General features: G+C 41.4%; 5 protein-coding genes across 10 annotated transcripts in view; 3 read left to right on the forward strand and 2 right to left on the reverse strand.

The window, feature by feature from the left end:
• Positions 1-13,526: 13,526 nt before the first annotated feature.
• On the forward strand, positions 13,527-66,888 carry PRR5L (proline rich 5 like). 3 transcript variants are annotated; one of them, XM_050974660.1, is made up of 9 exons: positions 13,527-13,617; positions 25,913-26,273; positions 27,633-27,713; positions 31,101-31,149; positions 40,155-40,212; positions 43,153-43,244; positions 46,550-46,690; positions 48,353-48,479; positions 60,713-66,888. In XM_050974660.1, the coding sequence occupies exons 2-9, from the start codon at positions 26,104-26,106 to the stop codon at positions 60,787-60,789; spliced, it is 795 nt and encodes a 264-aa protein (XP_050830617.1). In that variant the 5' UTR covers positions 13,527-13,617; positions 25,913-26,103; the 3' UTR covers positions 60,790-66,888. The 3 variants fall into 3 exon arrangements, with proteins under 3 accessions (XP_050830617.1, XP_009100401.2, XP_018763337.2); XM_009102153.4 differs by lacking the exon at positions 60,713-66,888 and adding an exon at positions 52,053-55,220; XM_018907792.3 differs by lacking the exons at positions 13,527-13,617; positions 60,713-66,888 and adding exons at positions 13,677-13,809; positions 52,053-55,220.
• TRAF6 (TNF receptor associated factor 6) lies at positions 63,726-85,437 on the reverse strand. 2 transcript variants are annotated; one of them, XR_007777642.1, is made up of 8 exons: positions 85,301-85,437; positions 77,233-77,559; positions 72,801-72,951; positions 72,092-72,250; positions 71,072-71,143; positions 69,668-69,745; positions 67,117-68,172; positions 63,726-67,033 (listed from the first exon to the last, which is right to left on the reverse strand). XR_007777642.1 is itself a non-coding variant. In XM_009102151.4 (7 exons), exons 2-7 carry the CDS (start codon positions 77,526-77,528, stop codon positions 67,291-67,293), a joined length of 1,638 nt encoding a protein of 545 aa, XP_009100399.1. In that variant the 5' UTR covers positions 77,529-77,559; positions 85,301-85,437; the 3' UTR covers positions 63,726-67,290. The 2 variants fall into 2 exon arrangements, 1 of the variants encoding a protein (XP_009100399.1); XM_009102151.4 differs by having other exon boundaries at positions 63,726-68,172.
• Positions 85,438-92,459: 7,022 nt separating this feature from the next.
• Positions 92,460-95,582, forward strand: RAG1 (recombination activating 1). Its single transcript, XM_009102150.2, has one exon. It carries the CDS (start codon positions 92,460-92,462, stop codon positions 95,580-95,582), a length of 3,123 nt encoding a protein of 1,040 aa, XP_009100398.1.
• A 7,861-nt stretch (positions 95,583-103,443) lies between these two features.
• Positions 103,444-105,051, reverse strand: RAG2 (recombination activating 2). Its single transcript, XM_030240826.2, has one exon. It carries the CDS (start codon positions 105,049-105,051, stop codon positions 103,444-103,446), a length of 1,608 nt encoding a protein of 535 aa, XP_030096686.2.
• Positions 105,052-105,368: 317 nt separating this feature from the next.
• IFTAP (intraflagellar transport associated protein) overlaps positions 105,369-143,364 on the forward strand; it is a 38,953-nt gene continuing 957 nt past the window's right edge. Inside the window, exons 1-7 of one of the 3 annotated variants that reach the window (XM_050974664.1) lie at positions 105,392-105,502; positions 106,608-106,697; positions 116,496-116,651; positions 128,148-128,305; positions 129,811-129,882; positions 130,809-130,863; positions 137,049-137,176. In XM_050974664.1, coding sequence (XP_050830621.1) covers positions 116,543-116,651; positions 128,148-128,305; positions 129,811-129,882; positions 130,809-130,863; positions 137,049-137,176 — 522 coding nt within the window. In that variant the 5' untranslated portion in view covers positions 105,392-105,502; positions 106,608-106,697; positions 116,496-116,542. Of the gene's footprint in view, positions 105,503-106,607; positions 106,698-116,495; positions 116,652-128,147; positions 128,306-129,810; positions 129,883-130,808; positions 130,864-137,045; positions 137,177-143,364 lie in introns of all 3 variants that reach the window. The other 2 variants (XM_050974662.1, XM_050974663.1) reach the window with 2 other exon arrangements.

Raw genomic sequence — 143,364 nt, forward strand, 5'->3', positions numbered from 1 at the left:
AAACATCTTTAACCATTTTGTGTGCATTCATCATAACTCGCAGAGGGGGAAGCATGAGGGAGGGGCTGTTTGGAGTGAAAACAAACAAAAACTGCAGTTCTGCAGGTCATGCAGTCACACTGTGCTGTGCCCTGTAGCTCTGTGATGGGAGCAGCAGCTGTGACTCTGTGAGCACATGAGGTGCAAACCAGGCTTGGTGTGGCAGGAGGGAGCTGTCAGTGGTGTGACTCTCACGCTCAGCGTGTGAGCTTTGGCAGGTCTGGTTTGTCAGAGATGGCAACTGTGTATGCTTGCTTACTTCTGAAAGCAGAAAGTCCTGGTGTTTAAATCGTGCATGTCCTGTGGGCTGTTACTAATTTAATGAGGTTTTTTTCCTTAATTCAGAACCGTTTATGGCTGTGGTGTTTTATGTTTTTTTTCCTCTCAGTAAACTGCAGAATGGAGCTTGCAAAACCTCCAGCCTCTTAGGACATACTGTGTTTAGCCCTGCCATTCCAAGGTATGTAGTTTGATGAGCTAGCTGAGTGTTTTGCTAAGCTGAAAAGAGCACCTAAGCATTTGTGTGCTTGTTGTTCTGTTTCCTCCTGACTGATCCATCCTGCAAACAGCCCAACTTCATTCCTGGTCCCCACAATGACAGCATTGTACAGCACAACAGATCAGCATCAACTGATGTGTGATGCATGGTGCCTCATCGTACCAGAGACTGAATCAAAGGGCTACTGAAGAATGCCACAGCTTTAACAAAATGACGTAGCTGAACCTAGAATTTGTTTTGTTTTGATAGCTGTTGTTTAAACTAGGCTCCCCAGTATATTTTCTGTTAAAAACATCTTTTGACATGGCTATAAAATTACCTTAGTTGAAGGGTAAACCAAATGATCACGACTCTAACATCAGCCCTAGGAAGTAATTCCCTGGCTAATAGCTACTGATGCTGCCCTGTCACTGGGGTGCTTGGTTGTTTTTACCCAGGCTGTGCATCCCCACTCTGACAGGTTGTATCAGCAGATGAGCCACTGCCTGGGGAACCAGAGCTCAGGGAAGACAGCTGCAGGCATAGTTTTACTGGTCGAGTGTTTTCCTGTGACAACAACACATTTGCTGAGGATTTGTGTCAGCTCAGAATCTGTGCATACAACAGAGAGGCTGGACATTGGTAGCTGACTTTATAATTTCAGTGTGTCCACATACAGTACAAACCTGTGATTATAAAATGCATAAAATATATAAAATGTAAATACAGTGGTGTAAACGAGGTCTTAAAGGTTTCTTCACTCTCACCTGTAACTCTTTGTGCCAGTGCTACACAGGAGCACTGCTGTCTGAATCCTCGTTGCAGCATCTTGCCAGTGCACAGTGGTGTTATGCAACTTCATTATGCAGTGACACAAATACCATGGAGCTGAAGCACTACTTTCAAGAAAAATTTATTCCAGCAGTAAAAACAATGTTTAAATCAACACAAACACAGGGTTTTGGTAATAAGGCAGCTGTGGGTCACCAACTGTTCTGAATCAGCGTGTCTTGAAATGAAGCAGAATGAATTCTCATCCCTTAGGATACAAGCTTTCAGAGTTTAGAGAAGTGTGGATGCTTTACACCTCAGGAAATATGTCTAAAAGTAGGACCTTATATACCAGTCTGGAAACAGAACCATGTGCCAGCCTGTTGTGCCTTTTCTCTGCACTGTGGCTCTAGTATGCAGTGAAGTGACAAAAGCGTGGGACAGAGCACAGCCATTGCAGCAGTCCTGCCAGCAGTGCTTGTGATGTGGCTCCACTGGTGTTTTAGTTTGGATCAGGACTGTATTTTTGATGCAAATCTCCTGAACATCTTTATTGCCTGTGCTTCATTTGGCATCAGGGGCTGATTTTGAGTGCAGGGGTTAGGTTCTGTTCAGTGAAATTAAACTGAAAAATGCTCTCCAGAAGTGTACCCAACATGCTCAGACCTCATTAGGCATTCACTCCAGGGGATCCAAATGAAGGTGATTTGAATTGATAAAAACTGGAATATGCATAGTGTGCATGTCAGATCCTCAGCAGCAACTATTTGTGTAGAGCATATATTCTACTGGTTCTTGGTCTGCTTGACCTTACCATGCAGATGGAACTTGATCTGATTTTTAAGAGTGGTTGAGAGAACCTGGTGAAAATTAGGCTCCTAATTTTTAATTTCATTTTCCCCTTAAATGAAATTGACCATGTGAAATTCTTCCTCCTCCATACCCTATGATCATTAGTGAGTTAGTGCTTACATAATGTCACTGAAAGTGATTTGTCATTTCTGTAAATGTGCTGGTAATGGTGAGGAAAATTGCTAGTTTATTCTATAATATTCTCTAATATTTAACAACTTACACAAGTGGTAAATATTTCAATTGTTGCTGAAAATGGACTCCCTTCAACAGTGGAATGTTCCAGCTGAATCAGCACACAAAATTACAATGTAACTATAGGAAGTTGGGGGGTAAAAGGGGAAATTGCATAAAGAATCCCATGTCCTAGGTAAAAATCAGCATATTGCAACCTAAATTGTATTTGGACTAGCATTTACCTCTGCTTTTATTGTAAGAGTCAATGTGATTTTTAAGTAGTCAGGATACATTTTATTGGGAAACAGTCTGGAAATGCTCTAATTTCATAAGCTGAAGCAGAAGTCCTTGAGAAAACATGTTTTCTACAGTAGAACATAAAGAGTACTCACAGCACACTTGAGAATTTTCCTGAGCATTTCTAAAAGGAAAGGCATTTGAAATACTGTTTAATGTAAGGACTTAAATTGACAAGTAAATGTTAAACAGTGTTTGGAGAAAGCTGGATGTTAATTAGTTACAGCTGCATTTTCAGCAGTTCTTACTAGCACTTTTTCGTAAGCAGAAGCAAACAGGAAGCATAACTCTTTCAGTATCACCACTGATTCAGATTTGATTCAACTAGGAAAGAAAAGTCTATAGTAACAAAAATTTTAAAACCCTATTTCCTTCCTGGAACAGGAAATGTAAAAATAGGAATTGTCTACTTCCAAATCCTTCTAAAAGAGGTGAAAATGTGTCACTCATTCCATAAAAAAACACTTTACAGTGTTTTTGTAAAAGCAAGTACAGTGACCTAACCAGCTTCATCTATGAATATGCAACATATTAAAAGAACTGACGGAAAACACAAAAGCACACAGAAATCCTAGCTACCTTGGCTTTCAACATCACTATTACAAGCTCCTAACCAGTACCAATCAATTTAATCTCTGTGAACTATGAACCACTATTGATCCATAAAATGTAAGAGTCCAGACAATGGAATACTTGCTGATTTCTGACTGTTGGAAGAGAGCAATATCAATATTCCACTCAAAATCCCAGTCAAAATGGCTGTGATTATAACATGTAATTCAATTTTTGTAAAATCACATTTTAATAATTAGATGTTAGGTGCTTTATTTATTGAGCAAATTGACAAACACTATTAGTATGAAGAATGCTCCGGAGACTCCCACTTTCATTTTCTCTTTTTTTTCTTTCCCTCAAACACTATTTGGCTTGTTAATTACAAAAGGCTGAGAAACAGTTTTCTTACAATCCAGGTTTGGGCTTGGATATTAATCCTCAGCTAGAAACTTCCTGTCCCAATTCTTTCTTTGTCTCAGTCAGCTTAAAACCACAGTAAGCCTCAAATACTACAATTCCAACCCCAGTCATTTTGAAATGGGAGCCTCAGAGTCTAAAAATCTCCTTCTGCTGGACTCATGAGAGTCATTGTGTTTGAACAACCATTCCCATTTCTCAAGACAAGGAGGCAGGAGAGGAACTTTAATATTTCTGATGTCTGATACATGGGCAGCTACTTCACTAGAGAAGCAGTCATGTTTGGGGGCACTTGAACAGACAAACCTCTCTCAAAATGCTGAGGCCAACTCTCCTCCCATCTTAGAGCAGGGAGGTTACTTCCAGAGTATTTTCTTGGGAGCATCCAGCAGCCTGCACTCACCTCCTTCTGCAAATACAATTTACATGATTAGCTGGAACAGAGTCAACACCCCCAGACTAGGGCACAGGATACAGGAGGATTTTAGTATGAGCTGGGTTTCCTGGAGGGAAGTCCAGCTAAAGAGGAGTCTTGCATTCTCCTCAGTCTATTGTTCAGTCTGACTTGGACCCTGGTCTCTTCTGTTTACTCGCTCAGACAGCCCATGGCCCTGCATACCAGTCTGTGTGTGTACAGTAAACACTGGAAGCTCATTGTAGTGGTAATAAGGCATTGCAGCCACAAGAATCCAGATCTTCCTGGGTCAGCTGCTGACCTTGGTTCTCTCTGCCCTGTTGTCCCTGCTGGCAGGCTCGTGCAAGAAGGTAGGTGCAGGCAGAGTGTATCCTGTGCATATCCTGAGCACTGCTGCACACTGCAGCTTTCATCAGATGAGAAAAATACATGTATGTCAACAAAATGTCTTTTTCAAGGTTTATGGAGGTGACAGAAATTTTATTGCTTAGACTTCTGTATTTATAAGAGAGGAAAGCTTTTATTTGGTTAATTTTGCGACCACTGTATGTAGATAAGGGGACAATATGGAATCATATTAAGGCTGGTTGAAATTGACTTCATTGACTTTGCAGTTCAGGCTGTGGCTGTATATTTGGCTGTATATGTGGCTGTGGCAGCAACTTAACTCCTGTTAACACTGTTCTCTCTCTTTGCCTCCTATCAGGAACATATGCCATGGAGTTTTCTCCAACAAGACACCTGTCCTGCACGGACTTTGGAAAACACAGACATGAAAATAAATTCAAAGGTACCTGCAATTATAGAGGAAAAGTGATTGAAGTGCATGGAGCACCTCATGCTAGTTTCAGCTTAGCTAATACAGGTTAAAATACTGGTGGAGATGACTGAGAGAAGTCATTTTTCCATATGCTTTTCCTGTTCCTATGGTCCACCTAAGGCATCTGTGTTTGGCTACTGTCAGAGACAGAAATCTGAGCTAAAGGGACCCATTCTGGCCCTCAATGTGTTACATTGCCTGGGAACCAAATGCAAGCTGGCTGGGATCCCTGCTAGCCTACCTGAGCCAGATTTATGCAATCAGACACGCTTCCTATTTCCAGTTGCTTGTAACAATTGTATAATTGGACTAAGCAAATCTCTCTTAATGGTAGAACTACTAATTTTTAAACAGGTTGATAATTCATGGTGATAATGGGTCTGTCAGAAAACATGTAGGTGCCCTTGCTTTTGCAGCTCACTTCCAAATTTCCCTGCCTAGTCCTGAACATCCCCTCTCCCTGTGTTGGGTGCAGCCTAATGCAGAGTCCCTTAAAGAAGCACATGTCCCAGCTGCAGGAGAACACCACAGTCTGTCCCTGTCACTCTCTGCATTTGTACCTTGCTGGGCAGAGCTCCTGGCCCAGGAGGTGACACAGTGCCAGCCAGGCATTGCTTCACTGCACTGTCACCAGAGCTGCTCATCTCCACAGGCCAGGACTGTGCCTCTCCTTAGCCATGACCTAGCAGATGCACTTTCCCTTGCAAGGAAGGATGGGAGAGAGACTGCCTGCCCAGGGCATGGTGTGCATGAATCCAGTGAATAATAATCCAGAGTAAATGACTGTTTCCTTGGAATGTTTTTACCATTTTGATTTCATGTGTTTCAGCAAGGTACAAAAATAGTGGGGAAGGAAGGCAAGGGGGGAGGGAGAGAGGAAGTGAAGGAGAAGAGGCAAGCTGGTTTATTTGCTGAATTTTATTGGTTTCAAAGCCCAAGTGTTGTCCTTGTGTCTGTTCTAGTGAGTTGGCACCACAGACACACACAAAAATTTCATATTTCCTTTAAACGGCTGAAATTCCAGTCTGGCCTGGCAGAAGGGTAAATTCCACATAAAGAGCAGTCTCCATGGAGAGTTTTTGAAAATAAATCAAAAACCTGCGAGACTGAGAAAAATTCTGAAAACTGGTGATGTGTCAAACTGATTTACCCAGCTTCAAATTGGCACAGTTGGGACATGACTGCCCCCCACAAAAATGCAGAGCCTTAGACACAGATTCCACACCTGGTATTCAAAAACCTGTGTTAGCTCGCTGGAGAAGAGTGCCTGTACACATAGCCATGTGGCCACCATAAAGTGTTACTCATAAGCCATATGAACATGTGCATATGGGATTCTACAGTAAAATGCATTCATTCTGCCATCACAAGCTGAATTCCACAGGTGCACACACCCTTCTGGCTTGCAAAGATTCATCCTCTGCAGAAGGTTGATATACAGTCTGCATCTTCCTTTATGCAGTGCTTTTAGCATCTTGTATCCTTCCTCCTGCTTTATGGTGTGTTCTAGGACAAAGGCTTTATGTGATAACATTAGATAATTTGGGATCAGAGGCATCTGATAACAAGGAGGAATTATATGAAGCTGTCCTTATTTTTACCATCCACATACCTCCCACAAGCTGTGCATATTATAGGTGTTTGCATCTTGCTCTGTATATTGAAATGCAGTTCACATTTCAAATGCCTCTCTCTACTTGTTCTCCAAGCCTTCTCATCCTCCCGAGTTTAATGTATCCATCACTTCTATGCCAGAGGTCACTGACACTCCTCCGTGAGACAAGAGGTGGTAAGAAAGAGGCACATAGTTACTGAGTTGTGACTCACTCATTCTGTCAGGCCCTTTCTCTGTGCAGGTAAACACAGAATGGCCAAGGGTTTTCTTCTCCCCCAACACAACCTCCAGCCATCTTCCCCACAGCACAGCTCCATTCCTGGGCAGACAAAATAAGTTCCTTCAGCCAGTAAAGTCATCCTCCAACGTGCTCAGCACTTCTACATCTGGAAAAGATGACCTGGCAATTACACTGGAAGTCAAGGGCAGATGAGTAAATAAGCACCAAGCTGAAACCATGTATGTCTTGTCTGTGGCACCTGGCTGCATTCTATCATTCCTCCATTTATCAAGGACGGCAGGGTCACCTCAGGGAGGCGAGGAAAAGTTGTCAGCAGCTGTGCCAAATCAGCAACATAAGCCACAAAACAACAAGTAAGAATCTTGCTCCTAGAGGAAAAGGCATGTCTGCCCATCATCCCACCAACTGTGGGGGATGGATGAGGCTTCAAGTTTCTCCCACATTCTCTCTGAATATAAATATAGGCAGAGCTACTCTGATCCCTTTTGGTACAGCACATGATTTCCTCATGGCCCCTGACTAAACTGATTCTTGTGCCAGTCAGCTCAGGAGGTGAGCATGTCCTTCTGCTGTGTGCTCACAGATTTGTTTTCAGCTGGCTCTGAGAGCTATATCAAAGTGATGGTTCCAAACACATTTAGGAGTTTGAAGGAGGAAAGCCTGGTTTTTTCTCACTGAGAGAAGTCTACTCCCAGTGGTGACTTTCAGTGTGTTGGAGTGCTTCTGTTCTGCAGAGCATAGCATGGTCTGCAAATGAGGTGTAGAAAGTGAAAAAAAGACAGACTGAAAACCAAGGGATGAATCACACCAAGTCAAGAATGAGTAAAGGAAGACACCTAAGAAACCTCCTGTAATTAGAACAGTGTGATTTGGTATCTGTTCACTGCTGTTCACTCATTTCACCCTAAGAGCGATGCCAGCTTTCAAAGACAGTATTACCCAAAGCTGGTGCCAGCAGAGAGCTGAGGTATGAAATACCAAACCTCTCTGCAGCTGGTAACTGAGCTGTTGGCCAGCTTGCCAAACTTACCCAAATTACCCCCTGTGGTGAGCTCTTTACTGGCACAGCCTACAGATCCTAAATGGCCACGGAACTGGCTCACAGCAGGACAGCACACATGGCAGAGAAGCTTGCAGCTCTGCTCCCAGGCCTGTCCTCGCACTGAGAGAACACAGCGAGGCTCTCCCAGACCTTAGGCTGGTGCTGTGTGGACCTCACACAGCACTGGATCCAATTGTCTTTCTCAGATGCCACCAACAGCACAAAGTCAGGTCAAGCTCCCTGCGAGAGGTGAAGGCACTGTCATCTGTGTAACCCAGCTCATCTTCCTGGTCCAGTTTGCTGTGCAGTCACAGAGACAGTGATGGCACGAGGGAGGGGCAGTGCTGGCCAGAGCTAACAGCCAAAGCCAGTGTCAGATTGCTTTTCTCAGTGGCAATCACAGCTGACTTTGATGCAACTAAGATGTTAGAAACTGCAGTAGCACAAAGACAGGAGAGGAACTGTGGTGATAAGTAGAAAAGGACAGGCCAAGAGATGGAAGGAAAGTAAAAGGTATTGCTTGCAATGTAAGAAGTGAGTGCAATGACATTTGTAGCACTGTTCTGCATAAGTATGAATGAAGATTATATTTTTGAAAGCTGGGGGAAAAGATATCACAGTAATCTTGATATGAAGTGACTAAGGCCAGGCTGAGATATATTACTCTGTGGGTAAGAAAGGACATTATTTGATAGAAGACACCCAGAAAATATCTGGAAAATTTAGACATTGCCTGAAAATGAGAACCTAGAGAAAGAATAGCCTGACTTAAAAACAATGGCCAAATAAATGTGTGTGTGTGTATTTATAGTTAGTATAGTAAGCTCAAAAAGGAAGAGAAGGGATTGAAGTAGAGAAGGCAACCATTCACCAGTAACTTAACTGGTCTGTGTGTGTGAAATTATCTGAAGTCAAGATGAAGGAACAGTGACCAAAAGAAAAAAGCCCTCTCAGAGGAAGCCAGAGGATGATACACTGATGAAGGAATTAAGGAGGAAAAGGAAACTGTAAGAGGGAAAATGAGAGGCAAAAGGACTGCCATGTGTTTCAAAGATTGCTGACATGTCTGAGAAGATGGGAACTGCTCTGAGGATTACCTGAATCATGGTAGTTAGAAAATGGGACACACCGCTCTGATGTGGGAGGTATAGAAACCAGATTGGAGAGGATTTAGGTGGATGTGTAAGATTACAAGTAATGAATTTAAAGATTCAATTTACTGACCTCAGGGATGAAAGGCCAAGAGGGAGATGGAGCAGATGGAGATGCTGGAGAGACAAACGAAGTCAGGAATGGGATGGGAAGACTTATAGCAGGAGGATGGAAAGAACAGTTTGTTATGCTTGCTTGTGACCTTTGGAAATTTATATTATGGTTTCTAGCAGGGGTTGGTGTAAGGAATACTGGTTGCCACTGCTTTTGCCTGGCTCTGATTTGTGGTGCCACTGTAAAGCATCAAACACAAACATACTTCAGTTATTTTCTCTGTTTAGGTCTCTGCCCATGGCTGTTTTGTTTGTCTTCTCCTCGAGGTTTGCCACTGGCGTGACAAACAGTGCTCTACAGAGGAGGAAGCTTTAGAAACACAGAAATTAAAGATGGAAAATTCCTCTGTAAAAGATCAAGTAGCCCACTGTGCTTGGTAGGCCAAGGGATAAACACTGTGTTGTGCTTATTTAAAATACCGCAAGAAGTCTCCCACAGCAACTGCTCCACCAGGCAGTGGATCTTACAGCCAAGCCATTGTGACAGTACTCATCCTAATCTTCTTGCCTTGTTTCATCCTAGCTTCTCCCTCCTCACAATGAAAAGGCCCTCACTTCTGTAAACCAAAATAGCTGTTCTCCCACAACTGCGTTTATTTTTTTGCAGTGTTGTGTCCTACTCACCGTGCACAGCTGTATTTAGTTCTTTCAGCTCACGTGACACGGTCTCTAAATCAATCCTCATCACTTCTGCTTTTTAAAAAATAATTCCTTTATGTTTACTGATGTCTTTTTGATGACAAGATAGTCAGGACTGAATGCAGTATTCCAAAGGGTTTCCACAACACTACCAGTAACAGAGGCTTTTGTTACAGTTTCTGTTTATGAACTTTACTATCCCATTGTTTTCTTGTTTCTGTTTTTTTTCCCCTCCCATCATCTCAAATTATGGGCCTGTCTAATTTACTGTCTGCTTTCCTGCTATTTTAGGTCTCTCTCAGCATTACAGCTTCTGAGAATTTATCTTCTCAATGAGTATCTGTGAGTTGAATTTTTTTTTTTTTTTTGACAGATGTAGTAGTATCCCCTGTGGAACTACATTTTGTTTCCTGAATATCATTTGTGCCAGAGCTTTGACTTGTAAAATTAATAGAATAGCATACCCTCAACCCCACAGCTTAGAGGTGTTTCCTTCCCTTCCCCTTCCATCCCCAAGCTTGAAATCATGAACATTAAATAGCAACTAAAGAAGAAATATTTTTTTATTCTCTTTGCAAGAGTTGTTTAAGCTTCATGGCATCACTGATACATGAAATTTTCTCACTACAGTCCCAAGAGAAAGATGAATTGCTTTGTTAAATAATTTCCAGTGTCACTGAGGATTACCAGACATGTCCTCCCTATCTGAGGTGTGATAGGAGGTTGCTGCTCCCAGCTAATCCCCATTTGCCTGCCCCATACTGCTTGCAAGAACCTGCAGGGCAATTTCAAATGTAGCTATTGCCTAATCCTTTGTTGACAAAATCATCCACTTTAGTTGAAGCTGGTTGTTTTTTTGGGGTTTTTTTTGCTGCCTCCTTCTCCCCACCACACATTGGACAGATGGAGTAAGTACCTGCTATCCTTGCAGATGGGCAAGAGGTGCTTGTGGATAGGATAAGAATAAAATGTAGATTGGTGACTTCTTAGCCTGCTTTAGCTGCAACCCTCAGCTATTTGAAGTTAGTGCCAGAATTGGTAATGTTCTTCAGAAATGATGACTCTCCTCACTGCCCTCCTCACAGACTACACTGTGGGTCTGTTCCCAGGACTCGTTTCTGGGAAGCACAGGATGCTGAAGACCTGTTGGAGCACACAGCCAAAGTGAAGGCTACATTGTGGGTTCATCCCATCACCAAGTGCATTGTAAGCAAACCAATAAAAGGTCACATCTGTTAGTCACAACTCTTGTGGTTAGGCTCCTATTGAACAGCAGGCTGTGTGACAGCAGGGCATGGGTGTGCTCAGGCTCGCTGTAGAGCGTGCTGCAGAGAGGATGTGTGGTGTTAAGGCAGAGTGGCAAAAACAAAATTAGGGCTGTAGCTATTTTCCACATGGCTGTTCATTATAGAAATGTGTGTGGCAACATTGTTGATGCTGTCAGTTTGCCTGCTTTTCAGTTCTCTGAGACAATGCTGTAGGACAAGGCCATAGAAGAGCCTCTCACAGAAAGCACACAGCAGTGCATCTGCACCACACATTGTCTTTGGGGCAGAGAACAGACACCTGTGAATTAACACTTGTCTGGGTAAGGCAAAGAGTTTTCTTCGAAAACCATGTTCTTCTCTTTTTGCTCAAACCACTGCTAAAAAGGGGAATTCAAAGTAATTTTTCTCATCTGTCAACCTGAACACAAGTCTTTTCTCTTCAGATCCCTTTCACTGCTATCTTATTCCACTTGGGCAAGTTGTAGGGCAGGATTTACCTTACCTAACTTTGAAAGCTAGGGGTGTTTTGCTTGGACTCAGATAGCTAAAGTTAGGTAAAATGAATCCCACCTAAGTCTTTTATCTCTTTCTGCTGGGCTAATATTTCTAGCTGTCTTTTTTGTCTGTCCTTGCCATATATGAAAGTCTTCCCAGTACCTGTACTTCTGCATAACATAACTGTAGGCCCTCACTCTCAGAGACAAAGACTATTTTCTTTCCATAGAATCCTCATTTCTTCCTAATGAGGAAATTAAAGAGGACCTCCCCTTTCCTTCTGGTGTGGTGGCAGGGGTCTCTTCAGCTCTTTCCTTCCTCTTCTCCCACACGTGAGGGTCTAGCCATATATCAGGATGCTCACAGTAAATCTGTGCTGTGGCAGTGATGTCTCCCAGTGGTATTCCTGAAGCTAGAACCACATGGTACAACAACCTTTTCTTTCAAAAACCTCATGCAAGAATTTGTCTCACACCTGAAATGTCTTGTCAAATTTTGATTCATAAATATGAGTTAAAATTTGGGGAAAGATGCCAGCTTGTAGGATGGTGATTTGGTTTTTTTTTTTAAGAAAACCTGGGAATTTCTCTTAAATGGAACATGCCACCTGAACAAATATGGCAGGTCACCAGACTCTTCACCTGAAAATTCCTTAGGATTTTTGCTGAGCCATGGAGAACAGTTGAAGTACACTAAGTCACATCCTTGCTTTGCAGCCGATTTACCTGCAGTGAAGGTCATTTCCCAGCTATACTATGAGTCACAGATTGGGATCACCACTCAAACTCCACTTCAGTAATGCTATCTCTGAAAAATAAGTAACTGTTTGCCTGAAAAGCAGGTGCAGAATGAATGACAATATGCACTGCTAATTATTAGCAGATTAACCGATTTTATATTCTGAGTAGGTATCAACTCTCATCATACGACACATGAGTCTAGGACAGGAAATATGTTTTTGTATGTGTTCATAAGCTTGCAGTAAAGTCTTGTCTGCAATCTCTAGGTAACGATTTCGTGTTCATAATAGTAAACCCTAAGTAGTAGAAGCAATGGGCAGCAGGTAAATTTCACAGTACCTCAGTGAGTCTTTGTTTCAAAACATCTGGAGATAGAAAAAAGCTACTCGATAATACCTCTCCTACAAAAACATATGGCAGCTGTTCTTATCTAAGCTTACTATGGATATCGACACAACTGAAAAGTGTTAAAGGATCCCAGCATGAGCTAATGGATGTACATCCTGGTTTCAGAGTAGCATCAGCTTTTTCCATTCTGAGACCAGATACAACTCAGTTGCAAAGTTACGATTTGAATTCTCTAAACAAGGAGTGCATCAGGTTACCAAGCTTCACCAGTACAGTGCATAATTCACAAAATGCTCTTAAACAGTTCGAGAAAATGACACTATTTTACCAATTTGGTTTGTCTTCTTTAAGCACTTAAACATCCCAAGTGTTTTCAATTAATGAGTAGCTCTCCAAAAGTCAGCGTAACTATTTGACTTACATGTTCCATGCCACTGCTCCCTGATTGCAACTAATTGCGGCTTTTAATCTCTTTAAGGACCCCGAATTACACATGGTTTTTTTCAGCAGTTTCCTGTCTGATACCTGCTGTAGGCTGTGACAGCAGAACAGAGCAAACTGCACGGCGCTGCGGCTGCCAGAGGAACCTTGAACCACGAGATCAAAATAAAATAAACCCTAACTTTAAACGGCACATCCCTTCCCCCGTGCTACACGACCCGCTGGCTGGGTGCGCCCCGAGCCGGGCCAGCGAGAAGCAGGCGGAGGTCCAGCATCTCTCGGCCGAGCCGGCGGCACCCGGGGCCGGGAGCGCCCCGGGGGACCCGGGCCGGCCGCCCTTCCCCGGCAAGGGCCTCCCGAGCTCCTCCATCCTTTCCATTCCCTTTCTTTCGCTTAAGGTCAGAAGAATTTAAACTTCCTGACTGCGACGGGACGGGAGGGGTACCCCCAGGCGGAGCGGGCTGGGAGCCGGGGAAGGCAGGCGCAGCTGGCCCCGCTCCGCCCGGCCCGGCCCGGCCGGCTCTTGTCTCGGCGGGGAGGAGCCAGCCCGGGGCAGGCTGTAGCAGCAAGGGCTGGCCGGCCGCCAGAAAGTGTAAAATCCTGGCCGGTGGGTGGCAAATTTCGCCAGATCGCGGCGAGGAGACAGCGCGTCCGTGCGTCCGCCCGTCCGTGCGGGCGCGGGGAGCGGCAGCCCGGCCCGGGGTGAGTGCGAGCCGCGACCTCGGGCGCCGGCCCCGCTCTGCCGTGGGGGGCTCGGGCGGCCCGGGCCGGCGTCGATGCCGCAGGCGGCGCGAAGGGGATGTTTACCGGGGGGCGGCTGCGGAAGGGAGCGGGCTGGGCCGGCTCCCCGCGCTCCGCGGTGCCTCTGGAGCGCAGGGCAGGCGTGAGACCTGGGTAAGTTCTCCATTTAAAAATATTAAAAATAGACCCTCCGGCTCCATAGCGCTGCCGAGTGAGTCATTTCCAAACCAAATATCTTAGTCTAACCCTTCCCCCCAGGAGATGCAATAATTCTGAAACCGGGGCGGAGGGAAAGAGATTCTTCTCCCGTCTCTCTCTAAATAAATTGAATTAGCACGTAGAGGAGACAAAAGCCATAAGAGTAGCTGGTCACCTGTTAAACAAAGTGGAGCGTAGCTCCATCCCTTTCTCTCTTCCCTTGTACCTCTCCCGTGCTGTCGCCGTCTATCTTTCCCCAACGTGCCCTCGGAACCTCTCTGCCCTAGGAATATTTACAGTGCTTTCCAGTTTCGTGGGCATGATCTACTTTCCAGTTCCTTCCACTGCCAAACACATTCACTGCCACCGTCTTCTCCATGGGACATCAGCCGCAGCCACACATCATTCCAGCAGTCACCCCAGTCGATGCAGCTCCTGGCTGTCTGTGCTGAAAAGAGTAGTCCAAAGCACAGCTATTTTTTTCCGCCTTTTCCAGTCATATGATGATTTGTTCATGTAAGTGAGCTGTCTTGACTAGAGGGACGTTTCATTTGTCAAAAACAAGTGCTGAGCGTATTTATAGGCAGTGCTGCAGTGTTGTGGTGTGAAAGACTTCGGTTATGCAGAACTCGTCAGTACCTGGATCAGCATGCAGGACCTGTTTACATCTCGCATATAGAGCTCTCTGTGTGTGCATATTTCACGTATATACACACAAATCGTATTTCACGGTGAGGCAGCACGCACAAAACACAGGAACTGGTACACAGGTTGGGTATTTCTTTTTCTTAAACAGATGCCACGGTCCAGCTGTGCAGTAGCTCCTGACAATGTATCTCTAAGTGAGAAGAGACAAGACACTGTGGTCTACTAATGAACTGACTGTCCTGAAAATCCCCTAGCTGCAAGTAAAATCCTATCCTCTTACCTCTGTGAAGAACTTTGTTAGCAAAAATCTTGATAACAAGAAATGACCTATACTTGAAAATCTGTGCAGTAAATTATGTCAGCTGTTTTACAGCCATGACAGGGATGTTAGATTTGAGAATGTGATCCGTGGTAGCAACCCAAAACTTAATGGCCTGCCTAAGTAGGTAAGTGGAGAATTGTGATGTAAAAGCACTGGCATTCTTTTTTTGCTGCTTAGATTAAACTTCTCCTACTAAAGCTACATATACTTTTTACAGCCAACAGAGACCACTGTGATTGATGGACCTGTCAGATAGGGTGAAGAGTGCTAAGAAATTCCTGCAGAAGGCATGCAGCTTTTCTTTTAGCTGTAACATAGAAGAGATTCATGAGCTTAGGGGTGCTACCAAAGTACTGAACTTAAAAAATGCAAAGGTTATTCTCTTGTGTTCCAAAACACAAGAAAAAGTGGACTTCAAATCCCAGGTAAATGCAAATTTCAAGTAATCTAGGACGAGGCATGCTCTTGATGCACAATTCATTAGCATTCAGAATTGCATTCTTGCTGAGATACAACATCTGAGGGAGCAAAGTTCTTGGGCTTGGGTCAAAAAAACATGTGCATTTTGATGGAGCTAGGAAGAAACTTTTCCAGAGGTGGATTATTCTTGGTTGTTCATGATGGGGATGTCCTAAATCTCTGCCTGAAGTAGCTGTCATGTCAGATATGGTGAGTTGCACTGGGTTCTGCACAGATGGCACTGGCAAGCTGGCAGTGACAAGGGTGGGCAGGGAAGTACAAGTGCACTCAGGCCCTTATTGGGAGTCTTTTTTGGTATGTCAGCTTAATAGTAATATCTCTTTTTGGCAGTTTTAGAGCACAGTTAAGGTGACAGTTTCGCATTTGTCTTCCGCCTTCAAGATAAAATTCTTTGTAATAGCTTCATGCAGTGTGTTTATGGGTTGTCTGATATCACCTGAAACTCCGATAAGACTTTCAACGTTCGCTTTCAAAGTTCAGCTGGAACACAGGTAGTGTTGACTGAGTCCTTACTCCCTTTTGGAAGAATTTCAATTCCTTAAATTTCCAGCAACCAAAGACAGAATAGGTGAGATATTTAACCTTTTCTTTGATGTATTTTCTGTTCTTATGAAAAGAGTGGAGGAATGGGACTTGCATGTATCAGCAATGATTTAAAGTAGCACACACATAAGTACTAGAATTTAATCCTTCTTGTAACTCATATTCTGTGAGTTCAGTTTTCATGTGACTTTTTTAGGTGTATTTGTGGATTTTTTTTTTTTGCCAATAATGTATGGCCTTTTGTACTCATTGTTTCTGCTGATGTGAGTTCAAGCATAAATATACACTGACTAAATATGTGCTGGGTTCCAGGGCCTATTCAGTAGGGCATAACAACCTGTTTTTAGGTTGAGTTTAAGTGCAGCTCAGAAGATGGACTGAGGATTTTAGCAAAACCCCAGTTACACTACAGCTGGCTGAGGATGGGCTGTGATGTATAAGCAGCTACTTAGCTGCCACGTTTTGTAGCCCCAGGGTTAAAAATGTGGGACATAGGTTTTTAATAACAGCAACAGGAATGTGGAAACAAAAATCAAACAAAAAGGACTAAGAATGAAGTGTAAGAAAGCTCAAAGATAATAGATTGTCATTCTAGTTGCAGTAGAGATAGTTCTTAAGTAATTTTGGTTGCTGACTTCTTGTTTGATTTTGATAAAGTATATCTTGCATGCTTCTGATTAACAGTCCTAGAAAATTAAACAGGTCATTACATTTAGGCTGATAATAACCTTTTTGCTTCTGAAATTATATTTTTTGCTCACTCCACGCTTTTGCCTGGCATACAATCATAGAACCATAGACTATTTTGGATTAGAAGTATGGCCTTAAAGATAATCTAGTTCCAAGCCCCAGGCATGGGCAAGGACACCTTGCAGTACACCAGGTTGCTCAGAGCCCTATGCAACCTGGCCTTGAACAATTCCAGCTTCTCTAGGCAACCTGTTCAGTGTCTCATCACCCTCACAGTACAAAGTTTCTTCCTAATTTCTAATCTAAAGCTATTTTCTTCAAAGCCATTCCCCCTTCACCTATCACTGCCTGCCCTTGAACACAGCTCCCCTCCAGCTCTCTTGTAAGACCCCCTTTAACTTCTGGAAGGTGCTGTAGCTCTCCCTGGAGCTGTCTCTTCCCCATCCTGAACACCCCCAACTCTGCCACCCTGGTCCACTCCTCTGATCATCTTCATGGTCCTCCTCTGGACTCCTTCCAACAGGTCCATGTCCTAATTGTGTTGGGGGGCTCCAGAGCTGGATGCAGCACTCCAGGTGGAGTCTCAGGAGAACAGAGTGGAGGGGGAGAATCACCCCCAGTGACCTGCAGGCCACGCTGCTTTGGGTGCAGCCCAGGATATGGTTGTGTTTCTGGGCTGCAACTGCAATTGCTGGGTCATGTCAAGCTTCTCCTTCACCAGCAGCCCCAAATCCTTCTCCTCAGGGCTGCCCTCAGTCCATTCTTGGCCCAGCCTGTATTTGTGCTTTGACCCAGGTGCAGAGCTCTGCTCTTTGCCTTGTTCATCTTCATGTTCAGGCCCTCAAACCTGTTTAGGTGCCACTGGATGGCATCCCTTCCCTCCAGTGTGTTGATTGCGCCACACAGCTCGGTGTCATCAGTGACCTTGCTGAGGATGTGCCCAGTGCCACTGTCCTTGTCACTGACAAAGGTGTTAAATGCTGCCTATCCCAGAACTGACCACTGCTCTCCACTTGGATAAGGAGCCATTCACTGCAACTCCTTGAGTGTGACCACCTAAGAAATCATACTGTGGCTTGTCTGTTCCTCTCTTGTGAATTCCCTTAGGAATTTGTTTGTGAATTTCACCACATTTGACCAAGGTAGGAATGGTCTAAAAGGTCAAGTGGTCTAAATGGTCAAAGTTTCTCTGAGATTTGTGAAAATATTTTTAGAGCCCATGCTGAAGGAATGACTCTTTGTGGGTGTTATCACTTTCCACATGGGTGAAATTCAGAAGGGAGAGCAAAGCTAAGTTAGTTTCTGGGTTTGAAAACATATTTGTCACTTCAGTCCAAAGGCCTTTTCAACAGAAAGAGTTTGATAGCTTACTCCTACTTGTGTCATTCAAGTGATACATTCTTGGGCTGTTTTTCTCCAGTAGGGGTGCATTTACTAGGGCATCTGTTGAATGCAGGAATACTGCCAGTGGAAGGAAACAACTGTGTGTGTTTCATCTTCCTTGTTTCCATGTGTGTTCCCATTTGGCTGTATTTCTTGAAAATCACCTGCTAATCAAGTGAGTTTAAGACTGGTAGGAACAGCATGAGGGGGCCTGAGATCCTTGGAGGACTGCTTTGCTATGAGATCAGCTGTGGTTTTTGGAGTGTTAACAGCTTGAGTAAAGCCTTGCTATAGAATTGGAGACGAAGCAGGGGTGATTTTACATTTGCCATGTGTTGGTGGGTGAAACTCAAAAGACGGCTGGTGCCACGGTTTGGTGCCGCGGGTTACGATAGCACCGCAGTGATCCATTTTGGAAGGATGGCTGCTCCAGCTGTTACAGATGCAGCTTTATGGAATGCCTAAAATACCCTAAAGCTTTCAGTTTATCAGAAAATGGTGATAGATCTTATCTTTCCCCCTTCTTATCCATTCCTCCTCTCTGTTGGATTCTTTATTTATTGTACTAAAGAGGTAAGTGTATTTTTTAATTCTCAAACAACTCCAACAGTTTTATTTTTCTGAGCCTGTATGACATTTTTGCTTCCTGCCTTTCATAGCTAGGTTTTGGTGTGGTAATTGTTTATTAGGGAGATACAATTTATTCCAACCAGATTAAATCATCTGTTAGTGTGTCTAATTCAAATTTGTCTTTATCTTCATTCTGGTCAGCAAAGTGATTCTAATGAGCTCTTATTCTCATCCAGGCACATCAGAGTGTTTTGCAATCATATCATGCCTTTTAATAGCCATAAAATTTTTCTTCAATTTTTGAATGATGTGAGTTCTAGGAATTAAAAAAAATGTTTGAAATAACTCAGAGCATCTATGGTAGAAAATAAAACAACTTTGTTGTCTTAGATGCTACTCCTATGTATTTCTTTTTCTGTGTGTTCTTTACTATGAGCAGGTCTCTTGAGTTCACATTGAACTGGCTTGCTCTGTGTTACTATTGATTTCTTACATTTTTAAATGAGTAGTTGTACTCTCATGTATATAGATGTGAAGTAGCAGTTGTGCTTTGAACTGGCTGTAAACTCCAAGAGGACTGCAGGGGTCTCTCAGCTACAGAGTAGGTTCTCAGACCATGGTGGGATAAACACAAAGGTTTTTTCCCCTCCTCATATATTTACTCTCACTCTTAAGCAGAGTTTCACTTTGAGTTTCAGGTTTGATTTAACCTCAGAAACTCAGAGCACAACTGAGTGAATACCACTGAATTTCTTTATAAATGGTTTTGTTATCAAAGCCAAGTTAGATCTGTTAGTGAAGTTGTTTGAGATGTATGGTGAATAAAGGCATGGTGTGGGTCAAATTGGAAGAAGGAATATGCAAAAGGTGGGGATGGAAAAGAGGCATGTTGCTGTCTCTGTTGTGGAGATGGGTGTGTACTAGGAAGATAAGGAAGGTGAGATCTTGTTTTGGGTGGCCAGTGTTTTGTGGCAGTAAAATTGTTGATTATATGATTGCATACCAGAGTGTGAACTTTGTATCAAGAGGGCTGTTTTCCCCAGTTCTATTGATGTCACTTTGGTAACATATATAAGCTCAATAGTAAAAATCTATCCATTTTAATTACAGATACATGAGGCCAGTAGAACACCTCAGGACTATATAGGGGACATCAAGTTGCTGCCTTTGTGGTGGTGAAGCCAGGAAAAAAAAGAAACAAGACACCTTTTGGTATTCAATCTTAGCAAGGGAGAGGTAAGGAGAGGTAGATCAGATGAATCCTTTCCTCTCCAACCCTGTCGAATAATTTGAAAGGTTCATTAGAGCAGCTTAGAGGGATATTTTTGTTTGATGAATAGGATCCTGGCTTGCAAGGTTGAAGACCAGGCTAAGTCACTTCTCTGGCTTAGCAACTTTTATTTCCTCAGCCAGAAAATTGAGCTAATTATTTTTACTCTTATTAGCATGCCTCCAAGAGCTCTTGATGAAAGGAGTGATTTGCAGGACTGAGTGGCCCATCTGCCTGGGGCTGAGCCTCCCTAGGATCCCTCAGGGCTTTCTCATGGTGCAGGGAGGGGTGATGACTTTTGGGATTCAGAAACAAATGCCATTCATTTATGGGTGGAAGAAGCTGTCTTTTAAAGTGTGTGGCTTGAATCAATCCTATTGACAAGACTGAAAGACGTGGAGGCTGGTCTTATACTCTTCCACTTACATTCCTGAACTGGGAATGTTTCCTAGCATGGGCTGTGCTCCTGGTGCTGGCGTGAGCACACCTGGAGATAAAAGTTTCCTTATTTGAGGAGCTGCTCACAAGACAAAGTGTGTCAGCACTTTTCCATGCTGCTTCAGGACTTGATTCAAACCATGTTAAGATCAATATTTAATTCAATTCCTGTTGTTTTTATGGGCTGTAGATTAAGCACTAAACTTCATAGGTCAGATAGCCAAAGGTGTGAAGGCAAGAAAGGATGAGGGTGTAGGAAGGGTTATGCCTTGAAACTGGACCCTAGACTGCTTGTACAGTTTTGACCCTTTTGCTTTCAACAGCTGCTGAAGTGTCTGTATCTAAGGCACAGCTTCTGATCATTGCTGACCAGAAATAGCCTCTGTTAGTTATTGAGTGAATCTCAATTTTATCATCTTCTCTCCTGAAAAGTAAGAGAGATGATGATCAAACCTTGTTTGATTTTAAGAAACTGAGCAATTGGGAGCTATAAGAGGAACTGAATGTGCTGTTAATGTAGCATTGGCAAATACTGCCCATGTAAGAATATAAATGAACTTCATGCAGGTGCCATTTCTAATTATGATGAGCTACGGAGCTCCAAGCTACAGGTTGTGGGCTGCTTTTCCACTTCTCAGTGTGGCTGCATAGAAGGTAAATGAGGGATTTTTGTCAGAAGTGGTGTCTTCAGATCTTGTCAGTTGAAGTCTCATCAAGGGTTTTGCCAATCACATTCTTTGTTAGAGATTTATTGGGCTGGAAGAAGAAGCAGCTAACAAGAATCTGGTGAGTTCTCTGCATACTTTTTGTGTCTGAGGCAGGATGGGACTGCTCATTAGCCATTGTGGGCTTAGTACAGTGGGGCATTTTTCTAAAGATTATGCTTCTTCTACATTCAAAATGATTACAAAACACTCAGGGCATGTTGCAGTGTCCACTTTGTGTATTTTATGGTTGTAGGTCATCAATGTCACAACTACATGAAGCGTATAAAAGACAAATATAAGCAAGTGTATATTTTTCTTCATGAAGGGGTTATTTTTAACACTAAAAATAATTAAATGGCAAAACATCAGTTACATCAGGATAACCCATCAATCTCTATTGCTCTGTTTCATTCTCCACTATTTCTCTCTCTCCTGTTTTGAAGTTACTTTTGGACCTGTGGCTTTTTGGTGTGAATTTGTTGTGAAGTAGTCTTGGTGAAAGTTTTCTTCTAAGAAGCAAAAACAGTTGTAGATTTTTCTGCCATGCCACTTCTGTTAGCAGCTGTTGCTCTGAGTTTCACAGAGAAGACATCAGAGGAATTTTAAAAGGTCTGTTCTGTTAAATCTCAGTTACCATGGGTCTTTTGTTTGTTTGGCCCAAGATTATCATGTAGATTCATAATTTGGAGACCTTGGTGCCAAATTTTAATTTGGGTTCTTCTTTCTTTAGAAGAGAGAGATGTTGAAGTAGGGGTGGCTCCTGATCTTGCTTTTCCTCCAGACAGTCAGATGTATTATGGTCTGTTGGGAGGGAAAGGTCAATTCATGAAATCATTTTATAATGATTTCTCTGTTGCTTTTCATGGCTAACAGAAAACAAATAATAAAAGTTTCCTAGCTTATGACTGTAATGTTTTTATAAATGTCCATATCTATGTGTGTTGGAAAAGGATTTGTCTCGATGCTCAATTATTTTCTTTGAAGATTCATATTAATCCTAAAAGTGTTTACTCAGATGTGATGAATTACTAGTGGATGAAATTACATTGTTGTCAGATTGACTCATGGTCCTGCTGTGCTGCCTCAGCTGGGGACATTGACTTTCATCTTTGCAGAGTTAGCTCCCTTGGAGACCTGAGTTTTACACAGATGACATATCACATATCTGCCTTGTCTAGAGGCTTTTGGTAGCTGGACTTTGAGATGATAATCAAGGATAAGGAAAACAAAAGGTCTGGGGGGGTAGGATGTCTGGAAGGGAAGGAAGAGCAATACCTATCTCTCTGACTTAGTCATGACAAGTGTCTTGCCAAAAAAGGTGTGCAGGGTCCCTAAGCAAGATGAGGAGAGTGGGGAATGTTTTAGGATATATCAGCTGGCAAACAGTTTGAAATCCCCTGATGCCATGTAAAGCATTATCCCAGCAGCTGAACCACGTGGCAGTGAAAAATTATCTGGTGTGGCTGTATATCTTATGCAGTCACTGCACTTCAGTCTCTGACTTTTAATGTCTTTTATAATTGATGGAGAGAATGTTGCTTGGTGCCTGGAAGATGCTGCATCCTGGTGTCTCCCATCATTCTGTGCGAAAGGAGAAAAGTAATTTCTTCTCTGTAAAGCTTTTTCAAGTTCTGTGATTGCTAATAGGATTGTGATTAGAAGTAGAATTTTATTTTGTAGCCTTCTAAACCACTTTAATCCTTGCAAGAAGAAAATGCAGATGTGAAGGAGTTTATAGTGAAAGCCTCTAGAAGAACAGTGTGTTTCTGAGCATTTCTGCATAATTCTGTCAGAGTTTTCACAGCAAGATGAAAATTGTTCCTTGCTCAGCATTTTGCTAAATGTTGTTTGTTCCCAATAGCTCAAATAGCCTGAATACCATGAGGGCTTCTTACTAACCTATAACTAAGTTAATGCCTTTCTTGCCACAGGGGTAGTTTCTCCCAGTAAAAAGCCAAAAAATTGCACACTGCAGAATGCACACCACAGATATTGCCAAGAAACTGCTGCTGCAACCTCCCTGTGAAAATGAAGCATTACTTAGAAGGCTTCCTTGCTTTGGGGAAAGCCTTCAGTGGAAGCTAGTTGCTGTGAAAGGAAAATGTGGTGTGATGGAAGTGTTTGATTGGGTTGAGGTGCTCTGTTGTACCTTCAGGTGGGTGCGCAGGATCTGCAGAGTACGTGCTACAAAAGTCAGTTTTTTAGTAAATGCTCTGTTACTGTGAGCTTTATGGAGCTCTGAAAACAGTTTAAATGTGCTGTGGGCAGGGGAGAGAATGGTCCTTCTCACAGACTGGCATTTCCAGTTCTGGGAACATGAGGGTCAGTTTTGCTTGGATACCATTTAGGGTTAGCCTGCCTTCAGAGTAAGAGTCTGGTGTGCCTGCCATTTAATAGTTACTGGGTTTAGATAAGATAGGAGAGATTTGAGTCTTTGAGTCCTGAAGAAATAAGACTATGAATCAAATCCTAAAGCTGAAGATCTTGCTTTAAATTCCTAATGAGATTCTAAAGTGAGGTTGACTTGATGGTAACACACATTGCAGGCTGGGTTGGGGAAGGAAGAGGGGTGTCTTATCTGCTCTTCCCAGGCAAGAGCTTGTTTTTGTCTGACCTGGTGACTTTTAACAGAGATTAAGGAAAACAGCATGTATGTTGCAATGAGCTTAAGCACATTCCCTAGGTAAGCAGTGCTCAGGAAATTCATCGTGGGGCCCAGTGTGATGCCATGGTTCTGCTGTGTGGAATCAGTCTTGTAGAGACCTTCCTGATCATGCTGTTCCACTGTTTGCACAGAATGGGCCAAAGAATTTCCTACCCACACCTAAATTTATATATGTTAAGGCACAGAGGTTGTTATATTGTTTTACATTTCTGAATTTAAGCTTTCCCCTGGCCCCTTAATATAATTCAAATGAATATGAAGGCATCCTATGAAATGGTTTCATTGCTGGGGAGAAGGGTACTGCATGCCTTTGTGGCACCTGGGGTAGTGGTAAGAGGAGGCTTGTGGGTTAGCACATCTTAACCACTGCTTTCTAGCCCTGCTAAATGCCTGCTAGAAATAATGCTGATATTGCATTTTATACCTCTGAAAGTGAAAGGTGTCTCTGCCTGTGGCTGGGGGCTGGAACCAGATGGTCTCTAAGGTCTCTTCCAACCCAAATCATTTTGTGTTTCTATGTGTAAAGATTGTTAAGTGAGGAGTTTTACAGTGTGCTGGGAGAAGTGAGCTGTCACTCATTCAGCTCCTCATGCTGTCAGCTTTGGAACTTGCAGACAAACATTGGCACAAGCTCTTGTTTTGAAACAGAAGCAGCCTCTGTACTTGGGCTTTGCCTTGTGGCCACCCTTTGGTCTGCCATGGAAAGAACCTGCCTCAGCTCTCCAAGGTGCTGTAGCTTTTCCTCTGGTGATTTCTGATGTGGTTACAGTTGTCAATGGAGAAATTGCTGGCAGATTGAAAATGTGTGGGCAATGTCAAATGAACTGCTTTGCAAAATGCACAAAAGATCCTGCTGGTGTGGTTGTACCAGTTTACATTTAGTCTTAATGTCTAAAAGTTATGACTTTGTTTTTATTTTAATTGTAACAGAGCAGACAAAGAATCAACAGATTGCTGCCCTTTCAAGCAGCAACAGTTAAGGCTAAGCTTATGTCACAAAAGACTGTCTGGGCTCTGTAATTTCTGAAAACAGTCAGGAGTTGTCTAAAGTCAGGGAAGAGTTGCACTTGTAGCCATGTTCCACCTCCACAGAGATCTCTGCAAACTGTACTTAGCTTGTGAGGGTGTAACAACGGTATTTATTTCTTGAATAGCACCAAGAATGATAGAACTGTGTGTTTCATTGTCTAAAAAGTAGAGTGTTTTCTTCTTTCCTCGTTGGCAGGGCATGGCACAGCAAGGGCCTCGCAAAGGCTTCGTGGTGATGGATCAGAATCTGCCAAGGCTGGGCAGAACTGGGGTAACAAAGTGAGCTCAGCATAAAATGGGGCTGCCAGGTGGGAAGAAAGCTGTTTTCTGATATGTAAGAGATAATTATAGTTTGGGCAGTGGAGAGATTTTCCCAGGGCTGAACACCAGTCAAATTAGTGCAGACACATAACATTGTTTTTGTCTGACCATCTCTCTTTTCACCTCGTGCTGAAGATGTAGTAGAAAAGAGATTTTGCTTTACATCTTTCATGTTCAGTTCAGTTGCACAACTCTTTTGTTTGTTTCTTTTCCCCTCTGCTCTCCTGTGTCCCACATCTCATTCTCAAAACTGCCAGCTACATCTATTGCTTGTATTCATCTAAAGTGGGAGGATTTCAAAGTACAGAAGCTTTGCCAAAGTTTTTTTGTGGCTTTTATTCAAGCTTGCTTCTTCTATTTCTGTGGTTTACTTGGGGCTACACAGTCATCTACATGGAGATGGTGATCAGAGTGGAAAATACGGGCATTTCGTAATTGGCCCAGCAATTACTTCTTGTGCTGTAGAAAAACCAGAAACATAAAAGCCCTGCTCATGCTCAAAATATCTGCATGTTAGAACTCTTTTGAAGAAGCTCCTTATTATATTCTTTTTGTAGTGAACTGATAGCAAGTGGGTTTATTCCCTTGCACAACACTTCTCAAAAAAAAAAAGCACTGTCTTAGTCTATTCATCATTTTCCATCGTTCATCTTTTGTACCTCTCTAGTGGAATAGTTTTCTCTTTCTCCAGCTACTACTATTTCATACACAGGCTGAGTGGCTAACTGTATTTAAAGGTATTTGTAAGTGCCTCTGGCAGAAGACTTGAGCCATCTCTGTTCTTGCGTCTCTGCTAATTGAAGTCAAAGGAGAGACCATGCTTGCATTTCTGACTGGCTCTGTTGGGTCATTGTTTAAGGGGTGAGATGGGAAATAGGGCTGTTGAAGAACTCTGGAATTCCAGAGTCTTCCCAAAGCTGCTGTTAATGGCACGGGATATTTTCATCCCTCCCTTCTCTTCCTTACTCTTGTCTTTTCTCTTTGTGTTGCAGGACTGCTTCAGTTCCTTCGTCATGTAGGGCACATCCCAACCCGACAGGGTGGGGAATTGCTAGTCCAGGGCTGATTCCTCAGTTGGGATTGAGACCTTGGGCTTGAATTTTCACGGAGATAGCTGAGATTGACACTTGAACCTTGGAGAGAAGAGCCTTTCTGATGGTCCTGCCCCACTCCACCTGACCCTATGAAAGGAGGGTTCACCATAGCTCTGTCCTTGGCGCTCCAGTTCCACAAGATGGGCTCGTTCAGAAGGCCTCGACCTCGCTTCATGAGCTCCCCTGTGCTCAGTGATCTGCCTCGCTTCCAGGCAGCCCGGCAGGCCATGCAGCTCAGCTCCAACTCTGCCTGGAACAGGTGAGCAGGACCCACCTGGCTGAGCTCCTGCCCTGCAGCAGCTCCTCAGTCAGGGCCATGTGTATCTTACACTTGTGCTTCACACCATTAAAGACTAGGCTCATCTGTTTATGAGCATGCACGAATTTTTGGCATGTCCAGGCTTTGCTGGCATTGAAAGCATCTGTGGAATTAAAAAATCTATTAGTGCTCAGTTTGTTTTGGACAATGTTTTTCAGCCATACTGTCTTGAAAAGCAGAATTGCTTTTTGTTAACAGTTGCATCTTTTAAGTACCATTTAGGAAAACACATTCCTAGAACTGTAATAAATGCCACTTTATTAATTCACAATAGCATGTATTTGCATATTATTTATCACAGTCAAGTTCCTCTGACAATTACTGAGCTTGTAGCTTCAACCAGCATTTCCTATTGATAGCTAAATCCTGTCTGCTGTGCGTGTCATGCAGCAATTACAACTGGAAAAACAGTGTGAAAGGTGAAGAGTGAGATGTCCTGTGTCTTGATCTGCTGTAATGGTCTGCTGCTATCAGAAGTGGGGGTTCCCACCTTCCCCTCTGCCACATGGCACCAGCCCTGTGCTCTGCAGACTGTTCTTGCTTGCTGACCTAGCTCAGTTTACCAATGTCACACAAAAGTAGCTTGGCAAAACCATTGCAGTTTTGTGCCATGATAGTGAACTGAGGTCTGTGGAGCATGCAGATGCCATAACTGGCCCACAGAAGGGAATGCCTGCTTAGGGAATGATGTATGCCCTTGTTAGCTATGGCAAGCTTTAGACCTGCTAAACCTTCTTGTCTGCTGTCACTTTATGACTTCCTCTGTGCTGGTGAGAGAATTAGATGATACTCCAACAGCATCTTACAAGCATTAACAGGGCTCAAACTCAGATCTGACTGAGGTGATGCTGACTGCAGAACATCTTCCAGCACAGCCAGGGTCTTGCCAGATTCTGCAGCGAGCATAGTTCGTGGTAGGATCACTGGATAATGCAGCACCATGTGTTTGGCAGATATGACCAAAAAAGCTATGTCTCCTCATAGCAACTAGTCTGCAGCACCCAGCAAAGATCCCCCAAACAGTTGTGTTCAAGAGACACCTGGCACAAGCAGGACCCCCGTGACAACTTTCCCTTGCTTACCCTAGGCAGAACTTGAGGTTGGTTCTGCTCTGTCTCCCAGGGCAGATGTAGGTAATTAAGAGTAACAATTTCAAGGTGAGAAATAGTAGAACTATTTAAGGGCAATTATTTTCCCCTAGTTGTAATGTCTCTGCTTTTGGTGCCTTGCTTGTGTTGTGCTCTATGGTAAATCACAGTTTTCATGGATGATGTCCTGTCTCATTTCTTTTTTTGGCAGCGTACAAACAGCAGTGATAAATGTGTTCAAAGGGGGAGGCTTGCAGAACAATGAACTTTACACCCTCAATGAAAATATCAGGTATGTTGCTGAAATGCATGAAAATAGACTTTTGTTGCTGCTTGTTTGGTGTTTGCTGGGAACTGTTGCCTTCAGAACCACAGTTAAAAGATATTGGTGGGAGGAAAAGGGATGAAAGCACATTTAAGTATAGCTTTGGGGTTTCTGGCTAAGATACTTATTTCTTGCTACTGAGTGACATAAATGGCACAAAATATTTGGATAATTTTTCTCCAACTTGTGTAGCTTTGATAAGGACAGGTTGTGTATTGGCTTGGGTTGTAAGGCTTTTTGTTCCTTTATAGGAGCTATGCCTCTTTTGGATATGTTTTAAACAGAATAATATTGGCATCTCTGTTCTGAAACCAAACGTCTCAGAACTGTGGAGTCCTTAAAGCAAACCACAGCATTTTGTTTAAAAGCTTAATCTTCACATGATAATTACAGAGCAAAACCTGAAAATATGAACAGTAAAGATAAAAAAACCTAAAAGCCTGGCTAACATTTTTGTCACTGATGCTAGTGATGGTTAAAAGTATCATTTACTTTTAAAAGCAGGTTTCATGATTATCTGTGGTTTCATTCTGATTAGTTGGAAAGTTTGATTAGCAATAGATAGGACTGTGGAGTAGATAAAGAACTATTTATTCTTGCCTTGGTTCCAAGTGCTGCTGGGAGGAGTATTGTCAGGGCTAAGGGATGTAGGTTCCTTCTTCTCTATTTACCAGTGCATCCATTAATTCTTCAAGAGTGCTGTCACACGTGTCTCTCCTTCTTCTTTTGTATGACCTCCCCTCATTCCTATTGCATTTTTTTGAGCTCCAAAAGATTCAAATGGCAATTTGAGCTAAGTATGTACTACAGCAATCTAAACTACCCCTTTCCCCACTTTCAAAATAAATGCAGCTATCAGGGCAGGAGACTCTGTCCAATTTGGTCTAGTCCCAAACCCAAAAAGTTTAATATAATTCCTTTTGAGAGTTGAGCAAGGGCAGCATCTTGCACTTTAATGATATTTTAGTGTGTTCAGGTCAGAAGTCTTCAAGTTAAGTTTTAGTACTTGGAGCAGTCTTAATTCTCCGTGGGATGAGTATTTGTGGACATGAAAATAAAAACAGATGTCACAAGGCTTGGGAAATACCTAATGCCCCAGCTTGTTAGCAAACTTGGGGAGTGGCTTTGGGCTTTGTGACTCGCCTTTTGCCTGTGGCAGTGGCTGCATCCTGCTTTTCCCCTGAAGTGTGAGGAGATGCTCCTTCCCACCCTCCCAGGGAGGCAGTACTCTGGGCAGAGCTGCTGTGGGGTCTGGGCTTGGCCCCAGAAGCTGGACCATGCTCTCTTCATGCTGGTTGCTGAAGTGAATGCAGACTGGCAAAAACCAGGCAAAGAACAGGAAATTCTTTATGAACTGTGTATGCTTTGAGAGCAGTGCTGATGGTGGGAGGGGAAATGCCCTTCTCCACACACAGGCACTGCCAGGCTATACTTGGAAGCACTCACCTTGAATTACATGATTAATGTTCCTGCAGGTGCCCTGAGCACTGGCTATATCTCCAAATGTCACTCTTTAAATAGACCATTTCACATCCACATTAATGCCCATCTAAGGAGCAAAGGACAGGCCTCTGCATGTGTCTGTGTAAACACCTGCAGCCTCACACCTGTGGTTCCTGATGGAGCTCCCAGCACAGGGTGAGCTCTGTGCACAAGGTGAATCTCTAGCTTGACACTGGAGAAAAGCCAGACCTCTGACACAGAGAACTCTTGTGTGCCATGAAGTTGAGCTGCTGCATTGTCCTTGCCCTTGTTTGTAGTTCTCCACTCAGCTCCTGGGTTGTAGTTTGCAAATGCAGTAAGAGGCTCTCAGGTTCCTCACAATGCTTCATCATTTGGCAGAGGGGAAACACGGGACAGTTTTAAAGGAGGATGGTAATGACAGGACCAGGAGATGAGTAGGTGGTTACACTTTGTTCTGCATTGCTGCCACCTAGATTTTATCTGGCTGTGATTTGATACCATCTCACTGGCTAATTTTTTTTTTTTTTTTTTTTACCTGCTCTGACAGTCAGTTGTCACAGCAAGAGGAAATGTGAAAAATACCTTTGGTAAATGGAATTTCTCTGAGTGGGAAGTGCCATGCTTAGGAAGAGACCCCTCCCTTGATTTTTTTCTGAGGTACAAGTGCCTGGCTGCTGGTCTTACCTGCATGAAGCCAAATCCTCCTGGGACTGTCAAGTCAGGTAGAAAGCCTGCTGGATTTGGCTGAAGCCAATGGAAAAGCTTTTGTCAAACTGGTCCCGAAAGACTTATCTGATGTATTGATCTCAGAGACATAGACATAGGCTTTGATTTGGGTGGGGGAATACAAACACCCAGAGAGAGAAAGAGTAAAGACATGTTGGCATGCAAATAAATGCAGAAGCGTTGTAAAATAGAGAGGAAGGCTGTCAAATTTGATTTTGAGCAGAGATGAGGTAAAGTGGCATAGTCTGGTGGTAAAAACCCAGCCTAAGAACTGGATGGGTGCTGATTCAAATTTATCACATTGATAAAAAGCAAAACTCTGACAACAGAAAAAAAATTGCAGTGTTTGGCGTTGGAAATTGTTGGGCAACCTTTAAATTTTAGGCAGAATTTACTGCTACAGAATTTATTCTCAGTCGCTGAAAGATTAAAGTGCAAATGCACTGAACTTCCTACGTTGTTTTTTCAGTGCTGCCTCTGATGTAAAACAATCCTGATTTTTATATTTTATTTTTTTTAAACACAAATATGTATTAGAATTTTAAACCTTTATCACAGCCTAATTTAAGAGCCAACAATTTTCAACAGAAAGACTTTAGAGTGGCTTTTGCCTCTATGTATTTAAAACAACTCTTGTTAAATTTCTAGAATTTCTTCCTTGGAAAATATGCCTTGGTTTTTATTGTTTGAAATGTGATAGTTAAAATGTGGGTGCAGCTTCTGCTTCTTTTCTCCTCTCCTTATCCTCATCCTTCTACTTCCAAAAGAAAAGGAAGTGCAATATTAGGGAGATATGCTACCTTCAGTGACATGAAAGGCATCTTTGTTTAAACAAGAAAGCAGAAAAAATGATGGATTTCAATCTAAATAACTCCAGATTTTCTCCCCAGCTTTCTGTTCATTCAGGGGGGTAATTTCTGTTTTTGCTTGTTCTAGGTGTATTGTTTATAATATCGAAGACTTCAGAGAAACTGTTTAATTCCTTTATAATTTGAGAATAGCCTTTGTAAAATACATATGTAAGAGAAATGTAACTGTGGCCAAAAGGACCCATTCCCATGCATTCCTGTACCTTTGGTATGACTGGTAGTACAGTGCAGATATAGCTGTAAGAAATGACCAGCAGTGGCTGCTACTTCATGGCTCCATTCCTTCTGTCTACAGACGGCTGCTGAAGAGTGAACTTGGATCCTTCATCACAGATTACTTTCAGGTATTGCATGACTTGCTTGCTTTATTTTGAGGGGTTGCTCCCTTCAGCTTTTCAGCCTATAACAAAATTAGGATCCCGTTTTACATGTGTGTAGCCTACAAGTGTTGGTTTTGTTTTACTGAGGAAGATGATGGAGGTACTGGACTTATTAAATGGGGGCCATATAGCCCTGGGAGTAATTATTTTTATTGATGTGAGTGCAGAATTGAGGATAATCTTCCTTTGCACTTAAGAAAGGCTGCTAGTTGCCTGCCAAGATCAGCAAGGAATTCACTTGAAGTTTTTAAAGAGGATGGGATGCCTTTTCTTGAGTGTAAAAAATTCAAAAGGTTTTCTGCAACAGGGGCCAGCAAGGGGAAAGAGGAGAGATAATGACAACTGCCTGAAGGCAGGAGGGGGCAAAGAGAAGGAAGTTTCTATCAGCAGGAAATCAACCTGGGTGCTGTTTGCCTTTTAGTTCCACAAATACAAATGCAGTTTCTGAAAAATGTGCAAAATGAAGTAAGACTTGAACAATCACAAACGTGAATGTGTGTTGCTGTGTTTTATTGACACTGGCCAGATGGACAGAGGTTCATGTGTAACCACATGAAAGCCTGCTGGATGATTTTTAGAAGGCACTGATGGCTTTCAATGTTTTAATTTGTTCGGTTGAATTTGATTGATTATTAAAAAAAACCCCAAAAAACAGGGGCTGCTGGAAACAAGAGGGTTTTCTTCCCTTTGAGTAAGAGAGAGAAAATTTCTGTACTTTCTGAAGCAGCTGATGCTGCTGTGTGCGTGCTAACAGCTTAAAAGAGGAAAAAGGAGACTAGTGTTGTTTCCTATCAGATTACATGATTTATTAGATTACATGACTTTAAAAAATCCCCCTGCTGTGCTATCAAGTGAGAAGACAACTCCTGCCCCAGGGGTAGCTGTGTTTCACTTCCTCAGCCCCTCTCTGCACAAGTTGTTTACTGCAGAGGCAGCTGCTGGTGCACAAGGCAGGATGTTTCCTAGACCCTGAGTGGGGTGGCAGCCACCAGCACTCACATTTAATTTCTGGGGTATTTTTGCTCAGTGTCAAAAGGAGCAACTTGGCATCTGTCAGACTTAGCCTGAGGTAAAACTCTTGGTGCAGGCAAGTTGTGAGACAAACAGTGAGAGAAAGGCTATTGTTGGAAGTGAGATTTTTCCCTCTGTGAGCTAAGATGCAGACTTATTTCTGACTCTAGACTAACGGCATATGGCCATGATAAAAGTTACCACTCCCTCCTGAATGTCTTTCCTCAAAAATCCTAGGGCCACGGAGTGGGGAAAGACTGTTCATGTGCCAAAGAAGGGCTGACAGCATTATTTCATTTGTCTGTGGGCTCTGTTTCACTGCTGATGCCAGCTGAATTATGGCAGAACTGCTGCCACCAAGATGAGCAGAGTTAAATCAAGCTGCTGATTTGGCTGAAAAATAACCTTGAAAGCAAACAGCCAAAGCTTCCAACTACTTCCTTTGACGTGTTGTGGTCATCACCTCTGACATGGGGGAGGTGCTGGGAGTGGGTCGCCAGGATGCGGAGTGGAGTGGAAGTGCATCTTTTGGCAGTGACTTCCTCTGACATCTGTTAAAGCCCACTGAAAACTATTCCAAGAACCAAGATTTCTGTCCTCTTGCATGGAAAAGGACCCCGAAGAATATGCTCTCTGTATAGCCAGGCAGTTTTAAATATCCCAGCAGCAATTAGAGCAACTAACGGGATCATGTAATATTTAGATGTGATAAACTGACTTGAACGTTTTCCATTTCTTATGCCGTGGCACTTATAACTGGAGCCACTGAGAGGAACTTTAAAATCACATTTGTTTTAAGAGTTGGGGATTTTACATTATGTAAATTTTATACACTCACACATGCACATTTTTTATAAGCATTGAATATTCAAGACTAAAATGGAACAGAGCTTTTATAGTGAGACAAAGCTACCTTTGTGATTAACTTGACTTAATTACTCACAAGTCCTTTTCATCAGCACTCATGCAAATTAAATGTTTTTAGCTCCTGAAATTGCTAAAGGAATGTTTAGGAAATGGTTGGGGTTTATGCAGTCTTTTTCTGCTACCAAGCCATCATCATACCAGAGATAATGAGTCTGTTTTGTCTTTGAAAGAGAAATCTAATTCCCACAAGGGCTGCAGTGCAAACTTGGAAGTTTCATTCTGAAGGAAAGTTGTGTTTATAAATCTGCCGCTTTAGCGATCCTACTGTATATACAACCCCTCTCCTTGGATTGAAGCCTGAGGGAAAATGCCAGATAGTTGGGACTTGCAGCATTTACTGCAGATCTACCTTAAAGCAGTGCTTCGTGCTCCTCCAGGTTTTTCAGGACTGACTTTGCCCATGAACTGATTGGAGAGTTTCCTGAAAAGGGGCATTTGTACCTACCCCTCTGCTCAATAACCCAGCAGGGCACCATTTGCTCTCCCTGCTGGGTTAGTTTGCTGGTGGTCAGCTGAACTGCAATGGGTGGAAATCCAATGACCATGGAAGGTATGAGGCTAGGATTCGGAGGAACAGGGTGTTCTGTCAATTGGGACTTCTCTGGTGCAGCTGTGTGGTTTTTCAGACAAGCTCCCTTCATTTTCCTACTGTCTGGCCCTCGTGTTGGTGGAGAAAAAAATTTTAAGTATAAAATTACCAAGTGTTGGTAAATTGATGCATTATCTGCCTGACTCTGCAACAGCCTGAAACAAAAGCTCTGGAAGGGATGAATTGTGTCTTTTCACTCTGTGTGGGCTTGTTAATCTTGAAACTTGTGGGGGGCAAAATGGAAATGCATTTATGTATATTAACTCCAAACTGTCTCCTCCCAAGGCAGAGAGACCTGATCCCTTCCCAGGCACTGTAACCTCTCCCAGAACCCATAGGCTGCAAATGCAGAAAGTCAAATGCCCAGAGCTGATGCCTGATGTCCACTCCCCACGCTGGCAGAGCTGGTAGGTGAGGAATGGCAAGCGAACTGTGTTTCCTCATCTGATCCAATGAGATCTTTGATGTCTCAAAACCAGAGGCAAGCTGTTACATAATTTCCAGCCTACTGCAGTGGAGAGCCGCTGGAGGTGGCAAGTCCTGACTCAGAATTAGAGCCAGCTCTCTGTTGGTGTGAACTGCAGGAGCTGCAGCGTGCGAGAGCACACATTGCTGAGGTGTCAAGCAAAGTCCGGGCAGCAAGATGATAAAAAATAGCTGAAGAGCAAGCGGTGTCAGCAATGAGGCGAGCCTGGGTCCAAAGCAAAACTGATTTTATCTTCTGCCTTTAGAGCAGTCAGCAGTAGGGCTGGTGAACCTTTCTGTGGTCAGAGTCCCTCTCGCTGTAGGTCCCCAGCTGTGCAAGGTGGCTGCAGCGATAGGGGGAAACCTGCTCTCCTCCCTCTCTTGTGGAACCATAAAGCTTTTTTTTTTTAGGTCCCCACTGCATGTTTTCCTGGAACTCCAGCCTGGAGAGATGACTCCAGCATCTCTCATGATGTTTGCTTGCTCCTTTGAAAGGCTGCTTTGTAAAGCCTAGCTAACAGCTGAAAAGGCCATGTGGCTGCTTAGCCAAAGAGAAGAATACTGGGGGTGTGATGCATCCTTCCTTGATGCCAGGTTTCTGTGTCTACCTGTTTCCCAGCAAGGCAAGGCAATAATTGTGGAGGCTGTTGCAGTGCTGGTTACTGCTGGATACAGGCAGCACCAGCTTTGCTCTGGCCAAGTGCTGTCTTGTGCCAGGGGCTGCAGCAGCTCGGCTGCTGCACAAGGAACAGAATTCACACTTGTGTGATTTGCAGAGCTCAGCTGCATGTCTGCAATACTCTTTTGGGTCAAGCTGGTCTTTATTATTGTATTTGTCTCCTCGTTGGCTGGGAACCTTTGTTCGTGCAGGTCTGCTAATTTTTTCTGCTTCATCTAGCACTTTCTAGAGCAGCTTTCATGGAGCAGCTCCAGAGACTCTGTGGCAAGTGCCCAGGTTCCTTATCATGGATGGAATGCCCCAGCAGCTCAGCACTGCTGTTGGGCAGAGGACCCAGCCCTGTGTGGCAGCAGGGGCACCTCCTTTCAGGCCCTGCTCTCGTGGACTCTGTAGATGTGTGGGAATCCTTCCAAAGAGAGTCAGGTTGCTCCCACTCAAAGCATGGTCAGGGTGCCATGGCCTGGCTGAGCAGGATCCCCCCTGGAGCAGGGATAATCAGGGTGAAGTCAGGCTGTGGGGTTTTCCCAGAGCTGCTGCCTGCCTCGTTGTGGTCCAGATGGTAGCAGTGCTGCCTACTTGGTCTGCCTGGTCTGCTCTCCTTCTTACCCTCCTTGACTCACTTTCATCTCTTCAAGTGGGCTTTCTCTTTTATCTGCTGTGAGCAAAACTGGCTCTAGGAAGAGTAATTTTAGGATGTGATTTCATATTTATCTTGCAGTTTCTCCTCTATGTGGGATTGAAATGATCTCTCTGCTTCTGTCAGTATTTCGCCTCTTGTTAAAGAAAAAAGGATGGGGGTGGGAGGGTGCTCTAGATATGAGATGCTGCAGCTCACACAAATTTGTATTTTGTGAAACACTGCCAAGAATTAGGTAGGAGTTTGTGTGCAGCTGGCAATAACTTTGTAGAAAATACTTGCCAAGTAAGTTTGGGTGATGCTTTTTTTTCCTCGAATTAACATCAGATTATGCACCAAACAGTGGCTATGTGCTTGTAGAGCCTGTAAAAGTGTGGTTTAGCAGTAGAACACAAAGCCTTAGCTGCCTACAAAACAGAGTGTGTTAAGAAACGCTGTACCATTCTGTAGAAAAAAAATTTTCCACCCAGCAAAATAAGGTCAATTCATTTGAGTATGTTCTGTAACAGTTTACTTCTGTTTCAAGCTTATGTTGTTTGATGAACTGATATTAATTTGTTAATTTGAAGGTGGCTTTTAAAAAGCATACTAGCCACGTTTGGCTTGGTGACATTAAGGGAAAGCAGAATTTATCCATAATTAAATGGGTGTTTGTGTAAACCTTTTTCCCTTAAAGGTAATGACTTATTTCTTACTAGCAGGGGGATTCATTTGTACTTTGCTGTACTGCAGACATGGCATTCAGGCAAGATGTGAAGTTGCCTGTGATGGCTTGAGCCTCCTTGATGTATTCTGTGGAGTTGCAGCCAAAGCTTCTCAGCTGTTTTCCACCAGCCTTCTGCTGGCATGTAGCACTCAGAGCAGAGCAAGCTGTGCTGGTGGCATGGCTGTCACCCCAAAATCCTTCCTGTTGGCTCTGTCTGGGGGCTGGCACCACACCCATGCTGCCGACTGAGTGCTTCTGACAGGCAGCATCTGATTTGCCTCAGGCACAGTCGGATGGGCTCCATCCTGCCCAGGGTGTGCAGGGGGCATGCACTGGGAGGGCTCCCACTGGGAATGCCCAGCTCCTGCAGTGGGAGGGAGGGAGGGGAAAGTGCTGGGCACTGCAGGCACCACTGGCTTGAGAGAGGAGCCCCAAGCTGTGCTGGGACAGCTTTCACCTCCTGGGAGGATGGTGGGACTGGTATTACTCCATTGGGCACGCATGGAGAAATTTGCCTCAATGTCTCTAACAGGGAAGGGAAAGAGGAAAATATCTTTGCTAGAAAAAAAGGAAGGAATTATCAGGAAAGTGGTTGTTTTATAAGGTGGGCTCTGATTGCCTTCAAAATATTTTTTATTCCCAATGGTTTGAGTATCAGTTGCTTTAAAGAGTAGCAAACACAGACATGTCGTGAGAGGCTCTTTACTGAGGAACAAATGAAAAGTGATTATTTTCACTTTGAATTCTGTCTTTAAAAACTTAGGGCATTTAAAAATTTACTTAAGAGCTTTCTTTTAGCTGCCCTTCTTACTGGTGTATCTGAGTCAGCTATTTTGGTTTTCTGCTCTGAGAAAAGGGGTCAGCCTGTGAGATTTCACAAGGTCACTTCTATCTGCTGCAAAACATCTCCAGATTTCTCAACTGCACGTACATGGTTTGAAGTTGGGACTTTGTTTCTTTGCACAGCAGGGGAACAAAGAGTAAAGGCAGGTTTGCACCTCTCACAATAAGCATACAGCATCCCATGGTGTCCCAACAGCAGGGTGAGGAAAACACCCTGGGGAAGCAGGAAAAGCTCATTTGGGGAGAGAAGGGAATCCCTGCTCCCCCAAGCTTCCATCCCTGTTCAGCTGTAGCTGCAGTGATGGAAAGTGGCAGCTGAACTTTTTCAAACAAATGTACCTTTCCAGCTTACTTGGTATGAGTCTTCATCTGGTCTTGCTTTAAACAGAAGATTTGTTTTTCCTCTTAGCTCTGTGCTTCTGGCAAGCAGGTATGCAGCAGCAAAATGAGACTTGTAATCTAGACAGGATCTGAAACAGACCTCCACTGCAGCTTGTATTGATTTGTCAGCAGAGCCTGTAGGGTTTGTTAATGACAATTTCCTTGTCCAGCTTGCTCTGAGGGATTAATGTTCAGATTGAATCAATTCCTAAGCCTGTGACTTCTTGAAGAAAAGATGGAGAAATAACATTTTCAGATAATATTAGCATGGGGGAAGGGAAATGAAGTGTGGTTGATTTTACTTAGTTCTTTTTAAAATCTCTTTGACAGGAAAATCAAAAAATCTGAGAGGATAAGTGAAAAGTCTTCAGTAACTGTAGTAACTATATACCCCTAATCTCTTTTTTAAGGAAACCTTTAGAGTGACATTATGCAATCTCTTTAGCACATGGAATTGCTATAATACATTCATAGGAGCATTATAAATTTGTTACCACAGAGTAATGATTAATATATCCATTTTGCAATAGATACAGCTGTACTGTCCATTAGCATGTACAAATGTGTTCTATGGTTGCTGACATAGCTGCAAAAGAAAAAAAATCCCTAGAAGTAAATATCAATATCAAATATTGATATTGATATCAATAATATTAATATTATTAACTTTTAGGCAAAGTATCTGGAAATATCAATAATATTAACTTTTAGGCAAAGTATCTGGAAAATTGTATCCAGAGTGGGAAACATATGTAAATCTAATGTTCTATGGCAGATAGAGAGGAATTCTTATTTCTTGAGTGAAGCACAAGTAAATAAGCATCGCATCCTCATATATATATATGTATATATATATGTATATATATATATATATGTATATATATATGTATATATATACATATATATATATATATATATATATATATATATATATATATCACACCTTTATATTCCAAAGTAGTATAGTATTAAAGACCAGCTGTAAACTTCCCCTACAGTATATGAGAAGTAATTGCCTTGAGCTACAGGTTGAGAAATAAAGAAACTAAGTACTTTTTTTAATGAACTGAAAGCATTTGGAGGGATTAACGTGCCATATCACTCCAACTTTATCTATTGTTCAAGCAGAAAAATATTTATCGTGTAAGTGGGTTTCACTTTTTTTCCCTTTATGATTTTCTTCATCACAGATGTGTTTCTCCCTCCTTTTTCACTCTCTTGGTTTTTCCTTGAAAGTTTTTTTTTTGTAGTCATTTATTTCTGTTGAACAAATCTAAAACTTGAATGGACAGCCTGACAGCCTAATATTTCCCTCCAAAGCCCATATTTCTGCTAGAGGATCTTCATAAAACAGTCACCTTCCACTCACTGCTAACATTTGGAAATGTTGTTGGTGTTTTTTCATTGTGTGACCATATTTATCCAGTTTGCTAATTCCTGTTGTCATTGCCCAAGTGAAAAATATCTCTCAGCCTCAGAATGTCACAGAGCAATGTCTGCTCCTTTTCATACCCAGCTTTGTGATAGCTTCTTGTTGAAGGGGGGCTGCAGAGATGTGCTGCTCTCTTGGCTTGGGATGCTTCCACAGATGCCTGTGTCTGTGTCAGGGCTGAGCCAGGCTGGTGTGTGGTTCAAAGGGGCAGGTTTGCCATGCAGAGCTGGAGCACCAGGGCAGGATGCACCATGGCAGCTCATCAGGAGGCCGTGGTGGTGTCCAGGCACTGAGGTAACAGCAGTGTCCCCTGGGAATGGATAGAGATGTGCCTTGCTCCTTGGCTGATGGAAGGCTCAAAAGTGCAGCCTTGACCTGGTTCCCCATTAAAACCAGGAACTGAACAGTGGGGGAGTCATCTCTGACTGTTGTGGGCTACCCTGATACTGAATCCTTTCAGAGAGGCAGGAGGTCAATATTCTCTATCAGTGTGATCTCTCTACCTTTTTCCTAGGATGCAGTAAGAGTGTGTTATGTGGGATTGCAGTGCCTTTCTCTGGCGTTATCAAAGCTTTTCAGAACAACTGATTCACCTGGTGCTGTCAGGAGAACAAAAAGATAGGTGTTGTTTTTGTACCATTCTTGTGTTTGGGGAAGTGGGAACAAAAAGCTAATCAGGTATTTGGATGTCCTGAACTGCAAACTGGCTTATTGATATCTTCATCTGTCTGGTCCCTGAGAATTAAGTTTAGAAAGACCAGGTCCTGCCAGTTCTGCAGCTTGACATTGGACACTGACATGATCCAGCTTCTCAACACAAAAAGAATGGCCTATGGAAAGACAATAGGTAGGAATAGAGAAGTAGATATTAGGGGGCTGAGCTTGGCCTGCTGTGCAGTTAGACAAGCAATGAGCAAGTGCAAAAAGAAGAGAGTGGGACATTTTCATAGCATTTGACTCTTTGATCACCTCCATCTTGTAACTGACTTGTAGCACATGTGGGTGCACCATTATGGTAAGAACTATTTGATTTTCTTGACTCCCTCCCTGTGACCCTTCCCATTTCTGGGAGATGTTTCAACTGCTGTGTCTGTTGCATTCTCATGTCTGGCTGAACAAGAAGGGGTTAAGGAATCTCTGGCACTCACACTGAGATCAGTGCTGGAAGGAGGCATTGCAACTGACTAATCTTAATTAAGATTAATGCATGCAAAGTGGATAGCATCTGACAAAAATGCATTCTTCCATGTTCATTATATAAATAAAAGGCAAATGCATGTCTCTCTTTCCTCTTGGCAGAACCAGCTCCTTGCGAAAGGCTTGCTGTTTATGGAGGAGAAGGTCAAGCTGTGTGAAGGTAAGGATTGTAGGAAACCTGTTTTGGAAGGGAGTTGTGCTTTGATGTTTGGTCAGATGAGATGATTTGCATGTCTGGAAAGCATACAGCCCTGTCTGGTGCTGTCCTGGGGTGTCACAGCCCCTCGGGAGCCCTGTGAGGCTGAAGAGAGGGCGGGCTCTTGGAATGGCCCCAGAGCCACGGTGCTGCCACCAGCCACAACTGCACCACAAAAGCGGCAAGGTGGGTCCCATGTGGCAGCTGAACCTGGGCTCATGGTAGTTCTGCTCTGGACATGGATCCTGGTGTAAAACTGCTTGGAGCTGCCTTCTGCCTTTCCCTTCTCAATGTGATTTGCAGCTCGATGTAAACATAATTTTGGTTTCTCTGTCATGCCTTTGAGAGCTGAGCTATCAAGCTTGGTGTAAATTTAAAGAAAAGAACAGTCTTTTGGGAGTCTTTTGGGTGAGAATGAAATCCTTCAGGAAAGAAGTTGATCCCACATGGAGCTGTGTTCAAACTACTGCTGCAGAGCCTGTTGGCCAAGGCAAGTGTGGTGTGGCCACTCAGTGCTGGACGTGTGGGGAGCTGCTCACATTCAGTAGCTGTTTGCTCAAGCAAAGCCAGCATATCTTTATTCAAAACCAAGCTGCTGTCTGGTTTGACCCAGATTTCTAGCCTGCAGGGAAGATCTCTTGCTAATCACCAGGGTGTTGTATGTGGGTCATTAAATGCCAATAGATGTTTATAATCTCACGTCATTGCTGGGTCTGGATTCCTCTGCACCAGTCTTCACCAAGTGACCTCACCCAGCTGGCAGGCTGTAGGATTTGGGCCCCAAAGGAGTTAAGGGGTTGCCAGCCTCCTGCTTGGGGTGTGCTTCTTCAGCATTGACCCTGTGAGGGAGGAAAAAAGGCAGATTCCTGCATTTTCCAAGATGTACCTGCCTTGCCACTGCCAGCTCTTCAGAATGAATACTGCACAGCTTGCCAGAGACTTTGGTTTCTGTATTCATATAAAACTATTCTAGGGTCTGCTTTAGCATTATGAAAATTGAGTTTGAGTCTGTAATAAGCTGAGAGCTGCCCAAGAGTATTTTGCAGATGCTCAGGTAGTTTGGGTCAGATGAAGTTTCACAGGCAGACAGCAAAGCACCTTCTATGCCTCATTTTTCTCTCCCTAGCTTGAAGTGACACTTGGAGCCACTTGGCTGCGCAGGCTGGCATCACTGTAGGAGATGACTCATGGGCACCTTTCTTTTATAATGTGTGGGCTTGTTGCAGGTCTTGTGGTCACAGCAATGAGGATTTCTTGTACATGCTTCTTGGTTAGTTCTGTCTTCCTGGAAAACTTATACTGCCCCTGTACCCAGACAGAGTGGCTGCAGGGCATGGCAACGTTTCATCTATGTCTATTTTTCAATCACACCCTCTTTAACGTGATTTTTCTTCATACAGTCTGTCAGAATCTCTTTAAATGCCTGCAGGATTTATGATTTCTTGAAGAAACAAACCATTCCTGCTTCCCCTTCAGAAGGAGAAGTGATCTCTGACATTTCATTGTGTCTCCAGACAGCAAAGCATTGTAGTCCTGGGTAGGAGGCAGAAGAGGGAAAAATTTAAACATTCAATTAATCTGTTTCCTGGTGTCTTTTTTGCTTGCACTTGGCTGTTGTGGTACTGGGTGGCTGTTGTGGGGGTTTTGGGTCGTTTCTTGTCTGCCTGCAGTTCCAGTTTTGAAGCCATAGCCATACCTGACATAGTGAAGCATCTCTTTGAAATTTTCTGTGGTTGCTAGTGGGCTGGCTCTCTGCTCAAAGGGAGATGTCTGCAGGATCTAGTCCTGCTGGCTCTCTTCTCTCCAGCTGTGTCCTAAGCAGCACAACCCTTGGGCAAGCAGAGTGGAAGTCTGTGTGGAACTCTGCAGATGAGGAAAGCATTTCAGTACAGAGTGATAAGGCTCCTTTGAGTTGCAATTTTACATGTGTTCCAGTTCCTCATGCAGGGCCTTTAGTGACCTTGAGGATGAGCCTTCAAACCTGTCTTGAGTGAATGTCTTCCATTACTGCTCCTTGAGACTAAACTGCTTCTGAGCTCCAGCTGAGGCTTTGTGGGAGGTATCCTGGAAAATCCTTTTGTCAGAAACTTGTGGTTTTAACCCTGAGTCTGCACATGAGATTTCCAGGGATCACTCTAAAACTTGAAATAGACATTGCAAACCTTAAGCCAAAAATCTTAGAGGCTTTGGGCCCAGATGTTGAGGAGTACCCAGCTCTGTAAGTCAAACCTATGAGCATAATTTGATCACAATTGTATTCCTGTTATGGGAATCCCAAGATTCATAGCTTAGTCTGCCTTAGTTTTAAGGACCCAGTTACACTTGGGGATGTTTGTTTGAATTAGAGTCATATAAGGGTTGGCCATAAGTGGATTTCATTTGGGAACGTTCACAAGTGCCTCATTTGCCATCAGTGCCTTTGTTGGGATTCCTGACAGGTACCTGACTGCTGCTTGGTACTGAGTGGATGCTGGAGGGGGCTCAGCTCCTCTGAATGCTCTCCCTGACTCAGTTGCAGGATGATGCTGGATGACCAGCTGATGTTGGCTGTGACCTGCTGGTTCTCAGATTCAGCTGGTTTTGTGTGATCTCTGCTGTGCTAGCTGAGCATGGTAACTGTGAGCTGTGCAATTGCACAATCCTGTGCTGTGGAGTTAAAGCCTCTGGTTCAAGAGGGGCTTTACTCTTGTTGGCATTGGTCTCATGTTCAGCAGAGAACAAACAGCGGTCACAGCCTTGTGTCTCTGTTGGTTAAGGAGAAGCTTAGCTGGATGATGTCCAGTTTTGGGCAGAAACTGCAGAAATGAAGTCTCTTACCTGGGGAATTAGAGAGTACTTGGAAAATCCAACTTGCTTTTAGGGTCCCCGTCACTAAAGCTCTTGCTCCAATCTCTGTTTTCATAGGTGAGGATCGCATTGATGTCCTGTCTGAAATCTGGGATCACTATTTTACAGAGACTCTTCCTACACTCCAGGCAATATTCTACCCAGTCCAGGTAATCCTAATTGCAGTTCAGTCAGGTGAAGCAATGTAACTGCAATGCTTGCTGATGGCAAGTGGTAACTTCTCTGCCAGCAGCACTGTTTGGCCAGTGGCTAAATACATGTCAAAACCTTTAAACTAAGTCTTGGAGGAAGTAGAGTTTATTCAAGTATTAACTGTAAGAAGGACAGCTAAAATCTACTGGACAAGCACAGTGTTTTGGGCTGAATTCATTGCCAATTGTCTGCTCTCTGTGCTTACCTAAACTTGCACACTGAAACTGTTGGGCTGTGCTTTGTCTAGACTGAAGCTCTGGGCTATTTGTATTTATCATTCCTTCTCTTTTAAATAGCTGTGACTGTTGGTGCAGATGACAATACTGACAGCTTGTCTTAGAGGTATAAATCTGAAGACCAGATCAAGAGAAAATGTGTTTAACTCACCCTGATGACTTTTGAAGGGCTTATATCCCATTTGTGCCTTTGGGAAATCCTCAGTTGGGTTTTTGAAGCTTCAATCAGGAGACCTGTAAGTCTATGGGTAGAGGAAGAATGAACACTTTATGTAAAACCTTTTTACGCTGGGTGTTTTGTAGGCTGAGTATCCCAGCAGAAATGTTGAGCTGTATAATTTTTTAATGTATTTTTACTCAGAGTTTCTATATGAGCAGTCTAATTACCTCCCTGGCCTATTTTGGCTTTTCTGCCATCGGAGAAAAAAAAAAAATATACCTCATGTGGAGAATGATGTTCTTGGAAATGCTAGCCTCCTCCCCTTGACTTTTGCCTCTTCTGGAAGGCCTTATTTTTCCAGAGCCTTTTAAAATCATTTTCCCCTTGTATTGTTTGAAAGGCAGCAGGTAAAGCTCAAAGCTTGCCCTTTTCCTCTAATCCTGTTAAAGTTGGCATTTCCTAAAAGAGAAAGGACTTCTTCAAAGACTGACACTAACCTTTCTACTGTGTTTATTTTTGTTCTTTCCTTGCTGCAGATGCTTGAAGGTAGGTGTTTGACAGGTAAAACGTGCAACTATAATACCCTCCCTTTCTCTCCTTTTGCAGCTAACTCTCAGTGAGGGAGTGACCTGTTTAAGCAGGGGTTTGCTGCACTGCAGCTACCTGTGTACTGTGGAAACAGTTGAGCTGCCTGTGTCATACTCACTGATGCTAATAGTTCTGCCACTTACCAGGACAATTTACTGCCCTGCTATTAAATGTCTGTGATGAGAAGTGGGACAGAAGTTACAACACTGTGGGTAAAGCTTTTGGAATTAACTTAGTGGTGAAAGGATGACTATGGGATGTTGAGATTCTTTGAAAGTATAATTTTTTTGCTGTATTTGTCTCATCGCAATATCTGAGTCACTCAAAATGTATCAGCAAAGCTGTAAAGTTTGGGAAGTATTACCACTTTCTGGATGAGGAACTGAAAGGTAAACAGACAGGATATTTAAAGCTTTGTAGACATCTAAGTACTACACTAATGTATGGATTAAGCTGCCTAAATACATCCAAGAATTTAACTCAGAGTGAGCTGCTCTAGGCTACCACAGAGAGAGCTGCTGGTGCAGCAAGAAATAGAAATTGCTCTTATGCCAGGCCAGTGTCCTAACAACAAGACTGGGCTTTTCCTAGAAATAGGGAAGTGTATGTAACCACTTATGTGGTGTGTCACAACATGTGAGGAGAGCTCATCCAGCGAGTGCCTTCCATCACGCTGCAGTTCTTTGCACACTGCTCTGGTAGATGGGAAAGTCAATTTGTTCTTGATTCCCTATCCTTTCCTGCAAATACCTGCAGGATTATTTAGTTGTGCTCTTCTGTGATCTCAGCAATTGCCCATTCAGAATGAAACTGAGTCAGCCACATGTGTGAGTGTATGTTACCAAAGGTAGTAACTCACACCAGCCTCATATCTCAGCTAAGTTTAAACCCCAGGGCTCGTAGCTCTTGCAGAAATATGACCTTTAAGCAGCCAAGCTGGTTAAATTGCTGTACAGAGGGAAACTATGTAAACAGGTCACTCACTGGCTTTGGTATAGTTGCAGCTGTTGATGTGACTATTGGTGTGGAAAAAAGAATAGCAAATCTTGTTTTGCTTGGCACAGAAACATATTTGCATTTTGAAATGGGGTATGAAGTTAATGGGACTAAACTGCATAATAGAAATAAAAAGTTTGCAGCTGATGAGATATAGTTTCAAGATAGGTACTGGTCTTTCCTGCACATTTTTTCTCTACACAGTGATGGTTTAAAACAGCAAACTGTTTTTTTTGTGGCCAAACTCCCCTCCATACTATTGGTTTTAATTCATATTTACATATTGATAATGCTGTTAATTATGGCCTGCAACCTGTTATGAATTAATGATTACCTGCTGTTAATTTATTCTAGCTAAATATTTGCTATGTTATGAGTGCTAAATATTTGCTATGTTATGTTATGTGTGTTATGGAGATCATAAAATTATTCCCAAGCAGACCATGGGGCAGAGATTAACATACTGAGAAGAACAAAGCAAACTTTTCAGGCTGGAAAGTGCTGGGCAGAGCTGGGAGAAAAACTTCTGCTACTGAGTTGGTTGCAGTGGGGCAAGAGAAAGTCATGCAGATATTAAACATAGCAGAGGTGAAGGTGGTGACACTGGAATGCCAAATGGAGTTAGACTGTGTTTAAAAATGCTGAGAAATATTATATCATCTGTTTAGCCTGCTCCCTTTTGTTGTTGATGTAAAATAGCAATGCCTTGCAGAGGATATTCAAACTGTTGCTTTTTAAAATTGTGTTTGGTTCTAGCAGTCTTGCTAGCTTTGCTCCAGCCTAAATCTTAAAAGCTGTAATTAACTTGCAGATTTTTGTCATATCAGCAAATGCAAATGTTGAGCAAAAAGAGAGTACAGTATAGGTCAGAGGTAGGTTTAGTTAAGAAATATTCTGAAACAGCTTTGTTCCCTACCAAACCTTCTCTGCTTTTCCAGCTCCAAGAGCCAGAAGCACAAGTTACATCCAGCCTGAGCTTTTTTTGTGAACAAATTGGATGGCAAGTGGGTTTTATGAATACATACATAGTCATTTGGTGAAGGACAGGGCCATTTCTGGTTTCCCTCCAAACCCAGTGGTGCCACAGAGGAGGCAATGCCCACTTCACAATTTGTGAGACTGAGAGGGAAGAAGAGAATCATGAATCCTCAACATGAAAGACTGGGGGTGTTCTGCCACAGCAGCAATGGCAGAATAAACCCTCCTGTCTGTGTGCCCATGTGCTGGTATGATGCTCACACATCCCTTTACCTACTCTTGGATTTTGCCTTTGTTTTTTTAGGGTCAGGAGTTGACTATCCGTCAGATTGCTCTTCTTGGCTTCAGAGACTTGGTCTTGCTGAAAGTGAAGTTGGAAGAAATCCTTCCCTTGGTCCAGACAAAGGTTCCAGCTTCCATTGTCCAGATGCTGTTAATTCTGCAGGTGGGGAACCTCTGCTCTTCTTCATCTGACTCACTTGGGTATCTCGACCTCATTGAAATCATACAAACACTGGAGGAAAAGTGGGGAGAGTAGAGGGTGTGACGAAGGGGGTGTGATATAGGCTTATTTGGGAGTGGTCAGTGTTAAAATGAGAGCTGAATTTGGATGCCCTGAGCTTTCCTGGGAACAGGTGAAGATGTTGCCTTGAAAGAGATGGGTTTTTGTATTTTTTTTTTTGGTACCTCTCCTCTCCATCTAGGAACAGTGTCAGGACTCTTTTTTTTCACACAAATTTTCATCTTCTAGCTTGTCTGAATGCCTCTTTGTTCCCTGATTTTCCTGATTTCTCAGCTTTGCAAGGACAGGGCAAGTGCCCATCACAGCAGATAATGGAATTTGAATGGATTGTGGCTCTGGCTGCTTGACACCAGCACAGTGGCTGGCTGGGATGCTGAGTAGTGCCCATTTGAGGAGAAATACCTTTTGGCAGCAGGCAAAATGAGAGGTCATCTTTCAGAGGCCTCTCCCAAGAGATCTAGAGCATCTGTGGTAACTATCCTCTTTATCCAGGTCTCAACAGAATACTTTCCAAGCATGCCAAATACAGCCAATTTTATTTTTTTTTCTTATATTGCCCAGCCTGACAATCCTGAAAAATCTTACATGTTAGAGTTGACAAAATCATGAAATGGTTTGGGTTGGAGGGGATCCTAAAGATCATCTAGTTCCAACCTCCCTGCCATGGGTCAGGACACCTTCCAGTAGAGCAGAGCTGTTCAGAGCTCCACCCAGCCTTCCTCTGAACCATGTGCAGGACCTTTCCTTTGACCTTGTTGATTATCATGAGGTTTGCACAGGCCCATATCTCGAGCCTTTCAAAGTCCTTCTGGGTGGCATCCCTTCCCTCCAACATAGCACATAGCCTAGTGGCTTTTATTTCTTCTCCAGCATAATGGGTGTTTGAGAATTAAACTTCATGAAGCACAACCAAAATTGCAAAGTGGCTAAGCTGGTAGTTCTGTAGGAACTCTCACTGTTCTGATGTTCCAGTGACCCAGACTGGAACAGCAGGTGATACTAAAGTGCTACCTCAATTTCCCTGAATGTTTTTTAATACAAGAATCTTGAGAGCAAAGAGTATCTCAAAGCGACACATTTGAGGAAAAAAGCTTATTGAGGCTTTGCAGGAAGTTAAGTCTGAACGGTTTCTGAAATTGCTGTTAAATGGGTTGGTGTTATCTACCATCTTCACAGCTGTAAGCTGAACCACAGAGGGTGCTTTGCCTGCAGTCCTGCCTAGGGAAAGAGCAGGGCTTTGCCCAAGGCGTGTTAAGGCTTTTCTACAAAGAGGTGTTTGCTGGTAGAACCACCCCAGCATAATTAATGACACTGCTGCAGCACACTGTGCACATCCTCGGTGTGAGCAGCCCTCCTGCCTTCCTGTCACTGGCTCACAAAAAAGAACTGTCTGCTCAATGCCTGTAGGGTGTGGCTGTAACTTCAGCAAGGAGATTGGCCTGACCCAAACTCCATCACCTCCAAAAGCTTTACAGCTGGCATATGGCACAGTTGGGCTATTCCAGTACACAGAGAATTGACAGACCCCAGGCTTTATTCCAGAACCTTTTAAAGGTAATTTGACTTTTTGTGTTTGATTTTCAGAGTGTCCATGAGCCTACTGGCCCCACTGAGGGTTACCTACGGCTGGAAGAACTGGTCAGGCAGGTGGTTTCACCATTCTTAGGCTTGTGTGAGGATCACAGCTCCTCTGGTAGCACCTGCTTGCTTGGTAAGACATGCACATTGAACTGAAGCTTTTATTGGGCTACACAGGTTGGGTAATGAGAGGCATTTGTGCTGGGGAAGGAAACAGTGTATGACTTCATGACAGACAGAAAACAAAGGCTAAAGCAGCCTTGAAAAGGCCCTGATTAATGTTTCTGGATACAAGTTTTTGTGACAGGCCTTTTCTTGTCCTCGACTCAGTGACCTATTAGCGCCCCATCACTGCACACAGAACCTAACAAAGCTGCTACAGGGATAGAACCCCAGGAGGTGTCCCTCTCTCTGGACACGGAGTGGATTTTAAAACCCCTTTGTCCATGCTTGGTGCACTGCTTTCACCAGAGAGACTGTACTTGGTCCTTTGCTGCCTGCTTGCTAGCCTGCTTCTGCATCAATCAGCTTTTGCACACAGCAGAACTGTTTCACATTAATTCTGAGGCATGACAGGGATTTAGCATAAAGTCTCCCATCCAAGGATTCTGTTTAAAAAAACCCCCCAAATTAAAATTCTGTGTTTAAAGTATGGATAAACATGTCTAGGTGAGAGAATGAGCACCTCACTTAAGGAAGAGCATGATTATTCTGGGAAACTTCTTCACATGATGCAGGAGCTCTGCTTACACATGTGGCCAGCCAGAAGAGATTGGCTAGCTGATGGGCAGAGTGTTCCTGATTTGATAGTCAAGAAGATTTAAATAGAACAAGTGAAGAAAGCTCCAGGCTCCCTCTGTTTTCACTAGCTTTAGCCTTTGCTTCAATGCAAAATGGTAGCAAGCTGGAGACCCACAACCAGCCTTGTACTACACTTGGCAGCACATGGGCAAAGATGGTCTTGTGGTAGAACTTACTGGGACTCAGACAATCTGTGCCTCTAATAAACCCATGGCATTGCTTTAGGAAAACTGCAGCTCAGGATTTTTGTTCTTGTGGTTGCTGGGCAATCAGATATCTTCTGTGCAAGTGAACATGGTTGTACAGTTCAGCATGGATTTGCAGATCTGATCCTAGGGCTCAGTCTAGACCAAAATCCCCTGTAAAAGTTGGACTTTGACAAATTTGATTGCTTTGCTGTTTATGGACAATTGCATGCTGCTGGGATGGTCTGAAAGGTAGCTGCCTGACCTGTGCTGAAGTTTCTAGCCATCCTGGATTTCTGCCAGCTGAATGAGGCATTTGTGCCATTAAAAAAAAAAAAAAAAAAAAGAAAGCTGACCTTGTAGAGTTTATATGCCTTAAAATAATTGAACTTACTTGGATTTTAGCTGTCATTTATTTGTGTATATTTCCAAGGTGGCCTTTTACCCTTGCTCCACCCTGTGCTAAGCATGAGGAAAGAAGGAATTTGTGTTTGCAGTACAAGACAGGGACTGCAAAACTGCACTTTTCTACAAATAACCCTGGTATTTTCACAGTGCTGCCAAGGAGGTGGCTTCTCTTCCTTAACTTTCACTTGTAATCAGACTTCTTTCTCTTCCCTCTCCCTCTTTCAGTCACCATTTTGCTTTCTCAGAACCAGTTTCTTCTCTCACTGGGCAGCCTGTAATGATTCTGAAGCCCAGTAGGTTCCCCAGAGTGGCTTTTGGAGGGGTGCTGCTGGGCTTTGGGTGTGCTTGCATTCTACACAGCTGCTCTGGAGGCCAGACTGCCCTCTGGACTGGAGCCTTCAGGGTAAAGGAGTGTTGGGAAATGGGACTGAAGGTGTCTGCTCCCAGCTGTGAGGACACAGAAGGCTTCAGCCTGCAAGGCTGCTGTATCTTAAGCTGATTTAGAGCAGAGAGGTGTGAAAGGGACAGAGAGGAATTGTAGATGGCACTTCCACCTGGTCTGTTAGCACCCTTTGCCTGTGTAAATTAGCTATAACCTGCATGGTAAGGTTGGGGTATGCCAAAGGGATCCAGCTGGCTAAGAAACAGGGCTTGTATTGGGGATAGGAGAGAAAATAAAACTGCTACAGATCATTGCTGATCTGAGGTTGCTTACAAAAAAGTCCCAGAAAAACTCCTCCCAGTTTATATTCCTGGTCATAAGGCACCAAAATAAAAATAAAATTTCTAGTTAAGCTATGCAGAGCAACTCCCTTAAGAGACTGTCTTTGGTGGCCAAGAAAGTAAAGGGGGGAAAGTAAAGCAACAAATACATGTTCAGAGTTTAGACTAATTTCACCTAATTTTTTTCTCCAAAGAGTCATATCCTAATGCCCTTTAACATTACAGTTTGCTGTGGCTTGAGCTGCAGATGAAACTTAGAGTGTATTTGCTGTGACCAGCCTCAGAAATTATTTTTGCATACTCTTAAGTGTGAACAAAGCATTTTGAATTGATGTATTACTGGCAGTAACAGGGTGAAGGCTGCTCACCTGTTCCTCCCTGCTACAAATAGTTTGTTTTCTGCTTTTCTTCCTGATACAAGCTTCCAAAACTCTTATAACCTTCAGTGACAAGTGCTTTGCTTTGCATTTTGTTACTCTTTTCTTCTGTAGTCTTGGCTGGAAGCCTTTTACATGGTTTAAAGGCTTCTGACTTCATGAAATGAGACCCTGCATGTCAGTGAAGCTTGTGAGAAACAGAGAGACACACAGGGAATGGCTCCATCAGCTGCTATCGGGATAGACCCCCAGGAGGTGTCCAAAACCCCATGGAAGATTGCAGGGAGGTGGAAGCCAGCAGGTGAACAGTACCAGTGTCTGATTCAACCTGCTGGGGTGGGATTAGAGCCAAGGCAAAGCTCTGAGCCCTGCCTTCCTTCGGGCTTTCAGTGTCAGAACTGACATGTGCTTTGTGGTGCTGTGCTTGGGTCTGTGCTTCAGACCTGGTATTTTTCCTCCCTAATGGTTTTTGCTGAGCAGATTGTACAGCCCACACCCACCCGTTCTGTGTCACTGCCTTTCTCCTCAGCACAAATACTGCCTTTCCCTTGTGTCCCTTTTCCCCAGGCTGCTGGGGACTGTTCCTGAGCACTTTTAGGTGTTTTCTGTGTCCAGCCTCCAAACCAGATATGTTGCAAAGTAGATGAAATGTCCTTTTGCTGGCATGATTTTTAAAAACTTTGGTGGGATAATGCCAACAGAATGGCCTGTTCCTAGGCAGATGTAGACACAGTGCAATGTAAGCATCAGGAATTTCACATTGGCAACAGCTAATGGCACTTCCTGAGAGAAATTTTTCAGAGACAGGGATGGCAATTCAAATCCCCACTGAATGGTTATTTTGGAGACTTGTGCCACTTTAGTGTCACTTATTTTGTGAGACTACCTACTTGGTTTTCACCCCTTGAGAAAAGAGAAGACTCTGAGGATGCTAAAGACAGTCCCCGGGCTGCGCTGGTGACATTTTGGCTCACTTCTCTCACAGGCAGCAGCCCCTGCAGCAGGATGGGAAGCCTCTCCTCTCTGGGGCAGAGGCAGATCTCCTTTCCCACCACCTAGCAGTATGAACTAGTGATCTCCTGACTGTTTTCCAGTGGCAGTGAAGTGGGGCATTCTGTAGCTGCACGCTGAGTTCTCTCTGTTCCCCGAGGCCAGCCCAGCAGCGTGGGCATCGCTCCGTTTGACCATTCCCGCTTCCTCTTTCCCTTCCAGAGAGAAGGTACTCCAGAACCTGCCCTAAGGCCCTGACCCCGCTGACGGAGCAGGAGGGCGAGGCTTACCTGGAGAAATGCGGGAGCATCCGTCGGCACACGGTGGCCAACGCTCCCTCGGACCTGCAGCTGCTGGCCATGGCCTCCATGATGCACACGGGCATGGTGGTGGAGGAGTCGGACCCTCCCGAGCAGTGCCTGCTGCTGCAGCCCGGCTGCCTCGGCCACAGGCAGTGCTCCAGCGAGCCCAGCATCGCCGACGGCCCCGAGGGAGCCGCGCCTGCAGCCGGCAGGCAGGACCCTGCCGAGCTGAACTGCACCTCTGTCAGCTTGGAGGAGCCTGCCTGAGCAGTGGAGAACTGTGTGCACTAAGCTGGACAATGTGGTGTGGCATCCCTGCTGGGGAAAAAAAGAGAAGAATAGGAATTTTGCTCATGTTGTTGAAATGGGCTGGAGGGTTCATGTGGCTGAGAATGGTATCTAGATAGGTCCTTTTACCAGTCTGGGGTCATTGTTGATGGAGGTACCAGGCTGCTCCCAAGTGACCACTGAGGGCTGCACAGGTTTTGCTGTTGAACAGCACAGTCTGCCTTCTGTAAGCTTTCTCGATTAGGATAAACTTTTTGTGTCAGGTTTCCTTCTTTTTTCTTTGGTATGATACAAATTGAGTTCTTTCTGCTTTTACCCATGTTTTCTTCTTTGTGCGTCTTTGTTCTTTGTCCCTGCAGTGGAGGCCTCTGTGCTCAGTGTTCTCCCTGCTTCTGGTGCTTCATGGTGAATGCTGAGCACCTAATTTCTCTTTCAAAGTTGAACTCAGGGATGAAGCCATTTACATCCTGCAGAAAGATCTGTTGAGGTGGCTTGTGAGAGGAGGAGATCCTTCATTTTGGGTATGGATGAAAAGTCCAAATCAGAATTGATCAGACTTACTTTTTTTCCCAGGCCCAAAGAGAACCGAGTATATATGTGGAGTCTGAGTACTTCATATGTACTTTATTTAGTTCCAGCCATGTCTTGGGGGTTCTGCTATAAATTGGGTGCAGAGGATGGTTGGGGTGTGTAAATTGGGTGAAAAATGTACCGAGCATCCTGGCATTTGGCATCCATTTGCTCTCAAAATATCAGTAGCGATAGGACTATGATGAAAGAGAAAATCAGATGGGCAGGAGATGTAAAAGTGCTTCTCAGCACTGGGCCATTGTGACTCCAGATCAGGAGGTGATGATCAGTATTTCATCCTGAGCCTACCCTGGTACTTTTAGCACTTGTGGATTTCATGAGACCAAGGATAATCAGCGGGGTGTGGAAAGGAGTCCTGGCTCAGTGTATTCATGAAGTGCTCCTGACCTCCAGTGGTATCTGACTCAGTGCAGCATTGCTTTTAAGATAAAGTGAGAGCTCTTTGCAGTCTTTGGTTTTATTTTTATTGAGAGGATTGGGAGTGGGTGAGTTTGCAGGTGTCTGTGTCAGGCACTGCAGTCTGCAGTGTCTGCTTTGTAGCATCTCTTGGTACTCCAGTGCTGCTTCTGTGGGGGCAGAGCCAATCTGTTTGAGCTGTCCCTGGGATACTCTGCTGGTGTCTTGCTAAGCAGATTTGCAAGTGTTGTTATAGGCTTAGAGGTGAACTGCAGTGCTGCCTTAAATGTCAAATCCCATTGAAAATATGGACACAACTCAACTACCACTTGAATCTACTCCAAGTGATACTTGGTAAATAAGCGTGTCTTGATAAGGAAACAGAAGGTTAGGATGAGCCTTTGGGATGTTATTTTGCATGCTATGACATTAACTGCAGAATTTCCCCTGCTTCTGTTGGGCATTAAACATCTGCTCCACTGTCTGCACTGGAGCACAACTCTGACCTGCCAGGATTTGGCATTAGTAGCACATGCAGAAAAAGCAGAGCTGGTTATTATATGGCAACAAAGCATCAGAAATACCAGCTATGAGCACAAGGCATGCTGCCTTGATAAATGAGGGTGTTGCTTTGTCTGCTGTGCTTTGCAATGTTGAGACAGATACTTGGAAGAATCTTTTTTTCCCTCCTGCCACTGGAGCTCTTGGCCTTTGGGGAAAGGCTGAGTGATCACATCACCAGCTGTGCTTCCCATGTCAGGAGAAGAGGTTCAGTGGTGCTGGCTGCCTCCTCTTCCTCAGAGCACCCCCAGTCCAGCAGGGCCAGGAAGAAGTGCCTTGAAGCAGCATTCCCTTCAGGTGGGTTGTAGGATAAATTGTTCATAAATTGGACTGACCAGGCCAACTTACTGCCATCTGCCCCAGGGCAGCCATGGATTGTGGTGGAGCTCCAGAATCTCTGTGGTGGCAGCCACACCATGCTGGTCTCACCTTGGCACAGTCCCTCCAGCCTGGGGCAGGTGATGATGTCCTGCTCACAGTTAATTTCTGCAGCCCTTGCTGTGACTTAGTGTACTCTTAGTCACACCGAGGTGTGTGGGGAAGTGGTCACCCTGCAGCATTTCAGTTCACTCTTATGAATGCTTTTCTTCTTTCTGTTTCTCCTGTAACCCATTTGCCATCTGTAAATACCCAACCATTTCGATTAGAGAGCAGCACCCTCTTTTATGGTGAAAACTAGAACAATGTATTTATTTCCTGACATATTCTTGGATCATCTCTAGGGCTAATAGGAATCAGTCCTGGTTATAACTTGAATTTTTTTTTGTTTTACACATATGTATGATTTTAATTATTTTGGTTTTGTATCTGTTACTTTGCAAAAATTTGCACCAAGCCCTCTGAATCATGCACTTGCCCTATTGTTTTATTTTTATGGAGAATTAAAGCTGGTGGCTTTACTTTGTGAACTGAAGTAAACACAACCTGTTCTGTAAACCACACTGAGTGTATGGTCATGACCACCACATTTACAGCCACGTGAGACTGCACAAGCCTCTGCAAGTGCTTTTCTTTTACAGGCTGGGTGAACCTGAAGGTGGCTGGAAAGCTGTGCCATGGTGGCAGTGTGAGGCTGGCCTGGGAGAGCCCTGGGAACAGCTCTGAGGAGCAGTGCTGAGCAGATGCTCTCTGCTGAGGAAGCTTCCAGTCCTCTGGAAGCCAAGACTCTGTGCCCATGTCAGAGCTGCAGCATGACAAACACTTGCATTTTGGATACAGGGCTCTGGTTTGGGGTTGCACTGTGTTGCTGACCGTGTCACATGGCTGTGACAGGGCCACAGGGTGGGTCTTCTCTACCCTCGTGGTCATCAACTTGAGAAAACCTCCTGGAGGAGCTGTCAGAATGGGAAGAAGGAATTTCTCTCACCACCTCCTGAAGTCTGTTACCTTGTACTTCAATAGTGACCTAGACTGAGTCACTTCTCATCACACCGAATCTGTCTTCCCTTTTTACTCTGTCTCCTTCTTAAGGTAAGTGATTTACTCTGTGTCCATGCAATTGTGTCATAAACTTATTGATGGGGCTATTCTTTGTACCACTGGCCTTTCTCCTGATATTCCCCATAGCCAAGCACATGTTTTTATTGCCAGAAAGTAGAGCTGCTTCTGCTCCTAGCCATGTGGACAGCAACTTGGTGTGGGTTTTTTCTGTTTATTTTCAATCAGAAAATTTGAAGTATATCTTGGTGCTGGCACTGATGGCAGCAGGGTGGACACTGCAGGGTTTGGGTTGCCTTTTCTTTTTAGGTCCAAATGGCAATGGGTTCACCTGGAAGGCCTCTTGGCACTTGCTACTGAGTCAGCAGATGGAAAATATTTGACTTTTAGAGGCAACCTGTGTCCCCCAGAGAGGAGAAACTGCAGGTCTAATGAGAGACAAATTGTGATATTTATGGTGTGCTTAGTGATGCAAAATTCTTAATATTGCTGTAGTCTCAGTGTAGGAAACCTTCCTAGCTGGGTTCCCTGTTCCTTCCCAGCCTGGCTCCTTCCCCATGCCAGCAGCAGGACTCCTGGGCCTGGCAGAGTGCATCTCCCTCACCCTGAAGGAAAGTTGTGTGTTAGATAAAGCCACCAAATGGGTGCCTGAGCTCCTGAAAGAGGCAGGGCTGGCTGGGTTCCCTGGCTCCCCCTTCCCCACTTGGGACAGGTCTGCACAGAGCCAGCACCACTTCCCACTCAGGAAAGCAGGTGAGGAAGCAAGACCCACCCTGGCACAGATTCCCCACAGTGCCCAGGGAGTTTCCCAGGGGTACCTGAGCTGGAAATTCAGCCCACGATCAACATTCTCTGTAGGAAAGTCACTGCAAATTTTCCTGTTAATTAAAAGTGTGAAGGGCAGGGTATTTGGTATTTCCCTGAGCAAAGAGGAGGTAATTAGTCATCCTATTCATATTTCAGATATGGAAGGTGGATCTGGCAGGGCAAAAATAGGTTAAATGGGACATTCTTTCTTGCCCACACATTTGGAGAGGGTGTTCTCTTCCCCCTGCTACCCCATCAGCTCCAGGTAAGGGCACCAAGCATTCAGCTACATAAACAAAAGCTTTAAAACAGAGGTAGCAGCTTTTAAAGCAACTTTCCAGCAAAGGTACAGCTCACTCTCCTCAATGTGGTGCTCAAAATGGCATGCTGTAAAATAACTGTCACGTGCCACCTGAGAATTGGCTGCCTTTTATTCACTACTTGCATCTGAAGTTCTCTGGAGTACCCTTGTTAGTTATTTCCACCTGGGAGAGCAAGTGCTGTATCCTTGTTGTGCCAGTTTACATCTCTCCTGTGTGTCAGTCCATCCCTTCCAGGGGGCTAATCCTGCCCCAAGCACTTCTTCAGGTCTCGTGAAAGCTGTCCTAAGTCCACAAGGAGGGGCAGCTCAGATGTTTGAGTAGTTTGGGTACATTTCTCTAAACCAAGTGATGAAAAGAAGTGACAAAATTTAGTGCATAAGTAAGTGAACTGAAAATTGTCATTATTTATCAACAGTTGCTTGCTGTGCATGGCCAACACACTCTTGGGGCCACAAAAATGGGCTTGTGTGTAGGAGACTCACCTGCATGGGAGAGAGCAGTAAAGAACAGGTATATGCAGATAAAGGAAATAGCTGACTAGATTAATCTTCACCTGAATAATTGGTATAACAGAAGGTAGAGGCTTAATTATCATTTGATCATCAGATTTTGCAATGAGCAAAAGGAAAGAAAACTCCTTAAACAAAAAGACAGTGGCTTGAAGGGTCCCACCTACCCTAAACTCCTGCCATAGCACAGAGCATATTTTCAGTAGCTGTGAATTCCAAGAGTATTAAGGAAGTTGCTGTTTGAAGTGTCTCTCATTTGGCTTTAAAGCTAATTCCCACTTATGCCAAGAGCTAGTTGATAATTATTGTGGCATAATTATTATAGACTGCATTTAACAACCTCTGTTACATTGGAAAAAAGATTGGAGTCAGAGAATCATTCTTTCTGACCTTGAAATTTATGAAGACAGCTGCATTGGCTCACACACAGGACTTTTCTGTGGTTCTTGAGCTCGTTTGGGTTTTTTTATTTTTACTTTTAATTTTTTTTTCTTTTTTTTTTTAACCTGAAAGAGTGAGTTCTGTTAGAATTGCTTGGGCTTCTCAAAGACAGACCAGTTACAAGATGCTCAGTCTTCAAGTCAGTACTGCAACAGGACTACCTAGAAAGTGACAGAATTTATTTATACTAAATGTCAGTAAGAAACCACAGACTGTGCCACAAATCACCTGCCCTGCAGGCCTCTGAAACTGATTTACACCCATCACTGGTAAGCCAGCCTCTCTTTCCCTGGGGGTTTTTAATCCTCTTCACACAAAAGGCTTATTGATTAACATATCAGTGTTGTTAGAGTAGAAACTTGTTCACCCTTGTCCCCTGTGTCTATCTCATGGCTTCACTATGGCAAGTGCTAAACCTGTCCTTCTGGCACATCTCAGGCTGATGGATTGAGTATTTGCTGTGTGGTTGGATATAAGAGGTGAGAGGGTGGGAGAAGCTGTTCTGCAGGAGAGAACTGACAGTATGTGTGAAAAGTGCCTCTTAAATGGTATATGCACCACATTACAAAAAAAACTCTGTTCTAATATTTTTTTTTTTTGGGAATAGGAGAAGAGTTCTGATATGCATTTGGAACTTTGAATCTCAAAGATTCAGAACCACTGTCCATTAAAAGTTTGAGTGAATGCAGAGGATTTCTTGTGATTTTCCTCCATCCTGTTGCTTTTTTCAGAAGAGAGCAATGGATGGTGATTACATGCTGAGCATGGCTGTGTTTGGTAGAGCAGAAGGAGTTCCTCTGAGCTCCTCCATTCAGCCTGTCTCACTGAATGTCATCAGTCTCTCTTTTGGCTCTTAAATGTTCATCACCTCTCTTCCCTGAAAGCCCTGCAGCAGACTGCAGAGATGCTGCCTGCTGAACCCACAGTCCTGGTTAAATGCAGTGGCTCATCCTCAACAGCACTGTGTTAAGGAACCTTTCCTGTCCAGCCATCCAGGAGCTGCTCTGGCAGTCACACTCCCACCCCCTGGGCTTTGGGAAACCCAGAACTGAGCTGGTAAGGAAACCTGTTCTCTGACTGAGTGTGGGGTGTGGAGCAAGCTGGGAGGAGCACCCATGGGGTTACTGGAGCCACCCACTGTGAAGGGCTTTGTTCCCAGCAGTGACAGTCTGGAATGGTGGGAATGTGACTGCCAGAGTGACTCCTGAAGGGTCAGACAGGAAAGTTTCGTTAGCAACTTCAGGGAAAAGGAGTGGCCACCATCCAGCCATTCCCCTGTCAAAGAGTGCCCTGTAGTCATTAAAAAAGTCCTGCTCTTTGAACTCAAAATAAATGCTGCAGTAAATGAGACCTGAGAGCATTGGTCATGAGCATCTTCCTAGCTAATTGAAATGTATGAATTGGTGTGAACAAGACACTCATGCTTGTCAGCCAAACAAACAAAAAAAGCCCATTTTCAAAAGCTTCTTTGGTTTTACCCAATGCTTAATCTAATCCTCTGCTTGTCTGCATCAACATTGCTGTCCTCCTTTGCCTGGGGTTTACAGTGTGGAGAGGAAATTGTTCAAGATCTGGACCTCTCTCATCTCTTTTTTTCGTGATTAACTGTGGTGGTTAGCTGATTGACTCAGCGCTGGTGACGCCTTCAGAGGGCAGCAGCAGCCTCTCTCCACTCCTCCTCTGGCTTGGCAGTGCTTACAAAGACTCTGCTCTATATGAAATAGAGAGTGAGGGTCTGTTCAGCAGCAGACACTGCTGCTTGTGGGGTCTGTGGAGAGACCAGGAGAGCAGAACCAGGCCTTTGAGGGAGTGACTATTTACTTTGGAGATGTGTTCTTCCTACACTGCTTGTTTGGGATTGCCCATGTTGGGGAACCCTCCAATGGGCTTTTGAGAGTCTTAGAGGAAAATTTTGTCCCTGTCTCTTACCCTCCAAGCCTGCCCTCCCTTCCCCAGGCTCTGCCTGGAACAGTGGCACTCCTTGCCTCTGTCCCTGCTGTGTGCACTGGGTGCTGTGGAGCCTCTGGCTCGGGTTGTACCTGGTGTTACTGCAGAAAATGTGGGTTTGGGAGGAGGAGGAGAGCAGAACCCATGGGCCAAGCCCTGAAAGTCTTTTTTGCAGTGAGGAGTCCAAAACTGAACAGAGGATTAGAGATGCAGCTCAAAGGAATTTGAGCTGTAAGTACAATTCCATGGGAGAAAGGCTTACCCACCCTTTTACCCTTTCTCATTTGGGTAAGGACATGTGGTGTTGGATGCACAGTTCTGGCTCAAAAACCTGGGGACAGTTGGACTGGACTGGGGCAGGTTTTGTTGGAATTTATTTTTCTTATCTTTGTATAGACACGTTATTATTTATTATACATGATCTATTTGTAGTATATATTTGTATATATTTAATACAGTACATCAATATAATACTACATTTAATAATTTAAAACATGTCTCTTTATGTATAAAAGATATATAATATCTTTTTATTTTTGTATTTATCTTTATAATAACTTTATTTATCTCAGACTGTTAAAACTGGACTGAGAAAAGACAGGAACCAGAAATAGGCAGAGGTTAAAAAATGGCACTTTTGCATTCACACCTTGGTTTCCACTGCTGTTTGAAAGCAGCCAAGAAACCAAGAAATCCACTGTGGCTGTTCATTGCTGTCCTGGGTGTTTGGTGGTCTGACCTCCCTTTTCCCAACAGTGCTGACTTACCTTTCAGGATAATTATATTCCAGGATAATTATATTTCTACCCATATCATCTCTAAATCCCTTCTGTTCCCAGAAGATCCAAAAGCACACACTGTACAGATCACAGAGATGAATTTAAAATATTCAGTCCCTGCATTTTATCGAGAAGGATGAGTACAGGCACATGCTCATGTAAAGGACTTTTGCATGAAGAAACTCAAGCTCAGGGAGTTGTTTCTAGAAGGTGAATCACACTGGAGGCACTTGCTTAGGCAAGTCTAAACTCCACACTGTGAAGTTTATCACACCTGGGTGTGATACTGAAACTAGGAACACTTGTATGTGTCACTTTTCCCTGGCAGTACTTGCGCTCCTTAACACTCTGTTAGCAAAGGCCAAGGTCAGAGTTGGCTGAAACTATTCCTTTATTAAAGGCAGTAACAGAAACAAAGTTAAATGTTGGGAAGAAACAAGTCCATGCAGGCAGGAATATCAGAATGGAAACACAAGTGCTAACTCCAACATACTATTGTAGGACTTAACTCCTGGACTTCACACCTTCACCTGACACCTGCTGTGCGAGCACGCAGAGAGAGGAGCAGCTGCTGCTGAAGAGAGAAGGGAAAACCAGCAAGTTACTAATACAGGTCTGTAGCAGGAGGCAGGACTCTGCATGTTGGGTGAGACAAGGAAAGGTTTATGTTGTTGCCTTTTTCTTTTTTTTTTTTCTCCAGCTGACTTTCATGGAAATCAGATTCTGTCTGAGAGGACTAAGAAACTGAAACCTCACATTTTTGGACAGTTTATCATAGGGCTTTTAGGAAGCTACCTCTCCTTTTTCTAATCAGCTAAGAGAATAGAGGATCAGTTTTTTTCCAAAATGTCATTACCAAACTGCTAAAACATCGCTCTGTTTATGCCTTGTTCCCTTCACTGTAGAGTGGATAAGTCTCTGGACAAAAGCCATGGCCTGTGAATCCATTGGTGTTGGCCCCAGGCCAACAACACCTGTCAAGTCTGGACAAGTCAAGTCAAACCTGCTGGTACCTCAGTGAGAAACTCTCAGCTGGAATCTTCAGGACCATGGGTAGACCAGGGTTTTTCCCCTGCTTCATTAGCAGGTGACTGGCTGCAATAACCATCCCCCTGGTGTGGCAGAGCAGCCAGCTCCTGGAGGCAACAAAAGAGCAGTGTGAAATCACTGAACTCAGGAACACTCAGGCTGCACGGCCTCAGAGATCACTCAGAGCACACACCAAAAGGAAAAGAAGGCTCATTAGTGGAGGCTGGGACTGTCACTAATAAAGAAATTTTCCTATTGCACAATCTCCTCCTTACACAGTTTCATCAAGTTTCCTATTCCATGGAAGAGGAAAACCCCCAGCCAAAATGCAGCTCTCAGAGCTGTGAAATGCAAGTGTTTCAGTGGAGCAAACATGTTCAGAGAAGCAGGTCCCTCCAGCATTTGAGCTGAAAGATTATTTTCACTGTGCTGTAGCTCAATCTTTATTTGCTCTGCATTCAGCATGCACTAGCAAGGTAAATTATTTTTTACAGGGTTTTGTTTTTGAAACAGAAAGAATTGCAGTCTGTTAGAAGTGTTGAGAGGTGGTGGCAATAGGTCCATAAAACAAGGGTGAGGAGGGACTCAAGATGTGATCACTACTTCACAATCTTTCTGCTTCTATGCAGACAAGAGGAAATGAAATAAAGAGGGAACAGGAGAAACAAGGACAGTTGTGGCTGGGGCTTGGCTTTTTTAAGGCTGTTGCAAACTGGAAAGGACTGCAGAACTACCACGAACTCTTCACGCATTCTGAGCCCTGACAAGCTTAAAATAACTTAAGTATGTATCTGCCTGTGTGCTCAGAGATTTATATTTATCAAGGTGGTTAGGTTTTATTGTAAGAACTTAAAAGCAGCAAAGGAATAAGACCTGAAGGCCACAGCTCCTTACATTTGGTACTTCAAGGTCTAAGACTGTCAGGTCCTGTGAGGGTGGTGATGGCACAAGGGTTGACTCAGTCCAGTTGGTCAAACTCTCCCTTCCAGATGGAATGGACAAAGGCTCAGTGGTGGTAAATGATGAGGGTGAGACCAGTGCCAGGGAAATGTTTCCTGTGGTAAGTTTTTGTGCTAGCATCACAATTTCCTATTTCAGTGGTATAAGATTTTTGGTGGTTTTTTTTTTGTTTTTTTTTTTTTTTTTTTTTTAATCCAAGATGAATAACAGGCAGAATTCATCAGCCCTCTTACTCATTTAATCCAGAGAGGCCTTAGATTCCCTCTACATCATTTTTGGTCCATTAACCTCCCCTTGTATTGCCTTCTATTTGCTGCACATGCCAATACCACGCTTGACCTTTTTCAGGGCTAATTCAGGAAGTTTTTTTGACTAATGTAACTGCTGTCTTGGAACAGGCTAAATAAGTCACAGTTCCTAAATGAGAGACAGCAAAGAAGAGCTGAAGTTTAGCACAATGTAGTAGGGAATGGCACAGGGAATTTCTCTTTCTTGCCAGAACAACTGGAGTGTTGGGCTCTTGCTGGCAAAGAGGAGGAAGGTGGCAAAGCAACTGGCTTGGCACTAGTTAAGAATTTCAGCTAAAACAAACATTCTTCTTATGAAGTCACTGCAATGAACTGGCATTTGTTCAGGAAAATCCCCAGAGTATCCTAGTCCGTATCTAGTTCAGCCTTTTTTTTTCAGAAATGTACAGGTACATGTACATTTGTACTTACACAGGTGAAAACATGCTCCTATATTGCTGCTCTTCTGCTTCTAACACATGGACTTTCTATTCCTGGGGCAGCTGCAAATGCCAGCTTTTCCTGCTTAGAAAAAAAAGGTCATTATTACTGTATCTCATCAAAAGAAGATTTTAGTGCACTTAAAATATGGAACACTAAAAACGGATTAACATCACAGATAACCAATGTCTGAGCAAGCCTTCTTATCCATTAGTCATGGAAGCTATTAGGACCAACCTGGATGAAAGACAAAGTCATAGTTAACTCGACATTAACAGCGCATTACTGCAATACCACTAACGTTACTCAGAAGAATCTTAAGATTTTGAATATCCCTTCCTGCACATGCTATTAAAAACAGATCCAGACTGAGATAAATCAGAGATTGCAATTAAGTCTATACCTCTCTTACTGACAGAGGAATTCCCTCTAGTTTCTGATCTCAGTCTCCTGCAACAAAGTTTCAGCCCATAGTTTCTTTTATGACAAATAAGCAAGCAGATGTGGCCAGAGAAGTGATAGTGTGCAGCTTTTTTGAGAGTTGCATCATAAATTACAGGATGATTATGAGAACACTTAGTTTATTATTTATTTAATGAACTGTACCTTCTAGTAATTAATAAAACTATCAACACTCCTTATAAATGCCAGGTTCTTATCTTGAAATATATTCTTTGCCTTCTTGATGCTACATACCACCCACCTCTGAGACCCACAAGAGACACTACCACAGCAGTCCTGTATCAGGTAATATTTTTGAACAGCCCTCCATATGAATAAGGATGCAACATGCAGCACACAGTTTAATTAGTTTATTTTTTAAAGTTCGGTCAGAAATATAGCTGTGCATTAATTACAAAATATATTAAACTATCAATCAATTAATCCAAGGGAACAGGAGTACTTTCATTTTGTTCAAATGCAAACCAATACAAACCTTTAACATTGACACAGAATAGTCTTTTGCATCCATCATCAATGTATATGGTCTGCTGCCATATCTCCAAATAAGAATAGAAAGGTCACCCTGATTTCATTTCATTAGCGAGTTTAATCCCTTGATAGCAAGCATGACCAGCCAGACACATCATGAAACTGCTTAAAAACCAACTCTATACATCTCACATTACCTGAGCTCTCACATATACATCACATACCAACATTTTTAGCAAAATAATTTTCCCTGCCCTGCAGGGGAAGACATTCAGAGGCAAAGAGATAACACATCCATAATATATTAATATTGGAAAATTTGTGCCATAGCAGCTTTGCAAATACACGTACTAAGAGTCGGTGACTTAAGCCATGTTAAAGACAACAGAAATTTGGAAGATAAAAGAAGGTAAGCCACTTCTTAAACCACCTTGAGATCTAGTAATGCTGCAAAGCATTGATTAACAGAACGAAACCCCACTGCTGAACAAGTTACACAGGACAAGGGTTAATTAAAATATTTCTTTGATTCAGAGACAACTCAATGCTGCAGACTTTTCTCCTTCCATTTAAATAGTTCTAGCAATTATACCTCAGTCCACCACAGTAGAACAAGTTCTCAAAAGAAGATTTGAAGAAAGGGGAAAGAGGAAAATGGAACAAATACATGAATAAATATTTCATTAACATTTATAATCTTTTTTTATGACAGTAAGATTTAGTTGATACTTAGAAAATTATCTCTGACAGTCTCTCACATAATACTCTGATATTACAGTAATTTGTCATCACTCAGAGTACTAGTTGGTAATATAAAAATACAAAACCAGTAGAATAGCAGCAGTGAATAAAGCGTCCATATTACTGTGGCCAATACAGAATTATATATGCAGTAGCCTTCTATTCCCTATTGGCTTGTGTTATTGTACAATTTTAACCTGAATCATTTAAACCCTGCCACCACAGGGAGCTTCCTCCTCAGAGGCAGAAGTACATCAGATCTAGCAGATAAAGCTCAAAGCAAAAATTTCATTCACAATGCAAATGTTCAAAAGCAAAGAAAGTGTTAATGCATTTAGTGGGTCTTGGGTATAAATGATTTGAACAGAGAATAAGGACATTTTTCTTATTTCTAGGGTTGAGGAAGGACCTGGGGTGGGAAGAAGCTCTCAAATGACAAGTGTTTTTTCTGATTGCCTCCCCCTCCCTCCCCCCAGCCCCTAAAAAACAAGAAGGAAAACAAAGGAGAATGGCAGTTTTTGAGCATCTTGAACAAAGACAGATAGGTAACACAGCCTAAAAATGGAGAACCTGTGTACAGTGCCTTCTGTGCAAAGTGGCTCTGTGCACTGCCATGGACATTGACAGCTCTTGGTTAAGAATGACTTTACTGGGAATGCTGCAACTGAAGACACTCCAGAACAATTCAGCTGATAGGATGAGGCTATTCATTATAAAATCTACTTTGGTTTTAAAGCTGAGATCTTTCCCTGTTTTGAGTAACATATGCTCACCTGTCCCCTAATGACAGAGAATCAAATGCATTTGATTCACCAACAACTAACTGCATTTACCATTAGCCAGGAAGTTCATGTTTCAGTAGTGACAATACTTCATTGAACACAATCCCTCTTCCATCTAATAGGTTCTACTAGCAGAAGAAATTTTACTCATCTAGATTTGATGAACAAAGTGGTAGGCTGGGTGTCCTGTAACTTTTACATCTCATGCAGGCAGGCAGAGTATTCTCCCAAACCACTCAAGTAAGAGTAGTCTTTCTTTAGTCTAGTTTATATTAAGCAATGTGCTCTTTCCCCACTGGTATTGCTTTGACGATGCCAAATAGTTGGAACACTTCACTATCTCTGAAGCTGCAGTGTCTCCAGTCTTTAGGTTGTTTCACTAGCTTGGATAAATAATACACATAAGCTCATGCATCTTTAGTTCTTTCTTCAGTATCTGGATATGTACTTAGGTTATGGGGCAAAAAAAATTGTTTTCTTCCCTCCTTTTAAAGACACGATTCAGAACTTTATCAGCACCATGAAAATTAAAATTTTAGCACCAGTGAACTTGAACTATTCATCTTTGACTGGTCAAAACTAACATTTACATGGCATACAATCAGTACAGAAAACAGTAATACACACAGCATTAGGAACCTCTTTGACACAGAGAATCTAGTGTTTGATAAATTAGTAACTATGAAAGCCAGATTTTCTTCTTAAAAGCAAACAAGATTACAATTTTTCCTCACAGTGCTGAATTAATAGGTTTTCCTTACCATCCAAATTGCTGAGTTGGCCCAGCTCCTATTGTCTAAAGGGACAGGAGATACCCACAGTAGTTGGATGCTGATATGGGCAGCTGCCCATGGAGAATTCACAGGGGATGACTTGGGTACATCACCCACAACACCAAGAGATCACTTGAACAGATGCAGGTCACAAGTTCAGCTTTGGCACAAATTTGGGTTTCAACAACAGTAAAACAAATTCTGCATCACCCTCTCTGTTTAGTACTGAGTGCTCATGTGTGCACTCACAACCTGAAACATGTCCAGCACTAGGAGATCCCACCAGCACAAAGGGATTTCATTCAAATGCTAAACTTTCATATCTCTTGACGATAAACTTTCATACCTCTTGATGACATTCTGGGCCTAGAGCACACACTTCTAGAAAGATTTATCAAAATAAAGAGAATTAGGGAGGCACCTTCAGACCACATTACAAATATTTCTTCAGTGAACTCAGCTCAGAGTCATTTAGCCTTCTCCACAACACTACCTCGCATCTTTTGGAAATACCAACATCAACTCTGCATCAACATGCAACTTCCTGAAGGAGGAAAGGGTCAAAGCATCCCTGAACCCTTGGTAACATGAACAAAGTCTTAACCCTAACTTCAAACTTCAAGAGACATATAGCCAATGTAAAATTCTAGATAAATCAATACAGAAATGCTCTCAACTTTCCCAAGCTCTGTGGAAAAAAAAAAAGAAAAAGAAAGAAAAAAGAAAAAATCCCTCATCTTTATTGATTTTGTTCCTTCCTTGCAACAGCATCTACTTCAAGGCACTGAGGTGAAAAGACTTAAAGACTTACAGGTCGATTTGATGTGACTGAAGTTTTACCAAGCTGAGATGCACAGGTTCTGCAATAGGATTTTCCTGTAGACAGTTAAGTTTTGATTAACACTTCATTTATTTAGCTTGCTACAGAAGTAGCTTATTGTTTTAAGAGAGAACCTTACCAAATATTTAAACATATGACCTCATATGGAGAAAAATATACCAGCAACAACAAAGTTCCATTCAGGTGAAGATCAACTGCGTTGGCAACTATGATCTTTTACAAACCCAGCCTTTTTGTGACCCATGTGGAAAACCATGAGCAAGGCTCCATTGCTGCGGTGAAGGCTTGCAGGCTACATGGCTCCATCAGTACTGCGGGCCTGGAATCCTTCTCTGCGGACATTGTTCAAGTCCAGGCGCGTGAGCACCTCGCAGCGCACCAGGAGCGTGTCGTCCTTGATGAAGGTTCTCTGTTTCAAGGTCTCCAGGTGCATGAAAGTCACATAACCAAAACCTTTTGGATTGCGGTGAATTGTCGGTCTCTGGAAGGCCAGCAGCTCTGGCTTGGTTTCCATCACCTCTTCGTGGTTCTGCCTTTCTGGGCCTTCTGATTGATCCAAAATAGAAAGTCGAATGGTGCCTTGGAAAGGCCAGGGCAGGTGGCTGTCATATTCCCCTTGCATAGTGTGCACAAACAGAGAGATAAAATTAGCGCAGCGCTGAGCGTTTGGTAACTGGATATGCAGGCGCAAGCACAGCTTGTAGCCAGGCTTCCCTGTATAGAAGCCAGGACTGTGCATCACTACAGGTCTCTCTTCTTCCTGGGCTTTCTGCAGTCCACTGAAGTTCTCAATCTTCCAGATATAAATACCATTACATTGTTGTGCCTCCATTTCAGTAATCTTTCCCTCCAAATTTCGTATAGTACGTTTGAGTTCTGCCATGTGAGTGTTCTGAGTCTCCATTTTAGCAATGAGTTCCCTGATTTGGTGATCTTGTCTCACCAGACGACCTTCCAACTGCTGAATAGTTTCCTTGAAGTTTTCAACTTCTGGATTGCAGTTGTAGGCAGCATGTGACACATGTGAGAAGAGGGCAGGCTCAAAGGGTAGCCCATTGATGAAGGGCACAGGATTTGCAGCAGTAACACTGATATTCTGAAAACTCTGAGCCATCATCCTCATGTGAACCTGAGTGAACTCCTGCATATGTCGTGCCAGTTCATTCCTCTGCATCTAGGATTTAAGAGATCCAGCATTAGGAACACATCAAACATCTGCAATCACATTTTAAATGTGGCTCTGAAGAAAATCAAACAAGTAGTTGCTTTTGTCATGTGAGAAAAGTTGCAGTGAATCAAGGACAAAGGTGTGACAAAATACCACTTTACCAATGGGGAGCTCCAAATTTAAGATCACCGTTAGGAAAAATGGAAAAAGAAGTTCAAATACCAGTTCAAATCACAGAATCATTCAGATTGGAAGAGATCTTTAAGGTCTTTGGCCTGATGTTGATACAGCTGGTGTTCAAAAACAGCATAGCTATGAGGTGATTTCAGCATAAAATTGTAAACTTGGGAAGTTAAGATAGAACTGACATAAATGACTGCAATATAAATCAGGTATGTGCATTATTGTTTTTGATGGCGTGAGACTTCGGGATGTCACAAACACATTCTTGTTAGAATATTTATCATTAGTAAAAGCATATGGTATAGTTGCATAATTCTATGTAATGCTTCATAAGGGAACTTCTGACTGTATTTTTACAGAAGCTGGAGCATGTCCAGGAAAACAACAAAATTTAAATTCTCCGGAAAAGACTGAGAACAACTTCTTATTAAAGGCCAACACCCACACTTCAAATGGAGGCAATTTTGAGTAAAAACATGAAGTATTTCAGTAGTACATACAGTGAGAAATAGGAACAGTGTATTTCAAACTGTGCACCTGAAAGTAAAAGTAAGATATGAAGAAATATGGAATATTTTATACTGAAAATATTCTTGTCAAATATTCCAAAAGCAAGCACTGTGTATTCAGGGTCACCTTCTTGTTAATGAGCATTCATGATAAAAAAAATTCAGGTTTTGTAGGAGTGATAATTTCCCTATGAATTAATTATGGTGTACACTTTCAGTAACTCTGTTCAACTCAAAATAAACACATGGTGAAAGACTGTTAGTGACAAATATACTTAGAATTCTTCTGTGTTCTAAATCTGTATCACCTTCATTGATTTGCAAAAATGTTCCATAGTACCAAATGGTGTATGAAAGTTGATGTGGAAATGAAGGGGAAAGACCAAATTTTACCAAGAGGTGTTAAAACTAGAAATAAAAGTATCTAGATTAATAATTTTAGAATTTAATAAAATGGATTTTCTCTATGGAACTCTAGGAGTCATAAGCGTATTTGGCCACAACTTTGGAAGAAATGCTAGAAGCTACTTTTTGACATGAAAGCTGAGAAAACATGAAATAATAAAAGCAAGGTCATCAAGCAAATTGTTCACAGAGCTTTTTAAATTTGAAAAAGCAATTTTGAAATGCAATGTATCAACATGCACTGCCTTAGAATTAAGAGACCTCAAAACAAAAAACCCACAACCACAAATCACTGAGGATTTTGGGTTACTGAATGAAGCCAGACTAGGAAAACACGTTACAAAAGCAACTGACAAAATCATGCAGAAGGTCTGCAATTCAGAAGGTACTGATTTAAGTCTTACCTTTTCAGGACACCCAAAGGCACTGTAAAAACATGGCACTGGGGCAGTAGGACAGTCATTGTCATAATGGTTAGGCATCTAAAACAAAACAGATTTGATATTACTTCTTCATCAAGAGTATTTCCTTACCCAGAAAGAATACATCTGGATGGATTTTGAACAGAAAAGTTCAAAATGTACCTGAAGTCAGATCAGTTTATACCTATGTAAGTTCTTAAGGGAGTACGGAAGTTTTGAACAGAAATGTTAGCTGATGATAAAAATTATACATCCCACTTGTATGTACTGCGACAAGTCATTGACTTTGTTCTTATATTAGGCCTCAGAAAGCATTCAGGTTTCCTTGCTAGACCAAACACTTTTTGTTTCTTGCCTATCCTCCAGCCAGGTCACATTCAATTCCTTTCCTTCTGAAGGACTACTTGCACAATGCTTATTGTGTCACTCTTTATTATCATCTTCCTCAAAAAGTTCAAGTTACTTCAATTTTTTTGTGGATCATGTTTTCCAGATCCAGATCAGTCATCTCACTGCTCTGGATCCTGCCTATCCACGCTCCCTCAAAAGCACAACTTCAGCTGATGCCTTATGAGTCCTAAACAGAGCAAAGGGTAATTCAGTGTTTCACAGGCAGAATCCCTGTTTATATAACTCCAGGTTTTTGCCTTGTTTAAATATCATGATGAAGCACAAGGCTAATAAAGACCAGCTATTATTACAAATGTTTATCATTCCTTGTTCCCCACTTCTGCAATTTATTACCTAACAACAGACTTTTTCCTTTGTCATTACTAAGCTCAATCCTGTTTCTCAGAATATTTTGCAATATTACAAGATCATTCTTTATTTTAACTCAGGCCATCAATAGGTGCTATCCCAAATTAAACAAATCAATATTTATCATTTTTCTGCCAACTGAACAGAAGAAATAATAATGGCTATTACAGCAGTAATGGACAAGCAGAATTCCAGCCAGCATCCCAGTCTGGTAGTGAATTTACTTATAGCTACTTTCCAATAGTGGCTTTCCAAGTACATAAACTCCCCCTCTCTGCCCAAATCAAAGCCTCTTCTTGTAATGTCAGCCATAACCACTGGCAGCTGTTCATATTTTTTTAACTCCATCCAAGATCAAAGACATGCAGCATGGCCCCTGTCAAAAAGCAGTACAGCTGAACAATGAATGTGCAGCCAAAATCCTACAAAGGTTTGCCAGAATGCAACTGCAAGCTGGAGCAGCATTTAAGGAAGTATCACACCTGCACTGAACATTTTCAGAGAGGCAGGTAGTGCTTTAGCAGCTACTAGACAAACTGTGTCTCCAAGTTTAATTTCAGATTAAAGAAGCAACGTAAAAACAAAGCATCTGACTTGGAACAAACGGAGGAAAAGGGAGTCTCTTACCTGCTCCCTGATGAGCACCGTGTTGCAATATTCGCAATATATATTGGCAAGTGGGCAGGTTTGGTCATGAAGCTTAAGTGATCAAACAGAAAAAAGAAAGGGGAGAAAACATCAGTAAAGTTACCCAATTTAAGAGAGGGCTAATCACTCTTGATCAGACATTAGATTTTTATTTATATACCTAATTTTGCATTTAGCTATATGCAACTGTGAAACAAAGAGAATCCCTTTAGCCTACACAGTATGTTTTCCATTAGTGCTTTTTCTTATAGAGATTTGTAAAGTTGAAGATATTTTATTTCCTAAAGCTCTTATGCTTCAAAGAAATCTGATTTTAACCACAAGTTTCTAAAATTCATGTTCAATTGTACTGGAACTATATGAAAGCACTTGTTTGTTTTTTAATTGTATTGTTCGACTGTATGAGGTACATTTGATTGAATTCACAATATTAATATCCAAGAACATTTAATATTCCTTGAGATAAAACACATCCATAAAGAGATAAAGAAAAGGCTACAACAAAAGGAAAGTATTATTCTCAATATCACCCAAGTGAAAAATGCAGAGCCAGGAGAAGAATTCAGAAATTATCTTGGTCTTGTGTGGTAGCAGCTATCTCCAAAATAGTTATCTTCTGATACTCCTCTCTCCCAGGCATAAAAACTGCACATGTAAATACAGCTTTTTGTGTTCCATGGGCAGTAGATACAGCCTGTCTGATGGTAAGGTCAGAAATCAGTGGTTCTTACACAAGTCCACGGGTCTCGTCATACCACACGGTTCCACATAAGTTTGTACTTAAGGACAATTTCTACCCAGCTTTTGCCTGTTCCAGGCTCATGTCCTGAGTTTGCAGCTTCTCAGCTGTGCAGCAGCACAAAGAGCTCTTCTAGACCAAAACCTTTCAGTTGGTTTTCTTTTTTTTTTTTAAGTGTTCCCTTTTTTTTTTTTAAGTGTTCCCTTTCCAAGCAAACCCATGTGAATGCAGGCTGACAAATTGAGACTCCTGCTAAATACCTCTTTATCTTCATAGGCCATAGAGGTGGCACAGTTTGGGCAACACACTTGACGCCTCGGACACTCCTGGGTCATGTGCTCCTTCAGACGGTTCTTTGGGAAGGTTCCTTGGCACTGCAGGCATTCCACAGTGGAAAAATCACACTGCAGCTGGTGGTCCTGCAGAAGGGCAGAAGAGGGATTTGATACTTCAAATCAGAACAATCATCTCATCCATTTTCAAGAGAAAGCAAAGTGCAAGACAAATGAATCACAATCTTCCCTTCATGCAAGGAAATCCTTATACACTTATGCTGACTCTACCAACAGCCTGTTACTGTCGAACTGTTAAGGTCAGGGCTTCATGTATTCAGAGCTTTAAGAAAGGTCTCAGTAAAATTTAGATTTATATTTATCCTTTTAACTGCATATATTATTTTCTAAAACAATTATTTCAACTAATATATGTAGCTACTTTGAGAGACTATTAAACTGACTTGAATAAACTTGTGTGAAGCACGGACACAGCTGATCAAAAGGCAGACATGAATGATCCTCAGCAGACAGCTGCATTAGTGTAATTGTCATGCACTGTGATGTTCACTTGAGAATCACCTAACTACAATTACATACTCAACAAAAAACAATATGAATAGCCATAGTCTTGAAAAATGCACAGAGTCAGCATAAATGAGTAACAAGGTTCCATATTTTCAAAACTACTTCTCACCTCTAAGTGCCTGAGCTCCATCTTCATGCTGCAGCCCTTGTTGGGACATTTGACCATTAATGAAAGGATTTCCCGTTTGGCGAAGTTGTCAGGAAAAAGTTGATTTTCAAGCAGAATTTCATTGTCTACTGGACATTTGTGACCTGCATCTCTACAATGCAGAAAAGCAAGGAAAGATTTCCAACAGATTTCCAAGCACTTAATTTAAAATATCTTTACACCAGCAAGACATTAGTGGCCAATAACACAGCAAGATCTTTAAAAACAATGGAATTTATGTGGCAATGACCAGAAAATATGAAATGAATTTCAGAAGAATTGGAAACACACAGTTTCACTGGAAGTGGCATGACTGGGGTTGTAGCACTTTTCAAACTCAAACACATTTTATTTGTACAAATGGCATGTTAAGTACTCTGGAAACAAACTTGAGGAATATGTAAAGACACTAAGAACTTACAGTCCTGTTTCTGCAAGTACTTCACATACCTTAAACATGAAAGAATATTTCACATACTACTTCAAACCAATTAAATTTTCTTAGACCTCCTCTCATTTCTTTCTCATTTTATAAACTGCCAAGGTGATCACAGCTAAGAAAAAAAGCAAAATTGTCTTTTTTTTTCCAGACTGACTTCATCTGTTTGTCATTAAATTACACACTGCTCAGTTTTGGTATACAACCATTTGATCAGTTGGTCATCCTTCAATTTCATTATAAAGCAAACAGTGAAAACCTCCAGACACAAAAATTATTAGTAACTATGAAAACTACACTGGACTTGGAATGAGTGTTGCATTTGAAGCCATTTTAACAGCAAACAGACTGGAAATCAGGGCTAACTGCTGAAGGTTTGGAATCTGATGGAACATGGATGCCTGCAACCTGCACAAAGTAACTAACAGCCTGTTGCAGTTCATCAGGTTCTGTCTACCTGCATGTACATACAATAATCATTAGAGTAAAAAAGGGGATCACCTCCATCAAACTTTCCAGTATCAGCTCATTCTGAAAAAGGGATGTCCTCCATCAAACTTTCCAGTATCAGCTCATTCTGAAAGCAGTAGGCTAACATATTGATTCACAATTAAGTAATGCAGTTAAAGAGGCATGAGGGATCAAAGCTCCCGAGTGCTAATGGAAACAGCAATAAAATGGAAAAATACATGGGGTGGAAAAATGTCAGAGAGCACTTGTGGTGCAAGGATCAAAGGCCAGATCATTGTCACTGCCTGCAAGCACAAGGGGAAGTAGAACCTAGTGGGCTGTGGAGACCAGGAAGGAATTTATGTTCTTTGTTGGAAAAGGAAATAATTGCTCAGCAACTACATCAGCAACACTGCTAGGGGAAGTGGAGGTAAAGTTGTAACTTCAAAAAGAGGTAATGAACTTCCTTTCACAATTTTGCTTGCCGAGCAAGCTCACCACATGCCTGAGAATCATACTCCTAAATAAGCAGAAGAAAGAAAACACCTAGCTTGCCTTGTTTCAGAGCTCTCTGAGCTATGACCAGTGTGATCTTTGTCACAAGCTAGAAATGTTCCCTCACTTCACAACCTACAGGAAATAAGTTTTCACAGGTATAGCTTGGTTACAAACACCCTGTTTAGTGGAGTACGAAGACAGCTCAATAGGCCTGCTGATAAGAAAACAGCTTTATTTCTACAAAGTAAAGCTAATCATAAATAAGAGCAGCCAACAACAGATTAAGATGGAATAATGATTACCAAATCCCCAGTTTAAATAACTAGCAGATAAAGAGAAAAATAGGAATGAAATGCAATTTTCCAAAGTAGGAAAGTTTAGTAAGGAAAAAGCAGTAACTGATTTTAGGATATTAAACAGGTTTCAAATACTATTTACAAGGCTCAGGATTGTGTTTAAAACACTGCTAAGATCCATCTACAAAGATGTTGCTATATATTTCCTGTGACAGACTTGAGTTTATGCACCTTGGTTCTAGCTTACATTACAGTGAAGGCTTTCCTCTGCTGGAATTATTTATCACATTGCACTCTGCCACTCAACAGTACCTGTGAAACAACAGCCATCTGCTACAAAGCACAATGAATACTCCTGTAAATTCCCTTGAGATTAAAATACATGTATCAAGAGCAAAGCCAGAATAATTTTGAAAGAAAAGCCTGCTCTGTGATTTTAACAAGTGAGCGGTTTAGCTGAGAAGCTGAGACAGTTGGCAGAGACTTTAACTGCAGCCATGCCAGCTGCTAGATGAACTGCCAGCACCCAAAGATGTCCCTGCTGTCCCTTGTTATCTCACAACTCGGCTTTTCCAACAAACAGAGGTTCTGATATTTGGCAAGCTCTACCACCAACCCTAAGTCAGCTTTGCCCTAAGATACAGGAGAAGACTGGAGTGAAATTGAATTAGCTACTGCACCTGTAGTTAGTTCTTCTAAAATTTCCAGCAATATATTCTGTTGACAAGTAACATTTGTAAACACATTTGTAGTTACTTAGGTAGATAAGCTTCTCCTCTTCCATGAATTATAGCACTTCAAAGCACTTCAGAGAGGTTTATTTAAAAAGCTGCCAAGATTTTCTGGGAGGCAAACATTTACTGCGATCAAATCTCATCTAATCATGTCCTCCACACTGTAAGATCCAAGAGTCCAGTTTTTAAAAGGTTTTCCACTTTTTTTTTCTAGTTGCAGCCACAACTTCTTCAACACGAACAACTACAACTGTTTGTGTAAGTCACAAGAAGAAATTAGTCAAAAAATGCTTGTCCATCCTTCATCATTTAAAATCCTTTATCTCTGTGTTCACTTGAGTTAAGACAGTGGGGAAATGAGCAATAAAGAGAAGCAATTTTTCCTGGTCAAATGAAGGCGGTGACCATCATCTAGTGAAAAAAAGTAGTACTTAGAGAATGTAAAATATCCCTTCCTGTTTTCATTTTAGTTCTATAGAAGCTTCTCAATACCTCAATCAATCTGGTACTGTAGACAGTACAAACTGCAAATCGATACCGTACTGTAGACACTACAAAATCCAAATCAATAGCTTGATCTATGGATACCAATTAAGCATGCAGTTCAACCCTTCAGGGATTCAGAGAGGTCTGGCACTTCAAGCTGTCCTCCCTGATTTCACAGTCACTCAAACTGTCCTCCAAAAGCAGAGTTCAGTGGGGAATGAGGGAAACCTTTTACTAGCAATGAATCATCTGAACTATTACACCGATGATCTACAGCCTCAAGAGAAAAAAAATGCTTTCCACCTGGTTTAGCAGTCACTGAAACAGTCATCAATAATCATAGAAATGAAGTAAAATACAAAAAAGGTATAAAAGAAGCAGAAACTTCTGGTCATGGTCCTTTCCATGGAGAAATTCTTCCAGAGAATTTATGCAGCAGAAACTACAGAGAAGCCAGAAAACACTGTATTCAGAGAACATAACTGCTGGCATACTATTCATTTAGTGAGCTACAAATGATGGATAAGGAAGAAAAAGAAATGGAAAAGAACTGTGGATAAATGGTATAAAAGACCAATCGAGAAAGCACTGTCCATTTTGCATGCTATAAAATAAATGTCAGGGAAAAACACAGTAACAATGAAGACAGTTTAATGATCTTTACAAAAAGTGTGCAAAGGTTGAAAATGAGCCAATTCTACACATGGGTCACACAGAATAGAATACATGACTTCCAACCAAAGTGACATTTGAGCTATCTGAGCAATTGCTAAGAAAAATGGGCTTATGCTGAAAAGGAAAAATCCTACAGCATAATATCTATCAATGTAATCCAATACTCATCCACATGTGTGAAACACTGATGACTTCGTTCCAGGTTAAGGAAAGGGCTCTCTACAAGGGACTCTCTGCCCTTCCTTGCCCTTTCAATCATCCATTTTTATAAACCCAGCCTACTCTTGCCTTTGTTCTTTTTCCCAGTCTCTCATTGCTCTCTCAGTGCTTTGTTCACAACTGTTCCCTTGTCACATTCTCTCTTCCAGCTCAAGAGGGAAGCAGCTAATTTCAAGTGAAGAACTGAAAGCATGAATTGCCTTATTTGCACCAAAAAATCAGGTTGCCTGTAGTTTCCTGTAGTTATCAAGAGAAACATAGGCAAAAGACAGGTAATTTTATAATCCTGAGCTGGAAATGGAATTTATTTGGGGGGACTTGTCTACCTTTCCTTTTTTAATTATTATTTGAAGTTTAATCAATTTTTTTTTTATTCATAACCTGGGTAAATTTGTGAAAATGGCATATCATCTAAAGCTCATAAAACTTCCAAACTTGTGACACTCAGGCACCTTTAAGGAATAATAAATTCCCAGAGTTCTATTAGTACTCATTGGTAATGCACCTTGGGCAGCTCTATTCAGTCTAGATTGATCTTAAACTGCTCCGGTACATTAATTTCTTCTTAAAAACAACTTCCACGAGTTTTCCTTTACCTTATGGATTTGACAATGCAGCCTTTGCAGAAACGGTGGCCGCATGGCGTCTGCACCGCTTCCCGGAGAGCCATCAAACAGATGGGACACTCATATTTACTTTCCAGGGGCGGGTCGAACTCCACGTCGTAGCCCTGCGTCTCCTCGGAGAAGGATGCGGGCGCGCTGCCTGCGGCGCTGCCCCCGGCGCAGCTCTCCTCCTTGGCGGCGGCGCTGCAGGCGCTGGCCATGGCCGCGCAGCAGCCGCTCTCCGCCTCCCGGCCTCCGCAGCTGCCCTCGCTGTGCAGCAAGCTCATGGCAGCTCGGCCGCGGCTGCACGGCACTGACCTGCAACAGGGCAAAGAGATGGGTCAATTCAAAGTATTTCAAATCCTCCCTCCCAGGCGAGAACAAAATTTATTTCCGACCAGAAATACTGGAACAGATTTGGTTCTATTCAAAATCACTGGTCTTGTTTTGTCCCCATTATGTTTTCTTGTTTATCCTGGGATATGTAGGAAAGGACACTGCATCCTGCCAGCGTAGTTCAAACACCCCCCTCCCCCCATCCCTTTCTGTAATCTCTTTCATACGACTATCTGATTTATGTAAAAAGAGGAATCATTCCTCTTTGTCCTTGCTATGTCTACTGAAGATGTTTCTTTATCCCTTCCATATTATTTACTTCTAAGACATTCAAATAGATTTTGTTTGGAAAAAATGCCATACAGAATCATGTTTTCTTGGAGGACAACAGCTCAATTCCATAATTTCCTTGCAGTGTATATATATATTATTTAGCATTTTCTGTATCAAGCAATTCACAATATAGATTTCAAACCGACTTAGCTGCAGGAACACAAATAAAATATAAGTCCAAGTACCTAAACCAAGCAGATGATGTGCTGTAAATGAAATTCAAATATGCAGCACTGCTGATAACATTTTAGAACTGCCAAGAGGACTTTAAATTGAGTAAGAAGTTACATATGAGATAAGGATAATAATTCCACAGCTCAAAAGCTATCTACAAATTACTAGTGCTCAAACAGAGCTCTTGCTCTCCTTTCCCTCTTGCAGGCTAGCTGGCAGGGAGGACAAGGGACATGATTGTAAGAACAGAAGATAAAAGTCACCTTTCCCTGAAGAGTGGTGGATGGCATACTAAAGCCTGGTGTCACAACCCCCCTCCAAAGCAGGGTGAACTCATAGGTATGAAATGAGAAAGTGCAGGTATCCCCAAACAGATTGCTAGTGTTCCTACACAGAATGAGAGAACCTTAAAAAAAGGTCTTAACAACAAATAGAAATTAAAAAGGCCAAGAAACCTTCCTCTCCCATGATTTTTTTCATGGTTACAATCATTTTCTTAGAATCTTGCTGTGTTTAGTTTTCTGTAAATGACATTTCTTTGAAATGCATAGATTATCACCAGGTGCAAGGCAGTATGAATAGTCTGAGGATTATGGAGCCAGGCGTGCAAAACAAGCCAAATAAACCCAGATTTGATAATCTTTTGCACAGCAGTACAGGCAAAAGCCTCTTGCAGTGTTCACCCAATGAATTCACTGTAACACCATTATGTCATTTAAAATATATTAGGGATGGAAATCCAATCAAGAGACGAATCCTAAGAACTGTTCATCTCCATCACTACTGCAGATGCTGAAGGCAGAAGAATGAATAGGATTACCTAGGCTACGAACTCACAAAATTGAACATTTTCCTGCCTATATCAGAATTTGAATACCACAACTAATTTTTACAAAATGTTCACGGATAGGAGGAAGACATACAGGTAGTTTTATTTGGGTACTTTTTTAATGACATCTTTAGTGTCATAAAATCAACAGAAACACTAATCATACAAGGCCTCAACTAGCATTTATGGGAATATATTTTGAACACAAGCAAAAATCACAGGAATGTGCTTTAGGTCATCTGCATGATAAACAGCTGGCAATATTGCCCATAATAACACACTCTAAGCTATTTTTTCCAGCTATCCAGACCACAAAAAGAGGTATATGTATCAGAAGAGAAACCAAGTTACCATATTTTCGTTAGATATATTTAGAATAATCAAACCAGAACTTTTATTCTGTTGTATAAATATATGACTTTCTATCTTGTTGGGGTATGCAGGAGTATGAGAAGTATCTGAAGAGCAGCATTCTTGACATTTCCAAAATACCATTAAGGTACAGAGCCTCAAAGCACAGGCTGACAGTTCTGAGTTGTACCTTTCTGCAGAAATAACTCCAGAGCAGAGCTGTCTGGAACTGCACCCAAAGAGTGCTGCTCACTTCCACTCCAATGTATGGGCTCTATACATTATCCACCACAACAGGCTTTATCACTGAGACCCCTAAACACAAGAGCAATGCAAACTAAACACGGAGCATGCTCCCAGCAGCTGCTCCAGCCATAGTCCAGACATGACCTGTTCAATCCCACAAAGGCACCAGCTCCCCCAGTGACTTAGAATGGATGCAGAGGAATCAGTGCTTAGAAAGATGCTCTGTGTGACAGAGATTTAATTTTTGAGCCTACCATCAGTAGATCTACTCTCTCCAGAGAAGAAACCCAGATTGTTTCCACTGTTAAATAACATAACTTATTTAACAACTGCTGCAGAGGATGATCAGTCCATGGGCCACATTTAATGAAAAAACACAGGAACTAAATTGGGTCAATGGAGTGGGAATGTTGGTATGCAGGATATTAGAATCCACAGGCCAGCCTAGGACTGAAAAATTCACATTACTCTAAGCCACAGAGATATTATTTAGTGAGACTTAGAAAGGGAAGAGGAACATACGTCCCTTTTGCAACGTCACAAAGGAATTCAGGAAGTCACAAGAAGAAATATAAAACAGCTTTAGTCAAATTCAGTGGTCACATTAATTGCAAAGAAGTGCATGACTCTTCTCTTGGGCTGCTCTCAGGAAAAAAAAAATCCCATACTATTTACAGTTCTGTTCTTATAAAGAAGAAGCCAGGATCTGACTTGGTATAATCTCACTAGCTGAACACTTTGTAGATTTAAGTGCTATGCAAGCAGTGTCTCTTTGGCCATTTGAATTGTTTCTACAGACATAGCAGGTGTGTATATTCAGTCTACAGAAACAAACTGCCATAGTAGAGTCAGTTTAATGAATGAGCCACTGCAATTGGTCAACATCCCAGCCTAACACAAAAACCCCCTTATTCAGTGATATACTCCACTCCTACACAGGCCTTTTTATCTGCATATGACCAAGTGGTTCACAAAAAAAAAAAAGTGCACATCTTTTTAACTTGGGAAATTCAGACACAAAGAGGCAACTTAAGGTGATTAAGAGCCAGATTTTAAACTTTGTTCATATTTTATCTAAGATAAGATGAAATGGGTCAGAGGAGTAGGAGGAATCCTATCTGTGAGCAAAATCCCTCTTCTTCCACACATATTTTAGGTGTGGGGCAAGGCACAATTTTCCAAATCAAAATCCACACTGCTGTTACTCAGACAATTAACCAAGACCTTATTACTCCAGCATAGTTTAAACTAATTTCTCTACATGTTGTAACTCCTGTACTAGGAATTAGACCTGTTTCTTGTGGAAGTTATCCTCTGAGAGGATTAATCTTTTTGGACAGAGTAGTGCTAGGACAAAACCAGCCACAGAAAAGTGTACTTTGAATGGTAATGACAGGTCTTTTCCCCAGTGAAGGTAGAGCAGACAATCCGTGAGCTTACTGGAGCAGTTTTTCACCTTCCTCTTCTGGGGAGTTCAAAAAGTGCTTTGGCAGGAAAAGGACGGATTTTAAACCCCAAACTAGGACATATCCCAAAATTCAAATCAAGCTGCTACCCTTTCTTTTTGATTATGAAACAAGTTTCCAGTGAAATAAAACAAAGATCTCCTAAAAACCACATCAGTTTTTCTTCTTATTGATAATCGTTGCTATTCTTCCTCTGTACTGAACAAAGTCAAATGAAAGTACAAGAATAGCCAAATATTAATTTAAATACCCTGTGCACACCAGAGCCTTGAGAACTTAACCTGTTTTTAAAATGTTAGTAATTAAACCATTAAACACTTAGCTAGACTGCTCTCTGTACCTTTTTTTGTTTCTGCAACACCCAGCTTTCAGATCCAGGAACAGCAGCAATTAAACTGGATCATTACTTGGTAATTCTTGCTTTTGCTAGAGTGAAGTTTCTAAAGCAGAGAAAGTCTTAAACTATATTTTGTAATGTACCTGAAATGCTCTTTTCTAGAGCTAAGAAGTGCTGCCAGACCTGCTGACTGGAGATATTGGGCTTTAGCTTGGGGACAGAGGTACCCAGGCCTTGGGCTGGCAAAGGTTGATTTTGCTCTCCAAGGCAACAGCCGTGTTGTTTGCCAACAGAAAGGAAGGTGCTTTCCATGCCAAGTGGAAATGGACAGAACTTGTTTGATCATTACCTGTGCTGCAGAAGTCTGGGAATGCCCTAAGCATGAAACTTTCATGCCCCAGAAAAGACAGTTAAAAGAAAAGGAATCCCCATCCCACTCTTCCAACTTTGAACCATAATGACACCTTTCTTCATGAAGCAACCTGTGCTCTGTTGCTATTTACAATGCCACATTACACAGTGATAGGCTGATGTGAGATAGCACAGTCAGACCAGAAGAGCAAACTCCTGCAAGAATAATGTATCTTATGACAGACAAAAACTACTTCAAAACAGAATTTAAACTGCCCATATTTTAAATTAATGCATGCAACAAAGCACACTACTCTGATTTTTTAACTTCTATAGTATAATGAAGTTTAGGTAGGACTTAAAGATTTTCAAATGCCAAACAACCCTTAATTAAAAAAAAAAAAAATCACTTGTCAAACAATGTCTTCAGATTTCCTGTAAAATCCCACTATCATTAAGACTATTAGGGAGGAAGTAAAAGTAGGCATTGTATACTATTTACACTGAAATATGAAATGATATTTTCAAGCATTAACTTAAGGAATACTGTGCAAGGAAGTATCAGTTGCCATAAGAGAAAATTTTTATTATAAATCAGGAAGTGCTTAATACAGTTAATTTCCACATGACCTTTTCTGGAAAACTGACTACTCATATAAATAATGAATCAATACAGAAGACTATTCCAAATCCTTTTTCTTACTCAAATTTAATTAATTTCCTTGCAGCCTGGCTAGCACACACCCAGCAGGGGAAATGCCTTTAGCACTGCATCGAGAGAAAAACTGGCCAAACATTTCTCTTTTCTTCAGCTGCCTTGTGTATGTATTATAGATTTCTGGGTCATGAGACTGACAGACCAGTGGAGTGACTTTGGATAATGTGCTTATGGAGTAATACTTGCAACACTTATTCCCAGGCACATTAATCAATGGTCTACTGATAACTGATAAGCACCATATGTTTCCACTAGGAGCTTTGTAGCTATCATCACTATGGCCTCATCCAGGCAGAACACATGGAATTATGTTAATGCCTTTTAATTAATGCCTATAAAACACTTTCATTTCAAAGCTTTCAAATGGCTAGACAAGCTGAAGCAATAGGAGATTCAGGAAGAACTTGTAACTGCAAAAACTAAATTCTAGTTTCTTGTAAAAGTTCTGTGAGCATGTTGCTTATTTTGTTGAGATGCAAACTTTCTTTTTTTCTAATAGCAGTAACCTTTCAGACATCCAAGTCTTTTGGACAACCATCACACTCACAGCATTTTAACATGTGAACCTCAAGTCTTGAAAGAATTTTTGCCTGAGGTAAAAACAAACAACATTCAGAGCTCACTAGACTATCAAGAGTTCCTGACTAGAGCAGAGCAGCCCTTGGGGATTTCTCAAGTCTTCCAGGTGATTTCTCTTTATTTGGAAAGAATGCTGTCAGGCTTTAATCACCTAAGTATTTTCATACTTGAATGTTACATAGGAGACTAGATGGTGGCATACTCACAGTTACATTCCTATTTTATCCTATTTAAGTATGCCAGAACAAATTTAATTGTAGTGACCAGTGGAAGCATACTATACTGTATTTAAGACCAAGATATTCTATGGGTTTTTCCATAACAAACAACCAAACCCAAGCCAAAATTCCCTGAAACTTTCTTCAGTTTATTAAGACAGAATTTCCTGGGAGCTGTTCAGAATAATGAATACAAGGAAAGCACTGTTAGTGAGAAGAACAGTACTATTTAACCCTTTATTTGGCAGTGACTCCGGCTTCTGCTCTCCCTTTGCACACTGAGAACACATTGAGATATGCATTATGCCTTTCTACCCCCCTCAGTAGATCTACAGAGAATGTAAGATGCTGCCCTAGTGGGGACAACGTAAACACCCATAAAGCACTTAAAAACAGGCAGGGAGAGGTATGGCTATGAACAAATGTGACTTCCACAAGGCACAGGCTCCAGGCTACACTTAATTACCATCTACCTCTACAGGCATGAGGCATTAGTAAAATGATCTGAGACCCTGGGAAAGCAAACAGTGAACTAAACACACATTCTAAACAACTAAAACATTACTCCTTTTCACTCCATCTGACATTTACTTTTGTTTTCTTTTTGATATGCTTTATACCTGGAATATTTTATAGCCAGTTTTCACAGTCTGGATCTAAAGCTTTTTTTTTTTTTTTTTTTCACATGTGCTTAGCTAATCTGTGCTACTGAGATACATAAGTTACTCTTCTTGACATAGTAAACTCGTGGAGGTTCAATGAGTGAAGAAAAGAATGCACCTTCACCTCAGGTACTTTTTCACGCTGAAGTTCTACCAGCATAGGTACCTACTGTGTGTCTTGTCTTTCTGAACACAGTAGCAGTCTTCTGAGATAGAAAGCAGTGCTGCAGTGTTGCAATACTACAAAACTTAAAAAGCCATTTATGTCTTGATAAGTTCTCATTCAACAGAGTCTGAGCTCCATGAATCTTCACTCACTGGGAAAAGCTGTAGGTAATGTGGAATATGCACAAGAATTATGCCCAGAATGACACCATGAAAATAATCCAAATTTATCAGCATACTTCTGTAGTTTTCCCCCCCTTCTTGTTGCCTTCTTGTACTAGAAGGACAAGTTTTATGGCCTTTTCATCCTACTGGAAGGCAAAGCAGTTTGCTTGCAAGTCATTTAACAGCTGGTGAACACAGTGCAAAATTCACCCAGAGCTTCAAATCAATACTTTATTAATCACTCTCAGTGGTATCTAAGACACCACAAAATCCACAGAGTTGAGGGGTAGTGTGCAGAAGGTGTCAGAGGCAAACATGGGAGAATACTTACGGCAAGCTTTAATGACTAGGTCTAAGGGATATAATTAGAACATTTTCCTCCCACCTACAGCTGAGATTTCCGTTTAAGTATGAAAAGACTCAGCGTGACCTATCTGAGCCAGAAATTGATGGAAATTACTACTAAAGCGATAATTTATAACTCGTGTTAATAAAGTTACCGTAAATATTAAATACTGCCACTCTCTGCCAGAAAATAGGTTTAGAAACAGTAAACTATCTTGCAAATTACCCTTTAACGGGTTCCCGAATAATTTACTGAGCGTCTCTATTTCAGAGCGGGGAAATCAGAGCCCAAGCTCAGCTGATGTGCTCGGGACAAGCGGGAGCACAGTTCGAGAGCCCCGCTGTCCCAGGGCAGCCGCCGGGGCAGAGGCAGGACAGAGTCACCCTGGCCAGGTTCCCACCCGCCGGGCCACCCGGCGTGCCTGCGAGCCCCGGGCCGGCCGGGCTCAGCCCCGCCGCGCTGCCCGCGCCGCGCTTTCAATTCCGGAGCAGCTCCGGCCGGCGGGCCGCAGCCCCACAGCGCCCTGCCCCAGCCCGGCCCGGCCCGGCAGCCCCGGCCATGCGCCCAGCCCCGAGCTCGGTGGAAAGGGCCGCAGGGCTCTGCGGGGCAGGGCGGCTCTGCTCCCCAGCCGGCAGCCCCGGCGCGGGGGAAAAGCGCTCCGCGCCGGGCACCGCCGCAAGCCTGCAGCGGCCCGAGTCCGGCCGGAACCTCGGTCCCCGAGTCCGGCGTCCGGGCCCGCCGCAGCCCCAGCCCTCCCGGCTCCCCGCGTTCCGCCGGACTCACCGCGACCCGCGGCCGCTCCCAGCCTGCCGCCGCTTCCGCTTCTGCTCGGGAAGCGCCGCAGCAGCCGCTCGGAGCCAGCGCGGCCTCCCCGGCTCCAGGGCCGCTGCAGCGCCCTCTGCCGCCGCGGAGGGGCAGCGCTGCCGGGGCGGGGCGGGCTGCGGGGAGCTGTCACTGTCACCTGTCCCCGACACGCACAAGGCTGTCACTGTCCCCCGTCCCCGACACGCACAAGGCTGTCACCACCAGCGGCTGAATCCTCCTGCTCCGCGCTGCTGCTGCTTCTATGAAGAGCCATTGGGATGCGCTCCGCTCCGCTCCGCCCCGAGCGCTGTTAAGGACGAGGCGCTGAAAGCCGGGGCGTGGTGGGGCTGGTGTGCGTGCTCACGGCTTGGAAGCCGCCAAAAAGCCCTTTGTCAATGCAAACCCAATGCTCCTGAGACACAATTTCCTCTCCCCGCCCCGGCTGTACCGTGGGGACTCCTGCAGGCACCGAAGCCGGGCGCGCTGCCTCCCGGGGGCAGTGGGGAGCCTCTCCCGGTGGCCAGGCAGCGGAATTGTAAGGAAGTGAAAAACCGGGACAGAGCGAGCACGCCTTCATTTCCTTAGGAACGAACGAGGAGTATTTGGCAGGTCGCAGTAGGGAGTTTTCTTGGCAAGAATCTCTGATTAACACACATTTAAATCCAATAAGCTGTTCCCACTTTTTTGGGGGATGTTAGCTGACGGCCGGGGGGGATGGTGTGCTGGGGACCACAGTTTTAGAGATTTTCAGTGTTTCTGTCTGCACGCCGTGCTTCCTGGGAGCTGGAAATCAGTGGATTGTTCCATGGCTACAGTGCCTGTCTCCTTCTGCAGGATGCTGCTGCCGGAGGCAAGGCCATGCCAGACCCTAATGCCCCCCTCCGAGCGCTGCTGGTGCCCAAAACACACTTAGATTTTTTTGTTACGACCTGCCAGGAAGCTAAAGAGTTAGGGGAGAGAAATAGCTGGGCCATTAGATAGGGCTCCAAAGAATCCCAATAAAGAAATAACAACATTAAGGACAAATAAATAAATAAATTGAAAATTTGTGGACTCACTCCGGACAACTGGACGAATTTCAGAGCTACCCTTTTTCTCCTGCCAAGTGAACATACTGTATGCTGCTTTCATGAGCTGTAAAGAGAGGAAATTTATCACTGCATGGCTTTGTAAAACAGATATCCTTAGATGGAGGGCTTGTATGTCTGAAAAAGACTATTTTTTTTTGTAATCTGCAACGTGTCAAGGGCACTGATGTCCAACCTATTTTAACTGAGAATCCAAGGAACTTATCTGTAGTTTTTATTCCAAGAATAAATGAATTATTTTATTCAGAAGGGTTCCCGAATCTGTAAGGCTCAGGCCCATTATCACGTATTCATTTCCAGGGTATAACAGAAACAAATGCAAAAATGCTTTTCTCCACTCGGTGGTGCCAACTGCACAGGGAAAACATTTTCCAGTACTGGATCTGTGCAGCTCAAACTGTTCAGCAATTGTGCTCTTATGGACACAAAACACGCCCAAAGCTGTAGCAATTTGAGATCAATTAAAATCTTTAGCTGCCGGCTCCATCCCTATGAGACAATATTTTTCTAAGGTGATTTCCTGTGTAGTTGGAAGAAAAGCACTTGACTAGGCTTATGTATGCTCATGTAGTTCCTTTGATAAGGAAGCCGATGCCTGTACAGTGGGGTTTTGCATGGGAACTCAAGCTCCTGGGGGGACAGGACAGGCAGCCAGCCACCCATGAAGTTTTGAATATGCACCCCGGAGGGAGAGCTCTGCTAAACTTCTCAAAGAGACTCAAATTCCTCGATCCTAACAATGCACATTGTCAGGGAACTGTGCCTGCCATTTCAAGATAAGAGATGAAATCAGTCTGTGACTGCAGAGAGTGATTTTGATTGATATCTGGCATTGCAGCTCCACCTGGTATTTTTTTAAAAGGTCTCTCCAAGTGCTAGGGAGTGAATAGTAAAATAGGTAGGTTGTTAGGAAGTTCAGGCAAAACAGCAGAGTAGTGAGCTCAGGCCCTAGCCATCTAATGTTCTCAGATGTCCAGAAATGCCTCAGCCATGACATCCTTGTCCCACACTGCCTTGGCCTGGAATGACATCCAGGGCTTCTGTTCTACCTTAACTTGACATTCAGATGTTTCTGAATGGGATTTATTTAATATTAGGGTTTTGTGTGTGTCAGAATCTGAGTAAGGATATCAACATTTGTCTCTACACCCTTTTACTTTCTCCATGCATTGCAGATTCCATAAACACTTTGTTTCCTTTCTCCATACATTACTTGCTTTGGCATGAATCTTTACACTGGTTTGCAGGCTTTGTTAGCCTCTTGTGTGGCACAAAGACTCAGGACTAACCACTTCTCCAAGATACCATCTAACAAGAATAGCTTGAGTCAGAATGGCTGGAAAAGGACCAGGAGGTGGTGGTTGACAGTCAGCTCAAAATGAGCCAGCAGTGCCCAGGTGGCAAAGAAGGCCAGTGGCATCCTTGCCTGAGTCAGCAATAGTGTGGCCAGCAGGACCAGGGAAGTGATTGTTGCTCTGTGCTGGGCACTGGTGAGGCTGCACCTTGGATCCTGTGTTCAGTTCTGGACATCTCACTACAAGAAAGACATTGCTGGGGCAATGAGACTGGTGAAGGGTCTAGAAAACAGGTCTTAGGAAGTGCAGCTGATGCAGCTGGGGTTGTTTAGCCTGCAGAAGAAGAGGCTCAGGGGAGACCTTATTGCTCTCTCCAACAGCCTTTCTTTCAAGGACTTTGTACCAAGGCGGGCTCGGGCTATTTCCCAAGTAACAAATGATAGGACAAGAGGAAATGGCCTCAAGTTGCACCAGGAGAGGTTTAGATTGGATATTAGGAAAAAGTTATTCACCAAAAGGGTTGAAGAGTATTGGAACAGGCTGGCAACAGTTGTTGAGTCACGATCCCAAGGGGGTATTTAAAACACATGCAGATGTGTCACTTAGGGAAAAGATTTAGTGGTGGACTCGGTCCTGTCAGTTTTGTGGTTAGACTGATGATCTTAAGAGCCTTTTCCAACCTAGAACCTTTTATGATTCTAAGAACTGAAAGCATTGTAAGATCAGAGTAGATAGAATAGTGTGAGTCCTCTCACCTATTTTAGCTATAGCAAATATCAAGTATTACAACTTTTGCTCATTTCCTTCTGGCTGACATCAGATGCTGTCAGGTAAGAGGTGCATTAACTGGGAGATCCTGAGCCACAATGCAAGCACTGTGGCCTCCCTCAGCCACCTTCTCAGGGAAAAGCGTGCAAGTCAGAAATGGATTTTGAATCCTGCAGGATCACAAATTCCCTGGAAAAAGGGAGATGCCTGGGTATTTATGTAGTTTTACTGCTATTGCAAATTCCTACTTCTGGAATGTGAACTTACATTCATGTTTGAAAGAACCTGATTGATCACTAGAATTTTTGCACAATGTTGTGTGTGGAGACTGAAAACTTTCAGGGTGCTGTTATAGAACAGCATCTTTCCACTTTGAATCAGCTTTGAGATAGTTGCTTTGTGGAAACTAAGCATAGGTTTTCTTCTTGGGCTTTCAGGAGAAAGACTCCACTGGCCACTGTTTGTGGTCACCTATAGCCCATACCTGGTGTAATACCTACCAGTTAATCAATAAGTATGTAACTAACTTTTAAATTGAGGATTTGCCCTGCCTGCTTAGGGCATTCAAGACCCCAGATACACATTACTAAAGAGGTAATATCCATGAAAATTAAATACTGGTATCAGAATCACAGGCATTTTGTGATCCCTGTTGTCATTTACCCAAACTGGAGAAGGTTGGCTGGGGAAGCGAGACATTGGTCTTCAATGAAATAGCTTTGATGTGGAACACCAGGGTGACCAAGACTAGGTTCTCCTCTCAGAGAGTTAACAGTGAAGAAACCAGTTATGAAACTATAAAGAAGAAAGCTAAATGCAAACTTTGTGTGAAAAAACAGTGCAGGTGCTCCTCAGAGAGAGTCTGCATACTTATCTCAGAGCCCAGGAGTCTCACACAAGACGACCTTGTTTATATGAATTTTGTGGTTAAGCCTCATAAATTGCCAGGTGCCACCTGGATTTGAGAGTTCTGTATTGTGTTCAGTTCAAATAAACTGTGGTTAGCACCAGTGTTGCACGGGGAACTCAGGATAAGTGAGATAAACAGCACTGCAGTGTCTTTAAAAAGCAGAGGGAACACAGAAAGAGTGAGAGCACACATGAGAGACAGCAAACAAGCTTGACATTTGGAACAAACTGGGCAGGCACAGCAGCAGCTCTACAAACTGACAACAAGCTGAAGGTAGGCTAGCAGTATTAATGACAGCATCCCAGATGCTTGTAGGACATCCCAGTGTTGGTTCCTTAGCCTGGTTTAATGGGCAGGTCAGTGATTTTATATGTGCTTCCTCACTTCAGAGCTTGTTCTGTTCATTTTGGTGAGCCTTTTTTATAAAGCAAAGTCTTCCATGATGTTAAGAAAAATATTGCAATCTTGCTTGTCTTCAGAAATGTATGAAATACTGTGATCTGGGGGAAAACAGGGATTTCTTTTCCCTTTTCAAGGAAAAAAAGAGGTGATACTGAACACAGCTGTTTGAGTTGATTAAATAACCATGGCTGGAGATTCATGCCTGGGGTTCCCTCTGTACAACTCTGAGTGGGGTAGGCAAGGTGAAAAAAGATTGTTCAGCATGACCCCAACTAGAATAACAGAACACAGGCACATTTTGCATTAGTAGCAGGAAATATTCCTAGCACTGGGAAAATTTTTTGCTCTCCAAAGACAGCTGCTGTAATCTCCACTGCCTGGGAGCTAGACAATTCAAAAGTATTTGATGAGTAGCCCGTTGGCAACTATTAACCACTGCAGAAGGTGAAGGTCTGGTAACCTGAGAGGGCGTCTTTGTCATTCATTTCTTCCAGGACATGTTCAATGAAAAAGGAAAAGAAAAAACTGCTTGAACTTTCCTTTAGCATGGGTAAACCCTGTCAGATTCATTTGAGCTGGTGATTAGTAGCAAGACTCAGGTCATGGCTTTGGAGATGAGTATGGCACTGCAGTGGCACTTACTCAAAGGGTCAAAAGAGCAGAGAAAGCATTAAATATTTTGCATTAAATGTATGCTGTGCTGGCTGTTTCTTTACAATGACTTTGATGTCATCCTGAAGAGGCATTACTCATGGTTTAAGAGATTCTGAAAGTGCTGCTGATGATGGTGAAATTGCACAAAATTGTATAGGGTGTTATGTAGAAGAGAAGGATCCCTGGGCAGTGTAGGGCAACTAGGTATTCAATTACTCTGCAGGGTAGGAACACAGAACCATTCAGGGGAAATGGGTTACTGCTCAGAGCATAAATTTCACCAAGTCTGTCACGAGATGCAGACAAGAAAGTGAGACAGTCGTAATGCTCTGAATACATCTGTGCACAGCTGCACCTCACAGATCTGTGAAGAGCAGAATACAAGCACACTCCTAGCCAGGCTGGATCAGCAATGGGCAGCAGGGGACTGCAGTGCAGACAGAGATTTTTAGGAGTATAGGCAGCTGGACAGAGCGATGTGGGCAGATGGGGACAGTGGTATGGGCAGCTTGTTCTCAGTGGGATAGAGTGAAGAGAAGCTGGGATGAAAACAAACCTAAATTTTAGTTGCCAAGCCTAATGAATGATTTTAAAGTAAAACTCAATTCTTCAGGAAAGAGCTAATCGGACTGGTATGTTATTCTGGATGTAGAACTTAATTAATGCATTCAGTCCTTTCCCAATAGACTGTGAAGGGCTGTACTGAAATGATACTTTATTGAAAGGTTATAGATGAAATAATCCCACAAACACTGGGCATCATCACTTTGAACCATGACTTGGATGTATTACCTAATGAAGGACACCTTCTGAAAAGACACCAAACTGAGAATTCTAGCAAGTTATGTGGATTACTAAGTGATGATAACATCAGTAAAAGAAATCACAGCTATGTATTACTTTTATCAGTAAAAGTAATCACAGCTATTTCTAGTTCTAGTGCACTGCCTTAAGGTACAGTCTTCCTCATTTTTATTACTCACACACCAAGCAGAGCAGTAAAACCAAAAAACATAGACATATGTCAGAAAACATAACTGGATTTTCCCTATACTGTTTGTTTACCTTGTGCACTTCTCATAGCCAGGTAATGAAAAATAGGTTATTCACTCTTGTTTCTATGCAATTTTATTTTCTGGGTCTGATGCAGTAGCAAAAAGTTTCCATGTTTGAGGTGAAAGTCTTGTATTTATTTTTATACACACCATATTTCCATGGAAACCACATTGATATTACTTTTGGCTGCACCTCTAAAAAAGCTAAAATTAGGGTCAAATTTACACAGACATTTTCAGATTTCCAATACCAGTAACCCTTACAGAGAGATCTCAGCAAAATACTTAAATGAATGACAAGTATACAATGTATAAACATTCTCTCATGATCAAATCTGAAGCCAGTATGCATTGCTGCATCCCCTTTGGAGTTCAGGGAACTGTAGTGCTTTGTATCAACAGGGGACACAGTCCTCCTGCTTTAGTGGAGCTACTCATAGTCATTAAGCACATGCTAAAGTACCTTACAAAACTGTGGCCTGAATAAAGTCTGAATAAATGTTGGGTTTGAGTGGTATGTGCTGTTCTGCCCATGTGGAATGCCATGTATGAAACACTTCTGACCAGACTCAGAAATAAAAAGAAACATGAGAGCAGTGGGTTTGCTGGTTTAGATAATATAGCACAAACACACAAAATTCCACCTTTCAGACACCAACTAAGTTCAGTTTCACATTAAAAAAATCACCAACTTTCAGAATGTAATGCTGTTGTCTATAGTAGTTTAACTTATGCTAAGCTCCATCAGGTAAAAGAAGGAAGGGGCAGATTTAGATGTTTACTACAGGATGAATAATGGCTTCGTGTAAGGTGCACAGGTGAGCAAATAGACATGTGATGCCTCAGGATGGAAGTCAAAATAAATTTGGAAATTCATCTCATATTGAGTGGACAGCCTTTTAATTTGGAAATGAAGCTAACTTACATCTTTCTATTCTCAGGTGATCTGGTTTCTGTGAGACTGCAATGTCAGTAGCATCACAAATGGACCTACCTGAAGAACTTCAACATACATATACAAAATTTTCTGAATGGAAATTCAAGCTCTTTAAATTGCGATCATTTGAAAAAACGGCCTCTGATGACAGCCAGCACATACACAAAGATCAGGCAGAAGAGGCTGTTTCTTCAAACCAAGAAATCATCCTGCATGAAGATGAAGCAGTGCCAAGAGCAGAAGAGATGGAGTTAATGGGCAATAGGCTGGGACTTGAGGAAGATACCCATGCCATGAAAACACAGGACAACAGAGCTCATCAGAACAATCTGAAGCAACTCTGCCGCATCTGTGGGGTTTCATTTAAAACTGATTGTTCCAAGAGAACTTACCCTGTGCACGGGCCAGTGGATGATGAAACTCTGTGGCTTCTGAGAAAGAAAGAAAAAACAGCAACCTCTTGGCCAGATCTTATTGCTAAGGTTTTCAAGATTGATGTGCGAGGGGACATCGACACTATCCATCCCACTCAATTTTGTCACAACTGTTGGAGTATTATACAGAGAAAATTCAGTAATACTCTGTGTGAAGTGTATTTTCCTAGGAACAGCACAATGGAGTGGCAACCCCATTCCCCAAGCTGTGATGTCTGCCATACTTCCAGACGAGGAGTCAAGAGAAAAAGCCAGCCCCCAAGTGTGCAGCGTGGCAAACGTGTCAAAACCACTGGGGAACGCGCTCAGCTAAACAGAGGTGTAAAGAACCAACAACTCAAGCAAGCACAGATAAAGAACAAAAATTTAATGAAAGAGATTGTCAATTGCAAGGATATACATCTCAGCACCAAGCTGCTTGTAGTTGATTACCCAGTAGATTTCATTAAATCCATTTCTTGCCAGATTTGTGATCACATTTTGGCAGATCCAGTGGAAACAACATGCAGACACTTGTTTTGCAGAACTTGCATCCTTAAATGTATCAGGGTTATGGGCAGCTATTGCCCCTCCTGCTGGTATCCTTGCTTTCCTACTGATCTGGTAATCCCAGTGAAATCCTTCCTGAACATCCTCGATAACCTGAGTATAAGATGCCCTGTAAAGGAATGTGATGAAGAGATCTCGCATGGAAAATACGGCCAACACCTCTCTGGCCACAAGGAGATGAAAGAAGGAGAGCTCTATAGCTACATCAATAAAGGTGGCCGACCGAGGCAGCACCTCCTGTCTTTGACGAGGAGAGCTCAGAAACATCGTCTGAGGGAGCTGAAACGTCAAGTCAAGGCTTTTGCTGAGAAAGAAGAGGGCGGTGATATAAAGGCTGTATGCATGACTTTGTTCCTGCTAGCTCTGAGAGCAAAAAATGAACACAAACAAGCAGATGAACTGGAGGCTATAATGCAAGGGAAGGGATCTGGACTTCATCCTGCTGTCTGTCTGGCCATCCGAATCAACACGTTTCTCAGCTGTAGTCAGTATCATAAAATGTATAGAACAGTAAAAGCTGTCACTGGGAGGCAGATCTTCCAGCCTTTGCATGCTCTTCGCACTGCTGAGAAAGCCCTCCTACCAGGTTATCACCCATTTGAGTGGAAACCTCCCCTGAAAAATGTATCCACTAACACAGAAGTGGGAATTATAGATGGACTATCAGGACTGCCACTCTCAATTGATGATTACCCAGTAGACACAATAGCAAAGAGATTCCGATACGATGCAGCCTTGGTTTGTGCCTTAAAGGACATGGAGGAGGAGATCCTGGAAGGCATGAAAGCAAAAAACCTGGATGACTATTTGAATGGCCCCTTCACTGTGGTAGTGAAAGAGTCCTGTGATGGAATGGGAGATGTCAGTGAGAAGCATGGAAGTGGGCCTGCTGTCCCAGAGAAGGCTGTTCGCTTTTCCTTCACAGTGATGAACATTTCTATAGCACATGGCAATGAAAGCAAGAGGATCTTTGAGGAAGTAAAGCCCAATTCAGAGTTGTGCTGTAAGCCCTTGTGCCTTATGCTGGCTGATGAATCGGATCATGAAACTCTGACAGCAATCCTGAGCCCCCTCATAGCAGAAAGAGAGGCTATGAAAAACAGTGAACTGCTGCTTGAAATTGGAGGCATCCTGAGAACATTTAGATTCATCTTTAGGGGTACAGGATATGATGAGAAACTTTTGCGGGAAGTAGAAGGGCTGGAGGCCTCGGGTTCCACTTATATTTGTACCTTGTGTGATGCAACCCGCTTGGAGGCATCCCAGAATCTGGTCTTCCACTCCATAACCAGGAGCCATGCTGAAAATCTGGAGCGATATGAAATATGGAGGTCCAACCCATATCACGAGTCTGTTGATGAGCTCCGTGACAGAGTGAAGGGCGTTTCAGCCAAACCTTTTATTGAGACTGTTCCCTCCATAGATGCATTGCACTGCGACATTGGCAATGCAACAGAATTCTACAGGATTTTCCAGATGGAGATTGGTGAACTTTACAAGAATCCTGATGTGTCTAAAGAGGAGAGGAAGAGGTGGCAGTTGACTCTTGACAAACACCTCAGGAAGAAGATGAACTTGAAGCCAATGCTGAAGATGAGTGGAAATTTTGCTAGAAAGCTCATGTCCAAAGAGACTGTAGAGGCAGTATGTGAATTAATTAAATGTGAGGAAAGGCATGAAGCCCTAAAAGAACTAATGGACCTTTATCTGAAGATGAAGCCAGTGTGGCGATCCTCATGCCCTGCCAAGGAGTGCCCAGAACTGCTGTGCCAGTATAGCTACAACTCACAGCGTTTTGCAGAGCTCTTATCTACAAAGTTCAAGTACAGATATGAGGGCAAGATTACAAATTATTTCCACAAAACACTTGCTCATGTTCCTGAAATCATTGAAAGAGATGGGTCCATTGGGGCCTGGGCAAGCGAAGGAAATGAGTCTGGAAACAAACTGTTTAGGAGGTTCCGAAAAATGAATGCCAGGCAGTCCAAGGTCTATGAGATGGAGGATGTCTTGAAGCACCACTGGCTATATACCTCCAAGTACCTCCAGAAGTTCATGAATGCTCATAAAACATTAAAAAGCCAGAACTTCACCATTGATTCAGGGGGTAGTTTAGATGACTCCTTGCCACTGGAGGTCTTGGAAAACAATGATTCAGCAGAACTCTAAATGTACAGCACCTTTGGTGTTGGGTTTGTGATGGTGTCTTCCTGCAAGGAATCAGATTCTTCTTCAAACCTGTAGAGGTACAGAGGAGTCTGAAATTTACACTCCCTCTTAAGGTGCTGAGAGGAGTTCATTTAATAAACAGTGTGTGTGTTGGGCATCTCCAAGAGGTAATGCACTGGTGCATTTACCAGTTGCTATATGAGATGAAAGCGGAAAAAAATCACAAAGAAGTCTTTGTTTTGTTCTGGTCATATTGTTTCTAAGGGATAAAAATCAAAGTAAACAAGGTTTTATAGCAAGGTTTAGTTGGGAGGGAATATAATTGTGGAGAGTTGTGACAGAGAGTTGTGCAGAGTTGCTGCAAAGGAGCATTGCTGTTTGTTTTGTTTGCATTTCATTGAATATTTTGTTGTTTACTTTTTAAGAGGGCATGATTATTTTCTTGATGGTTCTTTGGGTTTTATAAGTAAAGATTCATCAGTGAGGCAGTTGGATAATTGTTTTGGATAAAGTTCAGTTATTTTTGTAGAAAGTACTTACTAAAGATGCAAACTTTGATGTCACATACTCTAGAAATATTATTATTTAACATATATATTGTAGTACTGCTTAGGAGCAGATGATGGTATCATCATGCTAATTTACTACATGAAGATATAGGAAAGATAGCTGAAGTTTTTAGAAGGTATTTTTATCACAGCCTGTTTACTTTGAAAGGCAAACTTGTGCTCCTAAATCAGGATTTACAGTACCTTGTGGTTATCTCATTATATAAAGTACGTTCAAGCTCTGCTGTGTAGCTTGTTGCTTCATGAGCATTTTAGACTTCTATGGTAACTTCAGTATATAGTACCATTTGCATTTGTACAGTTTTATTGAGTGAATTCCTGGCCTCACTGAAGTCACCAGTAAATCCTCATTAATACCAGAAGGTGCACAGTTTCACCAAGTGACTTTAGTCACAGCAGTTCCATTTCTCAGGAGATGGTTATTACCTTGATCATGCCAGCAGGGTATTTCCCTGACTGCTGCTGCTGTACTCCAGCTGATTCTGGTACCAAACTTTTTCTCACCTGGGATATACCACATGCACTGCCTCATTTTCCAAATCTGTAAAAGAGGGATAATATTTATTAACCTCAAAGATAGTGCTTACATGACTAGTTAAAAAGCAATAAACTCTCTTGAAACTTCTGCATGCCATATTTTTCACTATTACAGCAGTCTTTAGTTGGTATTTGTCTTTCTGAAGTGATATTTAGTATATTCATAATTCATAAAATTATGACTTTAATTCATTGATATATTCATGAAACATACTGAAGTACCTGAAATGCCTCCAAATCATCTAGCCTTTCAGATCTGCATCTGTGGCTAGGGTGTTACTGTGTTTACAGTAATGGTTCTGAAACAAGATTAAATGCGGAAGCAATCAAAGCACAGATATAAAAGAATCTACTTTTTTTTTTTTCATTTTGATGTGGCAGAAGTTGGTTTTTAAGTGTAAGTGAACAATGAATTTAAAAGAATTAATGGTCTGAGGTTTGTTTTGTAGTATCTTGTTCATGTTGTTTACTATATCTTTAAGGGTCTGGCATTTACCATTATGGACAATTAAAAAAGAGAATTAAGAGCTAGTAATAAGTACAAATATTAATGCTATTCTAATTATGCCTTTCTTTTGGTTTCAAGTAATTAAATCACTATTTTAAAAATAGTCTAATTTAGGATTTTAGTTTAACATGATTTCTTTAAACATAGTTTAACACAATGTCAAAATCTGCTGTTAGAAATAGGGTCTTTTTCCTAAGCAGTCATGAGGGCTACAGAATTTTCTGTATGATGTATCATGTATATCTGCACTTCCTGAGTGTTCATTTCTAGACTAATTTTTTAAAAATTTCTTTGAAAACAAGTATTTCCTATATAGCATGAAAATAGTTTTGCATAACTATCATTCTTTACTAATAAATTCAGACCACAAATAGACCTGTTTCCTAGGGAGTATAAATAGCAGGTATAAAGAACATTCTCTAGCAGTTATAGTTTTGCAGATATAGTTTTCTATTTGGTCAGCATATATTTCATTATACAAATAGTTGCACACTTTCTTTTTTCTCTGTATGTATATTTGGAACAGCTGTTTTACCTTATGTTGTATCCTTGAGTTTGCCTGAATGAATTAGGGGCTTGTTTAACAGTCTTGACTCATCTCATGGTGATTTTCACTCCATTTAAGTGGTATATATAGTGTTCATTGCCTTTTGCACAGGGGAGGATTTCAAGTAAGCCAAAGTCATCCACAGCAATGCATTGTTACCAATACACATTTGTGTCGTGGAGTGAGGGACCAGACTTTGTTAATTTTGCACACGTAATTTCAGTGACTTTAACTAAAACATGGTTAAATTCCAAATTCAATTTAATAGACTGCTGATAACAGCAAGTGATTGGTCTCACTGTCTGTGAAAGGGCTGAGTAAGTTTGATCCTTGCACACACAAGACAAGCCTTACATCCTGAGGTAACTCATCAAAGTGAACAAAATGTGAGTGGGGACAGAGGAATGCAGTGCCATGTGGCAATACTCTTTTGTGATATATTTTAAGCTATATAGTCACATTTCACACTCTACCAGCTCTGGGCAGGACAGCTGACACAGAGAGGTACTATTTTTTTTCCCCCTTTTCTGTTTTTTCAGATTTGAATCTAGTTTAATCTTCTGTTTCCCCATTGTTGACATCTTTCTGTAAATCAGTTGAGAATTTTGAGCTCATTAGAACAAACACTGAAAAGATAGGTACCTGCAAGTGAAGCTTTTGCAAACAGAGCTAAAATAATGATGCTGCATGCACACAGCCATGCAAGAAGGCCAGCAAATCCTGACTGCAGACAGGTGCAGCATTTGGTTATGCAGCCTGTTCTCAAGCCTTCTGACTTTTAAGAGGCTTTGGAAACATAGAGAAGGTTTGAAAGAGGACCATTCATGGTCCTCTTTCAAACCTTCACATTCTGTTTTTTACTGGTACAAATCCTTCAGTAAATAATTACCACCTTGTTCTGAAATTGTATTGACTGTAGTTTTCATACAATCACATTATGTATCTTGTTTTGTTTGGTTTTGTTTGGTTTTGTTTTCTTCCAGGGTTTGGTATTGTGAATTGCCATGTTATAAATGATGGGAACTATGTTAGAAGCCACGATTCTGCTATCACATGTTCTTCTTCCTCACAGGAATAATTATATTGTCTTTACACAAATTAGCTATGATTTTTAATCAGGTAGCTCAGAAACAAACTCTAGATATTTACAAGATCCTAATTTCTGACTATGCTGAGTTATTTGCTTTGTTTCACTGCATGGCTTCATAATTTTACTTTTTCTTACTGTATTACAGTTTCTTATTTCATTAAACCAGTTTAAAATAAAACTCTTATAGCTATTTAAGTTTCTGACTTTTTATTTCTTACAGTTTTTCAACCATGCACATAATTTCCTAGTGGTAGTTTTAGTTTTCATTTAAAATGTGGATGCTTTTCACAGTTAGGCTGTTCTAATACGCAGAGGCAGCTGTAATTCCAGCCCTCTTCTGGAAGTCACTAATGTAACACAAATGAAGATTACTCTGTGAATCTCAGCAGTCCTTCCAGCACCCTTCCTCACAGGCAGCTTTTTGATAGAACAATAAACTGATATAAAACCAGTTTTATTTAGTCTGTAAGTGTCTTTTGGTTCATTTACAAATACCATCCCAGATTTTATATGAAATCAGCCTTGCACTGTTATCACCACGCTAATACATTAAGTATCTTTTGCATCAAAGTCTGTCTCCTCACTAGAGGTTAAGCTATAAAGATTGGTTCCAATCGACCTTTTAGTCCATTTTTTGTAGCTTAGCTTTATTCTACTTCAGAAAAAAATCTTTCTTTCTTCCTTACAATGATATCTACAGGTTAAGAGATTTATGTGAACCAGCAGGTTTGAATGGAACCAGTGACAAGCAAATTAAGCTACATGATTTCGTGTATAATCAGATAACCAGAGATCTAATATCTGGACTTTATATCACCAACTCAGCTTTTTCATCTGGCCTCAAGTAAAAAAAAAAAAAAAGAGTTGGTTTGAAAAAACCAGAGGCCATATAAAGCAGAAACCTAAACCTCAGACAGTCCTTAACTCCTAAATCTGTAATAACTGACTGAATTTTACTTTCCATGTACTCCTGTGGAGATAAGATGAAGAATAATGAGGCCTGTCACAGCCCTTCAGAGTGCTGCTTTAGGGGACTGAATATGGTGTAATGGTCAAACAGCTGACCAGCTGCAGCTACTAAGTGTTTCCTTAAGTGTTTAAGGAGCTTTTGTACCTTTTCCATCAAGCTTAATATTGTCCATGATACAAAAAGACACATTGGAGAGGATTGAATTAGCAGCTTTTCTAGCAGCATCAGGAGAGAGGTCTAGAGGTGAGTTTTTAATACTCCTCCTCTGGAGATGAGCATTCTGAGCAAGTGGACAAGTAACTACCACCTCTACAAAGGAGGTCCTGCACATCTCTGGAATGGCCAGAGCCCAATTCTTCCTGTACATGTTTATGTATTGAGAAACTGGAGAGTTTATAAGGTTATCCTCTTGCTTTTTTTCCAAAGCAAAAATGTGCTCTACAGTGCCACAGTTTTCAAAGTAGAAAGAACAAATTGGAGTTTGATTTTCAAAGGCTCAAGCCTTTCCCAAAAGTTAGTCATGTTTGAAATGGAATAGGGTAGGAAATAAAATATAGAGGGAGCTGAAGCCACCAATCATGAAAAAGAAGTAAGCCAATCCTTCTGTCTTTAATACATAGGGTCAGCAGTAAATAACTTGAGAAATTTCTTTTCAAACTGAATATTTTCCTTTTGCTTTTGGCTCCCACTCCTTTCAAAGGTTCATTGGTGCAACGAGTCACTCTGAACTACAACACATGCTTCAGTGCTACCAGTAAAGTTTGTGCTGTGCTTTTCCTGTAAATTAATCAGGTACTTCAAGGTGCAAGCACCTTTCAATAGCAGTAAAATCCATATATTCTTCTCATAGAAGCTGATAATAGCAATATAGTGTTACTAAAATGTGTCTGGGAACCATAATGCTGCTTACTGTGGTTACAAAACACATAGGTCAATTGGATGCAGATAAAATAGAGAATTACTTCTGCACTTAAATCTACTTCATCTTATCTGTTAATTCTAACCTGCCTGAGCAAGAAACATCTTGTATTGATTAGCTGGTTTTGAAGACAATGAATGCTTTTGAAGTACCTGACTCAGGAAATTAGGTGCTTTCTGCAGTCTTGAATGCTATGTCAAGTGTCTTCTTCACAGGCTGAAGTTTGTATATCTCTTTATGTTCAAGTCCTTCCAAATATTTTCTAATTTACTTACAACTTCTTTTTCCTTCAGTAGCTACAGTCTCTGAGATGTGATTTAATGCTGCTTGTACAGCCTTTCACTGTGAAGCTGGGACATGCTTTAACCAAGCAATTTTCCCCTCCTACTCAAATAAACCATACATTTTTTAAAAAAAAAAAGCTCAAATACACAGTACACTTATGTTATGGGCCCAGTGAGGTATAACATAAAGTCTGACTGTGAATTGCTTTTTTCATAGCCACAGTGTTAAGTAAAGAACAAAAGCTCAGGTAAGAACTGGAAGGGACCTCAATGTGTGCTTGTGCTCCCAGGGATTCAGGGAGTCACTGCAGCTGCAGAAGTCAGTTCTGGAAATTCAGAGTTACTCCCAACATGCTGCAACCACACCACCAGTGCCTGAGCCACAAGGCTCTACCTCAGGCTGTGGGGATCCCTTTGTTGTTGCAAAATGGCAAAGTGCCAAGGGGGGAGTTTTGCTGGGTGAGTATATCGTCCCTTTTTGTTGGTGTTCAGATGATGTGGCTTTAATTTAGGTGCAGATTTTTTTGGTTGATGGAAATAAGTGCATGATGAAGATATATTTTAATGATAATTCAGCTCTCCAAGACCTATGACTAACCTACAAAAGGGGACACTGACTATTTAATTTCATCAGTTTGAATGGACTTCACATGAACACAATATTAAATTACTCTTTGGAAAAACATATAGGACCATATATTCTGAGCTTACATAAAGTAACATGACAAAGAAAATGGGAAGCTGGCATTGAAATCTATGAATTTACACCCATTTACAGGCTGTAGAGAGGGCAGTCAGGGTGATATACTTCGCCTTTAGAAGCTCAATCCAAACTTTAAGCTCCCTCAGCACATGAAAAGTTTGTAAATGAAAACTTTGTATGGTTGCCCTTTACTCTTCTTTGCTGTTCACCTGGGGTAGTAAGTTTTTAAGGGGAGTACTGTGCAGACACATCTGTGTTGACAGGAATACTGTGCTCCACACACTGCTTTGTAAAGGAGTGGCTGCTCAGGGTCTGCACACAGTGATCAAATAGCTGACAGCTGCTCCTGTTTTTCTTTTTTATTCAGGAATCCAGCATGAGAGTTGGACTGTGAATACTGAGCTATTATTGTTGGCTCACAAATGTTGAGCTGCTGGTATTGATTTTCTGAAAAGCTGTTTAGAGCAGTAACAAAAATAAAAAATAACGTCAAGAATGATGAGGCTTCACAAATAGCCAATAAAAGAATCCACAAAAATCTTAGTAAACTCTTGGGCTATTCAACCTTGACACTGTCCTTTCCAATCTGAATCCAATCTTCTCCTCATGTTTTGAGAAGTCAACTGCATTTGTTTCTACCCTCACAATGCTCCACTGCCTCAATGAATCCCTCTGAGCTACAGTTTGCACTTCCAAGCTTTCACACTCTACACAGTCACCCTGGGAAAGCAGAGAAAGAAATGGGTAGTAGAGGACCTGGAGTACATTATAAAAGTCCTGTTCATCAGAAGGAATTTCTTCTGAAGTCAATGGGAACTCACAGCATGGGGAGGCTGTCAAGCTAGACCCCTAATCAGGCCTAATATGGACCTCCCAAGCATACATGCTGTCCTTTTGTAAACTTTAGGATTTACAGTATTTGATTTACCTATGAATACATGAAAAAAAAAACAGTGTTTTCATTATAAACTTTATTGTCTTACTAAATTTTTAAAAATACAAAGAGCAGTTGATGATCACAGTAATTTAAAAAAAGTTATTAAATTTTTACTGAGAGATGATATTCCTCAACTGTAGCCAAAGCTGACATATAATCCTTCCATAACTCTCAAAATAAAAAATTAATTATCCATAATTAAATGCTCCATATGTAAGCTTTCCATAGTGGAAGTCCCTGAAGAAAACTGACCCTCAGTATCTGAATATTTCATTATTTCTGACACAAGGGACTTAAAACCACTGCTTTTGTTTAAAACCAGAATAATTAGTCTCATTTTATTTCATTACACCAACATAAAACTAGAGTAATGCAGCTATGAATTAGGTCAAATATTTCTAGAACTACTGACTAAGATAAAAAATTAAAACAGGCAATATAATGTTCTTAATGACAGATGGTAACAGCACTGACTACATGGCACAATGTCTTACCCTACCAGCAGTTCCATTAAACTTACTGGGGAGTAAATTATAGCATAAAGTTCAGCACACAGTTTACCAATGTCTGGCTGTGTATTTGCACAGTGCCCTCTAAGATGGGGTCCCTGTCTGGGAATTACAACAATACACATAAGAGAGAGAAAAAATTCATGTGCTTTGAAATGTAACAAAAACATTGAGATAACTGAAATAAGAAGATCTCTTCAAGCTCCAACAACCCACGTTGTTTCAACCATTGTTGCCTTTGTGTGTGATTTCATTTCCTCCCAGTGAATACAAATCAGCAGTGTGAATCTATTCAAAGAGTCTCCGAAGAAAGGACTTTTTCGCTGACGTTGATAACTTCATGGTTTTCTTTTTGCGCAATGGCTTCATGGGTGGCTTTTTCAGGCACATCACCTTTTGGGGAGTTTGTAGCCCTTTATTAAGGTCAATGTGCTTGTTGCAGAAATACTTGACATTTGCTTCTGAGAGATGTAGAAGCATGGTCTCTGAGAGATCCATACACTGTGCGTGGACCCAGTGGCCAGCCCCACTGGAGCACAGGATCATTGCAGGCTTGTTGAGCTCTGTCGAATAGAAAGGGACCCAGGTGTTGATGTCAATATTGCAACCGGCACAGCAGGTGATCCAGTAGCCTGTTTCTGATTCATCTTCTTCATCATCTTCATTGTAAGTATCAGCACCATCAGCATCAAAGCTATTGGCTTCAGCACTAAAATAAAACTCCTCCGAATCTTCAAATGGAGTGGAGTCTCCAGGGTCTTCACTTGATGTCTGACTGCAAGTCTGCGTTATCAGTTCTTCTTCCTTGTCCTCTTCTGCTCCTTTGCATCTCAAAATGTAGAAGTAGTTTGCATCTGGGATTATTTGTTTGTTGGCCCCTGGAATGCCTAGCAAAACAGACCCTTTACCCATATCACAGCCAAACCACATCCTGCAGTGTTTAATATCTGGTGTCCACTCTGGACCCACACTTTCAACAATCTCTATCTTAGTATCTTCCAGAAGTATGGTGTTACATGCCAGCCGTTTCTGGTTGTCTGAGAGGTAGCCACCAACAAGGACAAATTCATTGTCACTGATCTGGGTCACTATAGCACTTGACACTGATATCCCCCCTGGCAGGATGGTGCAGGTCACAGCCGGGCTGCCCAGGGGCAGATCAATTTTTAGCTTGTACAAGCTGGGGGGCCTGGTGTTATTTTGAAGTGAGTGGCCTCCCAAGATGTAGATTGTATCCTCTCTGGCAATTGAAACATGGAAAGAAAGTCCATCTTGAAGCTCTGGAAGCATGTATGATGTACAGCATCCAAACTCAAAATCAATGAGAAACACAGATGGCAAACAGTCGACTACACTGTTCCATGTTTCAGTGGTTCTCTGTGCAAGAGGAGTATATGACCTCCCTCCAAAGAGAACACTCATGCTTTTTCCTCGGCTGTGAACTACGTTAATTGTATGCCCATATCTAGCTTCAGGCACATCTCCACCCAGGTCTTTCTCAATGCATTGGAACGTAATTTTCTTGCTAGTTTTGCTTACCAAACTTATAAAGTAAATCTTGTCAGAAAGGTCATTGTTAGGTGTTTTGCCACCATGGATGATATACTGGTACTCATCAGCCCTTGCATCACTTCTGAGTGTGCAAAGAGCAGGGTAGCGGAGAGGGGGAAGGTAACATGAGTCTTTGGAGAAGAAGACAGGTTTCATTTTGAGCTCATTCTGCTTTATATCGAGAAGGAAAACACCAGTGGGGCAGGATCTCTTTGGCCATCCTTTTTGACCAAAAAGGAAAACATGCCCATCAAAATTCAGGAGAGAGAAGCCTGGCTGAAGCAAGGATGAGTTACTGACAGTGGATACCATCTGCAGCGACATTCTGTCTGTTGACTGGGCCATACCGTGGCTGAGAAAATAAAAAACCGAAAACAAAAAGATCAATTAGATCCTATCACAATTATTGCAATTAGATCCTATCACAAGTATTTAACACAACTTCAATAAATCCTGTGGAAGTTGAGCTGCCGTTCATTCTCTGAAACTCAGAAAGGCACGCTTTTCTGCGTCTCAAGACGTGAACTGAGCACGAGGTGTGCACCATTGCCGCGGTATTTTGAGGATTTTGTGCACACCGTGGGCTGCTGGCACACGGAGCCCGCACACGGCGCGGCCGCAGGCTGCGCTGGGACGGCTTCCCGGGGCGGGCGCGGCCGCTCCCACGGGAACGCGGCCCCGCGGGCTGCTGGGGCTGGTAGTTCTCGTTGGGTGCCCGGCCCGGCCCGGCCCGGCCGCCGCTTCCTTGTCCCGGCCGTGGGGAATCGGGACCGGCGGGCTCAGAGAGCCAGCGGCGGTGAGTGTGGCCGCGGGGCCGGGGTTGCTCTGCTGGCGGCGGGGCTCGGCCCCGGCGCGCCCGGGGCGGAGGGAGCGGAGCCGGAGATGCCGCAAGCCGGCATTTCCTGCCCGTTTGTCGCCCCGAGGCGGCCGGGGATGCCGGGCTGGAGCCTCCGGGCTGCCGCAGGCCAGCGGCCCCGAGTGCGGGAGCCTCGTCCGGCGGGGCTCGGGCTCGCCCGGAGCGGCAGGAGACTCCCGGCCGGGAGCCTGCCCCAGGGCCCCGCAGCCAGCGGGCTGGAGCACCGGCGTGCACGGAAACTTGAGATTGCACGTTTTGTTTCCAAGGAAAACGTCAGGATTTGTTGATTGCATTTAGAAGGGGGAGGTGCCCGCTGTCTTGCAGACATGCAGGGCTGGCTGAGGCGGCAGGGCCCGAGGTGAATCTCAGCTTGCGCCGAACAGCCCAGGCGGGGTCTCGGGCTTGCGAGTCCTGCGGCCGCGGGGCTTCAGGGGGCGCGAATCCTCTGTATCTCATCTGTGCGCCTTGCTCATGCTTTCATGAGTGGTGTCTTTTACTAATGGTGTCTTTCAGTGGATGTCTTTTACTCTCATAAACCTGTTTGTTTGAAGACTGAAAGGAGTTTATGTAATCAGCCTGGATATTGACTGTGAAAGAGTTCTGGAGAGCACAGACACCAGGGAGGGAAATAACTGGCTGATTTATTGGCAGTGTCCTTTGGTGACAGCAGACTGATCCTCTTTAGTAAATGTCCAAGTTCTCTGTTCCAGTCTTTGCCAAATCCCCAGAATTTAAAGGCGTGAATGAAATATTAGAAAAAAACTACTAAATCCTGTATTTTAAAATGTAACTCCTTTTTTTTATTTTTTTTTATTTTTTTTTTTTTTAATTTTTTTTTGAAAGCTTTAGGATTTGTATTTTCCTTGCTGCTTTTCATTTTGGTGTGACAACAAAAACAAGACACATAGGGTTTCTTTTTTAAGGAAGGATTGATATCTTCTAGTTATGTGATGTCAAAACCTGGGGGGATCTGAACAACGTTGTGTAGAGGAAGAGTTGCTGTAAAACTATGGGAACTGATGATACTGACTGCATCAATTGCCAGGTTGTACCATACTGCTGCACTGCCTGCCTGCAAACTGGTATGGGAGCTGCTGAGCTAAAATAGGCATCTGCCATGGAATATTTTTCAAAGGTGAGATGTTTTCAAGCCAGAGCACACAGACAGGGTAGGCATAGCCATTACTGGGTCTGTTTGAAAAACAGTCCATGGAATGGCTGTCTTACTTTGTGGAATCATCCAAAGATCATGGTTGAGTTCTGTTTGCTAGCTAGCCTAATGCCTCTGCCCTGAAGGTGTTAGTTTTTTTTATATTTAGATTTCTTTTCAGAAGTACTGCACTGTGGGTGAAGTTTGGTTATAAGTTAATTAAATTAGTGAACCCTTTCCTGAGCATGTCAGTGTACACAGCAGGTTGTGTCCTTATTATGCATGAAGAAAGATTTATGAATTTATTTACCTTCAGGTGATATGCCTAACAGGAATCTGCTGCTTGTTTCTTACAAGCATTCAAAAATGGCATCATCAGAGGAGCTTGCCCTAAGTTAAATTTACTTGAGTAGATGTCATTTGTCTCTTCTTTCATACTGGTTACTTAGCTTCTTTGGTTTTACAGGATCTTAGAAAGTAAAATGTCTTCCATACTGAAGGTGCCATAAGAAAATTTCTGTTGTATATGAGAAAATTAGAGTTCTTTATCTTCTACCTCTCCTGTTCTACATTTGACTGCTGGTTTATATTTGAAGCCTAACAAGAGTATTAAAAGTAGACAAAAAATTTAATTGACATATTGGTATGCATCTTGCATTTTACATATACTTTAAGAATCTCCAAATAGGGCAATTATTAGTGTCCACAATGTCACAAACAATTTCCTAGATACTGAGCCGTACTCACTTCTGAAGAGTTCACTATCTGAAGAGTCTGCAGATATAGAGTGGAGAAAAGATCAGTGAAAATTATTTGATTGATAGACATAGAGAACATACTGGTTAAGAACACTTAAACACACTTCCTTGTCATCTCATAATATTTCTTGAACTTTATATAAGCAAACAGTTCAGTATGTAATGGAGGGAATAATGTTTATCTGAGATTTTTGGACAGAAGTAGCTCCTTAGGCACTAGCTGGAATTGCTCTGGCTTTCCATGTATTTTCCTGCTAATTACAGTGGGTCAATACAGTGTGGTTGCTCTTTGGCTATGCTGACCTCCAACTCTAACCTTCCAATACCACTGGTTCCTTTGGGCCATGGCTTATCTAACCCTGAACAGCTTTGGGGAACCCAAAAGATCTAACCTTATAAACAAAAAGTTTAAAGTGCTTTTTTGTGGCTTTATGCTCAAAACTGGAGTTGGATTAGCAATACAGCTAGTGCAGAGGGAAACAGACAAAAGCCTTTGTTGTGGTGCAACACACGATACTGAGGAAGAGACACTACAAGGAGTAAAGACAAATAAAAAGAGAAGGGGGGAGTTACGTAAACAATTGCCAGTTATCATGACTTGAGTAATGCTTCATCATATTTGGTGTTTTTACAGAAGATTAACCTGTAAGGATTATACAAATAAATGAGAATCTCAGCATTACTTTTATAAGCCCCCTCTTTGGGAAGCAGTAGAGACCTGAGCAAGAAACTAAGCTAACAGAAAGAAAAAAACTAATATTCTCCCTGTGTTTATTTTAAAATCAAACAGTGTTTTTAGCAGGTTTTTCAGGGTTGTTTATATGGCAAGAAGAGATTATAAGGAATTCAGATTTTGAGGGATGCATTGGGTGATACATGTATAGAAGGATCAGATGAAGACAGAAGGTGTTTTTTAAAAACACTAGCTAATGTAATTTGAAATGCACTTACGATGGAAATAGATGGACATAGTTACAATTTTGGGTGATGTACCATTTCAGAAACCCTGTTTGGTGCTCACAGAGAAGTACAGGATTAACATCTTTTAGAGGAAAGGGGTAGCATGAGTGACCTAAACAGCAACTGACATGTCATATACCTTTGGATAGTCTTCCTTGTCTTCTGGCTTCTCCTATGGAAGCAAGTCTGCCATTGCTCTGTGTCCTAGATCCTAGTAAATCCAGGGTTTATGAAATGTCACTAGATGACAGTGTTTAGGCACTGAGTCACTCACAGACTGTGTTTATTAGTTATTGTCCTCTTTGACTCTATGCAGAAATGGTTTGTTCACCTATGTGCTTTGCTTGTTACCTGTTAGTTAAGCCATAAAAACATTCTAATCAGGAGAACAATGACTAATCAGTGCTGCTGTTAAGTGTGACATCTCATATTTTTCAGCATTGAAAATATTATTTATAGTAATTTCACAGTAATTTGAATGCTGCAAAATAATGAATGACTAATGAGTTGATCTTATGAACTGTAGCAAACACAAAGAACCTTTTTTCATTTATACAAAAATAAGATATTTGAGCTGTACTGATGGGACACTGAGAGAATGAAATGCAGGATATCATGGAGTCTTAGCTGGTAAACACCCATTGCTGACCATTAATTAGTTGTTTTGGTGTGAACACAGATTCCTAGTATAGAAATAAATTTATTTTGCAGTATTTTTTTTTTTTTTGGTAACAGATATGTTTATCATTTTCAAAATGGAAAAGCGTACCCCTGAAAAGCAAGTGCTGTTTCCAAACTGTCCACAAGCAAAGTCATATCCAGACACCCACAGAAGTTTGAAGTCCTCCATAAAGAAGCTTAAGGAAGGAAATTTTTCATATAGTATTTCTCAAAACATTTTCTAAGTGTATCAACCAAGTTTGCTTTGGGCAAAGCAATAGTTTAGACGTACCTGGCTGATAGCAGTTTTTTGCGTCCTCCGTAATCTTTCTGTGTAATTGGGATTCAAATGTGAGCAATGTGAGGAATCTTCTGTGACAGCCCAGGGGGCTCGTGGCATGGAGAGACAGCCTGATGGAGGGGATTCTCTCTGCTTGATTTGCAGATGTGCTCCTAAGCACTCGATCTACTGTGGCTAACTGGCTGTGACTGGTTTGTTTCCTTCCCTCTCTTCTCTTCAGATGGCACAACAAGAAACCCACCAGCCTCCAGAAGCTTTAACTCTTTGCTGTGGAAGCTCAGAGTGACAGCAGGTGCCTCTTAGGTTGTAAATAACTGCAGCATATGCTTCTATAGGGTTGAGTTTTTTTATGCTGTTACACCTACCAACCTTGTGATCATCTTCTGAATTCTTCAGTGCTATTTCAAAATGCAATTTAAAATAAATTTTGAGATAAAAAATAATTTCAATAGGTAGTAAAAGAAAACAACTCTTATTGATTGGCATACTGCTTTCCCCAGGAGTGCTCTGCTGCAAGTGGGCAATGACATAGAAACAGAGCTAAGGAAATGACAGATGCATGCAGTTTACTGAGTGAAGGCTGACTAAAAAGTCCAACTCAAGTCCAACTGAAGTAATTAGAAATGTCTTTTTTTTCTCCTTTGGTGGCCTTCTGATCAGACCTTGAAAGACTAATAAAACTTTGCACCCTTCTGTGGCATTTTTCATCTGTTTTAGAGTGCTTTTCTCCAACACCAAATAAATAATGAGACTCTGGGAAGTCCACTGGGAACATATCCTTTCAACAGCTAGCAGTGCTGGGGCACAGAGGATAAGCCACTTGCATAACACAGCACAACAAATAAACAGAAAAACCTGGAAAACAATTTACTCTTCATAGCTCCCTGCCTTTGTTTTCCTGGCCCTACTTCACCCACTCCTGAGTTACAACATCTGCTGCACAGTATTTTAGAAATATCTCAACTCCCATTTGAAACTGCTGTGAGAATAGGAATAGAAGGAACTTGAAATGGAATTTGATTAGTACAGCAAAGCAAACACACCAAATGTTTGCGAAAATTGTCTTGAGACACTGAATAACTGTAATGCAGATAGGATGTGGTGATGTTTCTCATCTGAAATATGAGTGCTAAGGCACTGTGCCCTGTAGCATCCATATGGGCCTTTTCTTCTGAAACAAAGATAAAAGGAAACTGTAGTGCAGAGTTGAATGCTGAAGAACTTCCCCCAAAGTTAAGGGCTTTCAGATCACATCTATTTTTATTTTCAGTAGGGCCTAGATAATACTCAGCAGTTTTTTATCTAAGTGTTTGATGTATTTTGATCCTTGTTTGGGTCTGTGGTCAAAGATCTGCTGGCAAAAAAAAAAACAAAAAACCAAAACCAAACAAAAATTTAAGTGGAAAATCTAGTCCCCAGTTGTGTCACTTTAATATTTTACATTCATTTTAGACTTTTTCTAGCAGTTGATATGCCTTATCTTTAGAAATTCTTTTTCCAATTACTGGAGTTGAGAAGATGGAGAAATTAAATTTTTTTGGCAACAGCATGTCATGTTTGGATGAGGACATGGTCTGTCCAAGCTGGTCTCTAACTGTCAATGACAAAGTACTTTGGAGAAGCTGCAGCAATTAGCTTCAAAATAATGTATCTACAGGGTAGGGAAATTATGCTGAACACTGTCCTGGTCATAGCAGTAAGATCTTGGATTTCCATCCTGAATTTTGCTGGCAGAGAACCCATGTGAAAAGGAATAAATGGGCTTTCTTTCATAATTTCTATTTTAATAACATGGACAGAGCTAGTATGTTTTCAGCAGATTGCTCACTGTTGCGGAAATGTTTTATTTTACTTGGTTTTCTTCTTCTACAATTAATTTCTTAAAATATTATATTGTTTGCATCTTCTTCACCCCAAATCATTCCAAATTGCATTGAGATATTTCCAGGCTTTTCAGCATATTTTCTGCCAGTAAAACACAGTCATATCTGAGCTGAAATGTAGCTGGCTTCCTGTGGGTTGCAGTAATGCACTCCAGCTCAGCAGGGGAAGGGAAGGCTGCCTTACTCATTTGTGTAGGGTTTGCCAGCCAGAATGCAAATGTGCTGGATACATAGCCAGGACCCACAGGCTGAAACCTGTAAAAAAGGGCACAGGGAGTCCAGCATCCTACAGTCTTCAATTTTCTGTCTCATCTAAAACTGACAGTAAACAGTATTTAACTTGTGAGGGGGAGGGCTTTATTTGGAGGGCTTATCTAAAATATCTGATTGAATCCAGCTGTGCTTTAACTGTCAGACCCTGGACAATCACATTCCAGGGGGCAGTGGCTGCTGAAGTTTGGACGAAATGTTACCCTTGCCATGGGCCTCCAGGTTGTCTTTAAAGGGAGTGGTACTCTTGAAGCCATTGGAAATTCATAAAAAAAAATTCTCATGTATGGGACTGGAAATCCAAAAGGATCAATATGCTTGCTCACAATTAAAGCCCATTGATATATCCTTTAAAAGCTCATATGAGCTGGGCATGAGAGGCACATGTTTTTGTCCATCTAGAGGTCAGTTCTCAGGCTCAGTAATGCACTCAGGCAAGCAGATGCAGCTCCCCTCCTCACAAATTGCTGATGCATTAAGTGTGTGCCCTTAAGGCCTCCTGCTGAAGGCAATGGCAAACATCCAGTTGATTTTAACAGGATTAGCTGTGTAGATCACATTGAACTGAGAGATGTTGGAAGGAACGTCATCTGAAAGTTTTTGTCCTTTGTAACTTTTAATTTTTTCCTCCAGCTGGGTTAACCTGCACCTGCTTGTGGCCAGAACTTGGTGCCTCTGTGTTTGCTCCTGGAGCTCTGCCTCCCCACAGGTGGTGGTAGCAGGGAGGAGGAAGGAGAAAAGTAGGGCAGGACAGTAGAGCAGGGAGAGCTTTCTTCTGCAAGTGTACATTTGCAGATGTCTAGGCAAGAAGGAGGCAGTTTTCTGCCTGCAGGAAAATAGGTAACTGCTTGACTCAAAATGTTTTATGTCTTTCTTGAGCAGGAATTCCCAGAATCACACCTTTCACCTGGCCTACTTTTAAAGCACCATCCTGGGATGTTTGTTAAGGCAGCAACCACAGTGCATTTGTTAAGGGCAGGCTGGAGTTCCAGCTTTGCCTGCCTCTTTGCACCAGGGGGGCTGATGATCTGCACTGCAGGCTCCAGCTCAGCACCGTGGGTGTAGGAGTGCCCTGCTGACATCTGCTTTTGCAGCATGGAGGAGGCACAGCTTTCTGGGCCATTTTTGAGGGTGTTTCTGATGAGACTGTGCTTTCAGGGTTGCATAAGCAACTAGGGGCCATCCTGCATCCTTCCCTTGCTCACACTGCCCAGTCCCACTGTCCCCTTGTATAGGCAATCATGATTGTACGGCTGAAAGGCCGATCGGAAAATTCGTCTTTAAAACAGAATAATAAATGCAGTTGCTCTGTTTACTCTCAGGTTTTGTATTGGTGATTTATTTTGTCTGCCCAAGAGATGGGTAGACCAGGAAGTGAAGAGGAGGTGGCCTTTTTGGGAGCAGCCAGAATCTAGATAGACTTAAATTGATTCTGAGTGCACTTGTCTGCTAAAATCTCATTCTTTTTGCAGCGCTGCTACCTCATTCTTCATTGCTGCAACAATTTTGTTAAAGGTGTAGTTACTCTGATAGCTCTGTAGGGAAAAAAGATGGGGTATTGTCCAGTGGTAACAGAATATAAGATTTAAAAATAGTGTATTTATGTTCAATCTGATTTTTGCAGACACAATTATAAAATCTTGATAACAGGTGTACCTAGTAGATATTTTTCCTGAAATATTACAGGTGAACTATTAAAAAAACCCCACTCATTAATCAGCAATTTTTTAAAATTGAGAATGATTTCTAGGAGAGCAAATCCCTAGTGTGAAAATCTGACTTGAACCTATGGCAGAAGTGCTAGTGAAGTTGGTTATTTTTCCCTGAAAAATTAAATTACATAAAATTTTATTGTGTTTGTAGAGATAATTATCTTTACTGCTCTTTCCTTAAAAAAATTCAAAATTTTGATTTTTCTTTCATTGCCTCTATTGTATTTTAAACAAACATAAAGCACTTAAAAGTGCAACATAAACCAGGAAGTTTATATTCCACCACATTTTGTGTTGTTTAATAGAATTAACCACTGTATAATTGAAATCATGCTAATACTCACTTGACCTGCCTCTTTGATTCAATGCAGAGATTTCTGATTTGTCTTAAACTGCTCAGAAGAAGACTGTGTTTTGAGAAATAAAATTGATTTTGCACAATCTGCTGATGATCAGCAAGGCTTAATGAGTGATCTCCTCAAGAAACCTCATTAAAGTCATTTGGATGGATGAGCAGGAGTGAAATGCAAAAATAAGAAAGCATAGTTGCTGCTTGAATGCATCACTTACTGATATTTGACTCTAAAAGTATTCAATGCCAGCACAAGGAAGGGATCCTTGCTTTACTTTCCTTGACACTTCCAAGTTAGTTTGATTCCTTTGGGGAAAAAAAGACAAGTTTTTGATTAGTAGTATCTGTTCTTTACCAGAACAATGCAGTAATTTCATTACTTGAAGTGTCATTGTATCAACTTTTTAAATTGTGGAGGATTCCAATCCATTACTGTGTATTTTTTCATTTTTTCAGGGTAGTTTAAAGTCCTTGCCTTGAGGCTGTGAATTAGGTGTTTGCTGAAGCCTTTTAATTATGTAGAATCTACTGGTTAGCTCCTTAGCAAAGGTGAGAGTCTTCTGGTCAGCCTGGTTTCAGCTGTTCACCTCACAAAACTTTTCTGTAGTTGACACAGTGTGGTGATCATTAAGAGAGACTCTGGAATAAGGTGGGAAGCAGCAGAAAACAAAGTGGAATGAAAATGAAAAAAATGCCAAAGCCTTGATGTGTTGAGATAAATTTTTGAACACCCTTCTTGTACCAACCATCCTAAGCACATGTTCAGTTTCAGGGATAGTAGATATTCCCCACATACCATCATCTGCACTTACTGTTATTTAGGGACGTGCCAGAGCACTGAGCAGTTCTGGAAAATGATTGCAAACAGGGAACAGGTAGTTCTGGCTGCCAGTCTCTCCTCTGTTGTCTGAGAGAGTGGCTGCTTTTCTGACAGAACCTAGGCTTTCATTAGGACCTGGCTGGTTTTTCCTCTCCGTGAGGAGATGATTCTGTAGACCTCAATAACAGCTGTGTTAGGGAATATCTGAAGTGAAGTTTCCCACGTTCTGTAGGAAGTAGAAGAGCACAGCAAGAGTAAGAATTGAAATACATGATTTTTGGTACCACCTGGTCTGGGTGTTGAATCTCAGGCTGTTGATCTGGTGGCTGTAGAGCATGGTTTTCACAGAGAAGGCTGTCATGCAGATGGTTAAGGATATGATTATGCTCCCAAAATGTATGTTAATTTTCTAGTTTCCTAGAGCATTTTGAAGTGAATTAACATAAGCTTGGCTGTCAGCCCTCCACTAACTTGTTTTTAAATAATTTAAATTCCTGGTGACTTGTTTTTTTAATCTGTTATTGGGAATAGTATTTGTTTTCTCTTCCTTATGGGAATGTTTTTAAGTTTATTTTGTTAGTGTTTGTAAAGGGAGCTGGAGATCCTAGACACCAGACTTCAAAGAAGAACAAAGTTATTAACTTTTTCTTGATTAGATATATATATATTTTCTGTTACAGTAGCCTTACAAATCATAGCACTACTTCAAGTAATGATTTTAATAACCATAATGAGGAACAGAAGGCACTGCTAGCCTCTCAAAGCCCTGTAATACACATAAACAACTCTGAGAGTCTGGTGAGTTATATTCTGCTTTGTCAGTCCACAGAGAGATTAATAATGGTTGTATTTTTGTAAAACATTAGAAAACTTAAACTTTAGGTCATCTGGGTGTGCGTGTATTTTGATATCTTCAGAACATTAGTCTTCCTTGGAAGCAGGCAATGCAACAAAATTGGAGCTTTATGTTAGAAGTCATGCTTTATTTTCTTTCTGGTCTCCAAACAATTCTTTTTCAATCTTATTTAACTTCAGTATCAGGTTGACAGCCTTTCCTTAGTATCATAGAAATTTTGCTGAAAAATTAGGCTCTCATTCCCAAAATCCACTTCTTAGTGTGGTGGTAAATCAGGAGAGGAGACAGAGGAACACATGCAAATCCATCATTTTGAGTATAATGCCTTCCTGCATCTTGATCAGGTTTATGTGGACAAAGTGGTTCTATTGGTTTGGACCTATGTGTATGAAAAATAAGCAATATGGGTGAGTGTTTAGCATCATGCAGCTGTTAAAATGCATTTACACAGATTTTATGAGTTAGGAGCAAGGTTAACTTCAGCATGCTTCACTGAGGGCTGTTAGGACCCATAGAGTCTGGTTAAGTGATGAAGGTGGGCTGCAAAGCTGTTGCTGTGTGACTGGAGAGTGGAGCTCCCTTCCTTCAGCTCATTCCCATCTCAGGAGTGATCCTCACATTCCTGCATGGCTGTCTGGCTCCAGCATGCTCTGTCCCTGTCCTGTGTGCTGCCTCAGCATACACACACACACACACACACACACACACACACACACAAACACACACATGTGTCATTGTGATCTAACGTGTGGTCCAAAATCTGGGTTTGTGGCTTTGTGGTACAGTGGGCAGTGTACCTGAAGGTGATGAATTCAGTCCAAAATTTGAATGTACAGCTGTGTCCTGGTTGTTAAATACAACATGCTGATGAGGTGTGTCATGGTTTCTGCAAAGAAGGCAGAAACTTTGAAAGACTGAACAACTTAAGGGAGTGAACCACACCAAGAGAAGCTGGCTCTTTTGTGGCCCATTTTACCCAAGGTCATAAAGGTCAAGCATAAATGATCACAATTTCTCCCTTTGTACTTAAAATTTCTATGTCCATGTGAATTTTGGGAGAAATGTTGAGTAAAGTTCCACTGACAAGATGAAACTACACAAGGAGGGAAGGAAAAGTAAACTTTCTGCTGCCCATCTATGTGTACTAGGGACTTTTCTGTTGATTTGTTTTCTGCCTACAGGTATATATAGCTCTTTTCTTTCTATTGCAGGATCAGCCTACAAGACCAGATAGACCTATTCGACTCCCAAGGTGTGGATGATCATGGGAGAAGAGCTGTTAAAGAACAGCATCCTTGATCAATTTATAAATAGCCATGAGCAGTCATATGAGGAGTTTCTAAATACATTCACATATCTTTTGAAAGGTATGTATTTCCCAAATCTCCTGTTAGATACCACAGACAGAAGGAAAGATAAAAAGACAAGCAGTGGTATTTAGTGTCATCGTTCTACTCACCTGCTTTGTGACTTTAGGCAAATCCTTGTGATGCTTTTGATTTTCCACTCAGCAGTGGGAACCCTAAGGACAACTTTCCACAGATTGTTTCCCTGGCTGCTGTGTCTCTACAGGTGGTTAGCCATTTATGCTTGCTTTAGGGAGGTGGGGGGAGCGTGCACTTTCTGGAAGAATAGATGTTTCCTAAGTACATCTTGCGTTGTTTTGCTTGAGAAGTCTCCATAAAAGAAGAGCCTAAGGAAAGTACTTAATAGTGTGAGATGGCCTGAGATTAGGAGTGTGCAATTTGGGTACTTTTACAGCTTTACTGACACTAGATGACTGTGCTGTGCCTGTGTGTGTGTGCCTTCTAAAAAGTGATTGCATTCTGCGATGAAACAGTTACCTGGAGGGATGTGGATGTTGTCTAAATTGATTTCAGCAAGGCTTACAACACTGTCCTTCACAAAATCCTCATAGGCAAACTCAGGAATTGTGAGCTGGATTAATGGACAGTAAGGTGGGTTGAGAACTGGCTGAGTGGCAGATCCCTGAGGGTCATGATCAGCAGCACTGGGACTCTTTGGAGCCCTGTCACTGGTGGTGTCCCCCAGGACTCAGCACTGGGCCCCGATTTACCTAATTCATCAGTGACTTGGATGAAGGGCAGAGGCCTTCTCAGCAGTTCCCTGCAGACACAAAGCCAGGAGGGGTGGCCCATAGCCCAGGGTGTTGTGCAGCCCTCAGAAGGGCCTGGACAGGCTGGAGAGAAGCTTAGAGAGGGACCCTCTGAAATTCAGCAAAGGCAAACGCAGATCCTGCTCCCAGGGAGGAACAACCCCCTGGGCTCTTGGACAGCAGCTCTGTGCAGAAGGACCTGGGGGTCCTGGTGGAAAACAAGCTGTCCATGACCAGCAGTGGCCAAGAAGGCCAGTGGGATCCTGGGCTGCATTTGGAACAGCACTGCCAGCAGGTTGAGGGAAATGATCCTGCCCCTCTACTCAGCCCTGGTGAGGCACATCTGGAGTGTTCAGTTCCTCAGGACAAGAGAGACTTGCAGCTCCTGGAGCAGGTCCTGCAGAGGGCTAGAGGTTATTAAAGAGCTGGAGCATCTCACTTAGGAGGAAAGGCTGAGGCAGTCTGGCCTGTTCAGCCTCGAGAAGAGATGAATGAGAGGGGACCTTATCCATGTCTACATGTGTGTGACAAGCGAGTGTCAGAGGATGGAGCCAGGCCTTTCTCAGTGGTGCCAAGCAATAGGACAAGGGGCAATGGGAAGAAACTGATGCACAGAAGTTCCACCTGAACATGAGGAAGAACATCTTTACTGTGCAGGTGACTGAGCACTGGAACAGGCTGCCCAGAGAGGGTGTGGAGTCTCCCTCAGTGGAGAGACTCAAGATCTCTCTGGATCTTGTGCAAAGTGCTCTGGGATGGCCCTGCTTAAGCAGGGAGGTTGGACCACGTGGCCCACTGTGGTCACTTCCAACCTGACCCATCCTGTGCCAAACTAACAGGTAATTTGGATGAAGGTACAGCAGGACATCAGACAGCTGATTAGGCTGAAAAGATCTCGTGCTCTGCAGATGAAATAAAAAGTGGAGCTTAACCTCGATCTGAGCATTGCTGAGTTACAGAATTCCAATTCTGTAGCTCAGGTTCACATTTTTTAACCATGCTCAGATTTGTGCCATAGAAATAAGTGCAAGCTACATATTACTCACAATTCTCTTTACCACTGCTTTGCACTAGAAGCGATGTCCTCGTACTATTGCAGAAGCACTGTATTTTTCAATTACAGCATGTGGCATGCCCCATTGATTGGTACTCAGAAGTCTGTCCTGTCCTTATCCTTCAGGCAGAACTAAGTGTCAGTCACAAGCATTGAGCAGAAAACCAGTGGGGGAGCTGAAGCTGCCACAGGAATTATCTTGTGGCAACTTTCTGTCTCTCCTGCCTATAAAATATAGAAGAGAAAGGAGACACTGGGGGATGAGATAAGAGGATTGAAAATCCGGTTCTGGTCTTCTTATGTATGATTGATACACTGGGGATAGCTCCTATCATAGAAGCATGCTGCATATCATGATGCTACTTGCAAAAAGCCTCAGCGTGTATTTCAGTCACTTCCACTGTCACTGTAGGCATTTGCCACTAAAATCATATAAAAGGTAGAGCTTTACCTGAATCAAATGCTTAAAAATGCAGGTTCTTATGATGGTATGAACTGAACAGCTCAACTTGTTTTCCTCCCTCTTTCATTTTCCTTTAAAAGTACCCAACCTGCTGGTTTGCATGATAAACTAGTGACCTGCAAAACTTCTACTTAAAGCACAAAACATACTTTGTCATCTGATAGATTTTTGTCTGTCAAAACATTGGAAACAGAAAATACACAAAACTAATTGGATCCCATTGATTTCACAGAGTAACATATTTGCAGAAGGTGATTTTCACTTGTGCATGAATTTATACTAGGTCTGCAGTTGGCATTGCAAACATATTTTCAGCTGAAGTTTCTATGTTAATCTTGAAAGCATCTCATAAGAATCTGATATTCCTATGTTAAATTTACACACAGTGAAGCTGTAAATGTATCTGGAGTTTAAAGACCCAAGCATCCTTCTGGTCTGGCTGAAAAGAACCTTTTGTGGCTATAAATAGCCGGGAGTGACCCCCCGTGAACACATTAGGACCTTCTGGTGAGAGTATAGTTTCATTCTCATGAATGTGGGAAACAGGATTAATGAATTTTTACATTCCTGACTTCAATTTGGCTTTCTGAGAATTGCTAATATCCTAATCAAGAAAATCACATTATTAGAATCTTGTCTTTTTATTGTATCTGAATATTGATATTACCTATGACTACTTCTCTTCTTCCTTGTGCTATTTGGAAAGATACTCTCTTAGTTCACATAGAACAAGATCTGGAGTCAAAATAAGTCCTTCTAAATTCTGTGTAATTGGTTTCATGGTGTGTGTTTGGTTTAACTAGCACAGAGATATGTTATAACGTAGCTGGACCATAAAACTACTGCTTTGATATGGAATTTTAATCTTCCAGATTTTAGTATCCCTAAAAATCCCAGTGGTTCTGTTTTTTAAAATGTGTTTGGTGCAGTGAGAAAATGAGAGTTCATAGACTAATTGATAAGTAAATCCTACAGTAAGACTATTTATTCACATCTACAAATCTGATGGAAAATGGATAAACATACATTAATATATTTTTAAAACCCTGACCTCAGCATATAAAACATTCTGCTCCAACAGAACATGACCTATATAGCTTAAATAAATAAAATTTTAAAATTATAGGAGGACTTCCTCCATAAATAGATTTTTTTAAAACCTTTTTTCTTGGTTCCGTAATGGATGGGCATTTGAGGGCTAGGTTAAGATTCTGGTTAAGTTTCTTTACTTTTCCTATTTAGAGCATCCAAAGTGTGTTTTTTCTCATAGGGATAATATTAACAAGATGAATATATGGGTGAAAGGGCTGGTGAACCCATGGGAATGTAATTTATTAAATTAGAGCATGAGTCCAGAAGAATGAAATCTTTCATCCTCACTGTAAAGCTTTGCAGTTAAAGGAGCCTCAGAAGAGCTGAATTTACAAAGGAGTGGATGATACAGATTTCTGCAGATGTGGTCAATGAGTGGTGTGTTCAAAGCTACACACTTCTAGAAAAGCTTTGGAATCTCATGGAAATCCATCCAGCCCTACTTTTGAAAAAATTGCCACAGAGGACAAAAGCCTCTTTCAAATCTTAGGGAGAGTGTTTGGAATCTGTGCAGAGCTGTGATGCTCAAAATCAGAAGGCAGCATCTGCTCATATTTTAAAACTCAGAGGAAGAATGGGAAATTCACTGGAGCATAAAATATCTCATTTGACCTTGTACAAAAAAATACAGAAAAAACCCCAAATGGTCCAAGCTTCAGAGTTTTAATCTAGATTCTAAATTACTCCTCTCATACTTCTAAAAATGTGGGATTAGGGATCATTTAGCTGGATAGGAAAATGCTGCCATGAACAAAATTCTTACCCATATCCAAGTTAGGATTTGCATTTTTTCCACGGTTCTGGGCATTTGACCACGAGGATTAAATGAATTCCATTCCTGCTGTTAATTTTGCTGTATTTCATATGCCTCCCACTGCCTGCAGTGTGTTGAAGTCCAGGGACCTTGATTGGACCCATCTAAGCAATCCACAGCTTGGATTGAAACTTCTTAGCCTTAGTGCTGTTGTTTTGATGCTTCTGTGCTGAACAAACTGTCAAGTGGAAGAAGTTTGGAAGTGACTGATCACTTTTGTGCTTACAGGTGGTATGCCAGGGCCATATTCTGTGTTGTTGCTCAGATTAACTTAATTCCCCAGTGAAAGCTGGGCAAGGTATTCAGTTCACAGTCCATTTGACTGTAGCTGTCTGCTTCCTTTTTACATTAACCACATTTAGGAAAAACAACAACTTTAAACTTCCCATATAAGTGTCAGTGGGGGCACTTGACAAATGTCAGTCTTCACAGCAGAAAGCATAGCAGAGAACTATATGAGAAGTGACAGTGAATGCACTTTTATTTTAAAAATGGACCAGTAGGACAATGCTAACCCCTAGAGAAATTTCAACCTATGAGTAGATTTGCCAATAAAAGCAACTAGACAGTTCAGTAAAACGAATTAAATTAATCTGTTATCCCCCAGGGAACTTAAACAGGGCATGAAATAGGGAAACAGCATCAATTCAGAGCTTTTTATTGATGTGTTGTGCTGGATCATTTGATAGAATTGGCTGGGAGACAAAATTTGCAGTTTTCTATTGATCATAAATTCAGTAGCTATCTCTGTGTAGCCTTTATTCAATATAGTATAAAATCAAATACCATACAGAGCCCCTAAATGTAGGAAAAATACCAGACATAGAAATGCAAACTTAATAGATTATTTTTGAAATAATAATAACTGATCTGTTTTATGGATATTTGTTGTCCTGGTATTTGCTCTGCAAGGTACTTCATCTCAATTGTATAGACAGAAAAAAATAGGCCAAAAGAAGGGAAATGACTTGTGCATTTGCACAGTAGCTCAGTGGCAGCACCAGATAAGTACAGAGGCACTCAGACTCCTGGAAACTTGAAAAGCCCTTGAATAGTAGTGCTTCTCTAATAGCTATTCTTTGTTTTCTGTGATGCCTTTATTACTAAACAATTTCTGAAGAGTATTTCGGGTTTAAAAAGAAAAAGTATTTTCATTCTCTTGGATAACTGAGATTTTTTAGAACATAGAAGGGAAATATTTTGCTGTTGATACTTTGGTAGAGGTTCTATCTTATAGTGGCATATTGGCAGTGATTGAATTCTGGTAATATGAAAAGCAGTAACACAGAGTGAATTCTGCTGTACCTCATCACCTTGTCCAGAAAGGCATCAAAGTGCACTAAATGCAGCTGTTGGCTTAGATTCATGGATTGCAGTGAGCTGAGGAAGCCCATGTGGAAACATGGAAACAGCACCGAGCAAATAATGTCAGAGATCAGAGCTGTGTATCAGTGGCTCAACAGGACAGTCAGAAGTCAGGTGACCTCACTTCCACTTTAGTGCTGAACTCTTTGTAGAATTGGGTACTTTTCAGTGCCTAATTTCAAGAAATTAGGCATTTGCCTTAAAAAAACAAGTCAGGCCTTAATGTTGTGATCATAATGTCCAAATTCCTGTATTTTCAAAACTCTTGGGCCTTCTGACATTTTACTTTGTTCCCACCTGCTGTCATCTTTTTTTATGTTATTTGTTAAGAAAGGAATACTTTGTGTGAAGATGTCAGATGCTATGTACAATTTGCTTGTTTCTTACAGCACTTACGTGCTTGCCTCTGAATTCTAGGATGCAAGCACACAGAAAGCCCTCAAGATTGATCCTGCCCTGATTTATCACATATTCTTTTAAAGTGCTCCCAACATATGCATTTAATGTAGTTTCCATGTGCTGAGCAGATTGTTAAACAAATTTGTGGTTTCTTTGACTGTAAAAAAAAAAATCAAGAAAAACCCAAAGTATTTAAGAAATAACTTCCAAAGGTTCAAAGTATGGGTTAGTATAACCCAAACTCAGAAAGAAATCTTATATATCTGTTGAAAGAAAGAGGATTTTGCTTGTACAAGCTACTGAAATTGTGTAGTGCACGTTTGCCTTGTTATTTAACTAACAGCATTAGTATTCAAATGGAGAAGGTATCCAGCAACAATACTGCAGAGCTGTGAAAGAATCATATGAATTTTTAAATGATCAGATGGGGTGAATGAGGAATAAACAGGAAATACTGCCCTTTTTCTAACACTGAGACTATCAAAAGCACAACAGAGACATAGATATTGATTCAGATAAACACTACATAAAACCAGAACACATATGTTCCATTAAGTACAAAGGAAGAGATACTGATGCAATAAAAAACCAGCTAAATTTTTGGAAATTAGGAGCTCAGTTGGTTTTAGTGAAGTATTGCTGTGCATTAAGCTAGAGCAGGTATGTGAGAGTGGCTGAAATATACTTGATAGTAGCAGTCATTCATCTTTCCCCTGAAGGAACACATAAAAAAGCCCTTTCCTGACTTACTTATAAACATACTACAATAAGTATCCAAAAATGGCAGTCAAAAGTAACTATCAGGACTTAAGAGTTTACCCTTTTAGGTTAGAGCTAGTCCCACTGAAATTACTTGTCCCAGTCCACAGAATAGGTATTTATCCTGGCTGAGGAAATAATACAGGAATTTCCTTAAGAAATGGGTAAATTTAAATTAAAAAATCAAGCCCATATTACTCAATATAACAGAACCTGACCTTTTCTGAAGGGGGAAGAAAAAAAGGCTCAACAATACTTTGTGCTGATTGTTTGTCATTTAATCAGGATAAGATCAAAGATGTTAGGGGAAAAGGCTGCACCAGCTGAATTTTTGTGTTACAAATATTAATTTGCACACTGAGGTAAATGTTTTAGGCAAGTTCTTTGCTGTTAAGGAGTTCTGCTTGCTCAGTACTACTGTGAGATCACTGCCCTTGAAATTAGTGCAGATTTTGATGGAGTGAGATTGGAATGGACCTTACATGAATTCAGATAGCAATGGGATAGACACTGCAGATGCTGAGTGTGGGGAGATATGGTACAATATCTGTAAAACATCCACTGCCTTTTTGGGTGGCATCAGGAGGCTAAGCCCTTAGACTCTTAAAGCATGACTTAAACTACTCTTATACTACATGACAAAGTTTAGGTGACTGAATTACACCTGAATTGCTCTTAATTTTAGACTCAAGTACTGAAATCCTCCAGGTACATACTATATGGGATAATTCTTGTGTTGAAAGGTTGGTCAAACTGCATTGATATACAGCAATTTATACATAAAATTACATGGAAACAGAAAGGTATCTGGTTAACATAAATCAGAATGGCTTTTTTAGGCTAAGTAACTTTAAAACACTGTGTTCTGTTCCCTGCAGGACAATATAAGCATAGGGAGGCTGTAAATTTTGGTAGGGTTACTGCCGAAAATGTGGGAGCTGCTTTGATTGAGTGAACAAAAATTAAGAAAAGGTTCTAAAAATTATCTTCTCAGCAAACTGAATTTTTAGCCTTGAAATTTCTTGTTTTCCTCTTACAGCTTGTAATTTAGGGTAAACAAATGCAGTGCTGTACATAGTTACAAATAGCTAAATATAGGTAGTTGTATAGGGTGTTACCACCTTGTGAACATGTCAAAGTGGTATTTTATGGAAGCATTTCAGTGGCAGCCTTTTTTTCTTGTTTTAAAATGTTTGCTGATGGTGTGTTTGAAGAATGGAGAAAGTGAATGAACATGACATTTGTATTTGTTATCTATACTCAAGACACTTATTATAGTACTGTGAGTAAAATTGGTTTTTTTGTTTTTCTGTTCAGGAGTCCTGTAGAAAGTCACTGTAATATTTGAATTCCAGGTTTTCCATCAGAGCATACCTTGGAAGAGATTTAAGGAATTCATAGGCCTTCTGCTGGCCCTCAGTCCAGGATTTGAGGACAAAAAAGTAAATTGGAAATAAAATAGTAGCTTTGCTCTATGAGGTTTTTTGTTGTTGTTGTTGTTGTTGCTGTTTTATAGTTAAAGGGGCCTATTTCTAAATCTCAGCAATTTATTTTTTTTAATTAATTAATCCAATTGATAAAAGTAGGAAGTACCTGTTTGAATTGTTTTTTCCAGTGTATTCTGTACTATGTTATTGATTGCTCTGTCTGGTCTGGCTTTGAAATGCTTCAGACCATGAGAATTTTATCATTCTTCTGGGGCTACTATGTCATTTGAGAGATTTCACTGACAGTAAGTTTTTCCTGATAATACAGGTAGCTCTCTTCTCTGGTTTTGTGATAAGTGACTCCATTATTCTTTGAAATATGTGGGTAATCACTAGACATTCTCAAAAAATTCCCATCCAAATTGGAAGACAAAGAGAATTTTAGGCAATATAGAGGATAGATAGCAGGAGAGAAAAAAATTTATCAAGTTGGATATCCTTTTTGATTGAAACATGTTTCTGAAGTCTGCACCATACTCATAGTGACACACAATTATGATGGATACTGCTCTTGAGAGACTCAGATGTACTTTTCTAAGATCTAAGTTGGCTTGTTATTTCATTTTTAAGATACTGACAGTGAAATGACTAAAAAGTGAGACAGAATCTGTCTGCAGAATAAATATATGAATCTTTATATCATTTCAGCTTTCTTCCTCTGCTACATTTTGTTGTGTTTGTATCCCTTATTTTTGATTTTTATCACATATTGTGAAGGCCAGTGTTCTACAACAGGATCTTGGCAGGTTGAGAGCTGTGACTGTGAATAATGAGTCAATTATCACTTAGTCAGGGGAAAGGCAGAGTGGTCCTCTTGCTGGCTTGAATGCCATCCTTCCTTCTTCCCCTTCTCTTCAAAAAGTAAGAACAGAAATGGTTGAAATTCAGAATACTATCAAAGAAATGCACCTGTGATGCTTGTCTTCAGATTGTAGTTTCTTTAGCTTCAAAACAACTTTTGTGTGTTTTTTTAAAAAATGTTTTTGAAGTTCATTACAGTTACTGCTTCAAAGGGGCCAGTTATGTGGTGCATGCATTGGGAGGCTGTAGGTGTCATGAGTTGCTTTGGGCAGCTGAAGTTGGCTCTTACTGGTCCTGAGGGACTGTGCCCAAGGCTGACAACATAATGTTTGAATCACCTGCCCCCCTTTAACTTGTATGGCATGGCCTCATTATGCACACAGTTGCATAGCAGATACTCTGTCCACAGAATTGCATTTAACAACTGCTTTGGGTTGCTTAGACATTTTGCTTCTAAATTTTTCTTCACAAGCAGTCATGAATCTAGCATCACATTGCTGTGCTGAATGTTTCATCAAATGTATTGTTTAATATCCTCTAACCCAATAACTTTGCAATGGTCTTAACCTGAAAAACGTTGCTGTCAAAAGTTTATGACTGATCTCTTAGGAAAAGGGATAGTGCTTCTAAACTGTAGTCTGGGGTTGGTTAATGGCACATAAATACTCTGAGTGCACTTGATTTCTTACTAGCTCATTTAATCTATCTAGCTTTTTAGCTGTGACAATAGCTCAGGTGTCCAGAAAATACAGAACCTAATAGAGCAAGTTTGTCAGCTCATATGTGTGCCTAATTATAACTGCCCAACTATGGGTTGTAGGTCTTTTGATGCTAAAAGTGGTATTATTTTCTCTGGAGAACTCAGAACCTGTATTTTTGAGAAGGATGATCTGATTTATAGCCCAGAAGAATGACCACAGTGGTATGCAAGAAAAGCATGGGCTACTGCAGGAATGTCATGTTTCCTCAGAGTCTGTTGGCTCTATGAATTAAATCTATGAAATAAATCTGATAATTCCTGGGATAATTTCTTTTGTCTCTCTTGGTCTGGTGAGAAAAGTGTATGGCTTCCAGAATCTTTCTGTCATTTCTCATACAGAAATGCTCCTGATGTGCCCAGGGAGGACCCTGGGTTGGTCCTCAGGCCCTGTTGGTACTCTGCTGGTCTGCAGATGTTCAGCTGCATAATTTGCCAATACCCATTTGCCCCAAAATACATTAATATTCCTTTGTGGCTTATTAGTCTTTAAGATAAAACTTGCAAGTTCTTAGGATAAAACAGGAAGCCCATCCTGTTTTACTGCTAAAGTAAAAAAAGATTGAAGTTTTTTGAGCTAGCCATCTAGTTCTTCCTGTAAATAGGGTGAAGTAAAATTATCTTCAAATAGTAGATGACCATTTTACCAGTCAAGAATTTAAAAGAGAGTTTCATCTCTAATACTGCTTCATTTCCATGGCTTAAAAAGAGAGTATGTTGGGAAACGTGATGGCTCAAATGTATTGGTGTATCCAAATACTGTTTTAGGAAAGTACTTGCAAAAGAAGCAGGGAGAAGCAAGATGTTATAGAGACTGGGGATTTAGGAATTATTCAGAGGATCCATCTGTTATCTGAGCATTGAAACCTGTTTGCTAGATTGCTCTGGTGTGGTGCAGTTTGCTTTCTATGAACCCTGACTCTTTTAAGTGTGGACTTCAGGTTATGCCCAGCTTGCCAGCCCTTTCTGTGTGTCACAGTAACTGCAGCACAGAACTGTCCCAGGGGATTAATAATTCTTTGCTGAATGGCTCAATGTAGCAACCCCAAAGGCATCATTAAAACTCTCCACAAGAGTTACTTCAATGCTTATAATACATAATTATGCTTTAGAAATGCAGTGCAGTGTTTCTTATTGTTGCAAAGTAAATTTTTCCAACTAAACCCAAAAAGCCTAATTAAATGAGCATTTATTTTTCATTAAGAACATGGTGGTGTGAAATTAATTTTAATTGATTTACGTATAACTGTTCCGTATTTGATAATGGGACTTTGAAAATAAAAAGTACTGCATTTTTATTTTGGCTGTGATTACTTTTTTTTTTTTCCCCAGGTTGAAGGAAAAAAAACAACTATTCAATGTGGGTTTGGAAATCCATACTTCCATGCACATAATGGTCAACTTCTAGATGCAGTAAGGTGTAACCTTACTGTCTTGCTTTTTGGGGTATTTATATTCTTGGCTGATTTTATGAAGTTTTCTGTATCTTGCATAAGCTTTTGTGGTAATGAATTCTTCAGTATTGAGGAATAGGTGGGACTCTGTGCAATTGAAGTTCAAACTGCATATCAGTTTTATGGTAAAGTCTGGTAAGGTTTTATGCTAAAGTTTTATTTTATACTTAAAATACATGGAAGCTTTCATGAGAGGAAAAATGAATGTGTAAAAAATTAATATTAAATGTAATTAAAGATATGCTTTTCTTTTTCTTGGATAATAAATTATGTTATCTAATCTGGTGTGATTCTGCTTGCAGAGAAAGAGGGAAGGACAATTCAGGGAAATAAAGTGGACTCCTTAAGAAAGGAATGTTCTACTTCTGAATTACCAAACAGAAATAAACAGGATGGCTCACCTGAAAGAAGCAAAGAAATGTGGGTGTCATTTCCACCCCGGGTGCCAAATGAGAATGAGGTAATGAGTTAACATTTGTCCATGTGGACAAGCACCACATTTAAACAGATGAAAATATGGAGAGATACACTGTCCAAATGTTAGAGGCTAGTGGCATTTATCCTATGTGAGGCAAATATTTAAAATACTACCTAAGTGTTAAATGCTTAGAGAGGCACCTGCAGAGATCGTGTTTGGCAGTGGCATTTGCCCTGCTGAAGAGCTGCCATAATCTGATTAAAAAATGAGGCACCCTGCAATGAGCTAAGTAATGCTCTCACTGGGGACTGCAGTTTGTGGCAGAGGTTGGCAAAAAGGAAAAAAAAATCCTGACAGTATGGATGCCACCAGCATGGACAGATTTATTTTGTTTCTTGTACATTTTAGGAAGTACAGAGTTCTGTGTTCCTGAAGCTGTGTTACTGCCTGAAGTAAACAATAGGCAGGCCAGAGCCTTTTTGATTTTCTGAAACATAAGGGATTAGGGATTTAATGTGTGGGGACAAGAAAACAACAGACATCATCTGGAATGGAGGGAGATGGAAATCGGAGTCAACTTGTGCTTTCCTGCCTGAATAGCAAAATAATTAGGCTGTGATCTAGTCTGTACTCAAAATTGCTCTTCATTAAACTTTATTAAAAAAAAGTAGCAGGTCCTTTTGTAAAATACACAGAGCAAGACATTGAAGTGATTTCAAATGATGGGCCTGCCAGGCCTCAGAGGACAAGCTGCCACTTTCCTCTTTGCTATGCCATGTCTTTGTGGTAGAATCAAAAAGCTTTTAGAACAATTATGTTCTGTCAGTTGATTGTGTAATAATAATGACAATATTTTTTGCCATTTTTTCTTTGAGAAGTATTGTTTCCTCATTGGTATAATTTGTCTTTGTGTCTCTTACTTTAGCCACACTGAATTGTCTTTCTGCCACATAAAGCAATGTACAACTTCTGTTATCCTGTATGTAATGGAACTTCCATAAACCTTGATGTATTTTTTGTTTCTAAAGAAGAAGAAGCTTCAGACGTGCCTGCACATTTTCGTTACATTACCAGTTTAAGAAACAAATATAATCATAGTAGAATACAGCAGAAAAATTGCAGTGTAGTAGCAGGAAGAGGCTGTAAGGCATTAAGTTGACCACTGTAACCTTTAAGCCTGCCCTGAGAAAGGAAAATGGGGAAAACATAACTGTTAAAACAGTGCTACTGTTCTAAATGCTGCTTTTTAGGCATGCTATGATTACCTGCACTGTTGTTCCAATAGATTCAGTCTGGTCCTGTGTAGGTTTTCAGAGAATTACCTGTACCTCTTCTATTTTCAGGAGCATTCATTTACTTCTTAAAAATTTCTGTAAAGCTGAGTGATGTGTTCTAGGGGAGCCTTCTTGTTCAAGGTGACCTGCAGTGGTGCCTTCCAACCTTACCTATTCTGTGATTCTGTGAACTGTGTATAAATCAGTAGGAGCTTTGGTCGTGGTTTTGGTTCTGTTTCATGCATGTAAATATTTCTGTCCATCTATTTACAGGCAGTGATGAGTAAGAGCTCAACAGCTGGTGTCTCTGATGGAAATAATCTCAGTCTGTCTGAAAGAGTGAAGGTGAGATTTTCTTCAAAGTGGGGATTATGAGAAGAACATGACTGATTTTTCGTGTATTAATTTACAAATTATTTGCAATTTGCTGATGTATTTCCCATCTGTGGGGAAGAAGAATGAGACCAGTCCAAAATTTTTTCTGATGTTAGTGAGTATGTACTTTTAAAGTGTAAAGGTAATGCAAGTCTTGAGACTGTTTTCAAACCAGGTTGGAAAAAATTTCCTGAGAGCACCTTTAATTTCTTCATGGAAGCACAGAAGAAGAGCCAGGGCATGTAGTCAGTCCTCCATGGTAACACTATTTGCAGCTAGGCTGAGAAAAACCTTTCATTCTCACTCTGTGCATCTATTCAGAGTGATACCTGAAATGAGAAATGTCTTCTCTTTGGGTATGTTTTAAATAGTTTAGATTGTTCAAGGGACATTAGCCTGAGAAAACAGTAGAGTAAAGCCCCAGGTGAAATACTAGAAATGTAATAATTCTTAGCTTTTTTTTTCCCTAATCAATTCAGCATTAGTGTCAAAACAGAAGGATCAAGCTTTAGTTTGCCTACAGCATGTATTCTCTTTGTGCCATAGGAGATGAGCTTGCAAAATTGCATAGTAACTTACCATGCATCATCTTCCTATGAAAATATTTTACTTCTCCATCTTCCCACTAAGTTCCTGAGAAAGTTACTGTACAGCTTGAGCTTATCACTTAAGTTGATACGTGGCAATTTTGGCAGCAAATCTTTGACTATACCTAAAAGTACTTCCTTTGGGTTACACATTTCAAAGAAAACTCATATGCTTTCTTGGAAAAATGCAGGGGGAAATGGAGAAGAGAAGTAGACAATTTAATGCATTTTTGCTTTGCTCTAGATTGTACTATAAGGAATGGAATTGATATATTTTTGTCTGTTTTCTGATTTGGGTTTTCATGGCAGCTGGACAAGCACTTACACTTGGAAGATGTCGACACAGATGAAGAGACGTGCAGTGGTAGGTTTCCCCCCTTAGTATTCACCATTGTTTTCTGTCTTTGAATGCAAGTGTGTGAACATTGATTAAAAAACTGCCTGTCCCCTAAAAGAGATGATCTTGCTCATTTCTTCTACTGCTAGAAAATTCCCCACATTGCCCCAATTTCCCACACTGAAGTACTAATTGCCCCACTCTAAGAGGTAATGAAATAATAAATTAAGAGGAATATTTATTTTACTTTGTCCTGGTGAATTTTTTTTTTTCCAAAAGCTTCTAGAAGTGCAGAGCACTTCTCGTTAGCAACATCTCTCCATATTCATGCATTTCTATTTTGTATTAAAATTACTGTCATTACAAAAGTTTCTTTTGTAAAGTAATGTGGGTGCTAAGAGACAGTGCTGTAAAGTGGAAATATTTAATGAAAATGCTGTCCCTATCTATTAAAACAATTTCATCCTGGGCTTAAAATAGATTAGACTAATTCTGAATTCACAGTGAACCTCTTTAAAAATTCCAATCAGGAACATTTTGAGTTGTGTTGAACTCTTCTGTGCATCTATAATAATTTTAACTGTCCTACCTCCAAAAAGTAAATGGAATGCTAATGTCTATAGTTAGTTGTCTATCATAGGTCCTACAACCAGAATTCACAACCTTTTAGCACTTAAATTCATTTTCCTCGTCTGTACCTGTGACTGTACAAGGAAACCACGCCACACAGATTAAGGGATTTGCCTGAGGTCACAGACAGAAGCTGCTGGGCTTTGATGCTTGATTTCTTAGTTATTGCCACTTGATTGGTCTCTCTACTCTAACAGTGAAGTTTTGATTAGTCTTTCCTTTCTGAGTGTCCTGAATTCCTGTGAAGTCCAAGGGCTTAGAGCCTTCCAGTACCTCACAAGAAAATAATAAACCAACCAACCAGGTTTATGGCAAATATTCTTTCTCCAACCTTTTAGAAAGGAGGGAGTAAAACAGCAGTCCCTGATCAGGTACAGATGTCAAAGATTTCTTTTGAGTGCAGTGTTTATATGTGCCCATTTTTCCCTTTGCAGGGCATTGTTCTATGTTTCTGTCTTAAATTCTGGCATTATCTATTAAAAAGCCCCTGGAGGTTACTGGTGGAAGCACAAACCCATATTTCACTTGTGTTATAAGGAAAAGAGAAATGCTTATAGCCAGTTCATTAAAGTGTTGTTAGGTATCTGTAGTTCCAAACAGGCCACAAATTGGTTGATGAGAATTAAGCCCAATGCTAAAATACCAAGCAGAACAGTGAGGAAAAAGAGCTCTGCTTAAACTTAGTGCATTCAGTACTGTGTACAATTCAGACCTTGCCTCTCTCCATCTTTTGGGTCATTTCTGTGTACTTGTTTGTGTCCAAGAGTAAATGTTAATCACATGCATACGGAAAACCCTCTGTGAAGATTGACACTGTATCAGCAACACTCACTGACAACCTTAGGCTTTTAGATTGTATTTTATAACATTGAAACACTGCCTAGCCAGAAATTAATTGTTCCCTCTAAATGCTGCAGGGAAAGTGAACAACATCCAAATTTATACCTGGGAAACCCTGGTCTTTGAAGATAGCTGTTGAGTCAGGCTAAAGAATTTCTCCTTGACTCCTAAGTGCAGAAAATAGCACTTATGGTTTGATAGTTGTCTTACACGTCAAAATCCACTCAATAGCTTCATAGTGAGAGGGAAAATCTTAGTCCTGTAGAAACCATAGCAACAAAATGTAATTCAAAATACAAAATCATGTCACTTCTATTGCTTGTAATGTTAAAGTAATCTAGAATAATATCACTAGTGAATACCTTAATGAAAGATTAATTCTGTAGAATTCCAGTTAGTTTATAAATGAGGTAAATTGTGACACAAATTAGACATTCTGTTGTTGACCTTTCTAAATGCTGCCACCTTATGTCAGAACAAATGATTGATTTAAGGCTTCATATTGTCAAAACAAGCTTAAAAATATCATAGCTTATTTTACCCTGTAAAAAATACCATACCTTGCTAGAAATTGCAAAAAGCCTTTATCTCTCCTTGTTATTAGCAACAGTTCAATATCTCTGTGCTTCATTTAGCTTTAAAGGGCAGATCAGTTAGCTGGGTTAGCAACTGTACATGAATACAGTAAATATTTACACTTAAGGGCAACTGGCTTAAAGCTGACAGTATGAGAGAGAAGCATGATAGAAAATAGATATTAAACCATCCCATCTAACCTGTGCTGTTTGGCAGATGTCCTGGAAGAGTCATTCTAGTGAAGTTTTTTGAGGTGTGTTTTGTTTGTTTTTTTGTTTTTTTTTTTTTTTTTTTTTTTTTTTTTTTTTTTTTTTTTTTTTTTTTTTTGTTTTTTTACCAATTTACCTGGCAAAGTTCAATGTCTATTAAGGTGTGAATGAATGTGACTGCTTCTTGGGAGTAGGAAAAGCAGCCCACACATTTGGCCAGTATGCAAGTTCATTGTGTCTGCTTTTGTTTGACAGCACTGGGCTGAAAGCTTGAAACAGTGCTTTGCATTGAGGGACTTTGGCACCATAAACCATGATTGGCAAAGTGCAATTGCTGCCCTAAACCACAGCCTTAATGCACTGTGCAGAGACAGCATGGGCATGGTGTACTGGAATCACTCTTTCTCCCTGAATTTAATCTCTAACTGTAAGGAGCTTAGGCAACAATAGAGATGATCAGGTTTTCTCCAGGGATGGATGGATGCTGCCTAGTGCCTATGTTTGGCAACAGGACTTTCCAGGACTGCTTACAAATTTATTGCTTCAGGGCTTGGAGGATATCTTGGTAATAATAGGTAATATTTGAATAAAGTAGCAAATATGTAACAGAACATCTGGAGATCTTGAGTGTGCTGTTGTTTAAATACAAGAGAAAATTAAAACAGGACTAATTAAATGTGTGGGTGAGGCTTCATAGGCAAGGATATAATTGTCTCATCCTAATCCAGCTTGGAGCACTGAAGTGCTGCAAACTTGTCTTTTCAAGGTCCCAGTTGTCTGTAACCCTGCAGAGGCTGAGGAGAACCTGATTGACTCAGTTACTTTCAAGCTGAGGCCAAGCATAACTATTGATTATTTCAATAATTTTTTGGCAAATTATATCGGCATCTGTTATTTTTCATAATCTCTGCCTCTCCATTTATATTTTGAGCCTATCCTTACATCCAGAAAAATCATGTTGAGAAAGAGGATTCAGTTAAATGAGGTGGCTTTTTTGAAGTATGGGGCTCCCCCCCAGCTGGTGAATCTCTTTCTTGTTTTTCTTCTCCAGTCTCTGCAATCCATTTAACACTGCCTTGAGATGATTTCACACTAGGCAGCTCTTTGGGACTAACAGCCTGAAGCATGAGAATTAGAGGAGACTGCAAAATTTAGCTTTTAAGCTTTTTTTGTTATCACTCTCTTCTCAACTCCCCGTCAACAGCATTTTTGTGAAATGTAGTGTCTGAAAGTGGTAAAACCTGTGTCAGGGTATATATAGCTGTCAGTGTATATATAGCTGGGCATCATTTGGCTACAGTAAAGTTATAGACAAAACTTTGAACTTCCTCCCTCTTGAAAGTTAAAAGCAGACTTGTGCCAGTAGATTATTTTTTCTATACTCACAATTGATGTCTATGGTACACAATAAGCAAAAAACTCCAACTCAGCAGTGTTGACAGATTAAATAATCATTTTCTGGGATGTGACAGGGAGAGTATTATTGTTCACTTTCCAAATATGCTGTTAATAAAGTATGTTGGACTTCAGTAAAATTGTCAGCCATATCATCCAGGGAGTTGATTCTTCATGGTATGAGAGGAGCATTTCAAAATGTCTTCTCAGTTTTTTTGGTATCACTGCATGTTCAGTTATCTCTATATATGGTGCCGTTGGCAGTATCCAAGGCTTTCCTGTTGCTAATTAATCACCTCCACAGAGAACATAATTAGCAGCTTAATTAGGATCATCATCCAGTAGTGCTGTAGCAGCAGTTTAAACAAGCTGTGAGGTACTGGCTAGAACTTACAATGGCCTGGAGTTCCTTTGGGTGCTCCCACTGAGAAGGACGACTGTCAATACTCTCTAATTTTTTCTCTCTGAAGGGGTTTCTTTATTAAACATTATCAGGGAAAGCAGCATTTACCAATTAGACTTTTGTGTGCTGTCACACAGCCAGGATAGAGAGAGACAAAGCTCATTTCTGGCCTGTCTACTGGCAAACAAAGGTTGATTACATTCTTACAGGGTGATTGAAGGGAATTTGAAACATTGTTTGCATTACTAACAAGCCTTAAAAAGTGGAATTGACATTCTGAGTATGACAAGCATTTCTTGCTAAAAGCAAAAATAAATTTCCTTCTGTTGTCCTAATTCTTAAGAGTTATCTTTCTGAGCCGTTGCCAGGCTGTTGCATAACAGTGCTTCCTCCTCATCTTCTCTCTACAGATTGCTCTGTTGAGGGGGAGAAGCTCTTAGTGCAGAAATAATCAGTGTTTATATCAGTAGGTGATACAAACCTTCTAGTGTCCAGACTTCCCTTACTTTAGTAAGGTATAGAGCTGGGTTACCAGTTTGAAAAAATAGTAGAAGATGCCATTGTCTTTAAATGAGCATTCACATCTTCCTTCTGTCTTACACTTTTGACCCAAATGATGAAAAAAGCAGCTGCAGAGCATGTGTAGACATAGCCTAGATACCTGTGGATTGTGCTGTCCTTTTCAGAAAGATGCTATGCTGAGAGCTAGGACTGAAAGCACTTACATGGCTGGAGATGAACATAAGCAACCAAGAGAATAGGGATGAAAACAAACCCACTTATCATGAAACAAGAGACAAAAATCCAGAAATTAAATACCCAAGGGAATTAATTCCACTCTTTTAAAAAGAGATTCTACTTTGCAATTCGAAGCCCTGCTGGCTTTTAAATAGTACACTATTCCCAGAAGAAAACTAAATGAAAAATTTGATCATAGAATTTTTATGGAGACCTACCTAGGAAATCTTTATTTCCAAATGCAGGTTGACAGGGGAATGAGAGGTCTGTAACTCTACTACTGTGGTAAAATTGTGCAGGTAGAGATAAGTAGACACTTCATCCATTTCAGCCTGGATCTCTGTACTCTCTTGTTGCTTCCATTAAGTAACATTTAAGCAGAGCTTTGAAAATTGATTCTGAGATTACAAGATAAATGTAAATGTAGTATAAAACTGTAAAGAAACTTGTGTATCAGCTGAAAAAAATAGTAGGTAGATTTACATAATCCTTTGACTAAATTGCAAGACATATGGTCCCCTTAAGTTCTTTCATAAAAACATTACTGAGACACCGTGGACACATCTGTGCTGTGGCAGAGCTGAGATTGATTCATGTTAGAAGATATTTCTGAACCTAAGGCATAGCCTTCTGATCTGTCACAGAATGCAAATCCGCTGGTCCTGGTATGAATGTTTTGCTGAAGTTTGTAAAAGAAAAGTGATTGAGAAAAGCTGTTCATTTGTGAACTGTGGAAGAAATCCTGCCTGTAACCTTTTTATGGAAAGGTTACATCTCACTCCATCCCAGATAGGGGGAAGTCCTCTCAAGTAACTCTTTTTGGAAAGCTCAGGGAGAAACAAACATCTGTGAAATACCCTTAGACAAGAGAGTCATCTGGCACTGCAGTGGGGAATATTAGTAGTTCTACCAGGTATTTTTACTTGAAGTTCTGTGAGAGTCATAATAAGATGCTTTATAATGATTCTTTATGCCCAATGTAGAAGTGGTGAAGCTCTAGCTAAAGAGAAATGAATGACCCTGCTCAGCTCATCAGTGGCAGACAAGGTGTTTTATAACTTCTACTGCAGATGTCTCTGCTGAGGACCTTCCATCTTTGTTCTGAAAGAAAGGAATGTAATACCAGGTGCTCTCTGAGTTTAAGAGCATCTGCATCCAGATTTTAATTCAGCCCCCTTAAGAAAGAAGAGCTACCCATCTGTTTCCAGACAAGTTTAATTTTTCCTTAGTTCAGTATTGCTACCTAGATTTTAGCTCAGGACTGCATGGCTCTGTTTTAATGATAGCTTATGCAACAATAACTACATCACACTCTGACTAACAAGCTACTGCCCATGTCTGAGCACTACAGGATTTTAGCAGGATTTTGCTGATTTATGCATAGAATGGAAGGTTCATGTTGACTCTTTTTTATTCAGCAGGGTCATTAGTTCTTCCAGGAGAGGTGGAAGAGACAGTGACTTGCTGTACACCCTTCTCTGATAAGCCTATTCAGCCAAATTTCAGAGCCTGGTCAGTTCCCCAGCCATCAGACAACAAAGCCCAAGAGGTATGAAGTCAGATGTATTCATTCAGACTTTGGGGTATTTTTATTTTTCCTTTTGACTTCTACTGTTATTTCCACAAAAACAGAGGGATATAGATGTAGTGTGTGAAACTGCTGTGAGTTAAAAAGTCATATTATTAATTTTTAAGTGAATAATGAATTCTTAAATATGTTAAGAATTGAAATAAACAATCTATTTTATCTTGCACACTGCTACTATATAATCTTACATTTTCAAAATGTGCACTTCAATACTTCAAGTGGTATGTGGGCTTTTTAATATTTAATTTGTGTAACTCGCAGAATATTCAAGTAAGCCTTTGCCCTTTAAGCCTTTTAGATCCCCTTGCTTATGTAGAATGATGGACCATTTAATTTTCCAGTGATCTCACGATCTTATGGCATACTCATTGGCTTAATATAGGAGCCATTTTTTGCAGCAGGGAGGTAGGGAATGATCCCTTTAACATGACACTTAAGAAAAGAGATTTTAGAATATATTGTGGTCATTATTAAGATCTGGTTCCTTGGAAATGAGTGGTAGCAAGATGCTGCTGAGAAACTGCATTGTCAGGGTCTGGTGGGGAGAGGTTTGCTTTATGGCCTCCGAGCCTTTTAATCAGGCACAGTCAGTGCAAACTTTAATTTAGAATTGCTGTCTTCCTTCAGTAGTTCAGTTCTTCTCAAACTGCAACAGAAGGTGTGGATTGCTCACAGGCTTATTTTAAGTCATTAAGCTTCCTATCCAAATAGTCAGCGTGAGCATTAACTTTGGGGGTGTTTCTATTGCAGAGAATTCCTCACTGCTCTTTTCCCCTGCCTGATCATTGCAATAGAAGCTGAAGTTAGCTTCCAGCTAAAGTGGGCCAGTTTTGATAGTTTCATATGCTTATTGATGTTCCCGTGAGGCTTAAATCAAGTTTATAAATGACGCGTGACCAATGACGGCTTGGTGTTATAGCACTGCATATGGTGCCTCCTTTCCTGGGCTCGGTTGTGTTTAGTTCCTTGCAATAAACTCTTTACTATAAGGAACAAGTCTGCTTTGGGAAAAAGTAGATGTTCTAAAATGACCTTTCAAGCTTTAATACCTACTATTCTTTGAATAAAAATACCCGCTCTTTTCCCTAAGGATTGACATAATTCAAGGTTTTGCCTTTAGATATATCCATTGGACACAAAATAACACCCAAAAAACTAGAATGAGGCTTTATACTTTCTCATTTCATAACTTCTGTCGAGAAGAAGGAGGGTTGTAGCAGCCTGCAGTGTTCATAAAGGACTGCATATGATTCTTTAAACTATAGTTCATGAAAAATAGATAAAGATCCGACTGCATGCAAAATTCATTTCCATTTGAGGGAAATTTGGGTTATGAAAGAAACTGAGTATTATTACATTGGCCATGAGTCGCTGCATTTTTCAAGAAGAAAGACAATTTCCACAACCATTTGGTTGGTGCCAGGCTACTTAAATCGAAGGCAGCCTTTCCCCTAAATTATAAACATATTTTTGCCTTCATTTAGATAATATAACTGTGGCCTGATTTTTAGAACTGTCAAGACTGAACAGGTCCATTTTAGAGTCCCTCAGTGCTTTAAATTGTCATTGCCTTGAAAATTAAGTCTTGCATTGCTTATGGCAGGACTAGTTTAGAAAGAGAAAAAGATTTTCCCTCAAGACATCTCTGCTTTAAAATGAGACTGTTCTCTGTCCATCAAAACAAATCTGTTAGGGAAGGGCAACATAATGTGGCTGCCTAATTGGTTTTCTTAGAGAATGGAAGGCCATTCTGTATGAAAAATAGAAGGATGAGAAATGTCTATGCTATGGAAAAACTTGTGAGGCACTTTAGGGTAAATTGTGTATCTCTTAACATATTGCTAGGGAAAGTTTAAAAAAAGAAGCTCTGCTAAGACCCAGTTTATATCTTGGATAATTGTTAAAGAACAACTTGTCTCCCTGAAAATGTTTTTCTGTCAAAAGGTGTTAGGAAGTGGCTTAGTGAATGACACAGCAAATTATTTGTATTGTCCACCAGTGTTGCTTCATCTTTCTTTCCTCCCTTTAGACATAAATGTATTTCAGGATTTCAATATTGACAGTGGAGCATACATGACCTCCCACAGGCCACTGCAAATTGAACCAGCATTCATTCTGTCTTTGAAGTACATTATCACAGAACATTTCCCTCCCCTACCCAGAAATTTATTTTCACCTTTATTTCTATTCAGTGTATTTTTTCATATAATACATCATAGTATTTTTATGTCTTAATTCCTGCTTCCTTGTGTCTTTATTTGTTCTTATTTCCTTCTCTGCGTACACATGGGTGCAGTTGCATAGTCTTCATCCACTTGCTACAATCATGCATTCAAAGTGCCATTCATCTCACCTAACTTCTGCTTTAAATATAGTTTTAGTCCTCCAGTTACAAGAGGCAGAAATAAGCAACTCCAGAAAGTGATTAATCCCATTTGCTGTAGGAATTTGTTGTAAAATGTAATATATCTACACCCACAAGCTTGGGCTGGACTGTTTTTGGCTAATTGACTACCTTAGTCTAGAAACCTATTTTTTGCAAGGCTGGGATTAGGAAAGAAGAAATCTGCCCTTCTATTCTCCTTTATTTGTCTGTAGTTTGAGCATTCAAAAAAGTACTTAGCTTGTCTGTCATTTTATCTTAATCTGTGGGATGACAGCACTTATCCCCTAAAATACGACTTCCACTGAGTTCCTTTGGTTAAAGTTTTACTGCTCGGCCTCAGCTGAGGTTTGTTATTGCTATGTGCTATGCATAAATGCAGCAGGAACACCAAAGAACTTAAAGACAGGATTGACTAAGTCAAAGAAGATGGAAGAGTTATACCTTCTCAGAGGCCAGTAAAGACACAGAGATTGAATGACTTGTCCAGAATGATGAAGCAGAAATGGAAAATTGGCCAAGATTTATTGACTTCTAGTCCAGTGCCCCAAGCTTTTTTTTCTCCCAGGTACTCCAGGATATACTAAGCTTGTATGAGATCATAGCATATATGCCTTCCCCCCACCTCTTTTTTTTATTTATTTATTGTTAGTGAACTAGTAAGTCTTCCCTGGAGCATGCAGTGAAATCACTGGTGAGTGTATGTGCAAGCTTTACATAATTTGAACAAGCGAATCATAGAGGGCCATAATTACACAGAAATGCAAGTTTTAGAAGGACAGAGCCAAACTGTTCAGCTAAGTTTAACTCCCCACAGATAATGAAAGAACTGAGTTGCCAATTATTAATAGACTTCTGAAACTGTCAACTTCAAGGTATTTTATTTACAATATTACTTGGTAAAACAACCTCTAGCAAAATATTTCAGTTGTTAATATGAATATTACATTCTTTCCTTCCTTTAATTTGGACATGCAGGAACTGTAAATGAAAGTGATTTTTTTCTTCAGAGAGTAAATCACAGAAGCAATCTTAAGCAAACTGGCAGTTTTCTAATAGAGCAGGATTCTATTCCCAGAGAGCTCTCAAAAAGATTTCAATTAGATGTTGAATTAGACACCTGAAATTCACATATTTCTCTCAGTTCCTTAGGCAAAAATAACAAGATAATAACTTGATCTGCTCAGAGAATTCAGTGTTCTATCGTAAAATGTCTTCCTTTTGACATAGAACAAAATTGCAATTTGCAGTTTATAAATTCTAGATTGCTTGTCTTCATGGAAGTTTGAAGTCGATGGCTTCTTGGAAGAAGAGAAAAAGGAATCCCTAATGCTTTGAGTATTCATTTGAGAGATGAAGCACACTGATAAATATGCAGTGTGAATAAACTTTTCAAATGTGCAATGAGTGGGTAACAGAGAAATCGTTAACAGAGTGAAGTGGGGTATGTTCTATTTTGGCATCTTATTTCAGTTAGCTCTGTGGGGTCGAGTTTTGTAAACAAAAGTTTTTCCACAATTGTGCTGTGTCTGCATAAAATGTTCCTGGAATGACATGAATGCCAAGACAAGGTCAGAGTGGATGTGTGTATACTTTCTGTAACTCTATTGGCAGAGGAAAATAGATTTGCTTTTGTAAAATCCCTGTAAAGGCTTAGTGTAGTTTGAACTCTTCTTAGCTCAGTTGCCTTAGATGTGTGTCATGGTTTAACCCTGGGCAGACACCAAGCCCCACAGCCACTCACTTGCTGTCTACCAGCAGCACTGGGAGAGAATCCCACGGGTAAACTGGAAAACTCGTGGGTTGAGATAGAGACAGTTTAATAGGGAAAGTAAAAGCTTCACACACAAGCAAAGAAAACCAAGGAGTTAATTCCTTGCTTCCCAGAGGCAGGTGTTCAGCAACCTCCAGGAGAGCAGGGCCCCACCACTCGTGACAGGCACTTGGGAAGACAAAGGACATCATTCCAAACTCCCTTTTTCTCCTTCTTCCTCCCACTTTATGCACTGATGATTCCACACACATGTGGTGTGGAATATCCCTTTGGTCAGCTGGGGTCACCTGTGCCAGCTGTGTCTCCTGCCCTGCATCCCCAGCTCCCTGACCACCCTGGCTGTACAAGAAGCAGAAAAGGCCCTGGCTCTGTGTGAGCCCTGCTCAGCAATAACAAAACATCTCTGTGTTATCAGCCCTGTGCTCAGCACAAATCCAAACACAACCTTATGCCAGGCACTGTGAAGGAAATTAACTCTACTCCAGACAAAAACAGCACATGTTGTAAAAAATCTTGTTGCAACCAAAATAACTGAAAAATATTCTTGCCCTGCATTGTATTTTAGAAGAGTGCTTTGGATTTCTGCAAATGGAAGACAGGTAGTAGAACCCTGGTTGCTGCTACCATTTGTTACACAGTTGCTGTTATTCTTACTGACAGGGAATTCTACAAGGCTCTGCCTGTGGAAAAGATGGAAATGAACATAAATATGCTGAGGAGGTCGAGGAGTTGGCTTTATCTCTAATGGGAATGAGAGTTTGTGTGCAGACTTTATCTCCTGTTAACATCTTTCATGTGGGCTATTTATTAAAGTTAATGATGGTTTACCTGAAGTAGTCTATGAACACAAGAAAGATAATATTTGTGTGCAGAATGAATAGTTTTTTCTAGACCACCTCTATCTAGAAAGTTTTTCCCATTTATTAATCCGCATGATCTACTCATCTGCATCCAGGATTATTTAGCAGCTCCAGCCTGTAAGACAGATCCTTAGGAGACTGAGCAATATAGATGATTAATAGAATTACATAACCCCAGAAAAACTATTGCCTGATTATTCATAAAAATTACAGTTTTTTAATAAAGGATGTAGATGCTTTGCAGATGCTCTCTGCCATGTCTATCAAGTACTTGGCCACCAGAGAGGAATCCAGCTACCAATTCTCTTGACTTACTAGATGGCATGAACTGTGTGAGTGCTTCTTCTTACCAAAATGTCACATCAAATTGTGCAGGATAGTGCCTTCTAAACTGAGCAGTGATCATAGGATGCTGAGTGTTCTTCCTGCTTTTCAGCAAGTACATGTATTCTTAATTTCATATACATCAGTAGTCATGGGATTAATTGAGGACTTGTCAACAGCTTGAAAAAATAACCATGTGTTTAACCATTTTGCTGATTTGGTGCTGAAGTACTTAAATCTTTGAAACACATTTCTAGACAATTTATATTAGCTTCTCAAGGGATAGGGAGCATTCCTACATAGTTTTAATATTGAAGATGTGTCTCCTGTGTTGCCCTGGAATTCATTTTATGTAACTGCTTAGCATAAACCTTTCTTGTTGTGGCCCCCTGCAGTTTCTTATCAGCATGGAGCCTGCCACAGTTATTTGTTTTCATTGTTTTATTTTATAGGCAGAGTGTTTATTCTAAGATATATCAACCAGAAGCAATGCAGAAATGCAATACAGTATGCCAACAAAGCACATATTGGCAAATGCAGTAAGATTCTTATGTTCGTCATGCAAGAAATACAAACTAGCCAATTCCATGTCTCTGAGATGGTGGAAAAAATTATTGGAGTCTGAAAATCGATTATGTGTCATTTTGCTCATTGCAGGCCTTTCCTTCAGGGAAAAGCATGTTACATTAGTATCAGATGCATGTATGCTGCAGCTTTATGTAATACTAACCCAAATTTTGACAATATGGAATTTGTCTTTGAAATGTAACATAGCTGCATATAACATGTCCATAAACCCACAGCCTTG

This window comes from Serinus canaria, chromosome 5, assembly GCF_022539315.1.
Source record: "Serinus canaria isolate serCan28SL12 chromosome 5, serCan2020, whole genome shotgun sequence".
In the NCBI taxonomy this organism is placed as follows: Eukaryota; Metazoa; Chordata; class Aves; order Passeriformes; family Fringillidae; genus Serinus; species Serinus canaria.

Excerpts from the sequence above, each read along its gene's own strand:
- PRR5L (XM_009102153.4), top strand. The coding sequence starts at position 26,104 with ATGAAAGGAGGGTTCACCATAGCTCTGTCCTTGGCGCTCCAGTTCCAC. Across the intron at positions 27,714-31,100 it reads ACCCTCAATGAAAATATCAG|ACGGCTGCTGAAGAGTGAAC; the intron begins GTATGTTGCTGA and ends TTCTGTCTACAG. Across the intron at positions 43,245-46,549 it reads CAATATTCTACCCAGTCCAG|GGTCAGGAGTTGACTATCCG; the intron begins GTAATCCTAATT and ends TTGTTTTTTTAG.
- TRAF6 (XM_009102151.4), bottom strand. The coding sequence starts at position 77,528 with ATGAGCTTGCTGCACAGCGAGGGCAGCTGCGGAGGCCGGGAGGCGGAG. Across the intron at positions 72,251-72,800 it reads TGGAGCTCAGGCACTTAGAG|GACCACCAGCTGCAGTGTGA; the intron begins GTGAGAAGTAGT and ends GCCCTTCTGCAG. Across the intron at positions 69,746-71,071 it reads CGGTGCTCATCAGGGAGCAG|ATGCCTAACCATTATGACAA; the intron begins GTAAGAGACTCC and ends GTTTTGTTTTAG.
- RAG1 (XM_009102150.2), top strand. The coding sequence starts at position 92,460 with ATGTCAGTAGCATCACAAATGGACCTACCTGAAGAACTTCAACATACA.
- RAG2 (XM_030240826.2), bottom strand. The coding sequence starts at position 105,051 with ATGGCCCAGTCAACAGACAGAATGTCGCTGCAGATGGTATCCACTGTC.